Source organism: Jatropha curcas, chromosome 5 (genome assembly GCF_041381405.1).
Source record: "Jatropha curcas cultivar XTBG-Jc1 chromosome 5, XTBG_Jcur_1.0, whole genome shotgun sequence".
Lineage (NCBI taxonomy): Eukaryota > Viridiplantae > Streptophyta > Magnoliopsida > Malpighiales > Euphorbiaceae > Jatropha > Jatropha curcas.
Genome location: NC_143155.1, coordinates 24,710,585 through 24,847,888, shown reverse-complemented (window position 1 = coordinate 24,847,888; position 137,304 = coordinate 24,710,585). Strand labels below are relative to the sequence as shown.

The 137,304-nt window shown below is 33.0% G+C and overlaps 20 protein-coding genes, 2 long non-coding RNA genes and 1 pseudogene across 34 annotated transcripts in view; 11 read left to right on the top strand and 12 right to left on the bottom strand.

The window, feature by feature from the left end:
- The window catches only part of LOC105649902 (protein OSB1, mitochondrial), a 2,797-nt gene extending 1,648 nt beyond the window's left edge, over positions 1-1,149 (top strand). Inside the window, exons 2-5 of one of the 2 annotated variants that reach the window (XM_012236725.4) lie at positions 70-208; positions 295-379; positions 477-583; positions 679-1,149. In XM_012236725.4, the coding sequence (XP_012092115.1) occupies positions 70-208; positions 295-379; positions 477-583; positions 679-870 (523 nt within the window). In that variant the 3' untranslated portion in view covers positions 871-1,149. Of the gene's footprint in view, positions 1-69; positions 209-294; positions 380-473; positions 584-678 lie in introns of both variants that reach the window. The other variant, XM_012236724.4, reaches the window with a different exon arrangement.
- Positions 1,150-2,650: 1,501 nt separating this feature from the next.
- On the bottom strand, positions 2,651-4,147 carry LOC105649901 (auxin-induced protein 22D). The gene is made up of 4 exons (XM_012236723.4): positions 3,809-4,147; positions 3,503-3,705; positions 3,303-3,402; positions 2,651-3,193 (listed from the first exon to the last, which is right to left on the bottom strand). The coding sequence occupies exons 1-4, from the start codon at positions 4,024-4,026 to the stop codon at positions 3,121-3,123; spliced, it is 594 nt and encodes a 197-aa protein (XP_012092113.1). The 5' UTR covers positions 4,027-4,147; the 3' UTR covers positions 2,651-3,120.
- A 16,740-nt stretch (positions 4,148-20,887) lies between these two features.
- LOC105649900 (auxin-induced protein AUX28) lies at positions 20,888-23,161 on the top strand. Its single transcript, XM_012236722.3, has 5 exons — positions 20,888-21,361; positions 21,811-22,061; positions 22,257-22,395; positions 22,535-22,596; positions 22,833-23,161. The coding sequence occupies exons 1-5, from the start codon at positions 21,102-21,104 to the stop codon at positions 22,874-22,876; spliced, it is 756 nt and encodes a 251-aa protein (XP_012092112.1). The 5' UTR covers positions 20,888-21,101; the 3' UTR covers positions 22,877-23,161.
- Positions 23,162-25,030: 1,869 nt separating this feature from the next.
- LOC105649899 (P-loop containing nucleoside triphosphate hydrolases superfamily protein) lies at positions 25,031-30,491 on the bottom strand. Of its 2 annotated transcripts, none has more exons than XM_012236721.4 (12): positions 30,075-30,488; positions 29,674-29,819; positions 29,498-29,541; positions 28,429-28,506; positions 27,080-27,272; positions 26,969-26,999; positions 26,831-26,889; positions 26,597-26,670; positions 26,048-26,134; positions 25,726-25,787; positions 25,598-25,626; positions 25,031-25,474 (listed from the first exon to the last, which is right to left on the bottom strand). In XM_012236721.4, exons 1-12 carry the CDS (start codon positions 30,130-30,132, stop codon positions 25,388-25,390), a joined length of 948 nt encoding a protein of 315 aa, XP_012092111.1. In that variant the 5' UTR covers positions 30,133-30,488; the 3' UTR covers positions 25,031-25,387. The 2 variants fall into 2 exon arrangements, 1 of the variants encoding a protein (XP_012092111.1); XR_002286183.3 differs by having other exon boundaries at positions 25,417-25,474; positions 25,726-25,824; positions 30,075-30,491.
- Positions 30,492-31,073: 582 nt separating this feature from the next.
- On the bottom strand, positions 31,074-35,919 carry FBL17 (RNI-like superfamily protein). Its single transcript, XM_012236720.4, has 11 exons — positions 35,220-35,919; positions 34,658-34,759; positions 33,955-34,099; positions 33,611-33,795; positions 33,292-33,396; positions 33,103-33,200; positions 32,763-32,983; positions 32,617-32,683; positions 32,401-32,486; positions 31,636-31,731; positions 31,074-31,438 (listed from the first exon to the last, which is right to left on the bottom strand). The coding sequence occupies exons 1-11, from the start codon at positions 35,807-35,809 to the stop codon at positions 31,373-31,375; spliced, it is 1,761 nt and encodes a 586-aa protein (XP_012092110.1). The 5' UTR covers positions 35,810-35,919; the 3' UTR covers positions 31,074-31,372.
- Positions 35,920-40,289: 4,370 nt separating this feature from the next.
- LOC105649897 (phospholipase A1-Igamma1, chloroplastic) lies at positions 40,290-43,733 on the top strand. Of its 2 annotated transcripts, none has more exons than XM_037639861.2 (2): positions 40,290-41,780; positions 42,231-42,413. In XM_037639861.2, exons 1-2 carry the CDS (start codon positions 40,525-40,527, stop codon positions 42,280-42,282), a joined length of 1,308 nt encoding a protein of 435 aa, XP_037495789.1. In that variant the 5' UTR covers positions 40,290-40,524; the 3' UTR covers positions 42,283-42,413. The 2 variants fall into 2 exon arrangements, with proteins under 2 accessions (XP_037495789.1, XP_012092108.1); XM_012236718.4 differs by lacking the exon at positions 42,231-42,413 and adding an exon at positions 43,193-43,733 and having other exon boundaries at positions 40,298-41,780.
- A 3,050-nt stretch (positions 43,734-46,783) lies between these two features.
- LOC105649896 (phospholipase A1-Igamma2, chloroplastic) lies at positions 46,784-48,941 on the top strand. Its single transcript, XM_012236717.3, has 2 exons — positions 46,784-48,162; positions 48,576-48,941. The coding sequence occupies exons 1-2, from the start codon at positions 46,871-46,873 to the stop codon at positions 48,820-48,822; spliced, it is 1,539 nt and encodes a 512-aa protein (XP_012092107.1). The 5' UTR covers positions 46,784-46,870; the 3' UTR covers positions 48,823-48,941.
- A 1,199-nt stretch (positions 48,942-50,140) lies between these two features.
- On the bottom strand, positions 50,141-55,311 carry GR (glutathione reductase). 2 transcript variants are annotated; one of them, XM_012236715.3, is made up of 11 exons: positions 54,903-55,311; positions 54,503-54,728; positions 54,125-54,403; positions 53,856-54,032; positions 53,504-53,557; positions 53,259-53,407; positions 51,759-51,822; positions 51,513-51,683; positions 51,284-51,418; positions 50,918-50,996; positions 50,141-50,550 (listed from the first exon to the last, which is right to left on the bottom strand). In XM_012236715.3, exons 1-10 carry the CDS (start codon positions 55,271-55,273, stop codon positions 50,955-50,957), a joined length of 1,668 nt encoding a protein of 555 aa, XP_012092105.1. In that variant the 5' UTR covers positions 55,274-55,311; the 3' UTR covers positions 50,141-50,550; positions 50,918-50,954. The 2 variants fall into 2 exon arrangements, with proteins under 2 accessions (XP_012092105.1, XP_012092106.1); XM_012236716.3 differs by having other exon boundaries at positions 50,141-50,546.
- Positions 55,312-56,126: 815 nt separating this feature from the next.
- Positions 56,127-60,823, bottom strand: LOC105649893 (RNA polymerase Rpb7 N-terminal domain-containing protein). 2 transcript variants are annotated; one of them, XM_037639868.2, is made up of 8 exons: positions 60,433-60,823; positions 58,777-59,014; positions 58,549-58,644; positions 57,867-57,954; positions 57,471-57,555; positions 57,227-57,299; positions 57,062-57,145; positions 56,127-56,389 (listed from the first exon to the last, which is right to left on the bottom strand). In XM_037639868.2, exons 2-8 carry the CDS (start codon positions 58,885-58,887, stop codon positions 56,345-56,347), a joined length of 582 nt encoding a protein of 193 aa, XP_037495796.1. In that variant the 5' UTR covers positions 58,888-59,014; positions 60,433-60,823; the 3' UTR covers positions 56,127-56,344. The 2 variants fall into 2 exon arrangements, with proteins under 2 accessions (XP_037495796.1, XP_037495795.1); XM_037639867.2 differs by having other exon boundaries at positions 60,437-60,823.
- Positions 60,824-62,395: 1,572 nt separating this feature from the next.
- On the bottom strand, positions 62,396-63,096 carry PSBW (photosystem II reaction center W). Its single transcript, XM_012236713.4, has 2 exons — positions 62,897-63,096; positions 62,396-62,821 (listed from the first exon to the last, which is right to left on the bottom strand). The coding sequence occupies exons 1-2, from the start codon at positions 62,991-62,993 to the stop codon at positions 62,523-62,525; spliced, it is 396 nt and encodes a 131-aa protein (XP_012092103.1). The 5' UTR covers positions 62,994-63,096; the 3' UTR covers positions 62,396-62,522.
- Positions 63,097-63,802: 706 nt separating this feature from the next.
- GAUT6 (galacturonosyltransferase 6) lies at positions 63,803-70,239 on the bottom strand. Of its 2 annotated transcripts, none has more exons than XM_012236712.4 (9): positions 69,836-70,239; positions 69,557-69,591; positions 69,220-69,261; positions 68,917-69,091; positions 68,750-68,823; positions 67,369-67,601; positions 66,875-67,232; positions 64,997-65,518; positions 63,803-64,406 (listed from the first exon to the last, which is right to left on the bottom strand). In XM_012236712.4, the coding sequence occupies exons 1-9, from the start codon at positions 69,945-69,947 to the stop codon at positions 64,131-64,133; spliced, it is 1,827 nt and encodes a 608-aa protein (XP_012092102.1). In that variant the 5' UTR covers positions 69,948-70,239; the 3' UTR covers positions 63,803-64,130. The 2 variants fall into 2 exon arrangements, with proteins under 2 accessions (XP_012092102.1, XP_012092101.1); XM_012236711.4 differs by having other exon boundaries at positions 68,750-68,829; positions 69,836-70,238.
- A 5,196-nt stretch (positions 70,240-75,435) lies between these two features.
- On the top strand, positions 75,436-79,854 carry LOC105649890 (magnesium transporter MRS2-I). 5 transcript variants are annotated; one of them, XM_012236708.4, is made up of 11 exons: positions 75,436-75,972; positions 76,068-76,097; positions 76,250-76,403; positions 76,494-76,615; positions 76,934-77,008; positions 77,746-77,970; positions 78,052-78,137; positions 78,282-78,326; positions 78,462-78,491; positions 78,959-79,074; positions 79,220-79,854. In XM_012236708.4, the coding sequence occupies exons 1-10, from the start codon at positions 75,730-75,732 to the stop codon at positions 79,056-79,058; spliced, it is 1,110 nt and encodes a 369-aa protein (XP_012092098.1). In that variant the 5' UTR covers positions 75,436-75,729; the 3' UTR covers positions 79,059-79,074; positions 79,220-79,854. The 5 variants fall into 5 exon arrangements, 4 of the variants coding, with proteins under 4 accessions (XP_012092098.1, XP_012092100.1, XP_012092099.1 ...); XR_001047654.4 differs by having other exon boundaries at positions 75,437-75,972; positions 78,955-79,074; positions 79,220-79,237; XM_012236709.4 differs by having other exon boundaries at positions 75,438-75,972; positions 78,052-78,096.
- A 2,211-nt stretch (positions 79,855-82,065) lies between these two features.
- LOC105649889 (E3 ubiquitin protein ligase DRIP2) lies at positions 82,066-88,295 on the top strand. Its single transcript, XM_012236706.4, has 8 exons — positions 82,066-82,242; positions 82,395-82,638; positions 83,332-83,431; positions 84,973-85,303; positions 85,469-85,914; positions 86,073-86,123; positions 87,572-87,644; positions 87,817-88,295. The coding sequence occupies exons 2-8, from the start codon at positions 82,524-82,526 to the stop codon at positions 87,994-87,996; spliced, it is 1,296 nt and encodes a 431-aa protein (XP_012092096.1). The 5' UTR covers positions 82,066-82,242; positions 82,395-82,523; the 3' UTR covers positions 87,997-88,295.
- A 1,769-nt stretch (positions 88,296-90,064) lies between these two features.
- On the bottom strand, positions 90,065-91,028 carry LOC105649888 (PRA1 family protein F2). Its single transcript, XM_012236705.4, has one exon. The coding sequence runs from the start codon at positions 90,922-90,924 to the stop codon at positions 90,334-90,336; it is 591 nt and encodes a 196-aa protein (XP_012092095.1). The 5' UTR covers positions 90,925-91,028; the 3' UTR covers positions 90,065-90,333.
- A 1,936-nt stretch (positions 91,029-92,964) lies between these two features.
- LOC105649887 (GABA transporter 1) lies at positions 92,965-95,327 on the bottom strand. Its single transcript, XM_012236704.4, has 7 exons — positions 94,914-95,327; positions 94,680-94,802; positions 94,415-94,509; positions 94,121-94,307; positions 93,870-94,000; positions 93,549-93,764; positions 92,965-93,441 (listed from the first exon to the last, which is right to left on the bottom strand). The coding sequence occupies exons 1-7, from the start codon at positions 95,131-95,133 to the stop codon at positions 93,049-93,051; spliced, it is 1,365 nt and encodes a 454-aa protein (XP_012092094.1). The 5' UTR covers positions 95,134-95,327; the 3' UTR covers positions 92,965-93,048.
- A 168-nt stretch (positions 95,328-95,495) lies between these two features.
- LOC105649886 (Signal recognition particle, SRP9/SRP14 subunit) lies at positions 95,496-98,308 on the top strand. Its single transcript, XM_012236703.4, has 4 exons — positions 95,496-95,733; positions 96,053-96,121; positions 97,869-97,962; positions 98,061-98,308. Exons 1-4 carry the CDS (start codon positions 95,662-95,664, stop codon positions 98,135-98,137), a joined length of 312 nt encoding a protein of 103 aa, XP_012092093.1. The 5' UTR covers positions 95,496-95,661; the 3' UTR covers positions 98,138-98,308.
- A 5,438-nt stretch (positions 98,309-103,746) lies between these two features.
- WRKY21 (WRKY DNA-binding protein 21) lies at positions 103,747-106,621 on the top strand. 2 transcript variants are annotated; one of them, XM_012236702.4, is made up of 4 exons: positions 103,747-103,959; positions 104,288-105,132; positions 105,290-105,415; positions 106,134-106,621. In XM_012236702.4, exons 2-4 carry the CDS (start codon positions 104,342-104,344, stop codon positions 106,276-106,278), a joined length of 1,062 nt encoding a protein of 353 aa, XP_012092092.1. In that variant the 5' UTR covers positions 103,747-103,959; positions 104,288-104,341; the 3' UTR covers positions 106,279-106,621. The 2 variants fall into 2 exon arrangements, with proteins under 2 accessions (XP_012092092.1, XP_012092091.1); XM_012236701.4 differs by having other exon boundaries at positions 103,747-105,132.
- A 4,025-nt stretch (positions 106,622-110,646) lies between these two features.
- LOC105649884 (small ribosomal subunit protein uS19x) lies at positions 110,647-113,406 on the bottom strand. Its single transcript, XM_012236700.4, has 4 exons — positions 113,271-113,406; positions 112,969-113,117; positions 112,822-112,879; positions 110,647-111,054 (listed from the first exon to the last, which is right to left on the bottom strand). Exons 1-4 carry the CDS (start codon positions 113,271-113,273, stop codon positions 110,806-110,808), a joined length of 459 nt encoding a protein of 152 aa, XP_012092090.1. The 5' UTR covers positions 113,274-113,406; the 3' UTR covers positions 110,647-110,805.
- Positions 113,407-117,684: 4,278 nt separating this feature from the next.
- On the top strand, positions 117,685-119,054 carry LOC105649883 (winged-helix DNA-binding transcription factor family protein). The gene is made up of 2 exons (XM_012236699.4): positions 117,685-118,004; positions 118,118-119,054. The coding sequence occupies exons 1-2, from the start codon at positions 117,822-117,824 to the stop codon at positions 118,808-118,810; spliced, it is 876 nt and encodes a 291-aa protein (XP_012092089.1). The 5' UTR covers positions 117,685-117,821; the 3' UTR covers positions 118,811-119,054.
- A 4,767-nt stretch (positions 119,055-123,821) lies between these two features.
- Positions 123,822-127,946, bottom strand: LOC105649882 (P-loop containing nucleoside triphosphate hydrolases superfamily protein). Its single transcript, XM_012236698.4, has 9 exons — positions 127,818-127,946; positions 127,523-127,699; positions 127,192-127,415; positions 126,763-126,821; positions 126,333-126,554; positions 126,011-126,137; positions 125,097-125,419; positions 124,835-124,979; positions 123,822-124,324 (listed from the first exon to the last, which is right to left on the bottom strand). Exons 1-9 carry the CDS (start codon positions 127,828-127,830, stop codon positions 124,085-124,087), a joined length of 1,530 nt encoding a protein of 509 aa, XP_012092088.2. The 5' UTR covers positions 127,831-127,946; the 3' UTR covers positions 123,822-124,084.
- LOC105649881 (uncharacterized) lies at positions 124,321-128,242 on the top strand. Of its 2 annotated transcripts, XR_001047653.4 has the most exons (5): positions 124,321-124,599; positions 124,754-125,564; positions 126,341-126,497; positions 126,721-126,834; positions 127,846-128,242. It is a non-coding gene; the product is annotated as an uncharacterized LOC105649881 (long non-coding RNA). The 2 variants fall into 2 exon arrangements; XR_016320886.1 differs by lacking the exons at positions 124,321-124,599; positions 124,754-125,564 and adding an exon at positions 126,025-126,165.
- A 786-nt stretch (positions 128,243-129,028) lies between these two features.
- Positions 129,029-132,412, top strand: LOC110008738 (uncharacterized; annotated as a pseudogene).
- A 926-nt stretch (positions 132,413-133,338) lies between these two features.
- LOC110011083 (uncharacterized) lies at positions 133,339-134,385 on the bottom strand. The gene is made up of 2 exons (XR_002286177.3): positions 134,175-134,385; positions 133,339-134,112 (listed from the first exon to the last, which is right to left on the bottom strand). It is a non-coding gene; the product is annotated as an uncharacterized LOC110011083 (long non-coding RNA).
- Between the last annotated feature and the right edge of the window lie 2,919 nt (positions 134,386-137,304).

Genomic DNA, 137,304 nt, shown 5'->3' with positions numbered 1-137,304 from the left:
TGATAGAATACAATGGTATCACATTGAATCTTTACAAGTATCTGGAAAATGACAATCGATGTTTTATAGGATCAATTTGACATTCTGGGATGAGCTGGCACAAGTTGCTTTTGAGCATGTGGAGAAAGGGCACCAAATCTATGTTTCTGGCCGATTAATTTCAGATGTAGTTGAAAATGATGATGGAAAGCAGCAGACCTACTATAAGGTTCTATTATTCATGATATTACACACATTGATGTTCTTTTATATTAGTTTTCATAAAAGGGTTGCCATTTTCTCAATCTCCTACAGGTAGTGGTCCAGCAACTGAATTTTGTTGAGAGGAGCTCTGTTTCAGCAGCATTATATGATCGTGATTCTAATGGCATGGTAGCTAGTAAGTCATATGTCTATGTATTGAAAATGTGGTCTCAAATTGAACATCATAAAATTGCGATAGGGATCTAATGTTATTTGATATCTAATTTTAGCAGGTAGAAAGCTTGGGAATAATGCTGGAAATAGCACAGGTTCCATAGAAGAACTATGGCAAGCCTTTTTTGCTAATCCTTTGGAGTGGTGGGATAATAGGAAAAACAAGGTGCTCCTCCCTGTTTAAGCTTGATTATTGAACCTGTGCGTTTGCTTCGGCTTAATTATTGGATGCTAATCCATTGTTATTTCTTTGATTTACAGAGAAACCCTAAATATCCTGATTTTAAACATAAAGATACTGGAGAAGCTTTATGGGTTGAAGGCAGGAATAATCCACGCTGGGTCAAGTCCCAGTTGGCCATATTGGATGAAAGAATGGGCTCCCTTCGTGAGCAGGACGGTAGGATGAATCTAAATTCATTTGCTGGTGAGGATTTCATGCCCATGCAGTAGTTCCTGGTGCTGTTTGTCTAATAATGGGGCCAATTGTGCAGTATCTTTGCTAACAATTCACTTTTCTGGAAGGCGTCAAATTGTTTTGTTTGTATACTCTGAAATGTGGTGTCTACACAGTGTGCAAGTTGTAATTTTCTTTGTAGTTTTTGAGCCTTTCCAAATATGATAAAATATCTTTGTCATTCTAAATTCTTGTTTTGGGCTGCATATACCACAGTTCTGTATTGCTGCAAAACTTGCTTATAATGATATAGCATATTATATTGTATTTTAGAATTTGGTCTGGGCTGAATGTTTAGTTGGACCTAATTTTGTGGAGACCAAATGTTATCTCTTATTTGTTATCTGGCTCCATTAGGAGTTAATTGTAAATCAGCTCGCGTAAGAGCCACAATTACAAGTATCATAGAATTTTGACATAAATTTTGGATTCTGAATAATTGATATTAATCGGGTTTGGTTTGGGTTGGCCATGTTTGGGGTTCTTGTCTGATATTAATGAGCTTCTTAGAAACTACCTTTCTTCCATTATCATTCATATTTTATAGCTTACAGTTTTGTTTGTTCTTCAAGCTGTAGTTCTTTCTCAAAGACTAAACACATGCATGTCTTCCAACTGTATTTAACTATAGTAACTTCTATATGGATAAAAGTGTTTGTTCCTCATTGTTCAATAAAAGAAATTTGAAGCCCCAAACCATGTTTTTTTTCAGATATGTCACTTTTTCAAATCAGAAATAAACTGGAAATATTTACAAAGTTTCTTGAAATGCACTTTTCGTGGTTACAATAGTAGGGGGTGCCTTTTATCATTATAGAAATTGCAAAGCTGGCAGCAATTCCACTTTGTCTCCTAACCTAATATTTTTATATGGGAGTGCATTAGAGCAACTTTATTCTCCTGTGTTTTTCGTCTCTATTTGTCATGGATAACTCCTGGACATAAGCATGAAACATGTTTTCTGACCAGCTCATCTAGCTAGATTTTGCTACCCACTCTTCTTTAGCAGAAGCTCCATCTAGCATGTGCCTGCCTTTCTTTCTATTATTAGGTTTATGACTAGAAGTTCCAAATTATTGGACCAATTTTCAATTATAATGCATTAATTTTTGTTGGTTGTGTGGCATGACCTTTAATATATGGTGTCAATTATTGTCAAATTTGACAGGATATAGATATACTAAAACCCTAAAATTGCTTATATATACTATTAAAGGTTATGCATATAATTCATATTATAAATCATTAAATATAATTGAAAATCTAACTGTGTTATCTCTTACAAAAAAAAAAAAAAAAAAAAAAAAAAAAAATTATATACGATCTTCCCTCTCAGATACGAATTGTTGTTCTCTACCTGCAATCTATTGGGAAGAGCCCATTTCTCGTATTTAATGCCCTTTATGTGTACAGTACTCATCTTACTGCTTTGCATCAATTTTGGTTATTTCTGAGGGCAAGATCCCAGCTTTTAAGAGCTTCAAAAGCAACAATATCTCAAAGAAAGCTAATTTATTTACTTGAAAGTTAATTTATTCAGGATTGAGCTAATGAAATTATTACTTATGGTAAGAACAGAACCCACAGATGGAGACTTCTTGTGGTCCTGCAGGCATGGATTTGGTATGAATTATCCTTAATTTACAAGTAGAAATCTAGAATTCAATTCCTTTGAACTATGTAACAGAACAAACTATAGCTTTTCCTTGTTAATTACATCCCTTTTTGGGGATATTGACTTCATTAGAACTATATGTTCAACGATACAAAAGCATGTTCTTGGATAAAATAACTTGTATTTCGATATGTTATTACTTTTGAGTTTTGATAATTGTAATACATACATAGAACATACTTCTCCACAAAAATCGGTATATTGCTTTGTCTTTCTTTATAATCCTAAATTATACGTACGTACATATATCTTGAAGTCTAGAGGGAAAGTAAGGTTTTCTTTCTTTTCTTTTTTTTTGCTTTGTACAGTTGAATCTCCATGATATTTTATATTTTTTTATTATTTTCCCAAGTATATATATGCATACATAAAAATAAGTATTTTAAGGTATGACGCCATGGAAACAAAACCCAAAATCTTAAAAAGATGCGATCAATATCTTTCATCTCCTTTCCTGCAATCCAAGATCGAAACCTAGCTTCTTGGAGAACACAAGCCAGCCATTTTTCTTTAGCTTTACCTTTGGCCAATATTATAATTCTCTTCTCCCTCTCGCCGTCTCTCTCTTTTTTCATAAACAGCTCAATCCTGTAGCTTCTGATCCCCTCATAATTCTCAGCCTCTTGCAAGAGCAAATAAACATTCTGCAAAATAACAACCCAAATCCTTGTAAGTATATGAATATTAACAAATAATAATTATTTAAAAGAAAAAATATTGTTAAGCAAAGGAAAATAGAGAATTAATACTTACTCCCATGGAACATCTCCAACAAGCATCCAATCACCATCTTTGTCTTCATAAGTAGGAGCATAGTTAGATCCATTGTACCCTTCTCTCTCTGAATACTCACCTAAGAAACCATAAACAAAGTTCAATTAATTGACTAATCACCACCCCAAAGAAAAAGATCTAAAAAAGGAAAAAAAAACCCTAGTTAGATATATTCTTACCAATAGTTAGCTTGAACATATTCTCCAATGCCTTGAGGAGTTCTGGGTAGCTTTTGTACATCTTAAGATCAATCTTTCTCAAATAAGGAGCTCCATCCACGCTCACTTTAACATACATGCAACCACCTTCACCTTCATTTCGCTTTGCTTGGAAACAATTTTTCCTATAAGATCTGATTGGTGGCCACCCTACTACTTGTGCTCTGCGATTATAAATTAATCCAAAGTTAATACTTAATAAACATTGATTTAGATGCCGAGAAATTAATATTATCAACCCTAGCTGTTTTCTTTTATTAGACTTACTTGGCTGGAGGTCCACAATCTCTGTCATCACTGCCACTTTCACAATTAGAGACACTAGAACCATTGCTTCTGGTTCTTGATTCTTCTGATATTTCTGGTGAAGCTCTTTTGTTGCTTCTTACGCAGGGAATCGATTGCTTCTTATCAGACTCATCGCTCCCTGGTAACCCTAATCTTAGCTCTGTTGCTTTTAGATGCAGATCTCCTTCATATGCCATTGATGAATAATTATAAATGAACTTAAGGGAAACTTTTGTTTTTGTGACTAGAGAAGATGATTTTTCCGGGGAAGTTTTTGTTTGTTTGGAAAGAAAAACTATAAACTGTGTTGATGAGAGAGTTTGTAATGTATTGTTTTTATAGGGAGTGATTAGTATGGGACAATACGTAGGTGAGTTATTCTCTTCGTGCATGTATGAGAAGTCATAAACCCCCACGTGTTTTCCCCGCTCGCGCTTTCGACACTATACAAGCTGGGTTCTTACAAATGGGGTCCAGAGAGACGCGCGTTGGATTGCGCGTGGGTAGTGAAATCATTTATGTTTGGGATAGCAACAGATCTGGTTGCCTGTCACCGAGGAACACCATAGAGTTTGGTGCTCTATACGAGGGGGACAAAGGAGAGACAAGCACAGCCGATGGTATTGAAGACTGTGGACCAGGGATCAACGTTTTTGATGTGATCTTATTACAAGTGAAATCAAGAGCGTTGGATCACGATGTTGGATGGGGACATCCCATGTGACCCAGGAGATCCCACGTGGATGTCGTTGATTGGAATAGCATGGCCATGTGGGTTTTTAGATCAATGGGTCCCATTTTGAGTTTGATTTGGTTCATGACATGACATGCGAGATGCCATGTGGCATTGTCAACTTTTCCTCTTAAATTATATATATATATATATATATATATATATATATATATATTCCCCCCTTCTGTTTTTGGGTTAAGCTAACTTGACCATGAATCTTGTCACCTAAAGTTTGACCATTAATAAAGCATCAAAAGACTTAAGAGAAGGATACTTTTGGGTCAGTAAGTGTGATTAGCATAGTATAATAATAATAATAATAATAGTATTAATATCATCGTATCATGATCAATTTAGACTAGACAACTAAGATTATGATCATACATATGTTATGTAATGGTTTGATTAACTAAATTGTGAGATGATTTTTACTGACAGAACTGTTGATGTTGGATAATTAATTTTATTATTGGTTTCTAACTATATATTTAATTTCATTGGGCTTTTGTTGATAGCTTCGATTGAATTTACTTTGATTAATTGAAATTATAATTTTATTACTAAAATTTTTGTCAATGACAATTACTTTTCCAATATTTCAACAGCAATATTATAGTTAGTGAAATATTTTATTTATTCACTTTAATTGTATGATTAATCCATGGTCTTACAAAATGAAAATTCATAACAAAAGTGTTTTTTTTTTTTTCTTTGAAGATCTAGTCTGTGATACGATGATGATCCATGTTAAACAAGTTGTACTTCTCAAAAAAAAAAAAAAAAAAACTTATATTATATATATATACAAAAACTCAATTTTCCAATTTCTTTATAGCCAATCTTACATTTAATGCACCGGGTTTAAGACTCCACACAAAATCTTCTATTTGTCAAGTCTTGTGGTGTATAATTGTCACGACCCGAATCCATGGGCCGGACCGGCACTAGGGCCCAGGTAAGCTTAAGGCCCCCGAGGCCCGTAGTAAGCCTGAAACACTAAAAATTTACTATCTCAATATAATTTTTTTAACATTCAGCCCATACTGATTTGGAAAATAAACCGCAAGATTCTATTAAACCTCGGCCCAAATTTAAAACATCTTAAACATTTACAAATTACCCTGCTTACAATACAATATTTATAATATATGCTCACAGAATGATTTCATCTATAATAATATACGACTAAAAATATACAAATCCTATAACTGCGGAGTTCACTAACAAATGAATACAGATAAGTCTTCGGACATTTATCTATTTAATAGATCGATACTAAAATTAGAGAACTCTTTTCTAACAGTGAAAGAGTAGAGTTATAGCTGGGATTTAGAAAGAGCTACTTCCTGAAAGATTTAAACAAAAGAGATGTGAGTTTGTTAAAGAATAATAATTATTGCACAACACACGCATTCACACAAATGTATAAATATATCAATCTAGTCATCCGACTAGTTATATGTTCACACAGCCAGTCACACAATTGGCATATCACCAGCACTCACAATTATTAACATCTTCACATAATCACATCACGTGGAAATTGGTCAGTGGAGTCACCGTAACCCCCGATGAGCCGTCCTCCCACATGGCTCATCCTCTCACGTGTGCACCAGGGAGCCGATCCCCCATACTGGCCGACCGGTCTAATCCTCACTTGACCAGCCCTCTCATTGTTTTTCTATCCTCTCTTTTCTTTTTCATACCAACAGGAAGCAACCCGGTGGTCTCCATCCAATCTAGATCATCAAGCGCTCACAACAGGAGGCCACCCTGCGGGCAGCGATCAAATCTAGACTGTCCGGTGCGCAACGACGAGAAGCCAACCTGTGGTTAACGGTAACGGTAACGGTAGGTGCACACGGGGGCGCCGATCTCCCATTTACCCGGCTAACTGTAATGGATCCATGAAACGGTAACGGTATATATAACGGTAACGGTAATCAGGATCCACATAACGGTAACGGTCTCACAAACCCATGGTGACCCACCTCATCCCAACTCCACACAAACAAAGCATAACATTATCACAACACATCTAATCAAACATTGCAATTCAATGCAGACATATGATCAGTTACATATTGGAATGCAATGCATGATTAGACATTCATACTCAAATGCAAGCAAATAAATAAATAAAATTAACAATAAACGGCAACGATAGAGCAAATAATAATAATAATAATAATAATAATAATAATAATAATAATAATAATAATCAATAATAACAACAATAAATAAGTAATTGTATAATTAAATAAATAATGATGATAATAAAATAATTAGAGCACTTTATTTATTATGAATTAAGTTATAGAATTAATCTAAATAAATTTATTAATTATATTGTTAATTAAAACTAGTCTAAGTTTTATCGAAATTTCGGCAGCACCTCCCCTAAAAATTGGACTATCTACCTGCTCAAATATCACAATATTATATATATTTATCATTCAATGCACACAGCCCATCCGTCAGGCGATCAAACAGTTGAATTTCCCTTCCTCCTTAAACATCAACATTAACACCCCACTATCTCAACCACAGGTTTATAAATATAACGAAATTCAACCTGTTCCAACAATACTCATACAAGATTATTTGTTAAATCATAAGCTAACCAAACTAATAACTTATGATAATTAAATTGTTAAGTTGTTAAAACTCACTTTTAACAATAACTATTTGTAACTACTGTTTATTTAATTTCGATCATCTAATTATCTGACTAATTACTTCCAATTTGTCCTTCACGTTTCGACTTACGACAATTATTCCACAATGACTTATGTCCTAGAAGTTCAACATTAAATATATTAATTAGGTTGAATAGTGATTTTTAAATTATGTACTTAACTTAATATAATCACAATTTCTAACAAATAAATCCTAAGTTCCAATTCTCTTATGAATTTCCCAATTAAATTCACAAGCTTCCAACCTAATATATCAAAGTCCTTCGATTAAATACCTATTCGAAGTTAACTAAAATGTCCCATAAATTTAAATGTTGACATTTATAACACAATTAAATTTAATAATCAATTGATGCTTTATATGCAAAAAAAAAATTTGAGAATTGAGTCTTGGAACGTACCAATTGAGAATCGGGTGACGATTCCATGCTCAACGCGAAGAAAAGAGAATTCTGTCTCCCGGGCCTCGCCAGAGTGTCGCCGGCCGGCCGCCGTGCACGGTGGCCGGAAAAGCTAAACCGCCCAGAAAATTGCAAGGTCACCACCACCTGACTCCAATTTTCGCGAGGAGTCCAAATCTACCATCGGTTTGATGAGGCAGTGGCTCGTTTGGCCGGATCGACCTCCACAGCCACCTTCAAGCCGCCATCCATGGTGGTTCATCAAAACTCAAGCAAAATCACGTACCAATGGAGGGGAATTGTTCACGTGGAGGAGAGGAGTCGATCGAGACCATCTCTAGCACCTGACGTTGACGGAATCAACGGGATTCGCCGAAAAATCGAAGAGTAGCGCTGTCGGAGCAAACGAGCTCGATCCGCGCCGCTGGAGCTCCGTTCGTGCGAGAGGAGGCAGGAAAGATGATCCGCAGTGCCAGGTGAGTCGACCACCACCTCGTTCTCGCTGAACGGTGGCCGGAAACGAGACGGAGAGGAGGGGGAAGATGAGAGGCTGTCGCGCGCGAGAGAGAAGGAGGGAAAAGGAAGGAGAGAAAAGAAAGGAAAAAGAAAAGGAAGGAAGGAAAGTGGGCTGGGCCATTCCGGTTCGATTCGAACCGGTTCGGTCCGATTAGTGATCTGGTCTCATTTGTTCGGTTTTCGAGTTTTTCCTATTATTCGTGTGGTTTTCGATAAATCGATTAAATTTCCAGGTCCGGTTTGATTTATTTTAATTATTTTTATTATGTTTTGCAACCTTTCCTCCACTTACTTAATAATACAAGTATTAATAGTAATGATTTTAAATTTAGAATAATTAATTCATATATATATATATATAATAGATTAATCCTGGTGTTTCACGTTATTCTCGAAAATTTTTAACTGTCCTCAAATCGAAAATTCCCGAATGAACTGTTTTGGGCTTAGGCCCAATTCGAAAATTTGGGCTCGAATTGGGACTATGTTACAATTGCAACCCACGCGGCCAAAATTTGCGATTTTTGATTTAATAAAAATTTAAAAGTTTTGAAAATAAAAATTCAGGGTGTTTCAATCTCCCCCCTTAAGACAATTCGTCCTCGAATTGAAATCTAGTAGGAGAGAGTAAGAATGAACACACAAAGAATTTCAAAGCCATAAGAAATTACTTCCAACACCAAGGGCACATCTCGAGAGTACATAATGTGAACCTAGGAAGGAAAAGGGTCAAGTATTCCAATTGTAATTCTCTCGCCAACCATCATTTTTAGTGTCACCTAGCTAACACTCACAAGAATTTGAGTTTATTACCTAAATCTCCAATCACTATCTTTAGACAGCTACTGAACTCTTTAGAAAATCTTTCTTGAATAAAAATTTGACAATAAAATCAGGTTTAACAGAAAAGTACATATCATATATCATAGATTTTTCTCAAAATTATGTAACTTCATTTGAAAATTTAAATTTTATTAGACATTCTTCTGTGAAGGCCAAACATAATTTACAAAGGCAAACAATTGTAATTATGATTTACTTACAATCATAAGAATTAACTCGTTCAATTCACATGTGTTATTTAATAAAACCCTTAGTAATCAAAACTTTTAAAAACTTGTTGCTTTACTTCAAAACTATAGGCAAAATCATCTGTAATTTCCGCTATCCATTATATCACAGGCCGCTTCGAAATAACTGTTTTTATTTCTCATTTATGCAAATTCGATTGTCTCTATAATATCTTTACTATAGATTAGTTCATCTGTTATACAGCTCCTAAATCACTGCATCCCTTAGCTATCTCAATCCTATAAAAATTTTCACTCCCTCCACTTAACCATCAATTTCTCTTTCCAACGCTTATTCCTTATGTCGCCTTAATATTCATCACGAAAATTTAACTTTCATAATAATATCTCTTAGTAATTCGCACTTCCGTTCTCAACCTAAATCTTATCTGATAACCTTTCATTTTACTAATGTTGCCTAATCACCAATAATTCAACTTAGTATCTATTACCTATCTTAAATATTCACCTTTATCTAATACCTATCAACACAGATCTTTCAATTAAATTCCATTAATTCCCAACTTGATACTACCTTACCATCCAAATATTACATTAAGTTGATCTCAATAACTCTTCATTGTCCAGTTTATATTTATTATTAACCTCTCAGTTCCTGTTCATGGCCTAGATTAGAATTTACAACCCACGGTTCTAACATTTTAATTAGAACCTTAATTAAACAAAAGTTCAATTCTCTACGTGGAATTATTAACTCAAGATTCGCATCTACTTATCACTACCTTACGTCAATTTCACATTCAACTTACCTATTTTATCTATCTTTAGTCAATCAATCTTTCCCTTATTCAAGTCTAGTAAGGTATTTATAAGTTCCTCAAATTTATCTACCACTTACTCCTAATATATATATTACAATTTGTTACCTATTATGTCTTACCCTTAAACTATCCAAGTTCATTTCTATTGTTATCTTCCTCACTTATACATTAAACAATCACATACTCCAAATCTAATTGCCACTTAACTTCTATACCAAAATCGACTACCCAACATTTCCAGCGTTCATGTTCTGAACTTGAATCTAACTGTCTACTTACTTATTATTATCTCCACCAGTCTTATTCTTCTTTTTCCAAACTTCTTTCAAAATTTTACTATCCTAGTAACCATTTCATTTTATGATCTAATCCCATTGGCCCGTAATATAAATAGACAGCTTCCAAAAATAATTTTCTAAATAAATAATCAATTTCAATTTATTTATCATAACACAATTTGAATTCAAAATTAAAATGGGGGTTTAAATTTAAAATTTTAGGTAAATAAAATGAAAACAAAAACAAAAATAAAAAGTTTATATTTTTGAACAAACTCTAAAGAAATTCAGTAGCTGTGTTGAAAACTAGTCACAAATTTCTAATTGCCCCAAAGTTATTATTTCTGTTCATGAATCTACCATACCAATGAAAATCCTATTTATTCTCTACACTATTCTACTCACTGACAGGAATAGAGTTCACATGAAAAATAGTGTACTGGGTGATCAGGCCAATCCACTACCATCAGGTATTACTCTATTCCCTATAGTCTATTGATCTACACAATAGGTGTGGATTTTCCCACCTCATAGGGTCTAGTGCGTCCACCATCCCTAGAGAGGAAAATCACAAGTTTCCTTCCTTATGTTGGTTACGGCCGATCCCAACATAAAGAAATTCCTATATTCCGCAGTTGTGTCCTAGAACCCTAACCTAAGCTCTGATACCAACTTTGTCACGACCCGAATCCATGGGCCGGACCGGCACTAGGGCCCAGGTAAGCTTAAGGCCCCCGAGGCCCGTAGTAAGCCTGAAACACTAAAAATTTACTATCTCAATATAATTTTTTTAACATTCAGCCCATACTGATTGGAAAATAAACCGCAAGATTCTATTAAACCTCGGCCCAAATTTAAAACATCTTAAACATTTACAAATTACCCTGCTTACAATACAATATTTATAATATATGCTCACAGAATGATTTCATCTATAATAATATACGACTAAAAATATACAAATCCTATAACTGCGGAGTTCACTAACAAATGAATACAGATAAGTCTTCGGACATTTATCTATTTAATAGATCGATACTAAAATTAGAGAACTCTTTTCTAACAGTGAAAGAGTAGAGTTATAGCTGGGATTTAGAAAGAGCTACTTCCTGAAAGATTTAAACAAAAGAGATGTGAGTTTGTTAAAGAATAATAATTATTGCACAACACACGCATTCACACAAATGTATAAATATATCAATCTAGTCATCCGACTAGTTATATGTTCACACAGCCAGTCACACAATTGGCATATCACCAGCACTCACAATTATTAACATCTTCACATAATCACATCACGTGGAAATTGGTCAGTGGAGTCACCGTAACCCCCGATGAGCCGTCCTCCCACATGGCTCATCCTCTCACGTGTGCACCAGGGAGCCGATCCCCCATACTGGCCGACCGGTCTAATCCTCACTTGACCAGCCCTCTCATTGTTTTTCTATCCTCTCTTTTCTTTTTCATACCAACAGGAAGCAACCCGGTGGTCTCCATCCAATCTAGATCATCAAGCGCTCACAACAGGAGGCCACCCTGCGGGCAGCGATCAAATCTAGACTGTCCGGTGCGCAACGACGAGAAGCCAACCTGTGGTTAACGGTAACGGTAACGGTAGGTGCACACGGGGGCGCCGATCTCCCATTTACCCGGCTAACTGTAATGGATCCATGAAACGGTAACGGTATATATAACGGTAACGGTAATCAGGATCCACATAACGGTAACGGTCTCACAAACCCATGGTGACCCACCTCATCCCAACTCCACACAAACAAAGCATAACATTATCACAACACATCTAATCAAACATTGCAATTCAATGCAGACATATGATCAGTTACATATTGGAATGCAATGCATGATTAGACATTCATACTCAAATGCAAGCAAATAAATAAATAAAATTAACAATAAACGGCAACGATAGAGCAAATAATAATAATAATAATAATAATAATAATAATAATAATAATAATAATCAATAATAACAACAATAAATAAGTAATTGTATAATTAAATAAATAATGATGATAATAAAATAATTAGAGCACTTTATTTATTATGAATTAAGTTATAGAATTAATCTAAATAAACTTATTAATTATATTGTTAATTAAAACTAGTCTAAGTTTTATCGAAATTTCGGCAGCACCTCCCCTAAAAATTGGACTATCTACCTGCTCAAATATCACAATATTATATATATTTATCATTCAATGCACACAGCCCATCCGTCGGGCGATCAAACAGTTGAATTTCCCTTCCTCCTTAAACATCAACATTAACACCCCACTATCTCAACCACAGGTTTATAAATATAACGAAATTCAACCTGTTCCAACAATACTCATACAAGATTATTTGTTAAATCATAAGCTAACCAAACTAATAACTTATGATAATTAAATTGTTAAGTTGTTAAAACTCACTTTTAACAATAACTATTTGTAACTACTGTTTAATTAATTTCGATCATCTAATTATCTGACTAATTACTTCCAATTTGTCCTTCACGTTTCGACTTACGACAATTATTCCACAATGACTTATGTCCTAGAAGTTCAACATTAAATATATTAATTAGGTTGAATAGTGATTTTTAAATTATGTACTTAACTTAATATAATCACAATTTCTAACAAATAAATCCTAAGTTCCAGTTCTCTTATGAATTTCCCAATTAAATTCACAAGCTTCCAACCTAATATATCAAAGTCCTTCGATTAAATACCTATTCGAAGTTAACTAAAATGTCCCATAAATTTAAATGTTGACATTTATAACACAATTAAATTTAATAATCAATTGATGCTTTATATGCAAAAAAAAAAAATTTGAGAATTGAGTCTTGGAACGTACCAATTGAGAATCGGGTGACGATTCCATGCTCAACGCGAAGAAAAGAGAATTCTGTCTCCCGGGCCTCGCCGGAGTGTCGCCGGCCGGTCACCGGACCGCCGCCGGCCGGCCGCCGTGCACGGTGGCCGGAAAAGCTAAACCGCCCAGAAAATTGCAAGGTCACCACCACCTGACTCCAATTTTCGCGAGGAGTCCAAATCTACCATCGGTTTGATGAGGCAGTGGCTCGTTTGGCCGGATCGACCTCCACAGCCACCTTCAAGCCGCCATCCATGGTGGTTCATCAAAACTCAAGCAAAATCACGTACCAATGGAGGGGAATTGTTCACGTGGAGGAGAGGAGTCGATCGAGACCATCTCTAGCACCTGACGTTGACGGAATCAACGGGATTCGCCGAAAAATCGAAGAGTAGCGCTGTCGGAGCAAACGAGCTCGATCCGCGCCGCTGGAGCTCCGTTCGTGCGAGAGGAGGCAGGAAAGATGATCCGCAGTGCCAGGTGAGTCCACCACCACCTCGTTCTCGCTGAACGGTGGCCGGAAACGAGACGGAGAGGAGGGGGAAGATGAGAGGCTGTCACGCGCGAGAGAGAAGGAGGGAAAAGGAAGGAGAGAAAAGAAAGGAAAAAGAAAAGGAAGGAAGGAAAGTGGGCTGGGCCATTCCGGTTCGATTCGAACCGGTTCGGTCCGATTAGTGATCTGGTCTCATTTGTTCGGTTTTCGAGTTTTTCCTATTATTCGTGTGGTTTTCGATAAATCGATTAAATTTCCAGGTCCGGTTTGATTTATTTTAATTATTTTTATTATGTTTTGCAACCTTTCCTCCACTTACTTAATAATACAAGTATTAATAGTAATGATTTTAAATTTAGAATAATTAATTCATATATATATATATATATATAATAGATTAATCCTGGTGTTTCACGTTATTCTCGAAAATTTTTAACTGTCCTCAAATCGAAAATTCCCGAATGAACTGTTTTGGGCTTAGGCCCAATTCGAAAATTTGGGCTCGAATTGGGACTATGTTACAATTGCAACCCACGCGGCCAAAATTTGCGATTTTTGATTTAATAAAAATTTAAAAGTTTTGAAAATAAAAATTCAGGGTGTTTCAATAATTCATCAAGAAAAAAAAGAAGAAAATTGTGGTGCATGAGTTAGTATTAATGTCTTCTCAAATTTGAAAATTAATAAAATGATGGGTATGTGCAACTAATAAATTGCCTGTGAATGACTATATATGATTGTTACATCTTCATAGTCTCGTCCACAAAATTTTTTGGTGTTGGTGATGATATAAACTCATCAATACCTATTAATTATTGAATATAATAAGTTGATTTGTAAGTATATATTGAGATAGCAAGATCTTGTACTGTTTTGTGGACTACATTTGCAGATCCCATAGAATGTGCCGATTGTGACTCTATTCATTTAGAGACGATTACATAATAACGTTTTTTTTTTATTATTTTTTTTCTCATTTTAGTGACCAAGTTTTAATGGACTTAATTTTACCCATGGTTGCTGAATTTATTACTAATGCATATTAATATATTATAATTATAATTTATAATTTAAAATACAGTTAAGTCCATATTGCATTCAGGTAAATTCTCGCGCTACTCTAAGTTTTAAATTCTTAATCTCACAAGTGAAATTCTGTTCCCTTGTTGATTTAATCGTCAGTTCATATGGTGATATACTTGTTTAAAATATATAATATATTTATATATTTATTTTTTAAATTTACATATGTGTTTCTACACTTGGGTCGAAGATAATATTCAAATAAAATCTTCCTTCTATCGTATCTAAGTTTTGAACGATCTTACTTACTTTGTTGATAAAATTCATATGAATGTAGTCCACCTAACGAGGTTGTATAGTTGTTTGTAAAATTTATTTTGAGCATTTAAATATGTTTTAATGTGTCTCAGTGGATTCAGCGCTAAGGTTAGGAACAATTAGGGAAATTAAACCATGTCTATATAAATAACTACTAATGGGAAAAGGAGGAAGGTGGCTACTGGCCTACACAGCCGCCGGGTATGGTGGTTAGCTGGAAATGAGCGAAAGCCAACTTCATTTGGCGGTGGGGAAATAGTAGCTAGGTTTGAATTCAAAACAAATTAGTCTCTGGAGGTGGGGCTTATGCCTTGCGGAAAACCTCAAATGTCCACATTCCTTATTACACTTACATGCTATGGGCTACATATGACACCAAAAAACCAACTCAGGTATGGCCTGCAAAAATAAAGATAGCAAATGGACAAAATAAAAGTCTTTAATATGATTTGCTGGCATGCTTTATGACAACAAAATTTCACTTTTAATTTGTCTTAATTAAAGGGTCCACGCCCTTTTTTCTTTCTTTTTTTTAAAAAAAAAAAAAAAAATTCCATGGCAATAACACTTCCATGTCCCTTATTAGTTCTTAGACCCTACTCCATTATACTGTGGTATCCTTTCTTGTCTCTAAAATTTTGTTGCCCATTTCTAAATTCTATCTTTCAGGAATAAAAGATTTAACCCAACAAACTAAGGTCGGCCGATAACACCTTTTTTAATGTAAGGTTTAGAATTTTTGCTTGTTGATTCAGTGTTTTGACTAGACTAAAATACTAGTTTTATTATTTATATTTAAAGTTCGAGATAATCGGTTTATAGAACGTTATTTCTTTAACATTTGATTAACATTTGATAAACTTTTTTTTTTTTAATAATAGTGTTTAGAAGGTGAAGAAGTCAATTATAAAATGTTATATTTTGATATTTGATGAAATCATAGTAAAACATTTTTTTTAGGGAGTAAAACAGTTAATTTTACGAACAAGCTATTCATGAATAATTAGATTTGAGTTCTCTAAATTTGAAATTGAAATTGGTACATACTTAATGATTCCAATTTTGATTTCGATTATAGTTTTAAACTTTTTAGTCATTCCCTTTTTAATTTTTTTTTTACCGAAATTGACTGATTAATTAAAACATTTTGCTATTATCAAATAGATAAATTTATAAGAATAGATTTACTTACACTAAGTGTATTATAGGTTCATTCCATAAACTAAACAAATCAAGATTTTTTTTTTTGATTTAAATGAGTATATTTCTAATTATTTATTGGAAAAGAAAAAGATAGAAGAGTAATAATTTAAAAAAAAAAAAAAAAAAACTTTTTGAAGTGATTTAGTGTGTGGATATTGATCTGATATCTGCAAGTCTTGTATCATTATCATACAAAGACATTGTGTTAGAAAATTTGGAAATCGAAAGAGAAGATATACTGTATGCTCCCACACCGGAAAGTAAGTATGCGGCTTTTGCGTGCAATAGTTATAGCCGTGTAAGGGTAAGGCAATCATCAATTTCGTGAAACACACGTCTAATAGGGGTTAAATATTGCTATCGAAATGTGGACCTCAGGCCACACGTGTTCGTACAACTTACATTTTGGACTCAAAAGGCCCAAAACCCAAAATAGCAAAATCGAAGGCCCCACCGATTCTTTTCTCTTGTCTCAGTTCTGTGTTTCAGTTATGTCCGTGCGCCATCCCCTTGTTGCTTAAGCATTTGGTTCCTATCTTTTCACTCGAATTGTCAATTTTCAATTTTTTACGCAGTATACAAAATGATTAATTTACTTTAATTTTGTAAAATTATTTGAAAAAAAAAATATAAGAAACGGTTTCAAAAATTCTAAAAAATGACTTTTAAAGTAAAATAAGAAAAACTTTAAAAATTAACAGTTTTAATAAAACAAATAGTTAATTAATTTTAACTAATTTGAGATTAAAATTTTAATTATTAATTTCTGTATTCTCAATGGCAACTCAAAATAATAATAATAATAATATCAATTAATATGAAGATGGAAGATTGACGGAGAGTTGAAATTTGGTGTTTGATCGGTAGGTTTGAATTTATCAAATCATGTATAGAAATTAGCATGATCTTTGTTTGTTTGTTTGTTTGTTAAAGTAAGTAAAGTATCATTCACAACATGCTTTGAAGCAAATATATATAATACATAGAGAGAGAGAGTGATGTGACGAAGGCATGATTAGAAGCACACGTGAGGCTGAGGTGATTCCAAGCAGCAATAAATAAGTGAAAGAGGCCCAAACCTAACAATGACAAGTTCCGTATAGAGAAGCAAAGAGTTGCCCATTTTGGCTTCATAAAGTGGAACAAGATATCCGGCACAAACCAGGCCCAGATAGAAGTACATGGTTTATCTGGTAAGCTTTTTCACACATTTAATCTTTTATTATTATTATTATTCTGTATTTTTAATCAATCAGCCAGTCACCTTCATGCATAGACAGCCCATTAATCCTCGACAAGAACGACTTGGAATTCTTGGCCACATATTTTTTATGCATTCGTTTACCTTCCCTTTGCCACACGAATGCTTCATTTCTTTTTTCTTTTTTTGATATTTGCTATATATCATTAAATATTCTTCTACGGTATAACAATTATGAAAGAAACATATTATATATATATATATGTATAGGTTATAAGTACAATCTTTAATTATATGTATTATAGTGGTGTGGTTGTTATTTGCTATGCTAAAATAACCTAAATTAATGAGGTAAATTAAAAGGAGGAAATACATGTGTTGGAACTCGAGGAAATACATGTGTTTGAACTCGAAGAAATAATTTAACCATAAATATATAATATAATTTTTGGTATGAACTCATTTAGGTTTTGGAGTAGCATGTGAGTGTGCATGCAGAAAAGGGGTGCGCATCTTTTAAGAACTTATTTAGAGAGAGGTATAAAATATTATTATATTGAAAATATCTTATTTTCTATATAAGAATCTAATTAATTTTCCTACCATTTAATAGGTAATTTCTTTTCCATGCACATAAAAAAATATAAAATTATAATTTAATTTTTGAAATAAAAATCCTAATAAATTAATTTGATTATAATTTAAATACCAATTATTATTTTTTTTTTCCTTTAAGGCCATTTGACCAGAATTTTTTAACATGGTATATAACCACCGCCCCAATGAATATCTGACGAATAATCATTGAATAATTATTGAATTGCAAAAGGGAATATAAATTAAAAAAGCGGGGAAGCAGGTAATTTATATATAAATAATAATTAATGATCACGTATAGAAAAGATGAGTGGAGAAGGTTGCTGAAGACTGTACCTATATTTGATTCTCTGTAGGGGAAACCAACGTCAGGATTTTACACAAATAATCTTAGTACATACCAACAAGCAGTAGATCTTTATCGGACAACATTTCGAACTCAGTTTTTTAAGGATCTAATTTAATTCCCCAGTTTACTTTGGAGTATTATTATTAATTGTAAATGTCCAATATTTCAAATATGTTATTTTTTATTAAATGGTTTTAATTATCCGACGAGATTAATGTAATAGGTAAGAATACAGAATTCTTATTTTTTAGCTAAAAACATAATTAGAGAACGTATGTGTTCTTAAAATTATTCTTCAATTAATGAAAAAAAACTGTAATTTATTCTCATTTATAAAAAGGATGACCAGACTAAATACACTTAATATAATTGAGTTAAAATCTTAAAATTGGTTAATGATGAATAAAATAATGTAGTGAAATAATTAATTAATTAAAAAAATAAATATATATATATATATATGTTAAAAAAAAGAGAGAGAGAGTGGTAAGTGGGATGCCCTGCAGCGGCGCACATGGGATAGGGTTTGACGCTTGGGCGACACAGCCCCATAAGCCAACAAGTTCACATGCCCTCTCTTCTAATGAATCTACTCACATGCTTTCTTTACCCCCATTAGGTCCCACTCTTCTCAACTAACCATTTATAGAAAGACTTTTCCTCTCTCTCCTTTTTTTTTTTTTAATAAATTTATTTTAAATTTCAGTTTATTTTCTCTGGCTTAAGATGGTTTTTGAGTTACCATCATTTTTAATACCAACTCCTATCATAGATTGCAATATGGAACCCACCATAAATACAGCATGCAATGCTAGCTATTTGCTACTTGGAATTGAAATTTTGTTTTTTTGTTTTTTTTTATAACAATCATCCTGTGTCAATTAATTCGGATTCGCGCTGAGCATGTCTAGAAAGAAGGGAAAAGTGCTCCTCCCGGATAATTAAATTCAGTGTCAACTAATTGATTTATAACAATTAGGATCTGTTGCATTTTTATATCAAATAATTAACGATTAGGGTATGTTGAATAAAATTAATTATTTGGTAGTTGTTATCTATTTTAGTTAGCTGTTTGAATAACATTTAATAAAACTTATAAGGGTTAACTTTTTATAAAATGCTACCTTAATCTTTAAAAGCTAATTCAAACGTCATGTTATCGAACACTGTAAAAATTAGTGAAAGATATTTCAAAAGCTAATGTGAACACAACCTTAATATACATGATTCTTGAATCCATAATTAAGAACTAAACTCTTGAGCAATGTCCTCTTAATACATACAAATTTTAATGAAAGATGAAGTTCTTGCATATACAATGTGTATTGGTATTAGTTTGTTGGCCACTAGAGTTTGCTGGTAATGCACATATTGCAATTGCAGATAATGAACATGGGATGCATGTGTGCATGCAAAATTTAGACAAACATTACACCACAAACCATTTCTGTGTATACCTAAAAACAATACAGTTGACAAGTGGGTTTTGTCAAATTGTCAATATAATTGTTTCACATATATATAACATCTTTCTCCTTTTGTGCCTAAAATTTCCTTTTTGCTCACCACTTTAAACCACCTTCCCTTCTTGTTTTTCCAAGCACTTAATTAACTTTCCTGTGTTATAATCATCTATATGCTTTGAATTTTGTTAATATATATGTTAGAAAATGTAGATGGGATGTGTTGGAATTGGTCATAGCTTTGTGCACCACAGAACAGGAATTGAATATCTCAAAGGAATTTATTGATAAGAGGTATATTTTCCAATAAATTTGCATATTAATTTTGATAACTACATTCATCTTAGGAATGTTTCCTAATTGATGTCCCAGTCAGGGACCATAACACTAATTAAGCAATAACTCAAAATGGAAAATCTATGATCTTATTACCTGACACTGTGACTATTATTATATTTTGCAAAATTTATATGAATATTATTACTATAATGGAATTATACTTAATTAAGTTCAATTACTACTATCTCAATTAACATATTGGAATTTTTTTTTTACTTTACCTAATTATTTCTTTTTACTTAATATTTTATATATATTATAATAAGACTCTAAGATAGTTTACCTGAAATGGTTTTTTTTTTAAATTATAATAAGGAATAAGATTAACGGAAGTAGACTCGACTCCTAAGTAAATTTTACTTGTAGAATTCGAGTTTAAATAGTTACTGTTAAAAGAGTTTTACTTTTGTTTAAAAAGTGACAATAGGTTTATAAAAAAAAACGATGATATGCTTTAAAATTTATATAATTCCCAAATTATAAAAGAGCAAAAGAATATTAATAATGTAGGGCCAGGGCAAGCCCTGAGTGAAAATGGCAATTGCAGCCAACATTACTCAGCAAGCCACAAACAATCATGGGAACCTTAACATCACCATGTCGTCACCTACACTAGCAAAGTTTTAAAAATCCAGCTCAGACAAAAATCCACGCGTCCAACTCCAATTAATCAAAAATCAATAAATAGGAAAATTTTCCAATAATCATTATATTAATACCCTGCAACTCCCAACATCACAAAACTCTTCCTTCCTTGTTTCTGTATATTATTTTTGTTATTGTTACCATTTCTCACAAAACATTACATAATTACAGAGAAATTCTGTAACCATCCATAGCCCAAATAAGGTTTAGAGAGAATATATTGAGAGAGGTGTTTAGCTGTTTTTTTCTTTGAGCGGGAAAGAGGCTGTGAACTGAGAATCAATGGAAGTAGAGAAGGCAAACATGGGATTTGAGGAGCCTGAGCTGAGGCTAGGGTTAGGGTTACCGGGAAATAATAGTGGAGGTGGTGGAAATGAAGGAGAAATGACAATAAGGAAGAGAGGATTCTCTCAGACTGTTGATTTGGAGCTTAATATTTCTTCCAAGGAAGAATCTGCAGCGTTTGATCCAAATCAGAAAACTAAGAATTTGCCGAGGGAGAAGAATCTTCTCGCCGCTGATCCAGCAAAGCCACCAGCTAAGTAAGTTGCTCTTATATATATACATATATTCTTTTTCATGTAATAATCAATTTAGTTATTATTAATCTTCAATTTGTTTTCATTTCCTTCTTTGTTTTTTTGTGGCACATATGATTAGGTCAGGTACGATCATATTCTGTGAGAGAGAGAGCAGTTTCTAATTTATTTCTATGGAGATTAGATAACCGTCATTTATGTTTGATGATATAAGCTTTACACAAGAACAGAACCTAATTAGATTTACTGTAAGTGAAAAAGAAAATTACATGTAACCATTCAAGTCTATGTATCTAGAATCCTAATATATATAAACTGAGTTTGTTGGCGTGTTTGGTTTCCAAGAAAAATGAAAAGAAAAAAAAAGAAAGTAAAAGATGGCAGTGAAAGGTAATCAAGAAAATTAAGAATAATAATAATAATAATTTGATATGTGTATATATTAAATATAGGGCACAAGTGGTGGGATGGCCTCCGGTGAGATCATACAGAAAGAATATGTTAGCAGTGCCAAAAAGCAGCAATATTAAGAATAACAGTAGCGAGGAGAGCAGTGAAAATAACTCAAAGCTGAGCAATAGCAATGGAAGCTTTGTGAAGGTGAGCATGGATGGAGCTCCTTATCTTCGTAAAGTTGACTTAAACATGTACAATGGTTATTACCAACTTTCTCATGCCCTAGCTCAGATGTTCAGTACCATAGGTATATTTATTTCATTTTCATCTTTTTTGTTTTTGTATTTTCTTTATTTCCCATTAAAACTTACATGCTTTTAAACTATGAGATTAATCTTATTTTGGTTTCGTAATTAACTATTTCCTAAATGTTCAATCTACCATTTTAGAAAAATTATTTGCTGAACTCAAACATACTTTTATATATTTCTAATATTTGAAGGAAATTGTGGATCCCAAGGAATGAAAGATTTCTTTCTGAATGAAAGCAAACTCATAGACCTTCTGAATGGTACTGACTATGTCCCAACTTATGAAGATAAAGATGGTGACTGGATGCTTGTTGGTGATGTTCCATGGGAGTATGTTTCGTCTTCTTTATTTTCTTTTATTTTTTTGAGAATTATAACCACAATAATTCACTAATTGGCATTTATTAGTTTCATTTATTTTTACTAATTTAACTCTAATTTGAAATTAATTTGCTTTTGTTTCACCTAGAATGTTTGTCGAATCATGCAAACGACTACGTCTAATGAAAGGAACTGAGGCAACTGGAATTGGTTAGTATTATATTTCTATATATATAATTGAAATTAATCGCCACTACTAAAAAATACCTAAAAATTAATGAACTCTAGAAATTAATGAGAAAAAGAAAAGTACATATATAAGCTAGAGAACTAATTAACCTTTTTAATAGTCATCAACTAACTAATTAATTACCGTTTCTAATTTAATTAAGGTATTGACTTTTATTATCTATTCTGATTTTTTTTTTTTTTCCAATTCCTTTTAGCACCAAGAGCCATGGAGAAACGCAAGAACACAGCTAAAGTATAGCCAGCAACTATAAGCTGCTCCTTCGATCAAGCATAAAGCAGGAAGCAAAAAAAATATAAACATTTTTTTTTTAAAAAGCATGCAGATGGATTGAGCAGGATGTTAGGTTTGTTTTCTGTATTATTATATTATTAATATGTATGGGTTTGTTTATATATTTGAGAGACATATGCATTATTTGAGTTTTGATTGTTGTGGACAAGAACTCTCTTTAAGTTCTAAGACTTGGTTACATATGTCCGGCTTGTTTAATTACTGTCATAATTAATATGGTTTGCCTATTAATTATATATTAATTAATGATTGTAATAATATATATATATATATATATATGTTGTTTTATTGCTATGTACATATACAATTTCTCATGGGGTAGAGGGAAATGTCCCATGACCTTGTTGGAGGAGGGAACAATATCATGTGCATGTTAATGGAGCATTTATACATGCCCATTTCTATAGGTTTCTTCATCTATTCTATTCTTTAAGCTTTACAAAGAGATTATTATTTTCATGCTAATTAAATCAATTAAATATTTATTTGATAATTAAAAAATATAAAATTATTATTCTAAAAATTATATTAATTATATATCAAATTAATTAATACACTGTGTATAAAAATCAAAATCCTAAAAATTATTGGTGTTATTATAAAAAAAATGTACAATAAATTTATAAATTTAAGTGTGTAATAGTATAAGGTTCAAAATGACATAGAATTAAAAATTAAAAATTTATCATTCAGCAAAAAAAATGCATGAAGTCTCAATAATATTTTCATATTGTATGTTCACACGAAGAAAATGAAGAAAAAAGTAACGAATCATTTTAAGTGGAAGGGGAGAGTGTCACATGAATATTTATAATTTTTTTTAATATGAAAAAAATAGATTTGAATTTAAAAATATATTATTTGGTCATATATGCACTTTAGGCGAGGTTTATTTCATTAATGATTTTGAGAGGTTTGGCCTGTGATTATGGCCTTTATATGTTTTATTTCATTATAATGATTAGAATTTTGTGGCGGTGAATTATATTAAATTTGTAATAATTCTCTGTTTTACGAACAATCGATGGGCCTGGACCAGTTTCACATCTTGGATCTGACAAAAATTAATGAATTCCGTGCTTTTCCATTTAGGGCAAGTGCTAGTATTTTCAGGAGAGAATTACTATTTCTTTTTTATAATTTAATGAAATTTATGAATTAAGGTTTTCTTTTAAAAATTATATTAAAGTGATAAAATATCAATTTAACCCTTAACAAAACTTTAATTTTGTTTCTTCTTTTGCATATACCACTGAGTTAAACTTTGAACAATTTTTTATCTTAAACATTGCGAATTCTAACTGACAAAGAGAAACTAATTAAAAATAATAACATATTTATATGTTTAGATTAAATTGTGAGATAATAAAATCTGATTTTTTTTTTCGACAGTAAAATTGAAAAAACAAGTTTTCTTTCTTAATTTTTTTTAGTTGATTAATTAAAAAATCAATAAAATCTTTTTCTCCTAATTTTGTAAGGCAACGATTAAATAATGAAAAAGCGATACAGTTACCATATGAGAATGAAGGAAAAAAAAAAAAAAAAAAAGAAGAAAAAAAAAAGTACATTAATTATGTGAGTTGAAGCTTTCACAGAGCACTCAGAGTTTGTAAATGAGCGTCACGTTTTTGTCTCTCACACCAACGACACCCAATAAACAACTCTCAGGCTTCTGCATTTTATTCAATAGTCAGCAACTTTGCTGTCATCTTTTGTCTTCTTGAAGGACATAAATTAACTTTAGGCCCATTTTACCAACATTTTTTTTACAGTTTTATAGTAAAAATAAATAGAAAATTTTAATTTTAAGGTAAGAAGGGAAATTAGACATTATAATATGTATTTTTTGAAAATCAAATCAATATATTCTGACTATTTTCTTAATTATTATTATAAAAGGATTAAATATTGTTATTAAAGTCGAAGAATGTATTAGTGTTTATATAAAAATACAATCTTTATTATTTTTGTAATGCCGTTCGATAGAATAGCATCTCACCCTTGGCATAATGTCATTCTCTGTCCAAAAAACGTTATATATATATAATAATAATAATAATAATAATAATAATAATATATAAAAACAAGAAATAAGGGTTTACACAATCCAATTAGATTCTCTTTTATTCATTAAAGATCAAATAGGTTTAACAATATTATTGTGAATTACAAAATAAACGCACCTCTCATGGAATTGATAAGAACTTATGGCTGAAGAATACTCAAATATGAGATACTCCATTCTCAATACCCTTATATTAAGAATTAGGGTTCATCTAATTCTCTTCTATGATGAGAAATTTGTCTGTCAATCGATTACGGAACTAAAACATCACTTCACCTTTAGTTTATTTAGAGAGAATGAGAGAAAGGGCTGTTCTATTTGATGCAAAAGAAACAAGTTCAACTGACCTCATTCTCATTTCTCCACTGCAATAGTTGGTGGAATGATCTTTAGAAATCAATAGATCTGATTACAATGTCGGCATTTTTCTTTGACTTCATTATAAGCTCAGCATTGGGCCTGTCATTATAATTTATCTGCAGGAACATGGATTTAGTGTTACATGAACTAAACTTTGAAAGAAACTTTTAGCAATTATAATGTTGAATGAATCATTATAAAAGACTAGTTTAAGGCTCATATCCGAAGTAAAGGTTTACCCGCCATTTAGCAACATCAGTAGGCTTTCCTGCCATAGAAATAAAATTAGAGTTAAAATCCAAAGACATCTCTTTTATTTCACTTGTGAGGGGAAGCAATTGGTTAAAACTGCAGAAAAGGCCAATACCAGTTGAAATGTGTCTCCTTAAAACCCGTTCCATTGACTTATCAATGTCAATATCAATAAACCTTCAAGGAAAAGGCAACATGAACGATTAAACTTTTACTGCAGAAAAGGATAATAACATAGAACCAGTTAAACTCCATATTGAACTTCTTAATTCTAGACTTTGTAGCAAGGTTAATTTCATGGGATGATAATAACATATAAGGAAACCCTCAAATGCATAAAGAATAGGCTTCAAACTAATAAAGTCCAGCATTATATTTCTGGTCATTACCACAAGTAAAACACTCAAAACTCAAAAGTACAAAAACACAATCCATACCATTTCTCATCAAACATAGACAATATATCCTTCCAAACCCCTTCTTCCAACAATAGATAATTTCCTTCAACTATGACCACTTTATGCCTGCAAGAGCAAGAAAATAAGATTTTTTATGACACATGGTAGCCTACACTTTCATTTTTATCGTTCTAGATTTTTATTGTTATAATTACATTTCTATTAAGAAAGAGATTTCACCAACATTGCAACATGCTATGTTTCAAGAGTGTTCATTTCGCATATATCAGTTTAATTGTATGATTAACATCTATTTCAATCACAAAATTAAGCTCATGTGGTAAGATCATTCCTTTTAACCCTTTCAGCTCATTGGTTTTTCCCATCTATTTCAGGCATTTTAGTTATTGCTTTTTCAATTTTAAGAAGTTTCCTTATTGGGATAGCATATGTGCTTTTGATACCAGTGTAGAGCCAATGAGATCCGCTTATTATCTAATATCAACCATCAGAAGTCAAGGACAATAAAATCATCTACAATTCAGCATCCATTGACAGGATCTACATGAAAGAACTCTAATTACTTACTGAAGGCTCACAAAGATATCATCTTCAACAGGATCTCCAACACCATGATCAAATGATGGAGCATAAACCGAACCCTGAAATTTTGGTGGTGAATTAGTAATGAAAACTGGTAATAATGCACTTGAAATGGACTAACATAAAAGAAATGTTGCTATCAGTACACAGTATCCTTCACTAACCATTTCAAGACAAGAAAGATAAACTTGCAAGCACACAGAAATAGTAGCCACTCACCTCATTCCTCAATTTCATTAGGCACTCAAGTAGTAGAGTTGGAGCAAATGTCCAAGGAGCTGAATCACCAATACAAATAACAGCAGTTAAGTAGCAATAATATCTTTAAAACACAAACAGTTAATGGTAGGAGCCCACCTCCCCTTCTTGCATGGGCTTCCTCTGGATTCTGAAAGACAAGAACATAAATTAGCACTGAGAAAAAAGGTCCAATAACTAGAGTGGAGAAAAACATGGATCAAACTTAACCTCCATTGCATCAAGCTGTGAACGATATAGGTGGAACCCATCCATAGGAAGAACTGTAGCAACATCAGGAGGCTTGACTTGAGAATCTAATGAGGAAGATTTTTGGGGCCATAACTTATTTACACGTCGCACTACTTCGGAAGCTAAAGTGCTCTTTCCAGCACCAGGAGGACCAGCCAAGCCTACAATATGCCTGTATGTATTTATAGAAAACATGATTCGAAACAAACATTCTCTCTATTAGGAATGAAAAAACAGGTTCTCCGATTCCCATCCCCACTCCATCAGGAAACTAGGAGCATGGGGGAAGAGGGAGGCAGATATACATATACGTATTTTTTTTATTTTCATAATTTTATAATTTATCCAAAAATTATATATTGGTGTATCACCAATCCAGGGTTATGCATATATATTAAATGTCGGAACACTAAAACTTATTTAAAAAGATTGAATCATATTTAGCAATAAATGGCATACCTCCAATTATATACAAATAATTAGATAATTATACAAAGAAGAATTAGAATTTACAAAATACATTTTTAAAATCAGGATAAAATCAATAGAGGTCGGCCTAAACCCGACCACATCCTATTGCCTTTGGCAGGACAAGGATTCTCCACCGTGTTTAGAACAAAGCAAATAAAACCTGATAATTTATGGTGAAATGGGCATCTCTAGTTCTTTACTCAAATAACAACCAACCATATTTACAAAGGTAAGATGCTAAATATTCTTAGATGTTCTCATCCCTTGTTGATAGGGTTCAAAGATGAAAGTTCACACATTCACACTCATATTGGATATAAAGAAGTTTGACGTACCAAACTAACAAGTCTAGATTGTTGTTAAGAAATATAATAACATGTCTAATCATGGTTGAGACATAATAAAACATTATTTAGGTAGATCTTTGTACCCTATAATACATGGTTTTACACATTCTTTAAAGCTGAGATTTCAATTATCTGGTCCTTCATATATTCCCCACCACCCCCCACCTCTCAAAGTCACACAGCTACCCACAAAAATCCTCCTTAATAGAATCCCTGTATTTTGTTCCAATTATAACTATTTCTAATAAAAATTCACATAGCAAATGCTCAAGATATCTACGGTTTTATTTTCAAAACCAGTATGTGCGTGTCTGTGTTTGCACATACATGGAAGGAGATGCATCAAGTGACAGGAGGCTTCATAAGAAACACATATGTGGTACAGATCTTATGGAAAGCTGAATTTGTTCATAAATACAGAAAACCCCATCTGACAGACAGACATCATTTACCAAGCCGCAAAAGCTGTCAAGTGCACATTACTTTTATGTTCAAAGGTCTAGAGCTTACTTCAGATTAGGATTTGATGCTGCTGCTCCAGTCGGAAGTAGACGTTCTGCCAAAGAATCATATATCTCATCCATAGAACTGCAAGATAACAGAAGCAATGGTAATTAGTAACAAAGCAAACAGAGATTACCAAAAAATAAAGCAAACAGATATTTCATCATACATAACTGGTTAAATTTTTCACTGACGATCGCTCAACCGTTAATAATACCATAATGTTATTAAATTTCAATTTGTCACATAAAAATAATTAAACTTAATAGTATTTAACAACAAAGGCTTCGTCAGCATTTCTATCTAAGTTATACATGGCACTTCTTGTCTTGTTGAAACTAGACAGGCGCTTTTTTCATGCACAATCCCTTGCTGCAACAGCAGAATTGTGAAAAATAAAAAATAGGAAATCAATCACATGAACATGTTAACTCCGGTAGTTCATCCTCTTCTCTAGTAGTACATGCCCTTGCATGCCAACAAAATTTACTACTTTGTCATACTATAAAAATGCAGAACAACAAGATTCTGTTCAATGCACCAAACCATCTTTCTTTCAACAATAAATATCTCCAGGAAATATAAAGATTAATCCAAATAGGAGTCTGTGACACTCAATATATTGACACTGGTTACTGGAAAGCCATTTCAATGATCCATAAAACGGGCCTAACAATGTATTAACAGATAAACATTTAATTAATTTCATAAGTGTCCTTTAATTAATAGTCATAAGCTGATTTCAAGTTGGCGATCGATCAAAGGTACTTTTGTACTTTGGCTTGCATAGAGATGTCTAATGTCTTAAGCACACAACAAATATGGGCAGAAACACAGTGTCTTAATTCTCTTTTAAGTTTTATCTTTTTGTTTTTTCTCATTTTCATTGAACATTACATTGAGATTTTAGATGAATGCATTGATCAAATGCAGCTAGTAACTTGCATAAAAACAATCTCGAGAAAAATGCAAATCAAGGACATAGAGAACAAGTTTGAAAAAATGCGAAAATCAGGTCGTGGATTCGAATTTGAGCAAAGAAATATGTGTGCAATCTGACCACTATTGAACATACCTGGCCTCTATAGTGGGAATTTTTCCCTTGAGACTGCATAAAACCTGACACCATAATTATCAAACTACAAACTGACATCAAGAACAAAAGTTTTTAACTTTTTCACCCAAAGCTATTTCTTTTTCAAATAAAAGGGTGTAAAATGCGAAATTGCAAACAATAATAAAAATAATAACCTTTGTAGAGTTTGTAGAGTTTTCATTGCGAAGTAGATGACCAGCTTGTCTCAATAAAGTCTGAGAAATTCTTTTGTTCAATGAAATGGATACTAAACGTGGATTCCCTAAAGGAAGTCCTTTAGCAGCTTTATGCAACAGCGACTCTGTTAAACAGTAACATTTTTTAAACTCCATAAACAATCGCAAAACAAAGCAACGCAAAAACAGTCATAAAATTACCAGAAGAAAACTAAAACAAAATAATTGAGAAGAGTTAGCTATTGAAGAAAAATATTATTATATATAATAAACAATAATCGAGTTCAAAATACAATTTTAATATTGTGAAGAACTGTGAAACTGATCGCAAAGCGACAACAGGTGATCGCAATTCACAATAGCCATAGACACAGACAGACCTGTTGAAGGAGAAGACAGATAGACTCTTGAGGTCGTCGGGAGCGAAGAGACCTCCATTTTCGAATCTCAGGAAGCAAACACGAAGACACCGAGAGCGAGATAGAAGATCAAACAAACAAACCAGAAGCACGTTGCAGAGGGAGAAAGCCAGTAATGAGTTTCGGAGCAGAAATCTACAGCTTCTTGAGCCACAGCGTTTTCCTGCCCCGTTGAAGACACGTGTTCTTGAGCGGTAAACAGACATACGTGTCAATCATCCACTGGGTTAGGATTATCATCCACTGGGTTAGGATTATGAGATGTTTAGAATATCTTGATCTTTCGCATTTTGAGTGTGATTAGACAATCTAATACAGATTTTGTGAGTATTACATCTATCCACAACCTTGCCCAAAGCAAAGCATTCTCAAATTTGATCCGTATTTTTTAAAGGATAAAATCGTTTTTATTTCTTCCTTGTATTATGATTTTTCTGAATAATAAATTTTTTTTCGAAAAGTAAAAAACAATAAAATATATTAAACAATATTAAATTAACCAATTATTCATATCCACGTTCTTTTAAAAAAAAAAAAAACAGACTTAGCTTAAATGATGGATATCTTACAAAGCCACAATTCTTAAGTTGGAGCCCGAGCATACCATGAAGCGCATGAGTCGATGATAAAAAGTCTCCAACATAAATTAATCCTAAATCAAAAACTAAAATTCAAAATTAATGTAAAATGTAAAAATTAATAACCTAATTGGTCCCTTGAAAACAGTTGATGGAATAGAAGATTAATGTTAAATTCAACCGAGATCCTGAGGATCACATTAAATTTCTCGTTAATCTTGTGCTCAAAATCCAAGGAATAATGGTTATGAAGAGAATTTTAACGGAGAAAAAGGGAACAGCATTACAGCAGCACATCTCGATCTCTTACATACTACCATTTGTGCCTTAAGAATCAATATATTATCAATCCACAAATGATGTCCAATTTGAAGCCTCTGGATTAGAAAAAAACTGGTGCATAATTGCAAACAGCTAGAGCAAACTACACTGAACATAATCTTATTTGTTTAATGAATAGCTGTAAGAACTCCAAAAACATTCCTAGGTTCTCACAGTAATGTTTTTCTCTTGAATTGAACAATGTTGTGTTAGGATTGAAAAGACAATGGTACAGGCAGCTTACTCAATCTGCCATTTTGCACATTTATAAATCATGTGGATTCACAGGGATATTGGTGACAAGCACAAGTTGCATGCACCAACGAGCACAGTAAGAATGTTTGAGCAATAGATACATTCTCAGTCTACAAGAACATTGCAAGTATGTGCGCCAACCCTCCTCCGCTTCTTATCATCATCATGTGGCTGTAAGATAGGAAGAAGAAAAACTAATGTGAGTATAACCAAGCATAACCTTTCCATATTTTAGTTCATGTCAACTCTTTTTAACGAAATAGATAGAAGAACCAATGCATTGAGGGTACTGCTCTTAAATGGTTACATTATATAATTATATTCATAGCTACCACTAATATGATGGTGTGACAGAGAGATCAGTATACCTGTTGACTGAGGAAATTAGGAACACGAACCCTCTTTGAGCCATCAGCTAAACGTTTACTTGGGCAATGGTTTTCCATAACGCCAAAATTATCGACCTAAAAACAAGTCCAACAATCTGAATGAGTGAGAAGTGGAACCTTGCTGCTTGCAGACTCCATTTAAGTCGCAAAAGTACAATGACATTGTATAATTTTATAACAGATTAAACTTCAGATGAATGCCACTAGAAAATAGTTGCCTCCCATAATCCTACTTAATGCGATTTTCTTCTATGCTATGAAAATAATAAAGAGGCTTATAGATCCATTTTTCAGCGAGTGTTTTCATATTATATTATGGAATAAAAATAACTTCAGGTGCTGAAGTGACGAACGGTTCTTATTTGAGTAGAACTAGTCCATAGATTTAAGATGTAATATGCCAAGTGATAGGTGATTGAAGAAATGCAGTGCAGACCTAAATCCCAATCTACTCCCACTAAAGCAGCCCTACAAAGAGAAACCTCTAGGCAACAATTTGAAACATCACAAACTTCAGCTTTTGCTTAATAAAATAAATTATACAATTCAATGTGAACTAAAATCAACCCATTCAGAAGTAACTTGTCGATTTCAAAAAGGTTTTATTCCAAGGTTTACTTTTACCAACATGAACAACCTGTATACATCAATTCTTCAGAGGCTAAGATAAACGCCAATGCACAAGTAGCTGTTGCGCCATGAATCAAACAATAAAATTTAAACTCCAAATAACAAACTATTCACCTGGCTTTGAATGGCTCCGATCAACAACTTTTGACACCCTGATGCATGCACACTTTCCAAATTGGGGCACTGAAGGAGCAATCTCTCTGAGATTATAAACATCACAACCAATTAGCTCTTCATTGGGCTAATCAAGATGAAAAAGAAAGCAGAAAGCAAAATCTAGAGTAGCACTAGAACTGATTATCACATTGAAATAAGCATAAAGCAATTCACCTGGATGCAAGTTTGTACATGAGTTCAGATTCAGATCATTGAGTTCTGGACAATTTAGGTATATGGCCTGCATTTTGAAATCCAAAAATTAAGAACAAGAAGCAATAAAAATCAATGCTACAATTTTCAGATGACAGATGTCTCACATCTAAGCCAGAACATCCCCACAAGCTCAGTTTCCTCAATCGACCATGTTTTATAATGAGTTTTTGGTATATAAGATGTAATTTGTTCTGAAATGTTGTCTGCACCTCGCCTTCTCCACTCACACCCGATGTTGGACATGGAGAACTTGGGTCACATATGGTCATTCCGCAGTCCATGAGTTCAAGAAGAGGCAATTGAGCGGCGGCAAATTGAATTCCACCTAGGGCGCAAACAACCGAGCAGAGCAATCAACAGAGAATCATTTATAGTAAACACCAAAGTATGTAACAGATATAATTGCAACTCAGCAAATATGTACAGCTTGGATATGCAGCATACTTGAAGTTATATTTGGACAAAGGGCAAGGAGGAGTCTTGATAGCGTTCCAGGGAACACATTGCAGATCATGCCAATACCACCATCGCTGATGCTAGACCTGAAACCAAGTTGCAACTTCAGAAATGCTATCATGAAAACTAATCATGAAGTGATCATCAAACGTTAGCAGACTTCAGCACAAGACATACCCACTTAGATCAAGCAACTCTAATTTTGAATAACTTGAAGCAATGGCAGCAACTGATGCATCAGTAATGTCAGTTCCAAGAACAAGAGAAAGCATTCGCAGCCCCCTAAAAACATTGAGCAAGAAAACAATCATCAGCTCCCACACACACCCAATTCAACAAAGCAAATTCATGGATATTTCCATAAGCTGAACATATAATAGAAAATGAAATAGAAGACTGCTAAAAGCACTTCAAATTTTCAGCAAACATGCATCATATGGTGTTCACACATCATAAATAAGAATACTGAGCCTGATAACAAAATTTGACAACCAACCTTAAGTTAGCAGCTGTAAGAGCAAGCACCACAGCATGAGAAAGCCGAACAGATGCGATATGCATATTTTGTAACCTCGAGCAGCTCCTTCCCAAAGCATCAACCATGGCAACAAGGTCAGTGCTATCGTTTTCTTGGTGGGAAAAATCAAGAGAAACCTCTTTCAAATTGGGACAGTTAAAGACCTAGAAAAAGGGACAACAGATAAGCAAAAAGGAATTTACTTAGATGACGGAATACTTTTCTGAATGCCATCTTGTGTCCAAATAATAGAGCTTCAAATCTTGAGAATGCAGCAAGTAATCAGCTAAAGAACTTAATGGATAAGCCAACTCAAAAATTACCGTCTTAGATAAGGAATATAGATCTGAAAGCCAAAGCGTAGACAGACTCGATGAACAGAGGACAAAACCTCCTAGATTAGAACATCCTTCCATCTTAAGACTTGTAAGGCAACGTTTATCAGCAACAAAACGACCTAGTTCATCACTGCATTTGGAATATTAACCAATAGCCTGAGTATACCATCGGCAGAATAGAAACACAACCAAAATATTGAATTGACTCGATCCTGAACAGTGCTAGGAACACGCAGCATCACATAGAAGATTTACGACATAAATTGAGGAATTAAACTCCCTAATAGAAATAACAAAATAAAACTTTCTATCAACCTAAGATTTTGAATTCTTGAAACAAACAAATTCTACAGCCAACAGGATAAGGTAATTATCAGCCACGGCAATGAAGATAAATTAAAGAAATGCACCGAAGTGACACAGCATACATAATATTGGACCCGCCATCCCATCCTAAACAAAAATGCGAGTTCCATAACACTGATGTCATCAATCATCATTCGATTGTTCGTTTGACATCATTGTCACTGACGTTATTCTCAACAGTTCTGAAATTAGCATTGCAGAGCATTTTCCACCGGTGGGTTGGGTACAGAAACTAGATAGAACATACTAGGTAGGCAACTAAATAGAGATAAGGAAAAAAAACTAAGATCAGCAGATCGGGAAAATAGGATGAAATTTATACCCAGAAATTCGATTGACGGCAGAATCAGATGTAGAAATCTCCATGCACTCCAGGTTGGGGCAAGAGAAGGCGATGCAAGCCAACATTGTAGCATCCACATCACTGCAACAGCAGAGCAACACTAAACCAATCAAAAATCAACTCTTACCGGGTCAACTCAAGTCAAACGCAGAAGACTAAAGTGCAAGCACGCCTCAAAGCAAGGTAGTTCTCGAAATATCTATTCCATGTTTTAAAAATGCACCTTCGGTCCTATTAAATCTATTGATAAAGAAAAAAAAAATGTTAATCGAGCAGTGTGTAATCGTGTCCTGTATTGATAGTTATAGATCAAACAGTACCACGACGTGCCTGCATTGATAATTTATTATTCTCTTAGCGTTTCTAATCATAGATGAAGCCGCAATTTCTATCATTTTCTTTATATCTAGTCCAGATCAAGTTCCTTTTGCCATTCGATCGTTATAATGTCAATGTCCATGATACCAAATTGATCCACTCTGTAAAACCCTAGATCTGATAATATAGAATCAAAGACAGTCCCACTGAAAGTAGCTCAAACCTTTCCATCTTAAGACTCAGCCTAACAAGTCCAGGACACTTCTGCAACACAGATCCAACGAACCCAAGCTGAGCTCTGGGCGGAACTCTCAGCCTGAGCTCCTCGGCCGCCCTCCACAACCGCCTGGCCGTGTCTCTCCACCCCTTGCAAACTCTTGCCGCCGCCAACAGTCCTGGAGGAGGAAGTCTCCTTAGAACTTCCCACATACAGCTCGCTGGCAACTTCCCTGAACCAGAACAAAACAGATCGGGCTCTGAGTAGTCCATTTCAGGCTCTGGAGAGTCACATCTGATATCAATATCATCAAACGATAGCGCTCTGCGAAGGTGTGAGTACTGCTGACGGGACGGAAAAAAAGAACGGGACGTAGAGGTAGAGACAGTGGCGGAGGAGTCGGCGGACGTCGGAGTAGTCGATGCGGCGGGAGGAAGGTGGCAGGAGTGGCCTTTCTTAGGGAGACCACAGCGGCCACAGTTATAGTTACCACGCTGTTTTTTGACACGCTTGTTGAAATCTAAGGCGGAGGAGAAGGAGGCGGTGGATCCACCGGGTGTGGCGGGGGAGATGTGAGGCTGGTTGGGGTGATACATGGTGAGGTGAAGGATAGGCAGCGGAGGGAGGATTGTAGGGTTAGGAGCGGAGAAATAAAAGGCAATGCCGTGATAGAGAGTGAGGGTTGGTCAAGAAGGCGCGGGAGATTTGTGTGGATTTCGCGCCTTGTTTTTAAAGTAAAAAAAAAAAAAAAAAAAAAAAAGAATATATGCGGGAGCGTTTAGCGACTTAACGTTGCTTGTGTATAATGACGGTATTAGCCCTCATTGGCGGGTTAAGAACGTGGTATTGGTTGCCAGTCATAGAAGGTTTTCTCTGATATTTAATTTTTGTTTTTTGATTTGACAGTAACTGTGGGTGTGCAGTTTGGTTTTTATTTATTTATTTATTTTACTTTTTGCTTTTTAATGTTTAAGAAATGTTAATAAAATACCATAAATTGCAAAAGTTAAAAAATAAGATGCCAAAAATTGCATTATTGCTGGATTATACCTTCTCACAAGTTACTTCCTTCCTATGGTACAGTACATTGATAAACAGAACTCTGACAATGTTCACTGTGTTTGGATTAGAGAGCTGACCTTTCATAAACCAATCTAACCAAACTGGACTCTTGATGTAATTTGGTTAAATTGATTAATCCAATTAGTTAAATTTGATTTAGTTTTTAATACATATAGTTCTATTTTATTTTTCATAAAAAAAAATTAAAAATTATTTTGAGTTCAGATCGATTTTTATGAAATATAAAATATATAGCTAGAAATTTGTGAAATTAATTGAATTAATTACGTTTAATTCATTTTTTGTACATTATTTAATTTTTATATACAAATTTCAATTTATTTACTTCGAATTAAACCAACCAAATTTGATACATACTAAAAAGAAAGAAAATAAAATGAGGAAGAAAAAAATAAAAAATGAAGATTCTAACAAGAGGAGTTATTTTCCTTTTTTTGTGTTTGGATATAAGAAAAAAAAAATAAAATCCATTTAATGATTTTAGTGAATTACTTCTAAAAATTTAAGTGGATCATTACCTAAAATACATATAAATAAACAATATTTTAAATATGTAAATTCATTTAAAAGGTATTTGATTTCACTTATAAGTTAAAAAACAACTTAAGAACATGAATATATTTACATAAAATATTATTCCAAATACAAAAATTTGAATGCAAAAAGATGGTCTAATACCATCGGTTCGGGTCTTAAAATGATTTCCTGGCCCTGGGCCTAGACTATGGACCAAAGGCTAAAAGCTTAAACACTTTACGTTCCCTGTACAAATATACTGCAATTCTTATTTTTTTTTTTTCTTAAGGAATTTAAAACCATACAATTTTTTATACTTTGATCATTTAAATTTACGTATAAAATAATTGTTTTTCAGTATATTTTTCTTTTTCTGGCTTGTTTTCTTTGGGTCTTAGCATTGTCTTGGCTACCCAAAATAAATAAATAAAAAAAAAAAGAGAGAGAGAGAGAGAGAGATCAATTTCTATTATGATTCAATTTTCAAAATATATCTAAGATATCTTCATGTTTGATCTACAAGAATTTCCGGTTCTATAGCTTCTTCATATTCGCCTAATCTATTTATAATTGTTGATTAGAACTCGTGTTAATTAAAGTTATTAAACTATTTTCATTACACCCTGTCCACGTGATTGCTAAGCATTTGTTTATTTATCATACATGTGAGAAAGATATAAAAAGGCCAAAATAAATATTTAGATTAAGATTACTTTAATCTTAATTACATTATATAAAATATTATGATAGGGCATTCCAAGGCCAAGCCATGCCAACTACATGTTTAGGACTTGTCGCTTATTATTAGGATCACAGTCTATTAATTGGGGCTTTTGTACAAATAAAAGCAAAATATCCCATACCAAAACTCTCGAAATCTTTTACTATCAACTAAGTAAATCACTTAAAAATATATATATATTCTTTTATTGTTATTCCTAAAATATATTTAACATAATAATTTTAGAAGGTTAAAAAGTAAAGAGTTTTATGGGCTATTTAAGTTTATGAAATTCATTTATAAATTTCACATTTTTGGTAGAATTTTTTATTTAATTATATTGAAATTGAATTCGTAGAATTTGATTCTTTATTTATTTTCATATTAAATACAAAAATTTAAATTTCAAGATAAATTTTGTGAAATTCATCTATTTCAAATAAGGGGTAAATGTTTAATTTTTTAAAATTAAATCAATTAAATATTTATTAAGTAAATGAAAAATGTAAAAATTATTGTTAAAAAAATTACAATAACAATTAATTTTCAAAAAAAAAATTATAATAACAATTGAGCAATACATCAAATCAGTATTTTATGTATAATAATAAAAAAAATAAAAAAATTATTGTTATTAGTATGTAAATGTATATAATATTATTAAAACTTATAAATTTAAAAACATAATGGCTGCATATTAAATTTAAAGTGTCATTAAAAAAAACATCTTGAATTTGTGCATGTTGCCTTTATTGAATATATTTAAATTTAGTGCCATCACCGCGTATCCTTCACTCCACAACTAGAAACGATAGCAATCCAAAATTTGTTGGGTAAGTAGCAAACAAGCTGAAATTTCTCAGTTGCTTCGTAAATCGCGAGTATTCAATTTTGCGCGTTACTATTTCGGTGTCTGAGTAGTCTAGGGAAGTCTACTCTTCCAAAAGTCCATAAAATATTTGTACATAATTTACATTTTTTTTCCTTATATAAAGATGGCTAGAGAAATAGTAATTCCACGGTAAAATGCAATGACTGTATTAATTTGTCATGTTATCTAAACATATTTAAATTTTTATTATTAATATTATTATTTTTTATAATTTGAGAATAATTTACTTATTGAGAAGTTGATTTATATACTAAATACATTTAAATTATATTTTCTAAAAATTAATTTACTTCAAAGTGTATATATTTCAAAAAAATACACCATTTAATATTAAATGAGCCCTGAATTAATAATTTAGTATCATAAACATGTGACTCTATGACCTAAGCTACAAAAATACAACCACCTCTTTATGACTTAAACTATAAAAATACATTTATCTTTGTGACTTATTACATTATCGCTTTAAATATAGCTTCGTCCTCAGGCACCATAACTCAGTAACTTATATATATTATCACCCTAATTGCAAAATTAATTAAAATTTTACAATATAATAATATTAAAGTGGATCCCCTAACCAGCTAACCCAAGCCCCCAAAATTATCAAAACTCCACATATCAATTAAACCTAACATCTAAAAAATAAAAAACCTAATTTCAAATTTCTCGTTCCCTTCTTCATCATTGCTCCTTCCTCTACATTTCTAATCCTTAACATATTCCGTCTCAGTTTTGAAGGATTGTTCGCAGAGCTACCTTAGAGAACACAGCAGTCCTCAATTCTGCCGGAATAGAGTTTCACCCAAATATTAAAAAAAGAAAAGAAAAGAAAAAAACATCAAAAGTCTAAAAAGAGCAAGTATACATGTATAGAAGAATTACAATTGAAAGCAGAAGCACAAGAATCGGCAATGCGATATCCAACGAAAACAGAAGCAGGAGTAGCAAATAGAGGAATGAGAGTAGAATTAGCAGTGGTAAAGGAAGCAAGGGCAGTAGCATTGCCAGTGGCAATAGTCAACCAATCAACAACAAGCTTAGATAGAGAAGGGACCTGAACATTCAAGACCTTAGCACCAATAAGAAAGGCAAGAGCTGTCAAAACTTTAAGCGAAACTCCAAATTATTTTCATCCATAAATAACTGGCAAGTATACGAAGAATTTTCACGTCAGCAACTTATTTCTCTTTTGATTTAGCAGAAGCAATAGATGGTTTAGCTCCATTGTCCTTATTAGGATTGACAGCAGAGTTTGAGAATAACACGCACCCATTTAACATTGCACTCCATTAAAATATGGTTATAAATTGGTCGAGGTCTTTTGTTTTCAAAAAAAAAAAAAAAAAAAAAAAAAAGGAAACAGTATAAGAGCTATGCAATCGTGTTTAACAAACCGGTTGCCTGGAAGCAGCGGCGAAAAATGGAGAATCGGAGAGGAAGGAGTTGCTATTGAGATATTCAATGGAACTAGAACCAGAAAGTCTTCGATTCAGCGATGAAGAAGGGAATGTGAAATTAGAAATTAGGGTTTTTTTTAGATGTTAGGAATTGACACGGTGAGTTTTGATGATTTTGGAGGGATCGAGTTAAATTAAACTAAGCTAGTTAGGTGCAATCTAGTATTATTTAATATTATTATATTGTAAAACCACTGTTGATGTTGATTTTGTAATTATAGTAATATGTATTTAAATTACTAAGTCAAGCTGTTTGAAGAATAAAGTTCGATTTAGAGCGTGAATGTAATAAAGTCGTAAAGGTAAAATTGTTTTTGTAAATTATGACGTCACTCTATTTCTTTGGATTTTTGCAAAATTATAATAACCACGAATAAATGCAATCACCAACTTCTACAGGTGACAGCTAATATAAATCAGCTTCAAATCATTAGATATTTAATTACAGGAAAAATAAAATAAGCAGGGGAAAGTTGAAAGTCCCTTCACAACCAACTCCATGACTAATGAGCAATCCGGCCTCATGAATCGCATGCATTATAAAAATTAAAAAGGAAAAAACAATCACTACACGTGTATAAATTTCGTCTTCTTTATTCAAATTGGTCGCATTTGAACTGCTTCATCAAACTTTCATCAATGGCGATTTCTCCATCAAACACTCTTCTTCCTTGCAAAAATCATAACATTTTCCGATCCGAAAATCGTTTCTCTTCATCAGTAAATCGCTCGAAGTCTGTAAAATTCGCCACCAGAACGCCTAAAGTCTTATCCAAAACAAGCGAGACTTCGTCACTGTCGTCGATTATTACAGAGCTCGAGAAAGAAACTAATAAAACCCAACAAGCAGAACCAGAGAGAAAACTAGCCGATATTTGGAGAGAAATTCACGGCCAAGATGATTGGGTCGGCTTGCTCGATCCAATAGACCCTATTTTACGAACAGAGCTAATCAGATATGGCGAGATTGCTCAAGCTTGCTACGACGCTTTCGATTATGATCCGTATTCAAAGTACTGTGGAAGTTGCCGATTCATGCGCCGTAGGTTTTTCGACTCGCTAGGAATGGGCCACCATGGCTATGAAGTCAGTAGATATCTCTACGCCACCACTAATATCGATCTCCCTAATTTTTTCAAGGAATCGCGTTGGCCGAAAGTGTGGAGCAGAAAAGCTAATTGGATTGGATATGTCGCCGTATCCAACGACGAAACAACAAAGCGTTTAGGCCGCCGTGATATCGTTATTGCTTGGAGAGGTACTGTTACGCGGCTGGAGTGGATTGCAGACCTAATGGACTTTCTAAAACCTATTAATGGAAACAAAATCCCTTGCCCCGATCCCGCCGTAAAGGTTGAATCCGGGTTTCTAGATCTCTACACCGATAAAGACGAGAATTGCCGGTTTTGTAAATTCTCAGCTAGAGAACAGGTATTGACGGAAGTTAAACGGTTAACGGAAATGCATAGCAACGAAGAAGTGAGCATCACCATTACTGGTCACAGTCTAGGTAGTGCCTTGGCAATACTAAGTGCATATGATTTAGTTGAAACGGGGCTCCATGTGATGCAAGATTGTCGGGCCCTGCCCGTTTGCGTGTTCTCATTTTCGGGTCCTCGAGTGGGGAATGCGAGATTTAAGGAGCGGATAGAGTCACTGGGTGTGAAAGTGTTGAGAGTAGTGAATGTGCATGACGTAGTGCCGAAAGCGCCAGGGTTTTTTTTCAATGAGCAAGTGCCGCCGATGTTAATGAAGCTAGCCGGAGGATTGCCGTGGTGTTACTCGCATGTAGGAGTGGAGCTGGCTTTGGATCACACCCACTCTCCCTTCTTGAAAGAAACAAGTGACCCGGTTTGTGCCCATAACTTGGAGGCTCACTTGCATTTGCTTGATGGGTAAGCTCATTTTTCCCTCTATTTTTAGTCTTAATTTTAGATTAGGATAGTAGGTAACGAAGCAAGCATATCACCAATATAAAATTTTAAAGCTTAACTTTGTTTATTTGATAAACTATTAATTTAATGAAAAAAAAAAAAAGTTTAACTTTTAGCCCTTGTGCAGTTTCAAGATTAAACCATTTGAAAAGTCTAGAAATGAGTTATCATATGACTTCAGCCTCACTATCACTTTTAAATTTTAATTAATAGTTAGATAAATCATATGAATTGAAGACTTGAAGATACAACTACATTATTATAGAGCAAGCGTATATCATGTCATGAAAATGAAATGGTACAATAATGAATTGGGCCCATTCCCTTCTAATACATAGAAAGCATGGCATTATTTTATTTTGTATTAAAAGCATGATTTGTCCTTTTTTTTTTTTTTTTTTTTTTTGAAAGAGAAAAGCATGATTTGTCCTTGAAGACTAATATAAAGCAACTGTTGTGGTGAGATATGTTCCCTAGGCCTATGTGGTCCGTGTATCTATTGCGTACTTGCTTGTGATGAAGTCAAGTGTTGTCATGAAATGGTAGGAGTTCAGTTTTTTTTTATTATTATTATTCAAATAGATTTTAATTATACTCCTTCGCCTCCTCCCAAAATACAAAAGAATTAAAAAAATATATAATTCGCTTAATTTATCAGAATAAAAAGTAAATTGATTAAATTATTATGTATCTCAAAGTAAATAGTTATTTATAAAATATTTATTATATCTAATATAAATAATGATAATATTGAAAAAACATAATTTATAAAATATTTAAAACGACTTATATTTTGAGATAAAGAGAACGATATTTTAAAAACATTATATTATCATATTAGATGTCTATTTAAAAATAATTCAGTTGAATAAGAGTATAGAAATTAACCGATAGTTGATTTGAATGAAAATGACTCAGGCTTTTAAAATAAGAGTTATATGGTGCATATAACATTGGAGTTAACTATTTAAAAAAAAAAAAAATAGATTTAACCCATGAGCTAAGGACATCTATGGTATAAAAAAAAGTTGAGAAATTCATTTATAAATAAATATTTCACATTTAGGGAAAAAAAAAAGACTAATATTTTACAATAATTCAATACAAATATTGTGCATGTGAAATGAGGTTAAAGTTGAAAAGGACAAAAAAAAGGATCTTTACGTCTAGATCAAAAGTCTTCCATTTTGACCAGGAATAATGAATCAATAATCGGTCTAGGCATGATATCTAGACCCATAACCGATAGTCCATATCTCCAAATTATTAAAAAATGTATATATATCTCGAAATTAACTATGAGTTTTAGCAAACGTGTAATTAATTTATAAAATAAAAGAATTTTTTTTTTCTTAATTGAATGGTATATGCAGATATCATGGAAAAGGCCGTAGATTTGTACTGGCAGGTGGAAGGGACCCAGCACTGGTGAACAAGGCTTCTGACTTCTTGAAAGATCATTACTTGGTTCCACCCTTCTGGAGACAAGACGAGAATAAGGGCATGGTGAGAAATAATGATGGCCGTTGGATCCAACCTGAACGTCCCAGACTTGATGATCATCCTCCTGATATTCATCATCATCTCAAGAAATTAGGCCTCGCTAATTCTGACCACTAACAAAATATTAATATTTCCTTCTCCTTCACTCCAGGCAATGGCCTGCATTTCATGAAAATTATGGACTTGGGTATTGGAGCAGAGTAGTAATCCAAATGTATCCGGGTGTAAAATAGTCTCTCTGCCCTCCCATATTGTGCACCGAACAATAATTGATTATGATAGAAGTTCTAGGTTTGTCTAAGATGATCATAAGAGTTATGTTAGCTGTAAAAACCACTAGTGCAAAATTGTCACTACATAGGATCAATTACTAGGGACCTTAGTTGCAATTGAAAAAGTAAATTTTATTTATTTACTGTGGTGCATAAAAACTAATAACATACAATATTATAATTTTTGACAATATCCAAAATAGGAAAAAAAAAAAATCATTCAGGTTTAAATACGTGATTTCATGCATTATGATGTAAACACTTAATCACTTACTACCAAATAATATTAAAAACCATAAAAAATAATTCCTAATATTTAAAATTTTCCCACGCTCTCCATGTTTAATTTTTATGTACATAATTTTCCTTCCATGTTTTTAATTTTTAAAATTTTATATGAGGTGGTCCTGAGTGGTATATGTACAAACAACTTGTATTTATCTTATTGGCACATAAATGTGCATCGGCCAGCTCATTTATTCGTTATGTTTCAATCACCATTATAATTTTGTGTTAATAATCTTTTATGATTAAATACCAAATATATATGCATAAAATGATAGAAGACTAGTTATTTAATTGGTCAACACTAACATTTCAGTTATTGATTCAAACTTCACTGAATGGATTGATACACCTAAAATCGATTTATTTCATTGTAAATTTGTATTAATATTAATTAGGAACACATTTGGTTTATTAGAATAAATTCCTAAAAGCTTGGAGAGCTTTCTCTCTTTTTTTTGCATCCAAGGGCTTAATCAATGCTAAGAATAAAAAGAAAAGAAAAGGCAGATGAGATAATTAGTAATTTCAAGTTAAGACTTTGGATAAACAATGCGATGATTAGGCACTTGACTTGTGATGCTGAGAACAAAAGCTCAATTCTTTAACTCCTCCTTTCCCCATTCACTATTTTCTTTCAAACTTATTTATATTTTTTTTAATGAAAATTTCCACACCCTTTTTTTTAATACGAGATTATTCTCATTTCATGATTCTTAATTACCCCATCAATAAGTGGTTGCTTTATAAATCGAGCAATTCCTTACTTTTTAAATATCGTTTATTGAATTCAAATGTAAATTATAAATGAGTATGTAAATTACAAATGAGTATTTCTAATAAGATTTTAATGGAATGACTTATCTTTTTTTTATCAACTATATATATATATATAAAATAAGAATTTTTTTTAAATGATTAGCAATTTGTTATGTACTAATCAGAAGGAGAATAGTCTAAAATATATTTAATTATTTTAATATTTGATAAAAAGTGACTATTATATTTTTGAATAAGTGGAGGGATTTAAACCCATAAAACAACTAGCTCCCATGCTGACAAATAGCACCGGCCAAGTCAGCTGCTAACAACTCCCGAATCTGCACAGGGGGAGACTGAATGATCTGCAGACCACGTGGCCCCCTAATCGCTCCTTTACCCAGAAGATCTACAACGGAGTTAGCCTCACGAAAAACATGAATGATGTAAAGGCTTTTGTTTGTGGTCTGCGATGGGTCTAGCCCCGTGAGCCTCACCACGCACCTCCCAAGGCTGAGCCAAAGGGAGTACTTCCCCATTTTGATCGCGCAGTATATAAGTTATTGAAATCTTAAAACTTTTATATTTTCTTTTCCTAGTATGTAATAGTTAATCCGACTTACATACTCTTTCTCACAGATCCTTAATTACCTTTTTTTTTTTTTTTTTCATGTTTTAAATATGAAATTTCTCAATAAAAATTTTATTAAAGCTGACTTATATCCTCTTCCATTCGTTTCCACATTTGGGTGAGGTATCTGTTCATTCTTATCTTAATTGAGTATTCAACACTAAAATGTGATATTTTTCCCCAAATTCCAAATAAGAATTGTCTTCTTCTTACAATTATCATATGCATTTTACATGTGCCACACGGAAAGGGAGAATTGAACAGTTGAACACTGCATTATGGTCCCAAAATTCAAAAGGAAAACTTTCTCCCACTCCCACGTCAATACATCAATTTCACACACGCACATATATATATATATATATATATAAAATATACTCTGTCCATTAAATAAGATAATAGTGTGATTTAATTATAGTATAAAAATGAAAGAAAGTCTTTTCAGTCTTTTCAATAAAGTTAAAGGACAATATTTTAAGAATAACAATTATTGAAGGCACATTTATACCCTTGGGTTTGTCTCCTGTAGGCTGTATGGAAACGAATGGTGTTACTTTGGGATCAATTCTAAATACTGAGATGGTTCGTAACATACTATAATTATTGCAATCAGAGCTTCATATTATTCCAATTTATTAAATTGGCTTAAGCAACTATTATGGATTCACATGTACATAATTTCAGATACTGCAGTGCAGATCAAATAAATCCTGCATAATATAAATTATTTAAATAAAATACATCTATTTTAATAAAATAATAACAAATTTATTTATAGTTATATAACAAGAGAAAAATTTATTTATAAAGAAAATATTTGATTTTATTAAATAAATTAATTACACAATAACTTTCTTTTGTTGAGTGTTGGAAAATGAGATTCAAATATGGATCTATTACCATGTCATATATGCATTTATTATTACGTTATGCCTTGATATGTTGTACATCAATTAAACTTCTGTTGGATTATACTAAAAAAAATAAAAAATGTTGTTGGAGTTAGTAACTTGCCTTTCATTTTATTTTATTTTTTGTAAATTAACAATTTTTTTCCAAAAAAAGCTCTTTTTTAGTAAAATAATTTATGTCGAATATTTTTCGAAATTTTTTGATATTGGTCTTTAAAGAAATCAATTAATGAAAAATATTTTTTTAAATATGGGAGATTAAAACTAAATCCATTTTAAGGAAAATGATTTTTATTGGCTTCATATCAAGAGTTTCATATATTTAAGATACGTAATTCAATGAAAAAATATAAGATAAATAGGAGTATTATGGAAAATTCACTTGAAAAAAAAAAAAAACAAAGAAAAAAGAGAGTCTTAATGAATAAATTTTTTTAAAAAAATAATACTATGCAAAACAATAGGCAAGTTCCTTACATAATAGATAGCCCGACTTTGTAACAAGTTGCGACAAATTAAATAATAGTACGGTAAATGCATGAACCACGCGCACATGACTTTTCACATGCATTAATCTCCTCTATAAATATGATATGACACGACCACCAAACCCATCCCCTGACACTGAAAAATCAACCTTCCTTCTAATCTTCTCCTCTGTCTTGTCCATATCTCTACATATCCTCAACAATGGCCATTAACGTTTCTCTCTCCACCAGTGCTCTTCTTCCTTTCAAGCCTGACATTGTTAACTCTCCATCTCAAAAATGCTTCTCTCTGCAATTTCCACGTCAAACCTACTCTAAATCTTCTCACAAAACGCCCTCCTCACTCAAAGTTTCCTCCAAATCAACGGACTCACTATCTTCCACTATAACGAAACTCGAAGAAGGAAAATCACCAGTGCCAAATAATAGCGAAAACCAGTATCCAAAAATCACAATACGAAACATCGCTGATAAATGGCAAGAAATCCATGGCAAAAACAACTGGTCTGGTTTGCTGGATCCAATGGATCCAATTTTACGATCAGAACTTATCCGTTACGGCGAAATGACGCAAGCTACCTATGATGGTTTCTTTTTCGATCAGTATTCTCAATACTGTGGAACTTGCAGGTACATGCATCTTGAATTTTTCCAAAAACTAGGGTTAGATCATCTTGGATATTACGTGTCCCGATACCTTTTCGCTACTTCTACACTGAAATTCCCGAAATTCTTTAGAAAATCGGTTTTCCCAACCAAATGGAGCAGCAACGCCAATTGGATCGGGTACGTGGCCGTCTCTAACGACGAAACCACAGCTCGTTTAGGCCGCCGTGACATTGTTATTTGTTGGAGAGGAACAGTAACAGGTTTAGAATGGCTCGAAGATTTAATGAGCTTTCAAAAACCAATTTCTGATTATAAAATCCAAAGTCCGGAACCGAATGTGAAAGCCGAATCCGGTTTCTTGGACCTCTACACCGATAAAGACCCGAGCTGCCGATACTGTAAGTTTTCGGCTAGGGAACAAATACTAGCGGAAATAAAAAAATTAACAGAAAAATACCCTGGCGAAGAATTAAGCATAACTATAACTGGTCACAGTCTAGGCGGTGCTTTGGCGGTGTTGAGTGCATTTGATATAGCCGAGACGGCATTGCAAAAGATGGAAGACAGCAAACGAGTGAAGGTGTGTGCTTTTACGTTTGCGGGTCCTCGGGTGGGGAACGTGAGATTTCGGGAGAGGATGGAGAAATTGGGAGTGAAAGTGTTGAGAGTGTTTAATGTGCACGATGTAGTTCCAAAGTCGCCGGGGCTTTTGTTGAATGAAAAACTGCCGGATGCGGCGTTGAAAGTGGTGGAGGGGTTGCCGTGGTGTTATACACACGTTGGGGTGGAGTTGGCTTTGGATCATACGAATTCACCATATTTAAAGGAACATGCTAGTCTGCCTAATGCTCATAATTTGGAGGCCCAGTTGCACTTGCTCGATGGGTAATCTGTTCTCCCTTTTTTTTTTTTTTGTTATCCACTTCTTGGTTAATCAATTTTTAATTTTTTTTTAAAATTCGATTCGAATAATTTATTTCATCAAAGCGGATTCAACTTTATAAGATAATATTTTTAAATTTTCATTTTTACAGTGAGGAACTGATTATTTTAATTAAAAATACAGCAAATAATAATTAACATCAAATCTCAGGAATTAAAATAATATTATACTTAATCACTTATTATTTTTATTTTTAAGAATATCTTTCGATTACATAAATTTTGTTAAATTCTATAGATTTCGCATCTTATCTATCCGTACCACTACAAAATTCACAGTCCCACCATCATGGATTATTAATTTATAGGTTGACTTAAAGTTTAAAAATTAATTTGTTGAAATGGGATAAATGCAGGTATCATGGAAAAGGGACAAAATTTGAATTGGCAATAGAAAGGGACATAGCACTGGTGAACAAGTCATCGGACTTTTTGAAAGATGAACTGTTGGTTCCACCGTCATGGAAGCAAGATGAGAACAAGGGTATGGTGTTTCAGAATGGGCGTTGGGTTGAACCTGAGCGCCCTAAACCTGATGATCACTCTTCTGACGTTCATCACCATCTTCAAAAAGTAGGCCTGCTTCTTAATTCTTCCGAGTAAACCCTATTTTTTGAGTTACTGGTTTTTCAAGATGATACATGTCAGAAGTTAAGAATTATAGTATAGAAAGAAATTGTAACGGCCATAAATATTAATAAGATACCAATTTGCTTCGTGTTTTTGCTCTCTATACTTTTTTTTAACAGAAAATTATATTTTAATAAACATTTATTTCTCTGACTCTAATGATAAAATAAAATATTATTTGCTGATTAAAAAATAATATTTTTTTAAAAATTTATTTTTTGTTTATATATAAAAAAAGTGATATTCAAATAAAATTTTTATAGATAATTTTTTTTAATAAATTAAATGTAATAACAAAGAAATAATAATATCGTAGATATTTATATAAGGTTTGTGCATGTTGAATGGAAAAAACAAAAATAATGGAAGTTGATCACTTGATGATTACGTATGCATGAGGAATGTGTTTTGGTAGGCATTTCTGCAAAAAAAATCTAATCTACCCATAAGAAAAATAGTTGTCTTGAAAACGATGCTTTCGAAATCAGAAACCACAAAAGAGAAATCGCAATCAAACCACAGCCAATTGTTGTCCGTGGCATTTGTATGGATATGTTTTTATTATTGATTTTCACATTTTTGTTTTGTTTTTACTGGAGAGTGAAACTACATTTTTCCTATCTCTTGTCTTTACACTGATAAGCATAAATATTTTATATTTTTTTAAGTTGTTATGATTAATTTCTATTTTTTTTAACAATTTTATGTTATAATGAAATTAAAAATTAGATTTTTTTTCTCTCTTACTAATTAATTTATTCAAAATTACGTTTTCCGCGGGTTATTATATAATTATTACAATTTCTTGAGCTACATGATATATATATATATCACTTTCTTTCTCTAAAGATAGTTTCTGCTCCTATGCATTACGTTATATTATATCTTTTTTTAAAAATTCACTCGTGACACGTCAATTGCCAAAAGTACTTACCAAGAAGAGTATATATCCCACTTGGTTATTTAAATTAATAATAATTTATTACGCAGTAAACCAAGTTATTATGTAATATGATCTCGTATTTTCAAAAACAAAAAAAAGGATGATCCCATTACTCAATGTTAATTTAATAGTTACATTCCAAAATTCCAAGGACAGGCTCTTTTTTTTTTTTCAAAAAAAAAAAAAAAAAAAGAGGTACTTTTCCAATTATAAAAAAAATATACTTTTGTATTAAATTAGAAAAATACAAGCCGAAGTGCAAAGAACTGATGCAAGCCCAAAGTTGAATTAACCGAATAAACCAAATTATATTATTCTCCAAGCACTAGCAGTCCATTCTCAGAAAAATAAAAGGAAAAATGAAAATATTAATAAATAAAAAAGCAGGCGAGAAATAGTAAAAAGTATTGACAGGAAGTGAAAATTATACATCTATAAGCATAACAGATGAACTGTCTTGTGATGTGGTATGCAAAACTGAAAGAAAGAAAATGAGCTCCAAAAAATATTTTGGAACTGGATTCGAGTCTCAGATCACAGTTCATGCTGATTCTCGTCCAGAAGCCGAAACCTATTAGCCAATTCCAGCAATATGATACACATTCCTTCCAAAAGTAACATTAACTTTTCCTCTTGTTACTCCAAAATCCCAACAGGACAACTTCGCCATCAATGCATCCTCATCAGCCATCGATCACAAATCACTATTGACTTCAGATTCGACACAGATATTTCACCAGCAATTTCTCAGTCTCTACCTGAGCAGTTGTGAGAATTAGCAACACAAAGAATATCTACTAATTAGAGTGGAAGTCATATAAAGTGTAACGGCATTTGAGTATATATCCTACTGGTTAATTCTGTTCTAAAAATTTCTTCCCCCCTCCACCTATAAAGCAGTCCTCCATCAGTCTGTTAAAAGTGGCAGCATCTTAAAATAAGTAGTTTTTGTCGACTAAAATTCTTGAGAAAATAACTGAATGCAGCAGATCATGGTTGCCTAGTGATGTCTATTTGCATTGCCAAATGAGCACTTCTTCTATTGTCTTCAGGAATAAATGAAAAAACAAAAAAAGAATCTAGAAACCATAATTTTGAACGCAAGTCATAGGAAACTGTTCACACCATAAAGGAGTTGCTCTATGGTACAGCATGACTTGCACTAAACCCCTGCAGCAGCTTTAACCTCCTGACCTGCCATTCCCTGGAACAAATAGAATAAAAGAACAAAGAATGATAGCATGAGGAGATTTTGAATCATAGAATCAGAATTCGAAAGCATGGGCCATAATCAAAACCTTACAATAAATCAAAGCATGAATTTAAGATCTACAATACGTGATGCTAAAGCAATTGACAATTTAACACCATTTTAAGCTAGAAAAATTGCATGCAGACAAGTACAGATGATAGAAATCTCTGATGAAGTCAAACTAACAACCACAGACAAGCACAATACTAACATAAAACCCTTGTGAATTTTTGACAAACCTCAGAAGGAGGACCTCGATGCCGTCGTGTAGGATTCCTCATTGTGACAAACTCCTCAGCAGCTGTTGGGTGAACACCTACGGTAGCATCAAAGTCTGCTTTAGTCAAGCCAGCTTTGACAGCAACAGCAAATCCCTGCAGATTCGAACATTATAAAACCATATCAATTCAGAATCAGAATTTATAAAATATATAACTGGAAACAACAACTGGAGCGCAACGCACAGACCTGCACAATTTCTGCTGCATCTTCTCCACACATGTGCAACCCCAGAACTTTGTCTGTCTTTGCACAGACTATTAATTTCATGAAAACCCGATCTGGAAGCCCTGAGAGAGTGGCTTTCAAAGGCCTAAAGTTTGCTGTGTAGATATCAACATCACCATATGCTTTAATAGCCTGCAATAATCCTGATTAAGTTGAAGCACAAGAAGCCAATCTCAGCTGCATGCAACCAAAAAAAAAACATATCACCTGTTCTTCAGTAATACCAACTTGTCCAATTGGTGGCTGGGAAAACACAGCAGATGGAATTGCTCTATTCAAAAGAAAAGAGAGGAAGAAAAAGTCAAATAGCCATTATTATCTCCATAAGTCTTTATTATTCGGGATATTATTAAACCTGCAAAACTTTAGCAAAACAGACACTTGAATCCTTGCTGCTTCAAAAGAGAAGAGTGGCAGGGAGAAGGAAGACAACAAAGTACTTCTAGATGACAGTAAGGCATATTAGACAACGGCAACTTTCCACTTAAGTGATGGAATCAGAGTTAAGCGAGGAAAGATAGCAGATCATAACACTGGAAGACGCAAAACAAAAGGTTTGGAGGCAAAGATATATTGTAGATGGTTCAGCTCAAATTTTGCATATGTTTTACAGAACATTTGTGTCATTTCGTTTAAATTTTACACATCCATCAAAAGATTTCTCAACAAAGGAATACAAGGCATATTTTTAAAAAAGATGGGACTTTAGTTACTAAATCCCAAGGGATTTGTAGTAAATAAAACTAATTATTTTATCTTAAACCCTGCAAAAAATTTCAGTCAGAAAGGGAAAAAAAAATCTGAACAAAATTTCCAAATTATTAGTACTAAAGGTCTCAACATTTGATCATAAACAACTTAGTGCATCAGTTTTAATGTTGGTAGGCACTAAGCTGTCTGACATCTTTCAGTAATCTATTAACTACTGAAGAAAACTTTCATGCTGTAACTAACAAGGTACAATGTCCACATATAAATTTCACAAGGAAAAGAAAATAATCCTTGTGTTGACAATTGGAGGTTGAATCATCAGTCCATCCAAAAGGTTACTTCAAATACTTGCAACTGTGTGCATACAAAGGGAAGACGTCACAACTCTGTCAAGTTCTCAATAATAAATTATATAAGACTCTCTCTCTCTTGAAATATATCAAGAAGAGGAAAAGAAAAAGGAGAGAAAAATAAATATTTTATTTCAGCTGTCATTCATTTTGTTTTCTGGACTTTAAACTAGATATCTCAGGGTCAATCAGGGGGCAACAATCACAATAATCACTTCAAGCTTCTGTCTCTTAAAAAATGTCGTTAAGAAAAAAGATAGAAATATATCTCCAAAGACAGTTTTCATTTGTTTTCTTCCATTACATTAGATATTTAAGGATATCAGAAAGCGAAATTGTCATGCAAATCTTTTACATAAATTATGCAGTTTTATCAGTTGTCTCTTCCAGAATAAGTAGAAAAATTAACAATGACAATACACTTAATAAAAGACAAATCCATATAGTGTCCGAATCTCCATGCCCCCTACCAATTGGGAGATAGCAATATCCTAAAGTTTAGGAGTGATTTATATGTGAAACTGCAAGCATTTTTTTCTGCCTTACTGAGTCATGTTGCTTTGTGGTAGAAAACTCAGTACGAGAACTTCTCAAATTGGATCATATTGAGCGTTAACAACTGTTTTGTCACAAATTCAATGAGTACCTATAATTTGGTTTTGTTGGCTCATTCAGAAACAGAGTTTTTGCCAATGCTCCTCCTTCCATCAAAGCAACTGGAGTCAAATTCACTCTATCTGTAACATCTCCAACTGCCCAAATGGAAGGAACTGATGTGCATGAGTATTCATCAACCTGGGCAATGAATAAACTATTTAAGAAATGCAATTAGAGAAGCGGGAAAAGAAAATGGAAATCAAGCAAAAGGAAACCCAAAATCACGGATACTACCTCTATTGCTCCATTCTTGGTCATTTTTACCCCCACTTTCTCCAATCCCAAGTTCTGCAACGCAAAATCAGCTCAGTCATTCCATTCAAGAAAAAAGTAAGGAGGACTTCGTAGTTTCATATTTGCCAAGTCAAACTGGCATGGATTTACACCAAAAAGTAAGAAACATGATGCAAAACAAGTAAATAATGGTCCTGGCTTCATTTTCTTCAATTTTCATTATGGAAGGGCACAATTGAAGAAACAACCAATTCCTCCAGTGTACCATCTTTAATTGATATCCCAAGAAATCCAAGTCTGACCAAAGGAAAATCAGCAAACAAAAAGAAATAAAAAAAAAAAAAAATTAAACCTTTGTATTAGGCCTGCGTCCTGTTGCAAACATGATATGTGAGAAACCCTCAACTGTTCCTTTGTTGGTCTTCAGTGACAGGGAACCATCTGCTGATTTAATAATAGCCTGAGGTGACTCCTCCACATGGAACTCAATTCCTCTTAGAGTCATTTCTTGTGCAACAAAATCTCTGACCTACAGGTATATAGACACATTTAAAATTAATTGCAAGGAAAATCTGACAACATATATCAACTAAATTATTGTAATAATTCACATTTCATCACCTCTTCATCAAATCCCCTTAATACTTTTTTCTGCCGTATAAATACATGGACGTCACTTTTCAAACCATTGAATATACCAGCGAACTCCAAGGCAATGTAACCTCCACCAACTATTGCAATTTTCTCAGGCTTTGAGGGCAAATCAAGTGCAGCATCCGAATCAATCACATATTCACTTCCAGGAATTTCAGGAATGAAGGGGCGACCTCCAACTGAAATTACTATGTGTCGTGCTGAGTAGAGTTTTCCATCAACATCAACTGTGTGTGGGTCTACAATCTGCACATATTCAATCAGCATAAATGATAGAAGTACAAAAGCACATTCCAAAATTTTATATTTATTTGTACATAATACAGACTTGATGAATCATCTCACCTTTCCACGGCCCTCAATTAATGTGACACCAGCATTGTTTAGCATATTCTTGTAGATACCAGTAAGGCGCTGCAACTCGGCATTTTTATTAGCCATTAAAGTGCTCCAATCATGCTTTGGTTCAGTCTCATGCTTCCATCCAAAGCCACCGCTCTCATCCAAATCATGAGAATATTTTGAAGCGTAAACGAGCAGTTTCTTTGGTACGCAACCACGAAGGACACACCTGCATCAGGAACTGATGAATATGTACAAGCTCGTACTAAAATGGAAAATGGTAAAGACTAATTTAAGGTTTGAAGAAAGTTAATGTACCAAAAACACTTCCAATTGAATAAAACGAAAGTATTAGCAAGCAAGAAGAAATTCATGGCAATTTAGGTTTTTCTTATTTACTTACGTGCCGCCGAAACCTCCTGTGGTATCAGAGGATATGGTGGAGAACGGAAGTTCACAGATAGCAACAGAAGCACCGAAACTAGCGGCGAAGCGAGAGACACGGACGCCTCCGCTGCCGGCGCCAATGGTGAAGAGGTCAAAATCGTAGTGGCGAGCAGGTTCGGCGCCATTATCGGAGTCTGCTCGAACGGTGAAATGACGTCGATTGGGAAGGGAGTGATGAAGATTGAGGGGACGAGGAGGGAACGAGGTTAGGGTTTTGGGAAGAGAGAGAAAGGAGGAAGAGAAAGGGATTGCGAGGGGGAGCTTCTTGCAGAGAGATTGGAGAGTCGGAGAGGTGATCTTTGGTGTAGTAAAAGAAGCAGCTGCCATTTTTGGGCGGGGAGACCATGCGTGGTTGTGGTGGAAGGGAATAATAAATATAGTTTGTCTTGGAAGAGGAGAAGGTTTCTGGACCGTTCATGAGGTGGGCCACCATTGATCATTCACCGTCCAGATTTGACCAAATCATATTTGGTAAGAAGATAAAAAACCATTGCATGCCTGTAAGGTGGGCTTGCACTTAACAATTTGCATACATACGCTTCAGTCGACTCTATTTATACAATTTTACCATCAAAAGTTTTTATTTCGTAGCAGTTAAACAATGTTGGAGAAATTTAAAAAAAAACGTCAAAAGCCAACTTGAAATTTTATTCTATTATTTATTGATTTATCGCTTCATTGTCTAATCATCAATTCTTATTTCTATAATTCAGATATAAACGGTCAAAATTTTACAAGACATGAAATCAAAGCACGAAGCTTTAGAACATAGACTGTCACGTTAATAGTACATTTATTTTTACAAAATAATTTATAGAAAAATAATTTTTAAATTTTTTTTATGACTTATTATAATATTAAAAATTAGATAAAAATATTAAAATTTTTATCTCATAGGACTACAAAAAATATTAATAATAATAAAAATTTTATAATTTAAAAATTTTATTATTCAACATGAGAAGAATGAAAAAAATATAAATAATGAAACAGTTACCGATAGTCTATTGTGACGGGCAATGGTGGGCGGTGGTAAATAATAACTCGTGATAGTGACCACGATGATTATTAAATTAAAAAATATATAAATTTATAATATTTGAAAAATATTTTAATCTTTCGAAAACGGAAAGTTATTTTCCTAAAAAAATAACTTAATTTTCTTTTAATCAGAAAAATATTTTCCATTAACTTAATTTCCTTAAAAAATAACTTAATTTTCTGATCGTTATTTTACAGAAATAAACGGACCCTAAGTATTTAATCGAGCACAAAGGCAAAATAAAAATGGGAATCTCAAAGTGTACAATGAAAAAAATATCTGGTGATATAGTAATTGAATCAAAAGCTCCATCCACCGAACATGTCAAGTTTACAATTCCCAAAACTTTTCCGGCATCACCACCATGAAACAGGGCCTAAACCATCATCATCAATAGCTCCCTGCAAAACAAATAATCAACTCATTAAAGCCCTCGAAAAGTATTTTTCCTAGATAGTGAAGAAACCAAAGAGAAAATATTATTAACTGGGAGGTAATAAAATTTGAAGTCAGCTAGACTCTACAACACAAATCAAAGAGTTTATGCAGAGCTCCACCTAATACTAACCTTTAGGAAAGGGTAGGTTTTCATTTTAATCACCGCAACATGCTATTTAATTTGTTGCGAGTAAATTAATCTCTGGAATGAGTATTGCGTAAAATATATTTAGCTATCTACAAACTCATGCATCTTAAAATTAATCAGTAAATGCTTTATTTTGTTGTTGTGAACAGGTGAATTGCCAACTACAAATATCTGCACTTTTGGTAAATCTTGCAAATACTAGTACTAAATTGTTGTCATCGCATTTACAATACTAAGAGTTGAACTCCTGAATTTTCCCAATATAAATTAAAGCAATAAATAAGTAGACTTCCTCTTGATGGCAAAATAATAATGGTATACCCCCCGCCCCAAAACCTAAAGGTATGTTTTCGTATTTGTTGTTAGGTGTCAGCTCCATGCTAACATGAATCTTTTACTGGGACTGAAAATTGAGAAATAAAGGGAAAAGGTAATATTGTCAAAGAAAATAACAAGTCATATGATCAAGCCAGAATGATGAACTCACTGTAATCATCATAGGGGCAAATGGTTTTTCTTGTTGCTCAAGAGGAACTGGAGGATACTTTACGCTGTCAACTTTAAACTTAATCTAGCATTTCAAAACTGAAGTGAGAATACAGTTGAAAGGTCTAAGCTTGAGCATAAGTATACATAAAAATGACAGATAAACCTCGTCTATGCCATCAATACTGAACACAGCATCTTCATTTCCTGGATAGTCCCATATCCATGTAACCTCATCCCTGCAATTTTTATGCCAATCTTTAAATAGAAAAGCACACACATAGAGATACTTGATTACTTAAGTAAATTAACAACGGTAATGCAGTAGGAATAGTGAAGGATGCAGAGGTATGTAGGCCATTTTATTGGTTGATCACATATAGGAGACTGAACCAAGCAGATGTCCTCACCTCTTCTCTGAATTAGGCACAAAATGACATGGCTTTGGCAAACGATGGGCTGGTATGTGAATATCATCAAAAAATCCAAGCGACACTGTAATTATAGTCCCAATATCAGCATGCATGAACAATGTATTGTAGCTGGATGCAATTACACAAAACAGAATTCAAAGAATGCAAGATATTGGCTTAACTAGTATAATGGTTGCTAAGCCTATTTTTCCCTTTGGAGAAAAGGGAGCACCCTAATCCCTCTAGTACTCAATTAGTCACAAACCAAATGCCAACCCATCATAATCAGACAAACCTAAATCGCCTTTACTATTTAAGTATGCTGCAATGATGAGGCCACATTAAAAGATAATAATAATAGTTGTACATCAGAAAATAGACAGAAATACATACAGCGCAATCCATCTTCCTTAGACTCTTTAAGTTTCGCAACAATTGTTTCTCCCACAAATGGACGAAACACAACCATTCTAAATTTCACCTGCCAGAATAACAAAACAACATAATAAGCACTGTGAATCACTCAGGCATTACGTTTTTAAATAAATCGATCCAAGTGCCATATATAGCAATAAAAAAGAAAACACAATAGCACAAAAATAAACAATGCACCAAAGAAAACAGATATATGATAAAATTCAAGAGCCTACAACCCCTGAATTAAACCGCAAAAGAAAATGAGCAAGCTTGCTAAAGAAATTTTAAAAGGAAAAGTTTAAAGCTTGGATTTAGCACCGATGTAATTCATTACTCAAAAGTATTTCAGAATGTGTCATAATCCCTTCAGACAATATGAGAAATTTTAAGCAGTAACCTGATAGAGATTCTAAGATTCACCGTCAACAACTTCTAAACCAATATCCATTATTTACACTTGTAACCCCCAATCCCCACTATCTGTATAAGAGAAATCAATATTGTATAGAAGTGATCCATAGTCTTACAAGACACACTTAACCTCAAACAAAGAAAACAAATTCAAAGTAAAGTTGGAAATTAATTCATCATAGTCTTCAAAAAATACAAGAACAGAAAGCTATTGTTTATATATATATATATATATATAGTTGATTACCGTATATGTTGATGCACCATCTCCTGGGAAGATAAAGCCACCTTCAATGTTTCTGAGGTCATATATCGAAATGCATAGTCCCAAGTTAGAAATAACCTTCATTACAAACACAACTTCCATTGTCTTAGACAACATCAAGCACAATAGTACCAATTTCTCAAACTAATCACAAGCAAGTAATCACTAAACATAAAATAAAATTAAAAAGAAAAGGCAAATATTGCATACCTTGTCTAAAAATATATTCTCAAGCTCCTTCTTAATAGCATCATCGAGAGGAAGGCTAAGGAGATAAGGAGGCAAACGCAATGTGTGCTCTACTAGACTAAGGTAAAACATTATTAATTATCAGTAATTATAAAAAATATAAATTATTGCTCGCCGCCAATTGTCCAGTTGTCTTTGTCGTGGCGTCTTTCAGGCGACGTTATTATCAAAAGCGCCTAATCCCCTGTGCAATCCTAGCCTGTATAAATAAATTTAAGAAATTGAAAATGTTGAACCTTCGCTGGTTAAAATGAGAAAGATGAGTTAACACTGAAGAGCGGAGATTGAAGACACGTAGTTGTTATATATAGTGGGCCAAAATAATGAAGTGTGGTGCCGTATACGTTTAATTGGGCCTCCTGTACCGTATACAGTTAAATGGGCCTCCTCTACTACGTACTAACTACTAACTAGTACTATAATTCGATATTCATGTATATCTATAATTCTATATCCAAATATAAATATAAAATATATAGCAAAACAACAAAAGTAAGGCAAAATTTTTATTTTTAATTCTATAAATTTTATGATGATTGACACTTTGTACTCCTATTTCTAATGTTTATTTACAAAAAATATTTATGGATTTTATTATTTATAAGCATGTCTTATTACGATTTTTTTGAGTATATCTAAGTTATAATTTTAAAATAGTTTTGACATGATGTATACTAATTGCTCTAAGGTGTGCTCAAAAAATAAGATTACTTTATAAATATAATTATTTAATTTTATGTTAAATGAACAAGAAAAGAAAATGTCAGAATTCATCTTTTTAAAATGACTAGTCTTTTACTATGTACTCATTTTTGTATCTATATAATATTAAATCATAAGTTTTGTTTAGATTAAAATAAATACTAAATGGTTAATTTACTTTATGTAAAAACAAAATTGTCAAATCCCAAGTAAATTCTTTGAAACTCATACTAAATCAACTACTCTTTGCATGATTAAGAAGTTTTCATAATTCCTATTGACTTATCATAAGCTTACTGCCATTTCAAAATAAACATAAACCTTCATCAAGCCTTACAACAGCATAACAATCCCTTCAATAACTGTTAAGGTGCAGGTTTAGAATTCTAAATATTTTTAAATCTAAGAAATTACTATCAATATAAGATAATACATAGTAAGAATGAAGACGAATGAGTGAATTTCAATTACTTCTCTCCCAATCACAATCACTTTTTGGCCATTTGAAGAGAGAATCAAATTTCTATATTAAATTCATAGTCTAGATGTTATATATCCATTATTCATCAAGAAATAGACATACTACATCCTTTGCCATCTCATTATAGATATTTGTACAATACCATTCTCTTCATATTATAATGTAACTCGTACAAATAGCCAGGTTAGTTGCTGCCCTATCGAGAAGTCTTTGATTTCCTTACTAAAATTTGCAATAACTAGATAAACCCTTTATTCCTTATATGTAATCAGTTCATGTTTTCAATTAGAGGATAATATCAAAGTTTCCCATGATAATGCGCATAATCAGTACTTTTAAAAATCTAACCTCTTCACAAAAACATAATACAGGCTTAAATCCTTCAATTTAGTCGAAATAATTCATAAAACACGAAGAATGGAGCAGGAAATTACTTACTCAGCTGGAAAATGTCGGAAACTTGAAGGTGAGAGCAGATAACGCGACTGTACAGATCGCGAGCCACGATCGCAGCTCCGCCAGCTTGCTGCGTCAGCCGGAACAAAAAAAGAGGGAGCGAAAAGGGAGACCCAAGCTTCGTCGTCGAGAGAGAGAGGCAGGATTCGTCGGAAAATCGAGGAGCAGGAGGCTCGACGCGACTTTCCGATCGAAGGATGTCGCGGCTATCCTGCGCCTTCTGCGTACGCTAAAAACGAAAGAAAGGAGAGAAGGGAGGCCGGAATCCGCTGCGACTAGGAGGCGAAGGCAAGGCGTGGCACTGGTCTCCGGTGATCGAAAAACGCGAGGAGGAGAGGGCGAGGGTGAGGTCGACGCTGGAGAAGAAGGACGAAGAAGAAGAAGAAGAGAAATTTTGGGTTTATAGACTATTCCGGTTCGATTCGAATGGGTTTGGTTCAATTCAATGATTCGGCTCGATTTACTTGGTTTTCTAATCCGATTTAATTTATTTTGATTCTTTTAGTTAGGTTCCAAAACATTTCCTCAATTTACTAAATAATAATAATAATAATAATAATAATAATAATAATAATAATAGATTTTTAGAATAATTAATTTATATAGTAATCACACACGTATACATATACATGTTTAATAATTTAATAATTAGTGCTCCATATTTACTCTTAAAAATTTCTTAAGGCTCTCCACTTGACAAATATTTAATAATATGTTTTGGGCTTGAGTCCAAATCTGTAAACTTAGGCTTGAATTAGAATTAAATAGTATTTACGGTCCAGACAGTCGAAAATTCAGATTTTTGATTTAATAATAATTCAAAAGTTTCGAAAAATAAAAATTAAGGGTGTTTCATCTAATTAATTAACTAATAAAAAAAAGATTACATAAAAAAACATTATATCCTCTTCAAATAAACTTTCGATATTCTCTACAACTATATATATAAAAAAAAAAGAATATACTTTTTCTTTTTCATCTCTCTACTAAATAAAATATTATGAAAATTTTATTTAAAATTTTATTTTTTAAAAAAATATATATCCAATTAAATTATACAAACATAAAGAAACAAATATAGTTTTTTTCTCTTTTTAATCTCTCTTAGCCTCATATATATTTATTAAAAAAGATAATTAAAAATTTGAAATTCTAAAACATAATATGATAATTAATAAAAAAAGATAACATAATATATATATCTAAAACTTTTTTTTTTCTTTTTCAAGGAAAAAAAAATAGAAAGATTATATAAATCCCACAACTTAGCACATGCACATCTTCATATATGGCTTACTGGCTCTGGCTCGTTTAATACCCGCATAACAACCCAAATTAAGCAGACCATTGAGCAAGAGAATGGGCCGAGAAAAGTTAACATTAAGCTCACTCAATACCATGCACTGTGTCTTCGCGGTATAATATAAAATCATTGCTGTTTAGAAGTCGACTGATGTTATTTAATTAATTTCTTCCACTTACTACAGCCATTTTCAGCCAGCTAAGCTGCTTAAATTAATTAATATAATTTATCTATTTAAATTTACTTTTGAGTTTGATTTTGTTTCAAATACATATTTTAAATATAAAATCTTAATTAAAAGTTTAAAAGACTTAATTATCTATTAAGAATAATTTTTGAAATAAAATTTAATTGGTTATCACTAATATTATTTTAAATTTTAGTAAGGTGACTGTATATTTTAAGTCTAGGTACGTATCTCGTACAAAATGAGGAGAAATAATTCCTTTGCTTTTAGGTATGCATACACGAGTAGAATCTTACTGATAAAAGAAATAAGAAATTACTGTTGATTTATTAATTAATTGATACAAGCTCTTATTTCTCTAAACTGGTCACATTAAATGTAACAAAATATTTGCAGATTGATTTGATCCTGAAAAACATTGCACATGAAAATATAATTTAGATACAAAAGATTTAAAAAAGAAACCCAAATTCTACATACTTTTTTTTACATTCCTTTTAAAACGAGATGCTGATAAACACCAAAAAACAAAAAAGAAAAAAAGAAAGATTTTAAGGATTTAAATGTAAGGCTACGCCTTAAAGAGACAATCCTGATTCTTCATCCTCATCCAGGCTGGAAGTATAAACAAAGTATAAAGCCCAAATAAGACCAAACACGCCGAAAAGGATCCAACCAAGAAGGTTGTTGCTCAAACCAAATGGAAGTCCTGTTCCTTCAGTGCTAAGTCTCTCATCCACCAAAGCCAGAGCTGGGCTCGACGTTGTTACGGCACATGCAGCTGCAACTAGCGATGCGCTCATACCTTTGTTACACCCACGTGGCTTTTCCTCCATTGAAAACCTCACTTTTCCTTTCATTGCCATAGCTGGCAAGCCTGGAAACCAAATCTTAAAATTAAATTAAAAAATAAATTAAAATCAAGGTAAAAATCAGAAGAGGTGAACCTTACCAAGAACAGGAGAGGATGAAACCACTGGTAATCTCTTGTGAGCAAGAGTTGTACCGGTGATTGATGACGTTGGGGCGCTAGCAGAGATGGAGGCCATTTTTCTTCTATTTGGAAGAAAATGGATTTTGAGAGAGAGAGATTCCAAACTGACCAACAGAGCAGAGAGGAGAGAATTTACAAGTTAAATAGTCTCAGCACAGAATATGTCCAACACACCGCATAAATGGATAGGCAGTCACAGCCACTCCGCTCACCTCGTTTGATATCCAATATCTACGCGTCTCCAACCAAGTCGCTCCACGTGTCACATCATCCATTTGGAAGGGTGAAAAATAGGAGGAAAATGTATTTTGTTTATAAATTATACTAAGACTAGACACACAATAAACTTTATCTTTCTAGATAAATTGTTTGGGAAGCGAAATGAAATTTTTTTAAATTTTGAAGGTACAGAATATTATTTTTTTATATTTTTAAAGATAAAAAATATAGATTGTTTTATAAGGATTTAAAAAAATATATATTTTTGAGAGCGCGGTGCCTATAACGCTCCACCCCTCCACCTAATCCCTGTATCCAAAGCAAATTAACACTGGCATTGTCCCACCCAAAAATACAAAAACTCTGGCACTGAACTGGTGCCAAACCTCATCATTAGGCGCTAACACACTCATTTAGCTGGTAAGTAAATTTTTTATTTTACCACTCGTGGTTCATTCCTAATTTTTAATTGAGAAAAATGAAAACCAATGGGGGAAGTAAACTGAAGCTATACAAGACCTGAGATTCCTATCCTTTTCTTCTTTTTTTTTTTTTTTTAAAAAAAAAAGAAAGATACTAAACCTTAACGGGAAACATGGAACATATATACAGGCTTGGGGGAAAAAAAAGAGAAAAAACATGAAATGCGGCAAAAAATATATATATATACTACTCATTAATCTTGTTTCCAAATGTATGCGTTTGAATCTAAACCAAATACCTGAATTGAGTTATGTACACACTAACTACCAGAATATGAATATGCCCCCTGCCCTGAGACCCTTATTTGAGTTCAGTTGTCCGTATAACTTCACTCAGCATCAGCTACTACAAGATTACAGCCGGTTTAGGAGTAAAAAAAATGGAAATGTACAAGAGAAATTGCTAAAAGAATCAAGCAAATGCATAGGCTTCCTCGAATTAGAAGCAACCAATAATATGACATCGTGCAGGGATGATACTCTGATTTGAATTACTCATGGACATTGCACTGCTGTAAGTATGGATGATCATAGTTGACATATTGGCTCCAGTAACGCTTGTAAATCCCAATACCAATATCCAACCATGGTTTCCTGACTCCATCGTAGTGCAACACCGCTGCTTGATCAATGTCATCTAGTCCAATGCCTGACTCATAACCTAGTCCTAGTCTATGCCATCTCCGGTCTAAAGCAACTGTCTGATTATAGAAGGTTGCCCAACCCAGTGGTAAGCTCCCAGCCTTCCACAATGGCCTCTTCTTACCCTGCAACCAATGATAAAGCAAACAACAATTAGCATATATACTATAATCTGCATCACCAATCCATGTAGGCATTTAATTTACTAAACCAGCTTCTCAAATCTGCTATGCAACAATGCATTTAAGTAGAGAAACAGAATAGATATTGATTTGTCCAGCTAAAACCCAAAAGGGAAAACCTCCATGAGTTTAACTACACATGATGTCATCAAACATGAAATATGGCAGCACACCGAGTTGTAATAACAGTACCCACTCAAATAGCAAGAATTAAAAAGGAGATATTAACATTTTGATCAAGATTGTTGTGGTATCAACATAATTCACCTCCCTCACCAAAAAGTCACCACAACCCCACTTCAGGGAAAGGAGAAAAGGGGGTCCACAACTACAATTCAATATAAAACCATATTACATATTTGAAGTTAACACATCTATGCTTGTAATTTGTAAATGTTCTATTAATAATATCATCACTAATTTAACCAATTCATATCCTCTAAAAAATAACTTATTTTATTGCAGTTTAATCAATTCATCACCAATATCAGCACACAAGCAAAAGCAAATGCAGGAAAAAGAAATTTCCTTACCGCTTGCAAGTATTTATGGTAGAGGGCAGTTAAATTTTGCCGTCTCCACTCTTTCAGATCAAACAAATTCATTCCAAATGCCCAGGTGCATGCCTTGGCATCAAACCTTTTTGTCACAAATGGATCTGAGAAATTGAAAAACATCTCCATCTGGCGAAATGAAGCATCCTCTTCCTGACAAGTTTCTACTGCTCCATTTACTTTGCCTTTCATATCCAGACTCCCAAGTCCTGTTAGATCTCTTTGAACCACCACATCATGGTCAAGAAACACAATCTTATTCAACAAAGGGAAGATATCTGGTAGATAGAAACGAAGGTGGTTCAGTGCAGATGAATATCTTGGATCATAAGTGTTCTTCTGCTTTATTGTTGAATTATACTTGGTTGACAACCATCCTAAATTATCCATGCTCTGGATATGAATTGTAGCTTTGCTGGGAGGGTTCAATAAGAACCACATGGAGATTGCTGGGAGGTTGAGAGAATCAGTCACTATATGCAAAACAATCTTCTTTGCATCCTGTCAGTAGTTAAGCAATAATAACCATAAGCATCATTACACGTCATTAAAGTCATGATGTAACAGTGAATTTGAAAGCTTTTTGCACCAGTTTGGGGCGAGCGTGCAAAAAAACAGCACCTACGCATATGGAAAGCAAACTAGGTCTAAAGCCCAAGTTCATGAATCACTATAAAAGGCCAAGAATAAGACCCGCATAAATTTGTAAGCCTAAGCTCATTATTAATAAATATAAATTTCCCTATTGAAATATCTGATAAACTATCTAAGTGATAAGAAAAGGATAAAAAAATGTTCACTAATATCTTATGTCTGACACCACATGACTAGAAATGGAAAATGGTAAAATATTTGACTAACTTGACTTAATGTCCCCAGTAGAATGGGTCTAAGATATGTATAGTGCACTTAGCTATTAAGAATTGGACACAAAAACAATATGGAACCCACTCAGGTATTTCAGGGGGTTAACCTTGTCTAGGGTTGTATCAAGTTAGAACAGTGAGGCTTGATTGGGGCAGAATGTGTGTCAACTTGGATTAAATTTCAGTCACAAAGATCCTCACATAACAAGAAACTGCCATGTTTAACTGTGTTGTATAATATGTATAGACAGTATTATGATCAACAGGGTACACATGCATCAAATGCATATCTTTAAATTCAGGGAGGGGAGAGGAATTCACTCTAAACAGCAGATTGGCATAAACAAGTGTCAAAATCACCAGGTGTGCGTGTGCGTGCGTGCGCATGCCCAATAGCAGAACCAAGAATTTAATTGAAGCGGGTGAAAATTCATCCCATCAATGTCATCATAAGCTATGCATATTAGAGAAAGTATTCAAATAAGAAAGCTCAAAATCTAACTACGAAAACAAAAATAAGAAACATTATTTTCGAGATAATTAATTTAAACGTATAGATTAAATTCATAAAAGATAAATGAGTAATCTGAAAAAATTGCATACCAAAATAGTTCTTGGAGTTGGGGATACAAAATATAAAAACCTTGAAGGTCTAAAAGTAAAATGTATGAAAACTAAAAGTATAGAATAAACCAAATTCATGGAATTAATAGGGTTGACAAAAAAAATTTTGGGGTCAAATACCAAAAAAGAAAAGGAGAAACTAAGAATAGAGAAAAAAGGAAGAAGAAGAACTCATGGAATTTGGGGAGCCAAAAATAAAAGAATTATGAGGGTTTCGAAGAGAAGGAAGAGGAAAAAGAGAGGATTGGGAGGATATGCGCGCCCCCCCCCCCCCCAAAAAAAAAAAAAAAAAAAGAATTCCCCTAGGTCTGTCATTGTACGCGTTTGTCGGGGTTCAAAGGAGAAACAAAATGCTAATGCTGTTTACCTTGGCTGAGGAGATCGTGGAATTCACAACAACCGCACAAGCCAGAATATTGTCAGAAAAAACAACATAATGATGGAAATCTGGATCATGAACTCTTTTTTGGTTAGGAAACAGCCTCTCCCTTGGTGATAGGGCAAAGTATTGAGATGTCAACCGCATAGAGAGGCAGTGAAAGCTTTTTGGTGTAGTCCTTGCAGCAAGATTAATCAGAAATGTGGTTTGGTTCTTCTGTGCTCGAACTTGTTCTTCAGCATTATAAGTCATGGCACGAAGTTTTGTGGCCATAGAGGAGCAATGTGGATAAACTCGACTGGCTTTGGACAAGGAAGCCTCCATGGCTTTCATTTTCTGCGGTGCACTGGAAGTACAATGATTTTCAGTTTTAAACCAGTTTGGCTCATCATCCTTAATCAGAGGATGGTATTGTCTCTCATTATGATATAAAAGCAATTGACTTAATAGCCAGAGGACAAAAAAAAAACTGGTCAAGTTACCTCTTCGGTAAATCTTTGTCCCTTGTGGCTTCACCCATAGCTCGTTCTAGTTCTTTAATACGTAATCTCAGCTCTTTTGCTAAGTGAGAATTACTACCAGGCGGTGCAAAACTCAAGTATGCTTTGGCTCTAATCAGCTGATCTTTCATCTCCTTTACCTTCTCATCCGTTGCCTTTTGCCTCGAAGCCCTTGCTTTAAGATCAAGAGGGACTGTTTGATTGGATCTTCGTATCTGCAGAAGATAAAGCAAATAATACGTAGACAGCAGAAGTACAACAAATCTTATCATTCAAATATAGATGAGAACAACAACAGATGCTTGTATAAACCCAAAACATATACAAAAAAGTAAAAAATAAATAATTCTTCTTAAAGAGAACACCATCTATACTATTTATACATAATAGAATTGATCAAATTAGGATATGAATCACACTCCTAACTTTTGATTCAACCTTTTCTCCACATATATATATATATATATATATATATATATCTGTATGCAGTAATTCCACCTAACTAAAGCTCAATGATCAATCCACAACATTTCATACACCATTAAAAACCAACTGAAATTCCACAGAACCTAGAATTAGTAGTTCAGTGAGCATATAGAAACCAAAGCAAATTCAAATGATTTTTTCTCCATATGTTCAACAACAAAGCAGATGGCAATGGGGCTTGGATAATCAACAAATGCACTACATTTGAAATTCAGTTTGGCCTAATGCAAATTGTTTGGTAGCATCAGGCAGATAAAAAAATTATTGTTTTGCAATCTATTCTGCTTCATGCCTTATTATTGATCACGTCGTAAGCCAACAACTCTTGAGCCTAATGTCGTGAAGGTCCGTAGTCCTCCGACAAATATATGGAATTTGATATTTACTTCAAGTTCTCAGATTAGTGAATCTAGCTTTTCATAATTACCTATTGATGCTGTATACAACTATATATTCATCTTCATACTTGTTTATCTACCAAATTATCACCGTCTACATCCAACATCCCCCTTTGATCATGTCCTATCAGCTAAAATTTGCCGTCTTAAATGCTCAAGCATCAACCTGAACTTCTAACAAGACAAACGTAATAACAATAAGTTCCATCACATGTTAACATATGTAGTGATAGACAAAGCAGAAAAACTATTTTGCTCGTAGGATAAAACAGCTTTGCGAGCATTACCACACATAAATTTACATCAGCTCAGTGCATGTCTAGGCTATAGTATTTGATTGTATTTTTAGCAATTTCATAATGACCTTATGAAAACTATACATGCATGCATATACTGATTCAATTTACTGAGGGATTCAAAAAATTCAACAACATAAGCAATCTCCTTTAAGATGATTACAAAATATAATGTGTACGTACCTCTTTATCTGACTTTGATGGTATTGTTTCCTTTTGAATATGATTTCTTTCCTCTATTCTTTCATGTCTGCTTCCTAAAACTTAAATGGTTACAGATTAAAGACAGGTTTACATTCAACAAAAGTAAGAAAGAGTTAAACATGAAAGAAAATACTTCAAATGATTACTTTGCAAGGGACTGGTTAAGTGTCCAGCATTTTCAGATTGCATTGATTCATGACTTGTGTCCCCAGTATTTTCAGAACGTTTAGAATCATCAGTGGAACTATTAGTAACTACAGAACCTAACTCATTCTGTTCGTAAACAAGTAGTTTTGGCTCTCTCAAGTCTTCACCTGCTTCCTAAATTATAAATCAACAATAAAGTTGACATGGATAAATAGATAAACAATATTGAAGAGTAAGCAAAGCAATAAAAAGTAAACACTGAGTGAGAAATGGGAAGATAGAGAGAACGTAAAGCTACCTACCTGCTCAATTGCGTGAAGTATTCCAGCATCCCTCTTAGGTTTCTGCACCCAACAAATAAGATCAATACAAAATCCTCATTATCACCATACATATCCGAATATCAATAGTAGAAAAATGAAAGGGGAACATATATTGGATTTGACAATCTAGAATTACTAATACTTCAATCTTAAAGCCCAAATTCTCAAGTCAATAGAGATTATTCTAGTAATTTTTCTCAGTTAAAATCATTTTATGCTTAGAAAGGAATAAGAACAAAAATCCGAGTCTCTCAAAATTGTTCTTAGCAACCAATATGGAGGATATCTGAATTTTAAGTGAAAAGAAAGCCCTTACAAAAGCTGATAAATCTTCTAAGAACTCTTTCCGCCCTGCAAATTCACATAAAATCAATTGCCATGCCCATTAGTAACCAACCACCAACGTAACAGCAATAATAAAATGATCTTATCTAGAGAGTATGATAAATATTTGATTATCAACTTCAATTTAATATAGTTTGCATCTTCATTGGTCCTGTTAAATTTCCCCTATCCAATCACCAAACCTAGTGCTAGGAAAGTTCCATTTCGAGTATACATTTACAGGAACAAATGCAAAGGAATAGAAATTTACCGATGAGAGTGAAGTTTTTGAGCCTAGTGGAGACGAATAGGAGAGGAGCGAGGACAGTAAAACAAAGCAAAGAGAGGATCAGAATCCTCTGCCATTGATGAATTTTCTTCATCAAAATCAAGCCTGTAATTATGAATCTCAAAAACTAAATCCTTAATTGAATGGCTCTGTTCCTCGATCAATCGTTTTCCAAAAAGCACATTTCACGGATTCAAATCAGCGACATTCGATACTTCAGTAGCAAGAAACAGAAACTAGGGTTTCAGGTCTTCCTTTTAGAGTGTGCTTTGCGATTTTAGAGAGAGAAGAATGGTAGGGGTTAGAGAGCTTTTTCCATGCTCGGTTCTGTGCGGGAAGAGAGAGAGGATTTCCTTTTATATTTTTCAGTTTTTTTATTTAATTCTTTGGTCAATTTACAGAATGGACTTACGTACTTTGGGTGTGCTTTGAGATTTGAGACGCGACAACGACGATGGGTCATGGGTGAAACAGACGGTGGTGGGGCAAGCATGATGCACAATGAGGACGAGCATCACTGGTCGTTGATATCAATACGCCAGCCTTTTGCTAGCCCAGATTTATTGGCCCCACGTTCTCATTTTAACGCGTGGTACCGGGTAAATTTTTTGGTCATTTCTTTTTTTTATTTTTAAGAAAATTTTTTGGTCATTTCTCAATTATAGATAAGCTGAATATTTATTTATTTATATTCATTAGAATGTTTAAAGAGTCCGTCGCTGAATTTATAAAAACTATTGTGTCTAAAAAATTTGATAGCTCGCTCTCCTTCCATAAATGAGATAAAAAAATTAGAAACTATACATAATTGGCAAATTAGATATTTATTTTAATAAATATAATAATTATTTTCCAGCCGTATTTGTGCTTTGTTGGAAGAAATTTTAAAATTTTAATATAATTAATTATTTAATCTAGATCATGCTAGTATGGAATGAATTATCTTCGCTCAATAAATATATATATTCTAAGACTTAGACTTGATTAATGTAAAAATGAGAAACTTCATATTCAAATTCTGTTAATCCCAAAATTTTCACCAATTTTATAATTAAAAAACCATGTAAATAATTTTTAAAATATAAATTTATATCAAATATATTACTTATTATCTTAGCCGATAAAATTTATTTACAATTTAGTAAATGAAAATGAAATAATTTGAATTTTTAAAAATAAAGCTAAACTTGCCTTTTGAATTTTGGCATAATATATAATTTGTCCAGATTTTATCTTTTTGTGCTATTTATCCCTTGAATTTGTAGTATAATGTGTCAAATTTTAGTCCCAAAATATAAATTATTTGATATAAATCAAATATAATTAAAAGGTAATTAAATATTTGATCTAAAATATAATTAAAATAATCAAACAATAATATAATAAATATTTTTCTAACAAAATATTTCAATATAATCAAATCTTTTCCGATTATATAATTTTATAAATCAAATATTTATTAAATTATTTTTAGATAAAATACAGTAAATTTTGTAATTATTATATTTCTAACAATTTTATTTTATAAGTTTAAAATTTTTAAGTAATTTTTATTAGTTAAAATTATAAAAAAGAGTTTTTAAAAAAAAAACTGGATATTTTGTTTTTTTGGTGTAAGTTTAAGAAGCAAATAGTATAAAAAAATTAATTTTTAGATAAATTGTATAATATGTCTAAATTCAGAAGACATATTAAGTCTTATTTTAAATTTTTAAAATTTTTATATTTGAAGACAACTTTATAAAAGATATAAACATTTGATTAATCTTTATATTTTTTTATTAATTCCATTGAAAGAGTATTATTATAATATGATAAAATGCTTATTAACAGTAATTACATTTAATTTTGTCAACTTTATATGGACTTAAAAAAAGTAGTGCTTACTGCTTTCTAAGCCATTGAAACAATGAAAAATGGAAACTCTAATAATTGTTGGGTTGCTATCAAGAGTTAAAAGAAAATGCAGAGATGACGTGTCACATGGTACGGGCACTTACTCTTTCTTGTTTTTTCAGTGACTTTTTTTTTTAATTTTAAATTTAAGGGAAATAGTAATATTTAAACTGAGTTAGAGTACGTGCATTGCTTTTAGTGACAGTCGCAATGATTTTACATTTTGCTATCTGTAAAATTGGAGTGTGACACCTCCCATAAAATGATGGCCATATGTCATTGTCCACCTATTGATCTTATCAAAGTACAGTTCATTAATTTATGTGGAAAAGAAATTATCACTTCTATTTGGAGTTTGGTGATCCAAAGGCAACCTAACTTCGAAATTGGAAGTTTGTGTATGAAAATTGGGAAGATGCTAAATTCTTTAACTCAAACAACTCAAATCAAAACAAATCCGGTGATTGTCTTCCAGGAAAAAAAAAAATATATATATATATATAGATGGGTTGCTTTTATATTTTGCTATCACATTTAAATACATAAAATATTATTGAATAATATGAACAAAAAAATCAAATCTTATTTTTATTAACCTGAATCCGGGAAAGGGTCCGTGGACAGCACTGTGGATGGAGTACCAGTAACTTAACTCGAATGAAGGAATAGAAAAATTTGCATAGGTAAGAAGCCCATAAAAAAGCAAAAAGGAACATAACTTCCGATACGATGAACGAAATAAAACCATATCGAGATCCATTTAAATAGGAAATTCTATCGGTCAATAAAAGCTTATTAGAGTAAATATTGATTTTATTAAATAAACACGTGGTACAAAATAAGTTGTTCTAAAAATTTACTAAATCGTGAAAATGATAAATTAAAATCTACATTTACAATGGGAGTGAAAATATTTGTGCAAGCATGCAGAGAAGGGGAATTTGAAGAGTGTACTTCTGAAATGAAACGGTCAGCTCATATATTTGTTTTGTCGCGTTCATGGAAGTACATGCGAATAATTAGCATTAATTACATTATGGCCTATTAGCTGTTCTGTTATTTTGGGATTTTCCTTGCACAAGTTACTGTTTTTCAGCCAGTGAAAATGTAAAGAAAGTTACTACTTAGCGTCAAATTAAGTGGCAATTATTTCATTTTATTTTCAGAAAATAAAAATAAAAATAAAAATATTTTTATATATTCTCTATATAAAAATATATAAATATAGAAACATGTTAATCCATATTTCATATCTCTATATATATTCTCCTTTTTAATAAAATTTGAAGTTCAATTTTTCCTAAAAAAGTTATAGAAATGGCAAAATAAAATAAATAAATAAAAAAGTCGATAATCACGTTCACGGATGGAGAAGGAGTGCTTAAGCCTTGTTGGTTTGAGGTCCACCGAACTTTTTAGATCGAAATGAATTGGATCGACTTTTCACAGGATGGGCCTCCCATTTCCCCATTGATCTTATGCTCTCTCTCTCTCTCTCTCTCTCTCTCGTCAAAGAGAGCATCTCAAATGTAAGCAACGATTGGTGATGTATGACACATTTTTTATCACAACTATTGTCGATTTTGAACCGTAGTTATCCCGGTCTATTCGACCAGGTTTAATACTTTCAGTAAATATTTTCGTCATTTATAAATATTAAATACTCATTTACGGATTGTGGTCCAATTATCAATATAAACTGGACATTTAAAAAAAGATTCGACTGTTTTTTTATTTAACTGTGACTAAATAATAGGGGCTCAAATACTGATAGTTAAATTTTCAAGCTCTTATTTGACCAGAACCAGGATAATATTAACCCAACAATCCCACGCATATCATGTATGTTTAGTTTGAATCCATTTTGCTCTTATTCTTGAAAACATTTTCGGACTGTCGAGCCCATACCAACTCCTGTCATATGCATTTAAATTTACATTTTTTTTTTAATAAATAATTATATTTAAATTTTCACTAATCTTGATATTTACAAGATTTCACATGCCATTTACGACTGATAGAACTTTAAATTAACATTTTTTTTTTCAATTTTGAATTGTATATAAAAATAGTTGTAGTGATCTTATAAATAAAATATTAATATACTTTTACTGATTGAAAGAGTCAATGGACTAACCAAAAAGTAAATAACATCGACGTATTAAAATTGAAGATGTACTTTGCTTACTCACCAGACATTACTCTATGATTGCGATAAAATGGCGCTGAGAGGCTGAGACACGGTGGAGGAAGATGCGGTTACAATCATGCATGGCACAATCACATAAATGCGAAACCGGAATACAAACTTCAACCACGCGCTTAAAGAGCGTGCCAATTGCTAATTACCATTTGCTGCGTCATGAACATATTACGTTCTCGACAAAACTTTACCATTTCCGACAAACACATTATTGATAAAGCTAATTTTAATTTTATAACGAAAAAACCATAATAAACAAGCAAGCTTCCTTTTTTTTTTTTTTTTTGGTTTTCAAAATAAGCAAGCTTTCTTAATTAAGATAGACCCTTTTGTTAAACCTTGCAATACTAATATACGTAACAAAATAAGTACTCTTAATTAAGATAAACCCTTTTGCTAGATGTTTATAAATTATACCAACACTTATAACAAAAACAAGTGATTTTTTAATTTATACTATATTTTTTTCCAATAGAATTAAGAGATGAAATTTCTTTTCAAACCGTAGGCTGCAATTATTTTTAATTCTTTGAATAAATGTGTTTTCATAAATTAAATTTATACTTTCACCCTTATGGTAATTGAATATATATTTTTATCCTTATGAAAATTGAGGCAATTTATCATCCAACCAACACATTATTGGTTGTTTTATACTTTTTAATACATCTAATAAATACGTATTTCAATTTGTTTTTCTATAATTATTAATACATTTACATTTTTGAGTCAATGTATATTTTTAGTTCATACACTATAATGATTTCTTTTATTCAATAAAAATATATTTATTTAAATTTTACATTTTAGTGATAAGATGCTTAGTTCTAGTTGGATTGAATTTTTTGCAACTTTAGTATAAAATTAATTTGGTTCATTTTTGGATATACAATTTGCTTTTAATTTCATATAAAAAATTTAAAATTTTCAAGTTTTAAGTCGGTTTTGATAAGGTCTATAAGATAAATTCAAAATCATATATAGCTAAAAATGGATCAAATTAATAAATTTCATTCAATTTTTGTATATTATTTGGTTCAATATACTCTCATTTTAAAATTTTGATTCTATTCAATTGAATCAAACCAATAAAATGAGCTACCAAGCTATATTATAGCTTTTTTTCCCACAACAAATAACGATATTATATAATTAAGAATACTTTTTAAGTCGATAAAAAATAAAAATAACATTAATAATTTATTATTATGATAATCAAAGGAACTAAAAAAATTTAATATTTTTATAAGATAAAAAATTTAGCGGTGAAAATTCAAGCTCGTATATTTAAAGGCAGTAAAATTTTTTTTAAAGATTTTGTTTTGAATAGTGAAAACTTATATCAATGAGATAGTTAAGGAAACTAATTATATTACTAAGGACTAACGCAAAGCTAAGGTTTAGAGTCATCACGCGCCAGTATATGCAAGTAAAACTAACATAAAATTATCTGTTCGAAACATTTTTCCCCTCCAATTTGAACTTACTCGGCAACTCTCCCCTACCGCTCACTACAAGCCATGCACTGATTCTGTCTTTCTCTGGCCTCTTTTCAGAGGTTTCTTCACACACAAACACACACACTCTCTCTCTCTTATCAACCTTTACATCGCTCCTTTTGGTCTCTCCCTCCAATCTCCGGCTTACCAAATTCTCATTTTCAGGTGAATCCGTCAATTCGCTTGGATCATTAGCTTGTTAATTAGCCGCCTCCGGTAGCAAAGAGGATATACGCAAGCTACACTTGTTTGGTGTATGAGAAATTGGATTCCTGGAAATGGGTAGAGGTGTGATTTTGGCTCCAGTAGAGACACAAGCGTCTTTGAAGAAGAAGACTGCGGTTTCTACGAGCTGGATTTTGCTGGACCAAAGTGGCCAGGGTGCCATCATTGATGTGGACAAGTACGCTATTATGCGTAGAGTCCAGATTCACGCCAGAGATCTTCGAATTCTGGATCCTCTTTTATCTTATCCTTCTACGATTTTAGGCAGAGAAAGAGTTATTGTTCTCAACTTGGAGGTCTGAATTTTTAAGTTTAACATTTTTTTTCTTTTATCGGTTCAGTATTTTTGTTGCTAATTTGGTGTGCATTGGACTTTTGCTTGGGGTTTCAGCATATAAAAGCCATAATCACAGCAGAGGAGGTAATCAGTTTTCTAATTCTTTTAGTTGTTGGACTAGCAATTCTTCACTTTTAATTATATGTTTAATTGGAAGAAATCGCATAAATAAGGATATTTCATCACAGTTTTAGATGATCGTAGTGTGCTTTATTTTGCTTTATGTTGTGGGACAGGTATTGCTAAGAGACCCACTGGACGATAATGTAATTCCTATCGTTGAGGAACTTCAAAGACGATTGCCCCTTTTAGATATCACAAGTCAAATTCAAGGAGAAGAAGAAGAGCACCAGGGGGTGGGAAAAGATGTTGACACAGGAGAAGAAAATGGTATGGTCACAGTACATTAATTAATTTCTTATTTTCTGATTTTATATTGCGTTGTAGTTATTAATATTTGGGTTGTGAACTGCAATGTAGAATTTCCATTTGAATTTCGAGCATTAGAAGTTGCACTGGAAGCCATTTGTAGTTTTCTAGATGCACGTACTCGAGAACTTGAGACCGAAGCTTATCCTGCTTTAGATGAGCTGACCTCAAAGGTAAAGACTGGACTAATGATCTTTATATTGAATTTTTGGCTTGAATCATTATGTTGCCTTCAATTCCTTCAGTACCAAGATTATAACAATTTTATCACGTCAACTTTAGTTCTTACTCAAGTGTAATAGCTTGGCTGCATTTGTTGTGTTTATTCAAGTTTTTATTATGAAATGTAAAGTGTAATTTACATAAAGTCTTTTGCAGTCTAGGCAAAAATGATATAGGCATTGAATTTATCTCAAGACATGTCCTACCATTTACCAAATCAAAGGACTTTGCTCAAATGCCTCTGTCAAATTGCAATTATGTTTGTGCAGATTAGTAGTCGGAATCTGGACCGGGTGCGTAAACTGAAGAGTTCCATGACAAGGTTGACAAATCGGGTTCAAAAGGTAACTTAATATTCATAACTTATGTACAAGAATATTGAATAAGGTTGAGTGCTCCAATTCTCAAAACAAGAAAAGTAAAGCAAAAGCCAATCCTTTCATATGAAAAATGAATAATTTTTTTATCGACTGAGATCTTGGACATATCTTTTTCCTATAATTATCGAAATTGCAAAATTTTTTAGTGAGCATATATAATTTTAGTTGACCAAGTTCTTTTCTTTTTACTACAAGTCATCTGATAGTTAATCTAGTCAGCCATGTGGCCAATCAAATAATAGAGTTTCTTTGCCGCCACTGGTGAGAATTTTCTTTTTCTCAACACTCCTCACACGTTAACAGAAAAAAAAGAAATACAGACCCCTTTGGGAGAAGGGGGAAGCTACTTGGAGTAAGGTGACAGTGAGAAAGACGTACACACACGCACAGATGCTAGTACACAGAGGGAGAACAAAAGTAACAAATTGTTACTTGTTCCTTGCACCACACCCGCAGTAGAATTGAAAATTACATGAACTAAACTATAAAACACAGGTTTAAAGTTTATAATTTTCATCCATATGGGTAGTCAATAGTCATATTGACTCAAGTTTCTGAATTTTCTCAATCTAGATTTAGGTACTGAATTTTGGAGCACATGTTATCAATTACTTACAAGTTAAAGCTTGCAATACATTATAAAATTATCAATTTCTATCCACATATTTAAACTCACTCTAATGAAGCATTCTGGTTTCCAGATAAGGGATGAACTTGAGCAGCTTCTAGATGATGATGATGACATGGCTGACCTGTACTTATCAAGAAAGTTAGTTGGCTCAGCTTCACCTGTCAGTGGCTCTAGTGTTCCCAATTGGTTTCTTAGCTCTCCTACCATAGGTTCAAAGATATCTAGAACAAGTAGGGCCAGTGCAATAACAATTCCAGGGGAAAATGATGTGGAGGACCTTGAAATGTTGCTTGAGGTCGTAAATGTTACCAATAGTGCTATATTGCTATGTCTAATCATACAAAAAGTCTGAGGCAAATACCAATTTTCTTTGCAGGCTTACTTCATGCAGATTGATGGCACACTGAACAAATTGACAACGGTAGGCTACTGCAGTTCTTTTGGCAGAATATTTCTATTCTTGTAAGGTCGTCTATTTCATATATAATAATTTAGAATCTATTCGGATGGGATTATGCATAGGTGGATTCTGGGAAAAAACATTCACATTATTGCTGATATAACGTGTTGCTATTCTGATGCATGCATTAATCTTTTTGTCTCCAGCTGCGTGAATATATTGATGACACAGAGGACTACATCAATATCCAGGTAAATGGGCAATTTTGAGAGTTTGGGCATTTTTCCTGTGCTTCTGTCAATTCAATTTGATTGGCATGTTAGATTGTCAAAATCCTCCGAAGGCATTTCAACACCCTAAAAACTTTTAGTGTTTGTCTGTTACAGCTTGATAATCATCGGAATCAACTCATTCAGGTGTGAACTTTGGTTCTAATCTATAATCTGTTTACCTTAGTTGATTTGTTCCAAGTATATTGTTGATTTGCTCATTCTTTTTACCTCTTTAAATTTCAAATGCTTGAATGGGTTTACATTATAATTTTTCAGTTATAGAAAATTAAATATGAATGAGAATTTACTTTCTTTATGGATATTTGAAATTGTAATTTCAAATACACTCTGCTAAGGATCTTGAAGGGTTCTTGCCCACTCTCCTCTTAAATTTTATAGCTTCATTTATACAGTTTGAACTAAAAATTCAAATTCAAAATTTCTATTTAAACAAAATATTAGAATATTCATATATCATATCATTATATATTGTTCATTCCTTTCCTTGTTTAGATTGGTAGACTTTCATTTACTTAGCTGTTTGAGCTAAATTTCTTAAAATTAATTTATCTGCAGAACATTTATTTGTTTATTTAATTCATGGCAGCTAGAGCTCTTCCTATGTTCAGGGACTGTATGTTTGTCCATATATTCCTTGGTGGCAGCAATTTTTGGCATGAATTTCCAATACACATGGAGAGAGGGTCATAGCCACATGTTTAAATGGGTACGTATGTATGGTAATCGCCTTCAAAAGAAAAAGGACATCTTAAGGAACTTTTTCTCCTCATGATTCTACATTAAACTTAATTACTAACTTGGACGAGTTTATTTTTCTCATACATTCACTTTTTCTTTGCCTTCAAATTTAGGTGGTCATAGTCACAAGTATAATTTGTGCAACTCTTTTCGCATTGATAATTTCATATGCTCGGCAGAAAGGTCTTGTTGGCTCTTGAATCCATAAATTTATATAAAATCAGTCAGAAGGACAAACCTTGAAATATTACTCCAGGTTGTTAATTTACATTGTAGTGGCTTTAGGGTTGCATTCAACTACCTGATCATCAAATCAATTCAGGTAACAAAACCAAATAAGTAGAATGCTGTATGTATATCATTTTGATGTAGAAAATTTTAGATTTTTTTTTTTTTTATTGGGTTGGGGGTTCATTCTGTAAATAGCCATGAATTGGGCTAGAAATTGCCATCCAGCCATTAGTAACTTCTGTATAGCAGTGGGTTAAAGATTCAAAGCAAGGTGGTTGATTTTGAAGCTTTAGGGTTTTAAGGTTTTAGGTGTAACTAAAATATGGGACCAAGAGATATTATTGTCTTGTATGATATTGATAAGGCAGGTAAGATTGAATTTATAACAAGTAATTGGAGCCTACTAGTGGGGCCAATTCGATGGAAGGACAGGCATATGTAGGCTGCCCTGCCCCGTCAAGCACTCTTGAAATGAAAAGAGAGCACGCGGCTGTTGATTGCTTTAGCATCTGATTAACTGGTTTATCTAAAACATGAGCATTTTTTTCAACAATTTGGATGATGTAACGTGATGCTTGCATTGGCTTTTATAGATTAAAATATCATTTTATATAAAGTTTTTTTTTGTAATATTTAACTCTTAGAGTTTGATTAAAAAAGCTAATATTTATAAAAACAGCTAAATATAGCTAACGGGCCTAAGGTGAAGCTTTTAACAGCTAAATCCTGAATGAATTCATGCAGTGATATTAGCGGGAACAAATCCAGGGATTACCCATGTGAAACATGAAATCAGCAGAAATTATTATTTGTTTTTAGAAATTGTCCTACCTGAAGCTATTCCGTCTGCAAGTTAATCATACTGCATTATTATACACTCAATGATCCATGTGAAACATGAGATCAGCAGAGACGCTTCTTCTAACAGAATTTGGTCCTTCTACTGTAGTTCTTTCTGATCCAGAACAGAAGGAAAAGAAAAAAGAAGCATAATCTAATTAATTTGCCCAACAACTAATCTTAGCTAGCAGTACATAATTGATGGCACACAGTATACCTTAATTACTAACCTCAGTTTTAAATATTTACTACTGATATGATACGTCCCGAGACTCCTTCAACCATAGTGGTCAATATTACTAATCTACCCCCCTTATTCATAAATTGGAAGATTTTTTTAAAGAAAAAAAAAAAGAAGTAATAATTTGTACATTTTTAATCTGAATAAATAAATAAAATTTGTAGGATCTGGGATGAAGCCACGTAATGAGTAGCGTGTTATGAGACTCTCATAGGAGTGGGGGTCCACAGTCTTGTTTGAGATTGAGGACTTCAGAATTTTTTTAAAGGAAATATTAAGAATTTATTTAAGATGCTTCCTAAGCTAAGCTGATATAATTTAAAATTTTTGAAAGAGCCGAGTTGTCACTTCTGTGTTCTTTTTTTAATCCTTTTTTGACTTTCGTTAGTCCTAATATTTATGCTGCTGCCCTGTTTTCCAATTTTCACATTATTATTGCTTTGCTGTGTGAATGGAATAACATTTCTTCCCTACTAATTTAATTTTCCATCTCTTCTTATTTTTTTCCTGATTGACAGAAAAAAAATTTTTTTTTTTTCTTTTTCTTTTTGTTAAGTAGCTTTTGCTCAACTGCCTGTCGTGCACATTAAGTTTACAAACAACAACATCCTACCGAAGTTAAAGCATAGCCTTTTTCTTTTCAATGTGATTTCTTCAAATTAAGGACAAAAAATCAAAGTTAAAACATAGTTATCTTGACTTTAAAATAAATAATTTAATTCACTAAAAATATAGAAAATAATTATTTCTCACTATTGTAATATAATTAAGATGCAGTTCACTATTCATATAAATGAACCGGTCTAATTAATTTGAGTAATTAAGACGAAGTTTGGTAAATCAAATGTGATTACTTGCTACTATGTATTATTAATTTAAAATTGGGGGCTTGTTTGGTTGAGATTGTCAAATTTAAAATCATTATCTATTAAATTTTGAAGCACGCTTCTAATTACTTAATCAATTATGGAAAAATCCAAACATCAAATGTTGATTTTCAACTACTCAGCCAAATATCTAGTAAATCATGAAATAAATCAACAGAATTATAAATACAATCAAAATGCATAATTGAAATGCAATTTTATTATTTTATATATATAAATACAAAATAACAATTAAATTTCTAAATACTAACATAAAATTACACTGAATATATATACTATAATATTTCGAACATCTCCTGAGTTCAGATAAAAATGTTGGTTTAGGTTTCCATTTCTGAGCATTTTCTTGAATCTTGAAACTTGAAAGCAGAAATAAGTATGGTCCTTTACTATTTACTATTTAGTTACATAAGGATTGGGACATTATACAAAATTTCGAATAAACCCAGGAGCGTATTGTGTAGTACATGCCACGTTGCACGCCTTGCTAACATGCACCTGTGCACTTTCACATTGTAATACACACCCTCGCAAAACTCGCCGTCGCTCACACGAAACCCATACTCTAGTACTCTAGTGCGCCTATTCATAACCTGCGCACCCACGGCGCACTTTATCATTAACATCCTACTTCCATTAATCTTCTGTTGCACTAGTCTACTTGTCCATACTTGCGTTTTTTGATTTTTCTTACTAAAATTAAAAAAATACAGATTGGATTTAATTAATCCAAAAAATAAAATAAAATAAATAAATAAAGGAACTCTTGGTTCATGCTTTTCTTCGACGACCCCCTCTTTCTGATTCTCTCTCTAGATTTAGATCATACAAAAAGCTCTCTCTTTCCAAATCCATCAAAACCCACGTCGTTTCTCCACAAATCTCCATTACCCAAATCTCACAAGCTCTTCTTTGTAAGCCTACAAAGATCAAAAAGGTCTTTCTGGTTTTCTTCTTCTATTTCTTTTCCTATGTATGATTATACAAATCAAAAAAAAAAAAAAAAAAAAAAACGTCTATGCGGTTTCTGTTGTTACCATTATTGCGTTCTTTCTGCTTCTCGTGATATTATTTCTGGGTCTAATGCAGATAAATACAAAGACATGGACGTGAATCTTGTGCGTTTTTCTTTGTTGACGGTAACATGCAGTTATTGAGTGTGAGATTAATATACGTGGTGAAAAGAAAGGAATTAGAGGGGATTTTTGAGACAAGGAGATGGCGAATCAGGTGGTGAAAGTGAGCAGAGAAACGATTGCAGCATGCATGACATGTCCTCTCTGCAATAAGTTACTAAGAGATGCTACAACCATATCTGAATGTCTCCATACGTGTTAGTTTCTCTATCTATTCATTATCTTTCAAGAAATTTCATTTCTTAATTTCTATATTATATGACTAAATTTTTTTCATGATTTCAATTTCTTTTATATTTTGCATTGTTGATAATCTTTAGGTCGGTTGCTTCCTTGTTTCAGGCGTTAATTTCTTTATCCTGATTTCGTTTTGTTTGTCTTTAGCTTGACGTGGCCGTTTCGTAATTGTATTGTAAGACTTTGGGCATTTAGTACTTTCGCCAGCTGACAAGCGTCTTTGGTTTCTCCTCTTTCTTGAAGACCATAGTAGACAAGCTTTCTTCGTGTTTCATATATAAGCTGAGCCAACATTCTATAGTTCTGCTATAGGAAATTAACAAAGTATAATATTATTAGCTTTATGTTTTTTTTTTTTTTTTTCGAATGTGATATTAACTAGGTGGCTGCTACTTTGTTTAGTTTCAGTTTCGGGTTGCAACTCAATGCTTATTAGCTAGGTACAGTTATGAAAGTCTGAAGTGCATAAAGTTTCAATGATCTTCTCCAATTTTATATTTTGGTTAGATGAAGAGTTCCGTGTACTTTAGTCTTTTAAATTTTTTTTTTTTTTTTTGGATTTTACAAATTAAGTTTGTCTGAAGCTTCTCTTTAATGCAGCTAATAGGAAATGTCTGATTTTCTTGATTTTCTTTTCTTGAAATTTCATTCAGTCTGCAGAAAGTGCATATACAAGAAGATATCAGATGAGGGAATAGATTATTGTCCGATATGCAGTATTGATCTGGGTTGTGTTCCACTGGAAAAATTAAGGTTAGGTTCTTATCCTTACTGCTGACTCTGCTCTTGCCATGTGTAATATGAGTTTGGGGACATGCAGAAGTGATAGCTTTAATCTGATAAGGCATGCCACGTATAAAAATTAATTGCCCGACTTTACCTTTATATTGCTTGCTTAATTAATTAAACATGATTGATTTTTATATATATACTTGGATTGAGGGTAAAATTCCATGTTTCATTTTGGTCTTTCTGTCTTTGATGTTTAAAGCTATAAGAATAATGGAATTTATGTCCAACTTCCATGTCCACCTTATATGTGTATGAAGGTTTCAGTTCAAATAGAAAAGGCATGAAGGTTACTGATGCCTGAAGGTTCCATCACAATAATGATAATTTACGTTAGCAAAATTTGCCAAAAATTTTTAGGGGAATCATATGATTAGAACCTTTACTAATGCAATATGTGAATCGTAACCACAAAAGTTAGCAATAGTTATGAAATAATATACTAGAAAATCAGCTTAATTCCCAATGATCCAGAGTCTGTAACTTTTTTAGTGAGGTTAATGGTTAATCTTGAGCTTTCTGCGGACATCTTCTGTTCAGCTCCTTTTCTCTCTCTCTCTCTCTTCTTCTTCTTCTTCTTCTTCTTCTTCTTTTTTTTTTTTTTTTTTTTTTTTTTTTTTTTTTTTTTCAGCTTGGAGTGGGAGATATGTTTTATTTTAATGAAGTTTCCCACCAACTCTCTTTCCTCCTCTTCCATATGGGGCAATTAGTTACTCCAGGTTTGAGGATTTTGAAAATGATAGTTCTGAGCGAAAAATGGTGATGCAACTGGTGGCATATGGTCATTTGGGTTATTAAGTTTAATGAGATGCAGAAAGATGGGCATTATTTGTGGACAGCTACATCAAGGAAGTGCCATGAGATGATGTGAAGCTGTATAGTAAAATTTTTAGGGTCTTGTTTATGATACTCCACAATTATCTATTTGTTTGTTAGTTTGATGCAATAAACTCTTCAGTGAATAGTTTGCTACGTACTAGCAACAAGTTGCATCTTTGAAGATAAGGAAGGAAAAGTTTGCAATAAGAGGAACATAATCTGGACGGAGCAATATGCATCTAATTGAACTTGAAATGTTTAAGACCTGATGATGAGGAGCTTGATTTTGGGTCGAGGCAAGAAAGAAATTTTTCTAGGAGCACAATCATAATGATCTATTGTAAATTTGAATTAGAAAATTCAGATTCCAGTGCTTGCCTGCATTAATAATGTTATTGTTAATAATGTTATTGTTCAGTAATTTTGAGTATTACGGGGAGTTGCACTTATACATCCTTTTGTATGTGAATTGGGGGAGGAGAGGTCTTGATGTTGACCTGGCTGATATGCTTGTTTGAATGCACTTAAGAATCCAGTGTTTCTCTTTTGATGTTGGAAGGTGTATAATAAGAATGGCCACATTGAGCATGCATGCACGTCCATCATTTATATTATAGGTATGTGCACATTTTGGAACAACATGTGATTGTGAATTGAGGCATTTTATTGATATATAAACATATCAGGCCAGACCACAATTTGCAAGATGTAAGGTCCAAGATTTTCCCTTTCAAAAGAAGAAAGGTAGAGGCACCTGAAATCACACCCTCTGTTACATTGCCTATTAGAAGGAAGGAAAGATCACTTTCGTCATTGGTAGTCAGCACCCCCAAAGTGTCAACGCAAAGTACAACTGGAAGAAGAACGAAGCCTGTTCCAAGAAAGGCTACTGCTTTACGAGGTTCCAGTTTCCCAATTGAGAAACGCATTAAAAAGGAGCAAGATTCTTTGGAAGACCATCTAGAGAACTCAAGTTCTCCTGAAACTGTGAATAAGTTCAATCAGAACACGAGGAAGGTAATAGAAGTCAAAATGTTTTAAATTATCATTATTTGAACCCTTTAGTGCTTGTGAATTTATTCTTAGGGCTTCTGAGTGCCTCCTACTTACTGAATTGAGTGCTAGCTCTGTTCATGCTTCGTATTACTAATATATTTCACACACACATATTTAACTTTGCAGAATTCTTTTTCTGCTGAGGCTGGCCAACCCACTATCAATAATGAAGCAGAGAATGGTGCTGAATCATGGGACGGAAAATCGGATCTCTGGCAACCATTAAATTGTTTGGTTGAAGTTGCAAATAGGACTAAGTCTTTCAAGTCTACTTCACAAGTTTCTGATGCCAAATTAGAATCTACTCATGATCCAGACAATGAACCGCAACTCCGCAAAACCAAATTTAGGGAAAACAAAGACAAATCAAAGGTTGAGGATGAGAAGAATAATAATGATAATAACCCTTCAGGGCCAGCAGGACCCAAAAGGTTGCGTAGGATTCGCAGGAAAAAGGCAGCCAATTTTGAGTATCCAGGAATCTCATCCCAAGCTGTGCTGGATGCTGCCAGTGCAAAGCATGAGGGAAGAGCTGGTCCAGTTTGGTTTTCACTAGTAGCTTCTGATGAACAGTGAGAATCATTTACAACTTCTAAATTAAATAATAATAATAATAATAATAATTTGCTAGGGTATTAGAAATGCGTTTGCTAAAGTTTGCTAAATTAAAATGCGTTTGCTAAAGTTTTCTTTTGGTCATAGTCCTGCTAATATATAACAATTGTCTCAGGGATGGAGATGCACCTTTGCCACAAATTCCTACAAATTACTTGAGAATAAAGTGAGTTCCTTTTGCCTTCACTGCTTGTTACTGTTCTTTGCATTTCCTAGATGAGTTCATTTTTTAAAGTTTTAAGATTGTCATTCAGATTTTTGACTGTAAAGATTGTGCTGAAATTTCAATGTTATCTAGGTTTATTGCTGAGGAAAAGAGGCTGAATAATATGTTCCCATAGAGATCCAATTTCTTAAGTTAGTATCAATGAATTGGAAATATAGTTAGTGTGCTATATTAGTTGATTAGTATGTTCAGGAAAAGAGATATCAGGCCTATGAATTTGCAGTAGGCAAGGAATAAAATAGTGCAACAGTAAGGTAATTGTTTTGTCAGCCACTTATGAGAATGATAGTCGTTGCTTAGGGAATGAGGCAGACTTGTCTAGATCAGAACTAAGTGTGAGGTGAAGTCTTAGATACAAGGGAGATAAATGAGAAAAGGCATTTTGGTATGGTGGATGGTTGTTAACTAAACTTTATTAGGTACGAGCCTTGCCTTTTGTTGATGTATCTGATTACTCTTAAGTCATTCTTTCTCTGTTACCCAACTTCACTTTTCTAGCTGGAGGATTTTTTGGTAGTTCTGGGGTTTGTACGTTACCTATCCAAGTAAGGCTTTGATAAAGCAGGTTATCTTTATCAGTTGAGCATGGATAATTTGATAGCTTGTAAATTACCTATCCATCTGGCTGTATGAATCCATATTACATGCAAAGAGAACATTCAAATGGATAAAACCAAGTAACTGCTTTGAAAAGGCCCGGGTCTGTTGCATTACAGCTGAATCTTTCTCAACCATGCAATTTTTGTACTATTGAGTTAAAAATGGCACAAATAAATTCGTGATTCTATCATCTCTACCTTGTTTTAGCTTCCTTAAATGGGATGTAGACTAGTTAATTGCATATCTTGAAACTATTTAATTGCTGAGGATCTGTAAGCCCAATGACCCTCTCCTTAAAATACAAGAGCCTTGCATTACAGCTGAATCTTTCTCAACCATGCAATTTTTGTACTATTGAGTTAAAAATGGCACAAATAACCTCGTGATTCTATCATCTCTACCTTGTTTTAGCTTCCTTAAATGGGATGTAGACTAGTTAATTGCATATCTTGAAACTATTTAATTGCTGAGGATCTGTAAGCCCAATGACTCTCTCCTTAAAATACAAGAGCCTTCTAAGCTAATTATATGTCAAAGTCGGCCATTTAGATATTTAACATGTTTGCCTTGTAGGACAAGTAATAATTTCTCAAAATTCAGTTTGGAAATTTTGTGCTTCTGGTAATTTGGTTTTGAGTTGTTACCAGTGTTGGTATGTGTTTTCAGTAACGCTTGTGGCTCTTTTGTACATTAATTTGACACGCGAAGACACAATTTCTAGTGAATATCGTGAAAGTATTCAACTCATTTTTGTAGATGTTTCATGTCATTTTTTCATTCTATGGCAGGGATGGAAACCTTCCTGTTTCTTTTATCCAGAAGTACTTGATGAAGAAACTTGACCTTGCTAGTGAAGCTGAGGTGAGAGAACCTTTAATAAAAATCTCTACATATATCATTTTGAGCTCAATTAGGAACCATTGTTTAATTGTTGGACAATCATCGTCTTAATCTTTGTATTATCCCAATAGTACAGTTAAGGAACGTGTGTTTCCAGTCATCACTTGCAAGTTTTATATTGGTTTTCCTCCAGGTCGAGATCAAATGCATGGGGCAACCAGTGGTCCCGACATTATTGTTGTACAATTTAGTTGATCTATGGATACAGACAGCAACAACATCAGAACGAGTATCAGCATCCATCGGTTCCTCAGCGAAGGAGTTCGTGATGGTGCTGGCCTATGCTCGAAAGGTCCCAGAGCCTCCTGAGTAACGATGCTTTTTCCACATTGCTCTGTGAAGGTAACTGGGAATGCATGTTACAAGCATCTGTGATGAGCACATTGCAGACAGTAGCAGTCTGCCACGGGAATTCAGATGGAAGGTGTGACATGCTGTGCTGTGCTTATTGGCAATTGCAATCAGTTTAGAGCTGCAACTGTGCAAGTGCGGAAATGTAGAGATTTATCACATTATTACATAAACGATCTTATAAGAGTAACATTTGAATTGTGCTAACACAGTTCTCTCGGCCGGAATGTTATACACAAGATGTGTTTTTTGTGCTGGAAATTCATTTATAGCATAAATTTGGACAAAATGAAATGATTTATAATTGTAGCATATTAGTAGAGAAATTAATTATTAGGTAGCATGGATTGTGCTTCCTCCTCCTCGCATTAGGATGGGAGCTCACTCGTGAGACCCACATGGCTTCACATTGAGTTCCATGCTAATGTGAGTAGGAGAAAGCATATGCTCCCACCAACTCAATAATTTTGTGATTTGTATGATAATAAACATTGTCCTTCCGAAACCTCAAAAAAAAAAAAAAAAAAAGAAAAAAAAAAAACGGAACTAGATCATATCAAATTTACTTTTATTAAACTTATGAGAGCCTCTTGCCGATAGCATATTCATCATAAAGCTTTTCCCAATAGCGACTCAAACATCAAAAACAAGCAAGAATATAAGCCAGATTACCACTAAAATGAACAAAATTGAGGCCTGATACCATTGATTGAGTACCATAATTCAGAACTTCACAATCGGTAGCAAGCTATCATAATTCAACTTCACATCTTTTTATAAATATTCTCGTTATAAATTTATATTGACATTTCAATATTAAATTCCATCTGTAACCTCATCGGTCTGAATGATAAAACTGCAAACAACCCGTAAAATCCTAAACAGTAGCCAATCGAAGATTTGCAGAAAAATTTCAAACAGAAAAAAGAGAAGATGCACAAGAAATACACAGCATTTACCACAAAAAAAAAAAAAAAAAAAAAAAAAAAAAAAAAAAAAAGAAAAAGAAAATAAGCATAACGAGCAAACAGAAATTACAGTAATGGTATTTTTCATGATCACATATGACCATCAGCAGCAGCAAAACTTGGTGAGGTCTTATGCAACGCCAACAGGAAAACTTTAACCAATCTAGAACTAGAAAAATCCCCTTATCCAGACACAAACCAGGAATCAAAAACTACTCCAGTAAACCTAATGTGAAAAGGAGGCCTATATAGAAGACCAGTTTGCTAAGGTCTCTCTACAAAAAGGCAAAGCTCTGTCCCTTGCATAGCCAGGCAAAGCAATAATGCTCCTCTTCTACTTTTTTCCTATACCAGTTTCTCTCACTTTAAAGACTTCTTTTCTCACATGGGCAAAAGCATTACACCAACCATTCAACCTCAACACTCTCATTGCAGATTTTTTAGGGGCGGTACAATGTAACACATTGGAGAAGAAGAGTCATGCTTCATACACCTGTTAGCATACGTGCAAGGGACCACTGTGAAGTCTGATAATTATAGAAGACCAGAAAAAGTAGGAAAAAGAAAGGGAATAAATTACGAAGAGACCATTATCCAACTCTGCTCTTAAATAGAACTGTCAACCAAAAAAAAAAAAAAATACAAAGGGTTTACCTTGAATTACAAGCTCAAGGATCTTTACCCTGTTATTACAGCCTGATATTTGTAAATTGTGAATTTGTGATAACAACTACATAACTCCATTTGTTCAGTTCTAATGTAATATAATCAAAGTGTACTTTTACTCTAATGTTTACCATAAAAATGCAATCGACTGTATTACATTCCATTAAGGTTACCAAACAAAGGTTAAAAATATGGTACCTATAAATTTTGGAAGAACAGCACTAACTTTTATTTAGGTAAACTATACTGCAAAGATAGAAAATTAACAAGTTGGGCCAACCAGATGAAAAGCCGTAGCTCAAAATCTTAACATAGAATAAACAAAAACTGATAAACACGTAAAGGAGAATTGAAGAAACTAACACTTGAATTTTAAATTCAAACAAATCATTCATCTGCAACATAAATATTACTACTTTTCATTAATAACATGCAAAACCTTATCCAGTAACTGGCTATAAATGAACCCAAATTCCTAAAAAACCTATGGAACGAATAGACATAGAAAATTTTTACAAACCTATATACTAGAGAAAAATAAAAACAATAAGACTAACAAAAAGGGATATTAATTCAAGATTAATCATCTAAGCAAATAAAATCGGTGCTCCTTTCCACCATTAAACTCGAAAAGAACAAATCCAATTCAATTCAAAGCTAAAACATTAAACTCGAGTGTACCCAGTTCTCCTAGGACTCCCCACAAAAGATGATAATCCTCCATCTCCCATATCTTGCTCGTCCAAGTACAGATCCTCAGTTCCCCTAATTGCAGCGTGTAGAACCACAATTGCAAGCCCAACTAAGATCGAAATCAACACATTCAACCACACGTGCGTAAAAGCCAAAGCCACAATAGTAATTACTGCAAGAACGCCCAGCACCACGCGATCATCAATCGTGCGATGGAAGATAACAATCGGCTGGTCGCGAAAGAAGTAGAGGAAAAACCAGGCGACAAATACAATTAAGAAAACAATCATTGATAATGGATGCCATAGAAGGCTGATAAAGAGAATGAAGAGAATAATCATCGTGTAATTCACCCGAAAGTAGAAAAGGTTTCGCTTTGTGCGTGCAGTGGCTTCGCCGAAGGAGTAAGGGCGCGTGAAAGAAGAGAATTCGATTAGCTCGCGCCATGGGCGGCGCGTGGCGAAGGAAGTGGTAGCGGTAGTGACAGTAGCGCGTGAGTTAAAGGTTGTGGGGATTGTGGATGAAGATGGAGAACCGAAGGGAGAGCGAGAAGGCGCAGACATTAGACAGAGGAAATTAAAGCTCAGAGCTTGTAGTTGTTTTGTGAAGAGAGAACAGAGTCTCTTTTCCCGTGTTTTCTAATTTTGAATGCTTTGCTTTTGTTTTCGTATTTGGATATTTATTTGTTTGGGGCAGAAGTACTATAGGGAGTATGAAATATTTTAATAATTACTTTTATTTTTTTATGAAATTGAAGTTATCATTTTAAAAATTTAATTTCAAGAGGATATATTTTTATTAATAAGTAATAACAATTTTTAGACAATTCTCTCAATTCTTTTTCTTTAGACAATTCTGAATTTGGTTTGATTTCTTTTTCTTTAGACAATTCTAATTGTTTTGAATTGTAAAAGTATTTAAGATTCTAGGATTGATATTAAAGTAAAGTGGATTAGCAGATAGGTAAATATAGATGCTCACGTTTTAGCTAGAGCATTCATTCGCTATGCTCCTTTTCAAATTTGAAATAACCTCCCTTATTATTTTGGTAATGCTAATTGAGTTAATGATATTATTTTTTCTCTTTAAAAAAAAAAAGTAATAACAGTTTTTTAATACGGGTGGAATAGTTCAAATATCATTTAAGTATCAGCTAAAAAAAAATATCATTTAAGTATGAATAGTTATCGGGATATAGAAAAAAAAAATCTAAAATCAATAGTTGTTTGACATTTTTGAATGTTAATTAATAGTTTAGCTAGATAATTATGAAATGGTATTAAAGCATACTGCGAAATGATTAATAAGTGGTATTATGTTATTTTATAATTGTAGAGCAATTTCCCATTCCACAAGTTACGTGACTTATTGAATAATAACAAGGGTTTTGAAATTGCCGGTCTTAATTTAAAAAAAAATAAAATTGAAATTGAACTGCTCGTGGATGATTATTTGATTTGGTTCCTATTTCTAAACAATTTAAAAAAAAAAAAACTTTATTAAAATGTTGGTTTTGTGTAGTGTTTGATATTTTGCTATTTTTATAATATTATTTTAGAGAAAAAATTGAAATTGATGGTAGAGATTGATTGGGTTTATGGAATAAACAAACGAGACTGAGCGGAGTAAACCATTTTTGGAGTGGATTGTGAAAAAAATGAAAGATTTTGAAAGTATATAGTTGAAATTGAAAGAACTGAGTAAATTTTGTTGTAAATTGCGAAAATAAAGGAATATTTTGAAGTTATTTATAGTTAAAATATAAATTTTTGATTGCAAAAATACCCCTCAACTCAACTAGACCGGCTTTCTTTCCACCGTCCAGTGATTTCAGCATATCGTGGCTACCTTCCACAGATAAATCTCGTTTCTTTCCTAAATCCTTTTTTTTATTATTTTTTATTTTTATTTATTGTTATAAATTGTAAAAGTACCTTTTTATTTTATTTAAAAATAAAAAAAACTAAACCTTAAATATTATATAATTTTATATATTAGAAAAATATTGAGAGAGGCAACAGTCATTTGACAGTTGGTCAATCACTTTTTGTGTTCGGTGCAGCATAAATGGGTTGTTAGTTACTCCTACCGTTAAAAACCTATATATTTTTTTTCCAGTTCCAAACTGATGATTCCAATTTAAAAAAAAAAAAATTGAAATTGAACTGTAAACACACTTTTCGAACTGAGAATCATTGATCATGAATTGATTTTTATTTTAAGGAGTTCTAATTTGCCTGTAAATTTATTATTTTTTAATCAAAAAATATCTTATTTCTAAAATGCATACAATATTGTTACGAGATAAATAAATAAGCTGATAAGATGGTTAGAAGTGTAGAAATCCTCAGTAAAAATAAAATTCTATCTTTATTAATTTTCTATGGGAAACTGTAAATTGGATTGCAAGAATAAATTAAAATAGATTTAAGAATATATTAGGGAATATATAAATGAATAAAAAAGAAGCTTTAAACCTGATTTGTAAGAACTCGGTCTCAATTCAAAATACATTACTTGTTCTTTTGCTTTTTCAATTAGTTTGTGTACAAGTGAGCTCATATACTGAGTGTAGGTAAGTCTTCTCGTGGATAAACAGCACATGGTAAGTTTTGAGACTCTATTACAACAATTAATTTAGTACAAAAATGAAAATATAGAAATTTGATCACAACAATATGGATTTCTTACATGTCATGAAAAAACTTATATGTCCTGATATCTTCAACAATAAACCTAACAGCACCAATGCAACCCAAAAATGCCACAATTGAGAACCAGGTAGCTATTGCAAAATTAACAAGTTGCATTAAAGCACGGAATTTAGTCTTTTGGGGCATTTTTCCAGATTTCAGATGTGCTATTGCAGGGAAGACAAAATCCAGAGGAGTGAATCCTATGGCACCACATATTGACACAAAATCACCAAAAAAAGGCATTGCTGCAGCAATGAGAGTGATGAGAAAAATGTAAATGGAGGTAAAAACTAGACGAATTAGACGGTATTTGAAGGGGATGCAATTAGAATTTCTCCATAGCTTCTTTTCCTCGAAATAGGCATATGTTGGCCTGCAATATATCTAAATGAACACATTGAGTTTATTAGAATGTCTATGCAACAGGAAATTATCGCCTCTAAACTTTTCTGCTTCCTGATAGCATTTCATAACAAATTTACAAAGGTTACCTGATAGCATCCTGATATTTGAATAACAGCAAAGAGATTTGCCATAACGATTGTCCATTCTGGGATGGTGAGAGACGCCACAATATAAGGCTGGACTTCTGATCCAAATGCCCAATATCCAGAGAATGCTAGTTGCCAGTAAGTCAAGATAATAATTCCATATGCCGCTGATACACCTTTATACATGTTCTTTTTTGCAGGCTTTCTCAACGTATGCTGGTAAGAAAATCATCAGAAAATGATAGTAAAAATTTATAAGTTCCAAAAAGAATTGATATGTAGCAAATGAGGAATTAAGAAAAATATAACAATGTAAAGTACTTGTATTTCTGGAAGCATTGCATCACCGAATGAAAAGGCAATTGCCCCCAAAGCATTGAAAGCTTTAAATGTTTTGAGAGAGGAGCTTCCTTGCAAACTGTAATTTACGGAATTTCTATTGATCTTTCTACCTATAAAGACACGAAAAGCATGAAAATATGGCCAGATGCCCAGATGCATTATGAGTTTGAGCAAGGCAAATTGAATTGCAAAGAATAAACAAGCAAATATGAAATACTTTCAAGAGATACCATTGTATAATGTCACCCCAATCGTAGTTCCAGCAAAGCCAATTGTGCTGAAAGTGCATAAGGCATTGACCCATCTCAACGAGTGGATATCAGGAAGCTGAGAAAGGAAAAGTTCAAAAGCTCCAAAGAAAATAATAAAATGCTGCAAGGTTAGTCCACCATCTTCGTGATAGTACTTGTAAACTGCCTACAGAAAGATGGAAAATGTGAAAGGGTTATAAAAGAAAAGAAAGAAAAAATTGTGCAAAACAACTGTTTCTGTAACTGAACTGTAATGTGGTTATCTCAACCGACCTTAAGACTGCTCCCAGCAGCAATTTGAATGGCAATGTTATTGCCCAAAGAAGCCACCTGCTGAAAAAATGCAATGGACCAATAACCCCAGAATCCTTCAATAATCAAAAATAAAAAAAGTCAAGAGAATAAAATCAAACATCCCATTTTCATTTTGCAAATTAAATTCATGTATCTTTACTAAATCAAGCAAATTACTAAAAAAAAACACTTCATTTGCCCAATTCTGAAGAAAGCAAATAATTTACAATAAATAAATTCTAACCAAAGATGCTCTTTGCAAGATGCCTGTAAGTAATCTGCTTCTTTCCATTCCATCTCCACAAAGACGCAATCAATAAACTCGAATACCATGTGGCCAATGTTGCACCCACTAAACTACTAACACCTGAGTTCCAAACAAGCATCAACAAAATTGGTAAAGGAGCATATAAATTTAATTTCATATAAATTTTCAAACCAAAAACCAAACAAATTTTCATTTAAAAGAGTTATTTACCGAGAGGCCAACCGAGAGAAGCAAGAGCAAAAGGTAAAGGAGCATAAGCAGCAGGTGTAGCGATGGTTGTTGCAACGTGAAAAGCTGCGTGCTTCCATGTTCCTTTGCCTTCATGTACTTCTACTGCTGAATCTGCTGTTGTTATTACTGTTGCTTGGTCTTTTTCATCGTCCCGAAATTCCTGCCTCTTATCTTTCTCTGCCTCTTTTGTGCTAATCATTGTTGTCAGATTCTTCGTCTTCTCCAGCTCTTCCGGTGCTGTGCTGCTTTCAGTAGTGGTACCAGAAAGGAGTGCTTTTGATGATAAAATTGGTTGATTTCTCTAACTTTCTTGAGCAAGAAGGATCAACAGTTTGACTTTTGACGCTTGTTTGACCGAAATGGCGAAATCATTCAGTTTCATTGAAAATCTTGTACACAAATGTCAAACGATGCGTTTTACTTGCTGCTGAACAGCACCGTTTTAACAAACGGTCAAAGTGTTTGTTTTGTTTGTTTCACTTGCAGATACTGCGTCGTTTTGGGAAATAGGTCCCACTGTCCATGCTTACGACGAATTTCCATTGGCAAGCAGAAAACTCACCATTCTTATTGTTTTTCTCTCTTGCTTCCGTTACGGAGCACGACGGCCGTAGAAGGCTAAAACCTTACGTGTTTGCAGTGTAGAGTGAATCGACGGTCCATCAGATTCCTGAAATTCCCAATTATACTCTTATCTGTTTCGATCTATCTTTTATTTGTTACTAAAATGGTTTACATAACTTCGTGGGACGAGTTCGTTGAGCGATCGGTGCAGTTGTTCCGTGCGGACCCTGATTCTGTATGTTTCTTTCTACTTTCTTCCTAAATTTTACTTAGCTACTGTTTGGCTTTCTTGAAAATTAAGGGAAACTAAGTGAACTGTATTGAAGTTTTTGTTGTGTGATTCCGAAATATTGAAAACGTATCCTAGCACGATGGAGTCTGACGCTTTGGCTTATATAGGTTCCAGTCAATGTGAACCCTAAGATCTGATTATTTTTATTTTTAGTTTCTTTTTCTGTTTCGTTTTATCTTTTTTGTTGCTAATTCTATTAGTGTTTTTTTTTTTTTTTGGTATTTGCTGTATTTTATATTGTGGTATCAAATCGGGAGATTAGACACGGTATGTCATGAAGTATCGACACTGTGATGGAAAATTGGTACTCAAGGTCACTGATAACAAAGAGGTATGCTTTTAGGTATGCGCACCTTTCTGTTTGAATAAATGTGTTGTTTAAACTATGCTTGGATTATAAATTTAGCTAATTAACTTTGAATAATTAATGGCCGACTGATGACTTCTGCGGATTCGAGGATTAGTTTTAGCAATGTTCAGATGAAATGTTTTCTGGGATTTCAAATTGTTTGAAAATTGTATAAATTCACATATCATGGTGCAATATTAAGATGCCTGGCTGGCCAAATTGCAAAAGCCCCCCCCCCCCCAACAACCATTTTTTTGACTTGACTAAATTTCATCAAATATTGAGGTCCTTGTTTGTATTTGTAGAAATGCTCAATTTCCATAACAATAATATGCATATACCACAAGTTTATTGTACCACTGCTTTTTTAGGGAGGAAAGAAGACATTCTAGGCGGGAAATTCAGTACATTTGACTCTATAAAAACTTTCTGCAAATGAGGTTCTTATTAACAAACTCAGGGAGCATTTGTAAGGGAGAAACCTAATTCTTTAGATACATGTAGAAGTAGAATACATTTGCATGGATGAGGGCTGAATCTTCTTTTTGGCAGTGTTTTAGAGATTAGTGAGAGGAATTTTCATGACTGAACATTCTTATGTTCCTCCATCACTAAATTGGATTGCTAGTTATTGGCTTGTTGCTACCTTGATTTGCAATCCGTGTAATAGGTCGTTTGGTTTCTAAGTTTCCTTTTGGATCAGTAGATTTATTTTTCCTTAGAAGTTATCTACACAGTCTTGAGATTGTTAAGTTTCATGGATGCTTTACTGGTTTTGTGGATCACTATAACTGTCTGGCGCTGACTGTGACAGATTCTCTTTATTAGTCTAACCATAAAGAATAGCATTGTGCAAATCTAAAATTGAGAAATTTGGGGATGTTTGATGAAAATTGATATTAGATACGGAAACTTACCCCTCTCTATTGGATATCTGTATTGTCCAATTCCTATTGGGTGCATGGGGGTGGGGGTTGGTTTATCATGAACCTACTCCATATTCTTTATTACAGTGATCATGATGATTTTGGATATCTGTGGACTTGTGGTGGCAGTGTTGGTGGTGGCAAATAGTGATAACTGTTGCTGTAATGGTGTTGATAGTGATTGGGATGATAAAGTAATGGTAGTTTACATAAGAGTTGTGGTATGATTGCTGGTGATGGTCTTGATTCCTGATGAAATTGGCGGTGATAGTGATAAACTGACATGTAAGAGGAATTTTGATCAGATTTTAAGTTCTGTATCATGGATTTTGTTTGTGATACGCATTCCTGTGAGGAAGTCCAACAGATAAATCATTTCTGAAAAAAGCATGCTGTAGATATAGTGGTTAGTTAATCACAAACTACGAGATTTAATTTCAGTGCAATGATGTTGCTGAAGGGCAAACTTCTCTTCCATTGACAACATTGTTTGTTTCCCAGTACGTGCATTGTGCTTCCCTGTTATACCTTGCAAGGAGGAGAGGGCCATGGGGATGAAGGGAGAGAAGCAGAATAATGCCCCTTGTATGCGTGCATTTATTTACTAGTTTGGTACTCTTGAAATCCTTGGATTCTCTTACATGTGGTTACTAGTTTGGCCCTCTCTAAGGTTAGGGAAACAAAAAGATCATGTATCGCTTTTGGAGTTCAATTTCCATAGCATGCCTAGCACCTGAGTTTCTTTATTCTCTTCAGTCTGTGTCTTTACTCATGTGCTATGGATTTTTTTTGGTTTTTCTCAGTGTCTCAAGTTCAAGACAGACCAGGCACAGGATGCTAGGAAGATGGAGAAGCTAAATAACATTTTCTTCACTCTGATGTCTCGGGGCCCAGATGGTACGGTCAAATTTTAAAAGGATTGCTATTTGTATTTAATATAGTTGAAATGAAGCTTTGCTGGGGATGTTTAAAGAAATTATTTTCTCATGATGCAGCTGATATTTCAGAAGTTACAGGAAAAGAACAGACAGAATCGCAGCCAGGGAAGAAAGGAAGGGGAAGGAAACAATAACTTTGTTGGCGGCTAACCCAAGTGGATTTTGGACTTCTGTGTTGCATGACTCGTGGATGAATTAAATGAATTTTTTGAATCATATTAAGATTCCATGAGATGGATTAACATATAAATGCCATTTTTTAGGGATTCCTTTAACAAAATGATGGGATTTCCCCCTTCTTTTTCCGTTACCTTGCCATGATTTTATCTAACATTACCTCTTCTTTTTTGGTTCATCATGGTGCATTATCTTTTCTTTTACTGTTCATCATTAGCGTGATTGCAGTGTGATTCAAGTTAGGCGTAAGGTGAGCATTTGGTTCTTTTGCTTCAAATCAAGCCGAACCAATGCAAACCGATTAGAGTGAAATTTTTAAAGATGAAAACTGAACCAAACATGTACAGAAAGAAACTGAACCAGCTCAATTTGGTCTGTCAGTTTGGTTTTAACTATTTTTGAACAGGTTTGGATTTATTTTCCTGCTCAACGAAAATAGAACCGAACTGAAATAAATTAATAGTTTGGTTTTAACTATTTTTGAACAGGTTTGGATTTATAATTAATAGTTTGGTTTTAACTATTTTGGAACAGGTTTGGATTTATTTTCCTGCTCGACGGAAACAGAGCCGAACTGAAATAAATTAATATTGGTTTTCCTATGAAAACGGAAACTGAACTGAGCCTAACGGAGCCGGCTTGGTTTTGTTGGTTATTTTGGTTTAACTGAAATATGCTCAGCCGAATTCAAGGAGTAAGCTTCCTATACGCTAACCTTAGGTGTTGGGTATGATCAAATATAATCAATGTCCAACTGTCCAAGGACCGATTGTGCAAATAATCTGTTATTCTACAGAAGCAATGGCGTTGCAAATTAGAAGCTCAAGCATTTACAGGATGTGAGACATTAGATCTAAGTCGATCTACTAAGCAATTATTTTTTTTATCCTAAAATATAAGTCGTTTAAGATTTTTTAGGAGGATAAAAAAAATAATTAATTCTCATAAATTGTAACAAATTTCAAACCATCATTTATTAGTTCTTAAAATATTCAAAAAGACTTATATTTTGAGATAAAATATTCGCCAAAAAAAAAATTTATATTTTAGAACAGAGGGAGTATTTGATTAGTTTAACGGTGATAGAACTCGATTCACCATAGGAGCAACCTTCTTAGTGCATGAATGATCTGGATAACATGGACATGTATACCTTTGAAGAGCTGCAACTCTTCTTTATATGATAATGCTCACTGTCTAGTCTAGAGGTTAGGACTCCAAAACATGAACCCTTATTATTCATCAATCATCCAAATTACTGATTAAAAACATGGACACCAAAAAACTTGGTGATTAAAAAGTAAAAACAACAAAGAATCAAAGGATTGAATTTCCAAATAAATTGGGCAAAAATGTAAAGAACAACATTCCTTGGGTTGGGGCTGCAATAATTGCCGTACATTATTCCTCCTCTTCAGATCCCAATGCAGCTCTTTACTGCTTTTATTTTGCTTTAGGCTTTAGCCCACTATAAAGATAATAAAGTGTGTAAACCATGTGAACATGACATGAAATTCTACCTCTTTACTGAGAAAATGAAATTAAAAGCTCTTTGGAAGATATTCTTCATTTTAAATGGACAGATCACAGTCACAGATCCACACACAAAAGCTTTGGCCTTTACTTGGTATAAAACCACGACAAACTGAACTGTTTCTGTTACTAACAGAGTATATATATGCATTTTGTTCAAAAAGTAGGATCATAAAATGACATCAATGATCATTCAAAGCAATTATCAAACACTACCCATCTCCTATTTTACCATTTATAATGAGACTAGCTATAGCTTAGTTGTTTCTGTTTTTTCTTTGATGCGGAATGGTTCAAAAGACAGAAACAAAAAGAGCCTCTTGGGATTCCGACAACCATAATGTAAATATAGCAAAAAAGAAAAGAAAAAAATAATAATAGTAAAAAAGATAAAAATAGTGAATAATGAGTGTATTTCATGTCATCCCTCAATTTCCCTTTTCAAATTAAAAAAAAAAAAAAAAAAAAAGATTTATGACTATGACTTATTGCTTGGTTAGAACAAGCACCACATTGAAGAGAAAGAAGAACATGTTTGATGCTAACCTATCTAGTAAGTACTAAAGCATTAGGAGAGAGTTGAAAAAAATATCAAATACTGCATTAAGAGGCTCCAAGAAAGGCAAAAATCATTCTAAAGGTCTATAATAACTTACGTGCAAGCCATGTAATAAAAGTTTTTTTTTTTTTTTTTTTCTTTTAGTACAAGCTGCTTTGCTTTTTGGCATAAAGTTTATGCCTTTCACTTCTTATGTCCAAAATTTTTACATGGGTTCCTATTTTTCTAATGCTGGAAAGTGAAAAATTAAATTAAATTAAATTAAAATTTTAAGATCCTAAATGAATAATTCTGCTTTTGTAAATAATGATAATACTTTTGCCACTTTCATTGCGCATTATGATTATATGCTTTGATTCTTTCTCCATCTTTCGTTCTTTTTTTCATTTTTTCTTTTTTTTTTTTTCCTTTATGTAAATGTTAATGCCATAATGAAACCGATGTAGTATGAATCTGGGACACCTTGGCTTTCAGTGTGTCGTATACTTGAAGACTCAAAATTAATTTTCTACGTAGTTCGTAGAAAAAGAAGATTCGTGGAGAAATTTCCTATATATTCATATAATTGCCTTGAATTATATAATATATAAACGAATAGAAAACAATTAGAAGTAAAATACAATTTTTTTTTTTAATTTTAAGATAATTGTTGCCAATATTTATAGAAGAAAATAATAATAAACATGAAAGAAAATTTGAGGTATGGAGTTTGGAAGTGTCCAAAACTCCATAAGGGGAATAAAAAATGAAAAGTTGTTTAGAAGATTCCAAGGAGGCGTGTAATAATTTAATTGATTTGAGTTGCATGCAGTCATTTTTGGACATGTAATTTTGTTTGCACGTTCTGGAAGAAAACCAGTTAGCTTCTCTGTCACAAGTTAAAAACGTTTCAATAAATATTCAATTCATCAATTTTGAAAATTTTATACCCTAATTCCGATAGAAAAGGATTATATACATTGACCTTTCTTACGTTACTTGTCTTCTCCCTGGGTCCTACTCCTACCTAGCTTTTACAGTACGTATGTGATGCCCATGGCTTCCGCAATTATGGACTTCTAACCTGGATGGATCATCATGAGACCGGTTTTCTAATACTCATACCCGATAAGTATTGGACCGGTTTTATTTTTAAAATAAAATAAAACTTAATGCTAATAATAAATTAAATAATTGTTGGGAAGAAGGAATTTTAAAATAATATATAAAATTAACATTAATTCATTAATGTAATTGTGAAACAAGAAGTCAACCACGCATTGACAATTATGACATTTTTTGAATTTAAAAATTTGCAAGTGGAACTTAGAATTTGGACTTGCAAGAATAATTCATTGTTTGAGGGTTAATCATGCATATATGTGTCTATCATATAATAAATTATTATTATTATTAATAAGCCATTTAATTGTTTTCCTTTTTTGAAAAAAAAATTAAGAAGGAAAAGAAGTTTAATTAAGACACAATAATTGTAATTAGTGATAGCGTGCGCGAGTGAATTATCCATTGAGGGCAGTCCCATTATTGCAATTAATTAGGACATTAATTCTGTCCAAAAGCAAAACCATCTTCATTAATTACCCTCACTCACTTTCATCTTTCCTGTCCCTCATCATTCCAATTTTCATTTTCCAAAAATAACCTTCAGGTGAAAACTTTTTAGGAAAATGATTCGACAGTATGAAACTTTCTTAAATAGTATCTGCAAGTTAAAATGCGAATCATATGATATTAGAACTCAAATCTTTATAAGAAGTCTTGTAATTTAATTTAATTTAAACTACAATTTCAGTCAATAAAATAAAAAAAAGTTGTTCATTAAATTATTTATTTAGCAAAAATAAATATTTTATTTATATATTTTGGCCATTAGCATAATAAAATGTATGATTTATATCTGTGATATGAAAGGGACCGACTTAAGAAGAAGAAGAATTTAGTTAGGTTAGCCGCAGTGTAGTTGCAGGTTTAAATAACTAATTATTCCTTAATCTACAAAACATTAATTAGAAGTGGCATTACTGCGCTACAGTTACTCCAACAACTCACATATAATACAGAAAAACAAAGGTTTAAGTCAACGGTGGTGGGGCCTCAAGGAGGGGGTCCCACGCCATGTCAGACAGCGACCCTCCAATCCGTGTTCCCCCGGCGCAGGATAGCAGGTCGCAGAGTTTCGCTTTCGCAGTCAAAAGGGTAAGCCTACCCCTTTTGTGTGTGGTAGTTGGGCGGTACGTGTCAGAATATGAGGAACGAGGAGAACACGTGGCGGAATCGGAGTGGGTGAAAGAAATACAATAAGTACGAGTGATATTCACAACGGCTAGTTTGAGAATGGACCCCACAGGAGTGTAGTGTGGGCGGACATTTTGATAAGGCTGCAATCGCAAAGAGAAATGGTTGAATTGAAAAGCTGAAGTAAAAACAAGCAATTCGCTGTTGTTTGGTTTAAACAAAGTCACACGCAAGGAAGGAAAGGAACGGAAGTCTTTTGCTTTTCTTTTCATTTGATATTATTTGTTGTTTTTCGGTTTGTTTTTATTTTGTTAGTCTTTGCTATTTCCACTCAATTTTCTACTTTCTTAACAACCAAGGACATTGACTTTTTTTTCTTTTTTTTTTTTTTTATTTCATTCATAATTATGTAATTTTGCAAAACTTTAGGTTATCTCCTAAATATATTTTTAGCTATAATTTTTCATATATACATTATATTTTAATACTTAAGAATAGTGTTTAATTTGCTCGCTGGATTTATTCCAAATACGTAATTTATCTAAAATTAAAATTTTAAAGTAATTTTAATAGAACTTTTCAATTAAAAGATTAATTTAGTTAATTTTTAATGGATCAACTTGACTGAAAGACAGATAATACATCCCTGTTATCTATTTTTACTGGGTGATCTAGTCAATGCAGTTGTCCGATTAAAAAAGGAAGACAGTTAATATTTTAATTGAAAATCTTATTACAAGTTGATTTAAAATTTTAATTTTGAATAATTATGCATCATAATTAAATCCATGGAACAATTTGAACTGTACTTCTAATAATTTGTACATATGATTCCTAAGTGTAAATAAATTAAAAGTGATCTAAATCTAAATAAAGAAACTAAAATCTTGTATAATGTCTTTTTTTTGTAGAAAACAAGGTTGGTAAGTTCAAATGTCTTTACAGTTTCAACTTTCACCTAAAAAAAAGTTACTACTAATTACAATGGGATCTTAAAAACTAAGCTTATCTGGGAGTAGTAATACAACTGAAGATGAAATGGTAGAAATCCTAATTTATATATATAAATTAAAAAAAAAAAAAAAAGCTGAATAAAAAGCAGCTGAATTGGGAAGAAGAAAAAAGAAAAAGAGAATAACCAAGGTCTTTGAGTGGGACCCACACTCAAATCTGTGACAGAGACGGCAGTTTCATTTTTTCAGCTCTTCCTGTGCCACTTCCTCTTTATTAATGAATCAAATGCCTCTCCCCCTCTCTCTCTCTGGAAAAAAATTAATACTATTATAATAATAAGATTAAATTAAAAGAAGGGAGCTTTGTTTTTTTGTGGGTTGTGTGTGAATTCTAAAGCCAAGGGCCAAAGCCAAACCAAAGTCTCCTCTTTCACACCTTTCAATCTCCAAACCATGGAGGAAGAATCTAGGGCTTCATATTTCAACCAGGTCAATCGAGGTCTGTTCCTTTGGTGTCTCTCTTACTACAATTTTGATCATTTTTTTATCATGGTATAGCTTATATTTTTTTGGTTATTATCTGAGTTTCTCCTTTTCTATTCAATTTTATATTTTTGGTTTAAAATTTTCATCTTTACAAAAATTCAGCCTTTGGAAAGATGAATTTCTTGGAATTCTGATGAAATGAAAACAATTTTATGGTGTTTCTTTTATTTACCCAAGAATGACCATATGGGCTTTGTATTTTTTTCTTGAAGATCTATTACCAAGCTAGGTTTTTGAGATTTTTGGAGTTTTTATGGTCTGTTTTTGTTTGGGTACTTCAGCTTTTTGGCCCTTTTGGCTGATTTAAAGACTTTTGGGAGTCTGGGATTATTATTATGGAGGAGGTTGAAGAAGCTAACAGGGCTGCTGTGGAGAGCTGCCACAGAGTTCTGAGTTTCTTGTCTCAAACTCAAGATCAGGTCCAGTATAGGAATTTAATGTTGGAAACCGGGGAGGCTGTGTTTAGGTTCAAGAGAGTTATTTCTCTTCTAAATTCTGGTTTAGGTCATGCAAGAGTTAGGAAACTCAAGAAATTACCAACCCCTTTATCCCAAAACATCCTTCTAGATAATCCACACCATAGAACAGATCATTCGTCCAAGAATTTTCAGCTTCTCCAATCTGGTAATGACTTTGATAACCACCCAATTCAAGAATTGGGTTCTTCAAGTGCTAAAAGTTCCCTTTGTTTGGGGGGGCCATCTTTGGAGTTGAGTTCAAGTGGGAAAAGACCCTCGCACCTTGCCCAGCAAACACCTGCGGCACATTATCACTTCCTTCAGCAACATCATCATCTGCAGCTCCAACAGCAGCAGCAGCAGCAGCAGCAGCAGCAAATGAAACAACAAGCTGAAATGATATTTAGGAGAAGCAGTAGTGGGATGAACTTGAACTTTGATAACAACACTAGCTGTACACCTACAATGTCATCAACTAGATCTTTCATATCTTCTTTGAGCATAGATGGTAGTGTGGCTAATATGGAAGGAAGTGCTTTCCATTTGATTGGGGCGCCTCGGTCCTCAGATCAGAGTTCACAGCAACACAAGAGAAAGTGTTCCGGAAGGGGAGAAGATGGGAGTGTGAAATGTGGAAACAGTGGTAGATGCCATTGCTCAAAGAAAAGGTTAGATTCCCCCCCCCCCCCCCCCTTACTTTCATTGTGTTTATTTAATTATGGTGCAGTTACTTTTAAAATTAGCGATTATGCATCTTTCCTTTTATGAAGATGTTGATTTCTTTTTAGAACACTTTTTAGCTGACCTCTTGTGTTTTATTGGCAGGAAACATAGAGTAAAGAGGTCAATCAAGGTACCTGCTATCAGCAACAAGCTTGCTGATATCCCTCCTGATGATTACTCATGGAGGAAGTATGGGCAGAAGCCAATCAAGGGTTCTCCTCATCCTCGGTATGTCCAATTTTTGCACTTGGAACTTATGGTTGGACTGCAAGCATTTTGTTTACTTTTTCTCTTTAAATTGACATATGCATCTTCTGATTAGTTGAATTATTCGCAGACTTGCTTGTATTTGTTGTACTGTTTGATATACATGTAGGATCTAGATTAGAATAGTCCCCATGGTACCATATTAATTGTTGATCCGCGGCCAACCGGCCTGCCTGCCTTTTTCTTTGTGACTGTGCTCCTTTCCAGCAAGTACTGAAGTAGCTGAATGAGGAAAATTTAATGTCATTAACCTATTAGTTTGAGAACCACCAATATTTTGGGATTACAAATAAAAACAACTATGTCATGAGTTGTTCTACTTTTCGTTTTGAAAATTCTAGTTAAGACCTTCCAGTTATGGGGTATGATGTGAACTGGCTTTCATTGGGACGAAACTAACTAAAGGCTCTGTTTTTGCTGATTTCATAGCCTTTTTGTATTAATGCTGGTGAGTGAATGGGCAGCAATTGGGAGTCAAGTGGATCTTAGTTAGTTATTTTCACTCATATATATATATATATATATATATATATATATATATATTGAGCTCACCAATAACCTTGAATTTAGCTTTTGCTCTATTCTTACATTCGATCTGTATTTTAAGAATTGCATGTGCTTCAATGCTAAATTTTGAGGAACTTATGTTGATTAAGATTGTCCTTTTGAACGTGTGCAGGGGATATTACAAATGTAGTAGCATGAGAGGTTGTCCTGCAAGGAAGCATGTGGAGAGATGCGTGGAAGAGCCATCCATGCTTATCATAACTTATGAAGGTGAACACAACCATCCGAGGATACCTTCACAATCTGCGAATACATAATCCCCGTGTTCTTCTCAAGCCGCTTACTGTTCCATTAATCGAAACATAATTGCGAATGGATTTTGTACATATTTTGCATCCTTCAAGTCTAGGATATATTTGGGGGCTTTTTTTTTTTTTTTTTCTAAGTTTTCCTTTTTTGACTCTTGGAATTGGCTTACCAAAGCCTTCTTAGCAATTAGGCCGGCGAGCTTGAAGTGAAGCACCGATCAAAGAAAAATGTAGAATTGGGGCTTTAAATTGTAAGAACTTTTTCATCTTCCATGGCAGCCAATGCTTGAAACAGTTCCAGAAATTTTCTTCCCAAGTTAGTAATATCCAAATTGTGGTGATTTTCTTTTAATTGACTATATGTTTATGATAGATATTCATCGGATTATAAAGATTAGTGTTTAGTTGGAGGTGTTGAGTCTGAAGCGGCGTATAAGCTCTTCTCATGAACGTTCTATCTTGAGAGACATGATATGCTTGTCAAAATTAATTTATTCATGTTAAAGTAATCAAATTTCATCGGTGGAGTACGTGAGATCTATTTATTATTTTAACTAAACCCACTAATGGAAGTCAAAGCCATGAACTGATACTATAATAGTTTTATTTAAAAAATATTGAATCGCTTCAATTTGACAAAAAAAAAAAAAAAATATCTTCTGTCCTATTATAGATATATATATATAGAGTTTGAATTTTCAAAAAAAAAAAAAAAATATATATATATATATATATATAGAGAGAGAGAGAGAGAGGGGTTCATTTTCCTTTTTTGTTTGTGTCAAAATATAGTTTTAGTTTTCTTTTTTAAAAAAAAAATATTTATTGTTTAATTTCTTAATATATCACCATTTAATGTATATCTGTATTTATATAGATATATCATTTAATATTAGTAAAGATATTTAGGAGAAGCCTAAACAAATAACATAATTTAATTATATTAACTAGTTTTCCTTAATGCATGTGAAAGTCAAATTACATCTATATATGTATGGGATGGAGGAAGTAAGAGTGATTGACTATGCTACTCTTTAATTATAGTCTTTGAACAAAAATAAAGTTTAGTATAGATATACGGACTAAATGAAAAAGTATTTTGATTTATAAATACATCATCTAAATGAAGCAAAATAATTCAAATTTAACAGAATTCAAAGTAATATTTTCTCCATTTCAAACTTGTTCAGCAAATGGAATTTTTTTAAGGAGGCCAAATAAAAAATTTTATGAAGGAAAATTTTAAAAAAAATTTAGGCTTCGCAAACAGTCACATCCATCTCCCAGTGTCATAATTCTTTGATCTTAATTATTAATGGTTCAGCTCAATAAATAATTAATTTAGATTTAACATTCAGAACTCAGTCTAAACAAATGACTTCTTACCTAATATTAATAAAACAATAATACGTAATAAATCACAAAGAAGGTGGGTTTGGCAGAATGAGATGCATGAAAACTAGGTTGTAGTAATACTTGAGTGTCTCTTAATACAAAATAATAACAGACTAATGATTGGATTAAGGAGGTGAGTTTAGAATAATATGAGTTCAATTTTTTTGACAATAATGTGAAAGTAACACTTTGACTGTATTAAAAAGAAAGAAAGAAAGTTGTTAGTTGCAATGTCTCTTGCACAATACATTAGATATAGAAAACTAGAAATGAGTGTAACTCAATCTAATTCCCATTTGTGTAAACTTTAGTTGTGAAATCAATTTCTTTGACAAGTTTTTTTCTATAGAAAGTCCAAATTTAGCTATCAAAGAACTCTAATAAATTGACATTTTATAAAATTTTTGAAACCAAATCTCTCTTTAACAAAAACATGTAGCTATCCAATGTGGTTTAAAAGATTGAAAGTCTTCAAGAATTTGACTTGGGTTGCTTGTAATTCTGGGAATCAGAATCCAAGATAGTTGAATAGCTTTAATAGCTTAAGCATCTATTCTTCCAAAATATCTTTGCAAACCCTAAAAAAATGTCTAGCAGCAATGCATGTGACCTAGAAAGGGGACCAATATGGGCTATCATGCTTTGATCTATGGATGTATGATTGGATCTCCCTTGGCATTTATATTGTCTTGGGCTAAAATTCCAAATCTTGAAAATTATCAAAGCAAAGACATTCTCTATGCCCTAATTTGGTATGCATGCAGTCATAAGAACCCATCAAGAAAAGGTCCCATTTATATGAGCATCCAACTCTTTCTTCAAACATTTTTAGGAGTTTAAACTGTGTAGCCATTTAATGCAGGAAGGAAAAAGAATTGGGCTGGTCAAGATTTCCATGATTGAGTTGTGATGTAGTGGGACAGCTATAGCGTCAGCTTCAGAACCTTCACTTGCTTCTTCTTTGTATTTTTTTTACCAAAATGACAAATTAGTCAGTCAATTACAGTCATGCTAGTTATGATGATAATAACCCAAGTTGAATGAGGTTAAGACTCTTCTTTTCAAATAGTGTATTATGGTGGTGGTTGTTGTTTGTGTAGCATAACTTTTGAAGCTTGGATCAAAAGTAATTTGGACCATGAACACTCACAATTCTTTTTTTTTTTTTTTTTTTTCATCAGATGGTATGTAGAATATTATACAATTTACACTATTCGTAACGGTTAGAATAATATCAAAGCCAATTACGAGCAGCAACAATATCATAAGCCCGTTAAGGGTAATGCTTTTTGGGTAGTATAGTATTACACATTAATATTTTTATATATCATATTAATTTTTTTTAATTTCGTTAACACCAAATCAATTTGAAATTTATAAATTAGAAAAAAAATATTTTTTTAGTCTAATGTTGACAAACAATATGAAAAGTAAATATAATTTTCAATTAAACAAATCTACATAAGTGGGAGACTGGTACCTTAATTAAATAACAATGGAAGGGATTAAATTATAGCTTAAAATTAATTTTCCCATCTAATTATTTATATTTTTATTTAACAAGTGGGCTTTCTTAATCGTTTTAGAGTATGGAAATTCTTTCCCTGACATAAACTGCATTTTCAATTTTGTATGAATTTGCTTCTGCTGTACTTATTTAGTTTTGACTGTTGACCATATCTTTTCTTTTTTTGTTTTTATTTTGATATATGCAAAGAAGCGATGTTAAACCTTTTTCTGTTCTTTTATTTGAATTTTATGATTTTTAATATAGACCATAGAAATATCTAATAAACAAAGTTATTTCCGTTGTGTAATTCATTCATAATATTTGTTTGACCACTTAAAAATAAAAAAGATATAAACAATAAATCAATAGGTGAGTCAAGCTGAGAGCATTGGGTTTTCTAATAAATAAATAAAAAAGCTCATTTTCACTAATATATTTATTTTTTCTTTTTATAAAGAGAGGAAAAAAAATAAAAAAACAAATTAGCCTTTATTTGCAAAACTATCATCAAACTGGTGAAAATCCTACAAAACATCAAGCCTATTAGAGTGTGCAATGGTCAATTCTGTGACGGTAGCGGTGGATTCAGATTGATTTTGATACCAAGTTATTAAAGTACCGTTATCCTATTCCAAAAAGAGGCGTAGTGTGTACGCTTATAAGCTCAGGTACACATTCATATCCGGGATTTGTAACATAAGGAATGGTCCCAGTCCTCAGTAGATAATTTTAAAATCCCATCTTTTGTCTGAACTTTGCTGCAACTCTAAAGAACAAAAGAAAACTCTGCAAAGCAAAAGCTACTTGATTTCAACTGGTCAACATGCAGCAATGGCAAAAGACAAATTCATCCCACAAACAGATAATTTCACCAACACCTTGTAGGCATAAATATCTTGCCTCTAACAACATTGCAGTTTTTACTGTTTTTCAATTCAGCAAAAAACCTATTTAGAGATTAAGAATCTGAAAAAAAAAAATTAGGGGTGCCGGTGACTGCTCAGGCAAACAAACTCGTCGACCCATATTATGCAAGTGTTACTGACCAAAAACCAAAAAAAAAAAAAAAAAAAAAAAAACCCACAGCATTAAACAATGAGTTGGTCAAAGAAATAGCTTTAGCTATCCACTTTCAGCAGGAGGGGACAGAAAATTTTCTATTTCAAAGCGAAAAAATTCTTGTCCGTCGAAAAATTTTATTTTATACTGTGCTGAGTTAAGCTAAATTTTATTTAACTCGATTTCAACTCATTTAAGATATGCTCAAGTTGATTCAACTCTGCCAAAAATAGTCGAACTTGGGTTCAACTATTTTGAATTGTAAACTTTATTCACATTCCTCGACTTTAAAAAAATTTCAAGAAATGTGTATCATCCACGCAGTTTGAACACATTAAATTCAATAAAATTACAAATACCTTTTCATGGACAAGGCGAGTTGAGCATTTCTTTCCTCAAGGTATGAGTGGCAGTTTTTAGTTCATTAAATAAAGATTCAAATAAAACTAATTAATTTTCAAATTCAACATGAGGTAAAACTGTTAAGAGATGAAAAGCAGTTAACAGAAAGGTCATTTAACGACAAACATAAGAAAGCACTTCCCATTGAAGTTAAGACATCTGCAAAATCTTCATTTGAGAGGGATAAACCTGGATGAGTGAGTAGCACCAATACCAGGTCTTCCATGCTTAACAGGCTTGTAGGAGATTGAGAACTCGGCTAAATAATGCCCTATCATTTCAGGCTTGATTTCAACTTGATTAAAGGTCTTGCCATTGTAAACTCCAATTATGCTACCAATCATCTCAGGTACTATAATCATGTTGCGCAGGTGAGTCCTAACAGGCTCAGGTTTCTCACCAGCTGGGGCCTCCCTTTTCTGCAACAAATTTTAAGGGCTTTTTAGTGTGTTTAGAACATCTACCAGAAACAAAGCAAATATTAAGGTCGGATATCCACTGATAAAAATATTTAAAAATATAACATCACACATGGACTGCCAAAAATATACAAGATTTTTAAGAATTGCATTTTGCCCCAATTAAGACTTCGCGGTCATTTGGTTGCCAGAATTTCACAGGATCATGAAAAATAACTTTCAAATGTTCAGTTGGTATAAAAATTCTACTTTCCAAGGAAAATCAAAATGTGGACCCTATAATTACTTTTCCATATACATGGGAAACTATTTTCCCTCTCAAAGTGTAGGAAAGTTAAATTCTTGTAGATAATAAGATATTTAAAAAACATAATTATATTAATATCTTTACTTGAGAAAATACTTAGGCAAATTTAAACCTTTTACATATTATCATTCACGATACTCAAAACTATATAATTCTTTGCAAGAAAAAAAACCCTAACTATAGTATCAAGTATATCTGTTGATTACTTCAATGAGAGTTTCAACTATAATTATATTAACTAATTTCTGAATAATATTTATATTTTAAATATAAATTGGTTGTTACAAAAATTTTATTTCATTAATCCTTACGTATAATAAATAAAAGATATTATAAATTAAGTAAAAGGTATTATTTTTCATTGGTCCTTTGTAAATTAATTAAATAAAGATAATTAAATTAGGAGTAATAAAGTAGTCTACTATTTTATTTTAACTTTTTCATAATTAATCAAACACAATTATCTTAATTTTCTTAGAAAGTTATTGTTATCACCCAAAAAAATATAATTCAGCATTCCTATATATATTTACCTGGAAAACTACTATTCTATGAAAGTATTTTCCATAGAAATGTTGAATTATGGTAACAAAATTGCTCCTTCAAGTACAATTCACCACCATAATAGTGAGTTCCTATAACACCTCTTAAAGCATAACAAAGATCCTCTGTCAACTTGATGTTATAAGAACATCACAGGCTTTCACTACTCAAATAGGCGTTATGATAATATAACAAATCTTATAAAAACAAACTTCTCCATCACACAACACATACAAAAACCAATTTCCAGTTCAACAACTAAATCTTAGTCCCAAACTAATCACAAACCAATTTCCAATACAGGAAAAATAAAATGCTCATGGCCACTTCTGCCAATAATATAGACAAATAATTCTGGCATTTCCACAAAAAATCCAAAAGGCAAAAATTAAAGAAGATAATACTTCTGATCTTTTTGCACTTTTTGGTTGAAACAGTTGCATATTCATCAAAACAAACATAATTGTAGCTCAGTGTTGCAAGAAAAAGCACTTTTATTGCATATCTACATTGAAGCACTCTGCCACAGTTTTGAACCTTAACCCATCTAACCCTTGTAGTTTACTACATTGCATTTACCATTTTCCCGTAATCTTCCACCAAGTTATAAGCATTAACTTCAATTCATGCAGTACTTACACAATCAGTGGAAGGTCAACTCAATAGCTCATTTAATTCCTAATAAAATTGCAATTAAACAAAAGAACAGACTTCCTCGCAATGCGTAACAGAGAAATTTTCATCTCATACAATGTAATCAGTAACAACCATTAAAATTCTAATCTCATCAATCACAAGCCGTCAACATATGAATAAAAATTCAGAAATCAGCAAGGCATATCTCAACATAAGTTTTATAACAAAATCAAGTCAAGCCAAACAAGCATTATGCATGATATTGGTGCAGGAAATCATACCGCCTTGCGAAGCTTCTTAATAAGTGCCATTGGCTTCCTCTTCAAACCTCGCTGAAACCTGAAATGAAATGAATTTAATATAAATATATTTAATACATGAGATAGCAAATAAAAAAACAGAGACGCGATTGATTACAACAAGATCACCTTCTGCGAGCGCGAGCAGGAAAGAGCTTGACGAGATCATCAGTAGTCATGTCCAATAGAGCATCCAAATCAACTCCTCTAAAACTGAACTTCTTAAACGTCCTCTTCTTTGGCTGGCCTGCAGCAGCGACTTCGGTCTCAACATCCGCCTGATTATCAAACAAAGCAACAAGAATTCCCAATATCAAATATAAAAGTGGTTTTGGGAAAATGATGAAGAAGGAAAGAAAATTTTTAATAATTTCTTTTGATTTTGAAACTCAATCGGAAAATTTTGAATGGCAGAGGCTTTGAATCCTTACCATGTTTAGAGATGGAGAAACAACACCCGCCAAACGGTAGTTGTGTGTTCTGCAATGGCTAGGGTTTTGGAGACGGTAATAGTATATTTATAAGATACCCGATTAGTTCGTGGATTGCGGGTTTTTATTATTCGGGTCTACCCGATTGATTGAACCCGCTCGCTCCGCTAATCGACTCTTTTTTATGTAATAAAAAATATTTCATGTTGGATAATTAATGAGATTGATTTAAAAAGAGAATAGTAATTTTTGTTGCATTATCATATATACAAAAATAGATGTGTGTGAGCAATTTTATTAAGTATTTACAATGTCATCAAATTGATAACTTCATTTAATTTAGAAATAAAATTCAATTGATATTGCATGAAAATGAATATTAAGATAATTGTATATTTTGAATGCAATGATATACTATAGAGTTTTAAAATAAACATGGGCCGAACGAAGTTTTAAATAATAAGACATGCAATCCATCCAGTCAGCCTAATGAACTTGCGAGGCCCCAGGCCCATATTAAAGTAATTAATACATGTAATTACTAATAACTCGTTTCATAGAAAATTAATACAATAGAATCAACAAATTTCAATCACAAGATTCAATATAACCATATTTTGAAATAAACAGAAGGAAATAGTGCTGACAATACTTCCGTAAAACTGATTGAATCAAATAAAACTGTGTAGTTTTTATGAAGCTTTAAAATTAATAAAATCAATTGAATTGACCAAATTAATTTGATTTTCATTTCAAAAATCTCGATTTGTTTAATATGTTTTAAATTGATTTAATTTCAACTAAGCAGATGAATTTTTTACCCTAGGAGAGAGAAAATATTTATATAGTTATGTAAGAACTCACACGTATATAGCTTTTCAAGTCTAATCCTCGATCATTATCTCCATCTGACCAACGAATTATTATATGGTGAAATCATGATACCATGTAGGATGTTTATATGGAATTACAAACCAATATCAGCTATATAAATACAGAATCTGTTTTAAAAAATATTACCAAATATATATATATAAATAAAATTTTTTAAATTCAAAAAAAGTAATTCCAAGAGAGAAAAACAAATTGCCAAAATTATGGAATTGACATACACATTTGATTCATATTTTACATTTTACACTGAGTTATGATTGTTATCCAACCATAATAAATGAGAATATGATATTTCATATTTCATACATATTTAACCTAAGAACGCTTAAGAATAACAACAAGAAGTCAGGTGTAGGTTATACACCCTTATCCGCAACTCATAAATTTACTCTATCTTTACCCCAAAACCAATATGATAAACAAATCTTGCCTACACGAATTGAAAATTTTTTGGTTCGGATTCAATTCATATAATGACCAATTGAGTTGTTTCTTTTCAAGCTAATCAAATTGAATCATATCAAGTTTATAAAAATTTGAATTGAACCAGTTCTATTCAATTTATTTTTTTGATTATTATTACACAAATCCTATTTCCAACTACAACAACTAGTTTTACTAATTTCATTTGCAGCTTTCCTAGATGGAATATTTGGTAACTAAACTTCAACATTCTTATTAAAATTCATAATTTAATAAATTTTTTCAGAAAAATAATTCTAAGAATGTTGAATCATTATATTTGGATTACAATAAAAATTTTGCATAAAAGATAACTGTATGTAGTTAATTATTATGGATAAGCACAAAAAATACATATAGAATAATATAGACTACATTAACACTCACCAAAATGCATTTTTTAAAATAGCTAATTAACGTCGAAATATAAATATCATCTATCTAATAAATCTGATTGACAAATGAAAAAAAAAAAAAGTCTTCGAAAATAAAATAATAGTTTTAACTATTGGAAATAATAGTATATAAAATATAACATTTAATTAAATATTTTATAATTAAGAGTATTAATGATATTTCAATTTTTGCTATATCTATTTCTTATTGAAATTTAATTCTATATTCATGATATATGAAATTAGTTTCTCAAGTATATGGAATTGAAAAAAATAGACTCTTGTGAATAGGGAGGATGTTATCTTATAGAGAAGGTGGACAATAGCCAAAAAATTTTCTTTAACAATGTTGAGTTTTGACTAATGAGAGATTTTAACCAACATTCAAACATCTTGGTCCCCTTTTCCTTTGTACGATATTTATTTAAAGTTTATTTCGCAAAATTAAATGTTTTAATAGTTATTAGCTGTTTTAACATCGTTTAATGCTGAGCTATTGGAGTTGTTTGAGTAGCTTTTTATAAAACCCTAAAAGATAAATATTATATAAGTTAACTTTTTATAAAGTTAGTTCAAATATTATGTTACTGAACATATAGAAAATAACATTTAAAACGCTAAAAACTACTTAAAAAATTGTTAGAAAACAACATTTAAAACACTAGAAATTACTTAAAAAGTTATTGTCGTACACAACTTTAATTAAATTTTATATTATTTTGCGCTGTCTCCTTTTAGATATTAGTTTCATTACTGCTTGAGAACATAAACTCATTACAAAATAAACCGCACACAAAAAGAATTGATCCTAATCCTAAAGACTTGCAACTTGCAAGGCAAACTTAGTAACAACATAATTGCAAACATAATTTTTTTTATATAAGGGAATGAAACTTATAAGGAAAGGAAGGTTAACCTAGTTTCACCTTAGACTCTAACCATTTTTGGTCTTTAGATGAAGACCAATTTAGTAACTTGTTAAATTTGCTAAATTTATCATCATAATTTTTTTTTAATTTTAAAGCTATATTAAAAAAAAAGATGTACCAATATTTTTAACCCGATTAGTTTGATCGTTAGATAAAAATTTTGTTTAATTTGGCAAATACAAATTATTTGATCTAGTTACAAGCCAATCGTTTAAAAACCAATTAAAATTTTTTTCCATTGAACTTGTAATGTAATTTCAACATTTACATCGAATATTTACTATTTATTTTACATGTTTGTGATTGTAATATGTGGTATTGATGTTTCTTTATGATGTATTGTTAACTTAAAAAAAAGATGTATATGCATATCTATCATTTTTCAACCCATATCTATACTTCTTTTGGCCTCCATCTTACATATACATAATAAAGGAGATTATTGAAAATGGCGGGAAATATGCAATAAGTTTAGAATGGATAAACATATAAATCCACTCATAAACTTTGTTACTTTAATCTCGTGACACTCTCAATTTTGAGAGAGATTTATTGTATTTTTAATGCTAAAAATTTTGATAACATCATATATCTTTCCACACTAATAATACGGTGTTTAAGGTTTTTGACTTTTATATACAAAATATTGATTATATGTGTAATTAATACAAGTTTTGAAATAATAAGGTACATATTTTCAATCATCTCATGGTGTTTAATTGATCTAATGTTACAAATTGAAGTATTTCATAAAATAATTTTATAAGTTAAAATGTTTAATATATGTAATTTTACAAATTGAAGTACATGATGTGTTAAAGTAAACTTGAGGGAATGCCACAACGTCGAAGTAACAAAATTCAAGAAGTAAATTTATATATCATACGGTTTAAGAATGCATAACATTTAAGCATAAAATTTTGCACATGGAGAGAGCAATCTAGAAGGTTATATTACATACTATCATAGGTTTTCATATAATAGTAACTGTTAGAATCTCTAACTGTATTGTGCAATATATAAACATTAGATAATTTATGTTTTTCTTAAATGTTTATTCACATTTCTACATATCAATAGCTAGAACTATATATTAGAAAAAAAAAAAAGCTCATTGTAATTTTTTATAAGTGTACATATTATACATAACTAAGTAGCATCATTATCATTACATATGTGTTCAACTTTCATGATATTCAAATCAATAGTTCACTAATTAAAATTCATTGCATTTTAATTATCCTTGGATCAATAGGTTCCTTTATTAGGCTACTATCTTATAAGGTCAAGAAATAATAGAAATGTATCAAGAAATGCTTCTAAAATCTCTCAAAACCACAATAACATCAAAGCAAACCCTAATTTTGACCATTGTGGCTTCAAACCTCAATTTCTCCCAAATTACAAAGCTCCACAACATGTGCCAATACTCATTAGAAAGCTCACATAATAATCTACAAAATGCAAGAAATCTAACTAAAATCCATTTAGTGTAGCTCAAGATATACTCAAATGAATTGAGCTTAAAAGCACACCTATGCTAACAATTTCATCCATGCCTCCCAATCCACAATCCAACCCAAATCCTTCTGTCAAGCATTCTTAACCGTAGATACGGCTAACATCTAACGGCTATTATTCAAACTTCAAGGAGTCCTTCAAGTCCGAACCAATCAGAGTTCAGCTTTTGGATACTCTCTCATGCTCACTTGACTATTTAAATCCATCCCTTTTCGTCATCTTCTCACATAATCGATATTACTAGGACACAATTCGTCTTAGATCCAATTCTATCCTATTTCCTCTGAATTGTCTGCCCTGGTATTGAACCCTAACCCCAAAATCCGAATTCCCAATCCTCTGTTTCTCAAATGGCCAGTGAAGATCCAACTGTAGACGTCGAGGCCAATCCTGAACCGGCCATTACTGAACCAACCGAAGAAGCTCCGGCGACCAAGACTGGTAAGACCAAGAAGACAAAGGAATCCAAAGCAAAAAAACCCGCTGCTCCTAAGAAATCCCGAGCCCGTAGTACCCATCCTCCATATGAAGAGGTGGGTTTTATGTTATATATCATTTTCAGATTTGAATTCAGTATTTTTGTGTCCAATGTTAAGATTTTTTTGTTTGTAGATCTGATTTCGTTTCTGTTTTTGTGGTTTCATAGATGATCAAGGATGCTATTGTGACTTTGAAGGAGAAGACTGGTTCTAGTCAGTATGCAATTACTAAGTTCATTGAAGAGAAGCATAAGCAGCTGCCGCCAAATTTCAAGAAATTGCTTCTATTTCACTTGAAGAAGCTTGTAGCTGCCGGCAAGATTGTGAAGGTGAAAGGATCTTTCAAGCTTCCTCCAGTGAAATCATCGGCACCTAAGCCAGCTGCTCCACCTCCGTCAAAATCTAAGAAGAAACCTGCTGCCAAAGCATCCACCAAAACCAAGGCCAAGGCCAAGCCTAAGGCTGCGGCAGCTAAACCAAAGGAAGCCAAGTCAACTAAGGCAGCTGCCAGTGCTCCTGCGAAGAAGAAGGCAGCTGCAGCTGTTGCTGCTACTAAGACTAAGGCAAAGCCTAAGGCAGCTGCTAAACCTAAAGCTGCTGCTAAGCCAAAAGCTGCGCCTGCTAAGTCTAAGCCTGCTGCAAAACCTAAGGCAACTCCGACTAGACCTAAGCCTAAAGAGCGACCTGCCAAGGCATCCAGGACTTCGACTAGGACAACTCCGGGAAAGAAAGTGGCGGCAGCTCCCAAAGCGGCGCCGAAAAAGGCTCCTGCTGCAAAGAAGGTCCCGGCTAAAAGTGCGAAGCCGAAGAGCGTGAAGTCACCGGCGAAGAAGGCCACAACTAGAAGAGGAAGGAAGTGATCGCGATAGAGGCATAGGAGAATGTGTTCGTAGGGGTAATTTTGTAAATTAGGTGGCTTTGGGATGTATTTGGGTCCATGTATCATGTAAGCCCATAGCTTAAAGAAAAACAGAAAAAAAGACATCGGATCTTAATTTTTTAATTTCTTTAGTTTTTTTTTTTTTTTACCTTGTTTAGGATTTAAAACAGCATCAGATGTAAGCATCAGTTGGATGAATTTAAGAGAGTAATTTTCCTTGCAAACACCTCTCCCTCCATTGAAGAGATAAAAAAACGCATCCCTCCATTAAAGTGTTTCTTTAGCTTTTTCTAGTCAACATGGTTCAAAAGCAACTGACGTTACACACCGGCAGTTTTAGCAGTTATGTATATTATTATCATAAATATGCTTAAATATCGCATGGGTCGAAATGGCGAATTTCCCTAAGTTTGCGGTTTCGTCTTCTCGCACATGACCGCTGGAATGTCGCCGCAGAATTAGGTTTGTTAATTGAAGTAAGGTCATGTCTGGTCTGGTGGGTGCATGCTTGAAGATTGGCAGAGTAGAAGTGGGTAGGGCTATTATTTCACCGAACTAGTGCTGGAAGTCGGCTCTTTCACGCCATTGTTGCGTAATTGAAGTTTGACGGGAGCTCAGGTTTGATTCCTTTTTTTATTCACTCAAATTTCATATAGAGGTGGTTGCAATTATTTCCCGTATAACCTAGCAGATGCAATATAACTTTAAACATAGGTACACGCTGATCTCGTTCTTTTAACTTTACATTGCGATAGTCTCAAATGTATAATTTTTGCTCAGTGCTTGTATTGGTTAAAATCAACAATCGTTGAGTATGAATCAATTTATGTTGAGTTGTTCTTGGATTAGATATGACATTGTCTGCTTTGGAACCTTGCTTGGATTAATTTCCAGGAAAGTTTGTTAACTCTTATTTTGAACATGCTTATTTTACTCTTACCTATGTTTTTCATAAAATGAAGTTTACTACAATTTGCACCTTTGGAACTGGATAATTATTCATGTGGAAGGTCCCGTGAGGAGAATAAGGATGGAATTTGCCGCTTTGGAACAGTTAGGAGAATAAGGATGCAATTTGTTGCGTTGGAACAATCGATAGAGATACCATAGTTGACGATTCTGGTGCTAGGCAGAGCTTGAATGGTCAAAGAGGGTTCTGTTAATGGAACTCAGGGTTAAAACATTGTGAGGTCTTGTTATTGCTTCAAGCAGTACGCTGAAATGTAGTTGGACTAAAGCATTTATTTTTGCTTTTGCATTTTGGGATATTGGAAACACTAGCATGTTTAATTGAGTCTCTACCAGTTTGTGATGTCTTTGCTCCATGATTTCATTAGGATATCACAATTAACTTTTGGGGTTTGACAATAATAATTTTGCTTGTAACTGATGGTAGCAAGATTCCCAGTAATTCTACCATACTAACCTTCATATTGCTCTGAATAATGAGCATTAGTATTTTCCTAATTTTAATGGCAGTAACATCCGGAGTTTGAGTTGCAAATAACATATCTCGTATAATGTGATCATCTCAGGCAGTTAATCAGATGCTTGGATATACTTTTTTTTTTTTTTTTTAAATAAAACTTTTTCATTAAAGCTTTAATTTTAATTAATTAGTTTTTATGAGCTGCACTCTCTTATGCAGCAGTTTGCATTACCCTAATGTATCTTTGTCTAACATGTCTTGAACAAACATGGTTACTTGAGTATGACCTCTTAAATGTACTGAAAAATAATGGATATTCTATGTAACTAGATCAGACATTGTTCAGGAATATTTGTGGGAAGATTTTGGTTCTTGAAACGTTCTATAAACGTTTATAAAGCATTGAAGTTTTAACCACATGTGAAGTGTGTTCTCTTACTCCAGCACTTGACTTACTCTAATTACCTTTGTCGGACACCTAGAATGGACGTGATTGTTTGGGTATGATCTCCGAAATATTAGGATAAGTATGAAAAACTGAATGTCCTTCATTGGATGTAGCAGGCGTCCAAGACCGGTGCCTTTAAGCAAACATAGAACACAATTCTTTTACTTTTAAAGCTTGAGAATTTCTGGTGTATACTGATGACAATTTTCTGCTCTTCTTAGATAGACGTGGTATCACTTATGTTTATTTTTAGTCATTTCTTCCCTGTAAGGGTTGGGAGTAACGGTCTAGATACCATACTATACCAAACACACCAAATAGGTTTTGTGGCTTCATTTATTTGGAAACTGTCACTTGATTTAATTGTTTTTAATATAAGTATAAGAACAATCAATTAATGGCATAAGAGACGGTAGTTTTTTTAATATACAATCTTTGATCATTATATTGATATCTTTGGTAACCCGTTGGACAACTGCATTGCTACCGTTTCTTCATCATGATAATTAACATTTTGCATTTTGTCTGGCACATTGTCGGACAATTAACTATAAACTCTTTCCATAGAGGGATTAGCAGACCACATTAATGATGCCGCTTTTTCCGTTACGGACACTGTTGGATATCTTTGGTAACCCGTTGAACAACTGCATTGCTACCGTTTCTTCATCATGATAATTAACATTTTGCATTTTGTCTGGCACATTGTCGGACAATTAACTATAAACTCCTTCCATAAAGGGAATAGCAGACTGCATTAATGATGCTGCTTTTTCCGTACGGACACTGTTGGATATCTTTGGTAACCTGTTGAACAACTGCATTGCTACCGTTTCTTCATCATGATAATTAACATTTTGCATTTTGTCTGGTACATTGTCGGACACTTAACTATAAACTCCTTCCATAAAGGGAATAACAGACTGCATTAACGATGCCGCTTTTTCCATTATGGACACTGTTGGATGGTCAGCAGATTCTTAAATTTGAATGCTCATTTAATGATGCATTATTAAACTGTGATTTATATTTCCTGTCTTATAAATTCAAATCAATGTGATTAGATATCCTTAATGATTTGTCTTGGGTAGATTTGCTCTTCTTATTCTTTCTTTTTTTTTTTTTAATATTTTTATATTTTTACATTTTACTATTTATTTTCTGTGCATATTATTTAAGAAGGCAGATAAATGTTGCACTTTACTCAGTATTGTCTATTCTGAGCGTGGAAACATGTAAAAGTGGAACCCAAGAAAACATGAATGGAAGTGTTGATTACAGACCTAATAGTTAGTCATTGCTTTGAAAAATAAGAAACCCCAAGATCTAGCTAAGAGATCAAATAAGATTCTTTAGCAGACTCCTATTTGCAGAAGCACTTAGGATCTGATCTAATGCAACTAGAAGCAGGAATTTCCTTAGGATCTTAGAGATTTGGAGTGCCAATCTATGTGCATATTTCTGTATGAGCTTGTCATCATAATTAAATATTTACATACATTTTAACAGTCCACGGTTAAGCATTTCTTCTTAGTAACGGGTGCGCACCTATTCTATACTTGTTATTTTCTTTTTTCATGTTCAAGGGGCAGTTACCAACAAAAGTTTTTTCTGTCTTATTTATATTTAGGGACTTGCTTAATGTGATGCATTTCTTCCATGTCATGCCATAATAAACAGAGATAAATTAAGCAAACAACATAAGTAGAATCATGCATGAGTTCCATCAGGAGCTGACATAGATTATACATCCATATGCATATTAGTTCAATTATCATGGCCTGCTGTCCTGTTTGCAGCAAGAGGAGATGAAACTTATAGTGAGGTGCCCTCAATGATGAGTTGTATCTCGTGTCAACTGGAATGTTGGAAGTATATATTCTTTGAGGAGAATTTATCAAACTTTTGTGCACCTCTCTTTATGTGCTACCTAGAATATCATGTAAGTTTCAGTTTCAGTAATCAGGGCAATCTTATGGGATTGTTTTTCTTGGAACTTAATAGGCCTGTGCTTTGAAACTCATGCGTAACAATATTCGTTTTCGTCCCCCCTCCCATGCTACAAAATATTCTTCCATTTTCTTCCTATTTATGGTAGAATAATTTTCTTTACTTTGTTTGGCTTACTAGAAGATCTCTGAGCCATCCACATAATGATTTTTTTATGTCCCTACCATCACACAGGAGGTGGCAATTAAGGACAGATTTACATTTAGCTTTCTTTCATTTTGTTTGTAGGGAATTGATGGTCACACTGATTCCATAGAACTATAGAAGCTTAATTTAGCGGAGTAATGATTCAAAACTGTTGTGTGATCATGGAATTCTCAAACTAATCATGCTCAAGGTAAAAGTTTTTGAGAGAAGATGGGCAGACCACTTGCAAAGAAAAAGAGTTTAGAAGTATAACTGATGATACAGGTGAAACGGTAGGGGCAAGAGGAAGAGAAAATGGTAGCGGCTAGAGAATCTGAGGTAAGAATGTTTGCCTGGAGCTGTTATTGGTCTGGCTTAACATGATAAAATGTATCACCTCTAAACCAGTTATAAAACAAATACCTAAATGCTTGTACTTATAGTTCTCTAAAAATTCTTGGATGCTTCTTAGTTTTGCAATTGCTTCATGTTTATTATGCTGTTTCTTTCTTCTGTTCCCTTGATTTCAGTAACTATAACTCAATGTAGTGGGCCTCTATTCAAGATAAGTATTTATGTTGAGTTGTTGAACAATTATGAGTCTGTAATTGTCGAAAATGACTGCAAAACATAGAATCAATCACATGAAGGGAAATACTTGCATGTGAACATTCTTATTGTGTTGCTCATGTTTAGTTGATGAATGTCAAACACAACACTCTTTTTTGTTTTAATGGTTATTGCTAATGTGGTTGGATCCTCTTTGAGTGTCATAAAATTCAGGTTCCCTTTTAAGTTTTACATTGAGGGTCAGCTCAATTAGGCATCTAGGACTGCTTCCCATCTTATCGACTAAAGTTTGGATGTTGGGACTTGACCACAAGGAAGGTGTTTTTCTTCTTTGAATTCACTGGTTCTAATAAAGGGGTAAATTTTTGGTCCTGTGAGTGAAAGTTATTCTGTGAAACCACACCAGAATTTCAATATTGAAGATCTCTAAAGTGATTGTGTGAGATAGCCTCGGTTGAGTTTTTGCATTTCAATAAATTTGCTAGTAAATATAATTCTAGGTGGAATTAGGGATGAATATTACATATATAAGACCAATCATATTCAGTACAAACCCTGTTGTGATATTCCTTTTGTCAGATGTGGTAAAAAATCAGATGCCTGCTTCTGCCTTGATCGTTTGTTTTATGAATCTTGGAAAGCTTAGAACTTAAGTTGTCCTGAAAATTCGTTTATAACTTTGATCGTTCAACTTTTTGGATGCAATACTTCAACTCCTTCTGAATATTTATCCTTGATGGTGACAAAACTATGTCTTTCCAAATCGAACCAGCTGCCTTAGCTGGGTTAGGGGACTTGTAAAGCTCATATATTGAATCTGCTTCCTCGTTCAATCTGCTCACCCATTTCAGACAGTCTATTTCATCAGGATCAACCAGCAGAGTCTTGTCTCGTTCTTTCCATCCTATCAACTTCAGTCATTAATTATGTTAGTCTTTTGATGATATACTCTGTGAAAAAGCATTTTGGTAACAACAGCTATGGATATTTCTTCTACTGACTTTTTCTAGCTTATTACTCATGTATATCTAGGACTAAATGTGGGTGAACTAGGGCTTATATTTAGAGAGAGTCATGATCAAGACAGCTTTGAGCTGCAAGATTGCCTTCATCCAATTGTTATCTTTGTTCTAATTCGGGTTATAAACCTGTGAGCTTCCAGGCTTTGAACCTTAATGAATTGAAGGTAAGCAGATTTTTACATCCAAATGCAACTTATCTGAGCTCAAGTCAGATGCACCCTACCTTAACTTAGCTTCACTTAAATAAGCTTGTGCAATTTAAGTGTGATAATCGTTTGAATCTTCAGTTACATGTGTAACATTCTTTATTTTATGCAGCTGCTGATAACACGAGTTATGGTATTAAAGAAGCAAGAGAAACATAATGAAGGGGGAGAGGGATAGTTTGTGATCGTGTACCTTTGGTGGGCCATCCAAAGCATTGGTGCCATATAGCCTGGCATTGTCAACCAATTGGCAGTATGTTAGAAATGCATTTGCAAATCTCTTGTGGGATTTCAGTTGTGACCTAACCCTTACTGCTCTTCTGCACATTATAGCTCTCCTGTATGCATCCACAACAGACCGTTGTTTGAATCAGCATCTTAGAAAGAAACTCTAGTTCTTCCTCTTTATTTATGTAGCTAAAATAAAAACATAGAATAAAACCATAGGCAGTTACCTTATGCCTCTGACTACAGCTAAATAAGCATCACAAACAACACCAACCAGCTCTATCCTATATGGTTTTCTCCTTTTGCTGCCAGCTTGCAGTGGTTCTTCTTCATCCATTTGCTCCCAGTAGTTCTCAGTTACAGTTCCATCACTGCCTACCTTGTAACCAGCTCCCATGCGATAACGTCGGCGGTGGACATTTCTGGCCATTGTTATTGTCTGCACAACAAATGGTACCCAGGAGAGTGTGCCATCCATGATGACATCCCGCCCTTCATTCAGTGCTGTCACCAGGAGAGAAGATGCAGCGTCCGTGGAAGATTGGTGTACCTATTTGAGAAAATAGAAAAAGAAAAATTTATACTACCAGGGAAGAGCATCTAGACCAGTGTCAGATCATTGATGCATATAGTACTTTCTTATCGGATGTGGAATTGAGTGATGCCAACAGCTTGTGCTTCTTTCCCAAGATAAGGTAAAACAACAGAGGCAATTTAAGAAATTGCTTTTGGAGTTTATTGACTGTCAAATACAAAATGATTTTTAAGAACTCTCCTGAAGACTATGTTGGCAGCGGCTAGTTAGAAAGATTTAAGACTTAAAAATGCTTTTGCTGCTACTTGAGACTCCTAGCAAAAGACCATAGCAACAATAAGGAACAAAAAACAAAAAAAAAAATATAATAAAATATTAAAGTTCACTGCTGTGACCACATTAGCCGCAGCTGTTGCCGTGCTGTATGTTGGTATGTGTCCTTATTTGAAATTTTCTGGCGAAATCTCTTCCTCAGACTATCAATACTGAGGGGAAGGTGATCTTTAAATTAGCTTTCTATATCAGTCAGTTATGTAATTTTAAATATTCTTCCCAAGATTTTATATTGTGATGGGGGTGTTTAGGGAAAGGGATGTATTATCTAACCAATTCAGCTGTTTGGATCATGTCAACATGTCCTCTGGAGCTAAGGGCTCTGTATATGACATCTGATTCTTTGAAGGCATCTGCCTCAATAATCACTGCATTTGCTGCTGCTCCTGCCCAGAATGTTCTGCTCATGATTCATTAAGACAATAAATGTTAGTGCAGCGTAGCTTGTTTTATTAAAATCCACATTATTCTAATTATTTATCTTTTACGGAGCTACTTTTCATAATATTAAAAAATTGTTAATTGCATGCAATTTAATTGTAATGTGATATTGAATATGATATGCAGAATTATTTAACTACAGAAGTGCTCTTACTCTTTCAGAATCTCCTTAAGAACAGTGCTCTTCCCAGCACCCATCCCACCACCCATGAAGAGGAGGACTGGACTTCTATCAGAGTGTGCCACTGGAGCCATAACCTCTGTACATTGTGAGTCATCAAGTGATGCTAGTCCCATTGCTTTCATTTCCTCCACCAAGGTATTGAACACCCTAGCTACCTTGAGATTTTTTGTCACTCTCTCGAATCGCTGTTCCCTAGACCCCCAAAAGAAAAAAAGAAAAAAGAAAAAAGAAAGGGAAGCACGCAATTTATTTTTTCTTCTGCAGATTTTGGTTTTTCTTGTTGGTTATTAATGATCTTGAGTTCTTTCAATTTAATCTATTTTGATGATAATATCATTTGATTCTCTTATTGATCCAGGTTGATAGCATTTATTCCGACAATAACACGACTATTACGCACCTTGTTGCTGCCATCACAATGTTTTTGAACTTCTTTTTGGGTTCATCAGCACTCAACACCTGAAATTATATGGTAAGCAAGCTGCAAAAACTCAATACAGGAATGCAAAATAGCTAAATAACTATTTATTTATGCAAATAACATTAAAATTCTTATTCATTCATAAAAATAACAAATAGAAAGACGAGAAAGGGAATTTTGTTATCTGAGATTTGATCCTAATGCCATGCTTTTAATTTAATTAATCCTGAATATACATAAAACGATTTGACATTATCTCTGTTAAATATCCTACATTAGTATAATAAACAAACTATCCTAAAAGTATCAAAATGAAAAGGATCAAAATGAAATAAAATCAACGGTTGTTGATGAATTAAGAGAAAACATATCACATGATCACCATCCACTTATAATTAATTATATGACCTGATGCATGATGAGATCAGCATGGCTCCAATGGAATGCAAAATAGCTAAGAATGCATCTCTCGAACTCCTCAAGAAGTTTTACAAAAAGCGAATCAGCTTCAACTTCATCTGCAAAATATGCATAAACATCTTCTTCAAACCCTTCGCTCTTTTGAATATATTCTGCAGCTAACTTACAGAGCTGTGGACATTCTCTCCTATCTGCAAATCCCATTTGTCTAGCTGCACACACCATCCATCCATCATTATATGAAACTAACACACAATTGATTAATAATGGTAAAAAAGATGTTTCAAAATGGATCATATATAAAAATAAATGTATTTACCTACATAATGGGAGAACCTTTCAAGCTTCTCTGCTCTGCCAGCTCCCTTGGGTTTTAAACGAGGAATTATCTTCCGATCTCTTACCAGCTTGAGACGAAAATGCACTGCTGCTGCTATTATGAACCCAATGGAAGAGGCTACAATGATCTGATCGAATGTTGGTTTGTTGTTATAATCTGAATAGACAAAATTAATTATTATTATTATTATTATTATTATTAATTTAAAATGAGATGAATGCAGAAAAATGAATCAAAAACTAAAAAAAAAGAGGGAAAAAGAAATACTGATAACCTCTGATCTGCATTTCTGAGATTTGCAGGATTAAGGATTTTCTGTTTGGTTTGTTGTTGCTGTGAAGAAAGGAAACAAAAATGCCATTTGCATTTCGTTCCTTGTCGCATGGTATCCCTTATATTTGCTTGGAGACATCCATAAAACTGGCAGGAAGCTCCATGCATTTCTCAATATAACCAAATCAAATGGTGACACTTGTTTTCTCTTTTTTCTTTTCCTTTTTTTTTTTTTTTTTAAGTAGACATGACTACTGTTTGGAAACAACAATGTATACATACCCCATGATTTAACCCTCAAATTTTGACAAGAAAACCTTGTTGCTCCCTAACTTAAAAATCAATCTTGTAATACTCCAAATTTCACTTTTGTAATAATCTTGTATCTTGACCCAAAAATAATTTTTAGATTTTTTAGCTTTTGTATATGTGATTATAGTATGACTTTTTGATCGATAATTTTACAATTTTCAACTATTTAATTATTATTTAATTGATATAATTTTATAAGTTAAAGTGTGCAATGAATCAATTTAAAATATACGTGTAATGTGTGCAATTTCATTAGTTGAAGAGTTTAATAAATTAAAATAAAAATTGAGTGTTCTATAATTTTTTTTTTTTCATGAAAGTATAGGGGTGTGGATAGAAGTAAATATATGTATAAGCATAAATGCAATTTATGTATTGGACATATATTTATAAGCTTAATTTTTATAAGTAAGCATACAACTCCAAAACTCGACTTTGACATCATCATGCAGAGTATAAATGTTTTATTTTGTATTTAGAGATATCATTCAATTATTTTGTATGGCCATGTAGATATACTTTGCTGTTAGTACATGTTGGGCTTGGGTACAAATTCCTCGTCCGGGGACATGATTTCATTTTTGATATTGTTGTTTCTGAACTTAGTTAATCCATTTGATTTATCTTAAAAAAAATGTAATCCTTTGTTGTTATTTTTATTTATTCCAAATCCAACTATATTAAAAGTTTACTTTCAATTTCAAGGATTTTAGTATACACGATGTCTTCATCAGCGACGTCGTTTTCTTGACTCATTTCCGGCCTGGAAAACCTCGAGTACACTGCTCCAGTCATTTCCTTCTTCCATGGCCTAGTCGACAAAATCATATTTTGTGCATCTTCACTTCCTTTCCCTCCACAGTCTTACTAACAAAAATTGAGATAGAGGCGACGTCTTGAAATCTTGCTTTAGCACCATTTTCGGGCTGCAAAAGAACCCAGTTTTTGCAGATTGAAGTAAAGGAAACGCCTTTATCTCAGCTTCAAACGGTCTCCAGAACCCCGCGATCGTCTCTACGTCCTATCGCTCGTGCATCATCGCTTTCTTCAAGTATTGCTTCAAATGGAAAGCTTTCTTCCTTGTTCACTGATAGACAAACACTCACCACTCGAAATCCCAGAAACTCAAACGAAGTCACCCGCAATTTAAAAACTATCCAAAAAAGCTCAATCCTCAATCCTGAAAATAAAAACCCACTTGAGAAATTCCTGTACATAAATTGTAAATCAGGTAATATCACCCTTCAAGAAGCAATTCACTTCTTTGATGAAATGATTCAGATGCAACCCACCCCTGCCAATTCATCATTCAATCTTTTGCTGGGTGCTCTTGCTAAAAATAAGCATTATCCTACTGTTATTTCTGTTTGCAAAAGAATGGATTCAATAGGGTTGTTGACAGGTTTCATTGAATTGAATATTTTGCTTAATTCGTATTGTAATGTGAGGAGGGTCTGTGATGGTCTTGTGGTCTTAGGGGTGATAATGAGAAGAGGTTATAGGCCAGATACTGTGACTTTCACTTCTTTGATAAGGGGGTTGTGTATGGAGGATAAGATTAGTGAGGCAGTGAGACTTTTCAAGGATATGAGCGCATTTGGCTGTCAGCCTAATGCGCACACTTGCGGCACTTTGATCAATGGGTTGTGTCGAACTGGGAATACAGGGGTCGCTCTGAAATTGCTTGAAAAAATGGTTGATGGGCATGGTGAATTTGGCATGAATCGTGAGCCTAATAAAATTTATTATTCCTGTATTATACTTCGTCTTTATAAGGGTGGTTTGGTAGAAAAGGCGAAAGAGCTTTTTGTACAAATGAAGGACTTAGGGATTTTTCCAAATGTGATTGTGTATAGCTCGCTGATACAAGGTCTATGTTCTGTGGGTGAGTGGGAAGATGTTAAATGACTATTTATCGAGATGGGAGATCGTGATGTGCAACCTAATGTAGTTACGTTAAGCGTGCTGATTAATGCACTTTGTCGAGAAGGAAAGATAAAAGAGGCAAATGGATTGTTCGAACTGATGGTTCAGAGTGGTGTAGAAACTGATATCTATACTTGTAGTGTATTGACCAATGGTTATTGCAAGAATTGGAAGGTACACGAAGCTATGAGATTTTACCGGGATATGATGGCCAAAGGGATTCAACCAAACGTCATTATACACAACATCTTGTTGAACGGTCTTTTCAGATCAGTAAAGTTGAGAACGCGCGAAATCTATTTCGGGAGATGCAGCTTCATGACAACCATGAGATATCACCAGATTCAACTACTTAAAATACTTACCTTCATGGATTTGTGTCGAACGGAAAATATAAGTGCTGCTCTTAAGTTGCTTGGGGAAATGGTTAATGGTAATGGTGAATCTGGCATGATTTGTAAGCCAGATAGAATTTCTTATGCTGGTATTATTGATGGTCTTTGTAAGGATGGTTTGATAGAAAAGGCAAAGGAGCTTTTTAAGCAAATGAAGGATATGGGAATTTTTCCGGATGTGGTTGTGTATACCTCGCTGTTACAAGGTGTATGTTCTCATGGTGAGTGGGAAGACGCTCATTTGTCGAGATGGTGGATCGGGGTGTGCAATATAATGACATTACATTTAATGTGCTGATTAGTGCACTTTGTCGAGAGGGAAAGATAAAGCAGGCCAATGAATTGTTGGAACTGATGGTACAAAGCGGTGTAGAACCTAATGCCTATACTTACAGCCACTTGATCGAGTTATATTGTTTGGCTGGTATGATTGAAAAGGCTACAGAACTTTTTTTTTCTATGGCAACTTGGGGGATTCAACATAGTGTTGTAAGCTATAATGTATTGATCAATGGTTATTTGAAGAATTTGAAGGTACACGAAGCTATGAGATTTTACCGGAATATGATGGCCGAAGGGATTCAACCAAATGTCATTACATATATCACCTTGTTGAATGGTCTTTTCCAGGCAGATAATGTTGGGGATGCACGGAAGCTTTTTCAGGAGATGCAAGTTTGTGACAATCGTGAGATCTCACCAAATTCAGTTACGTATACAATTTACCTTGACAGGCTCTGTAATGATTGTCTCAGAGGCGATGGATGTGTTTCATAGTCTGGAGAACAGCAAGTTCGAATTAAGTGTTGAAATCATTACCTGCCTCATTGATGGCTTGTGTAAAACAGGGAAGCTTGACATTGCGTGGTACCTTTTCTATAATAGATTGTCTTCTGATGGTCTGAAGCCAACTGTAGTGACATATAATGTCATGATCCATGGACTTTGTAAAGAAGGGAAACTGGATAAGGCAAAGGATCTATTTTTGGAAATGGAGAAAGGCTGCGTCCCAGATGTGGTGATATTTAATACTTTATTGCATGCTTCATGTCAAAATAATGAGACCACAAACGTGATTGATTTTCTTCATAAAATGGCGGCCAGAAATTTGCTGCCGGATGCAGGCACATTCTCAATAGTAATATACTGGCTCTCCAAGGATGATAATTACAACAAATATTTTAAATTGTTTCCACAATTTCCTGTTCAAAAGGCAACTTAAAGCTGATATTTTGATGTTGTTATTAACTTTGTTATTGCTGCTTGTGAATCTATATTGCAAGAGATTAATGTTAATGTTCGTTTTTACTTTGTTAAACGCCCTGCGAATGAGGTAGTTCATCAATTAGCTAGAGCAACCCATTCTTTGACAGGCGTGGGTGAATGGTTAAACCATCCCTCTGAATTTGTTTGCAGTCATTGTTAATGGAATACCAGTAATTTCCTTTTACCTTCAAAAAAAAAAAAAAAAAGAAAAGCAGATATGTTAAATGGTAGTGAGGAGATTATTATTATTAACTAGAGTCTAACTAACTGCTTCTTTCTTAAGCACCATTGGAGCCAAGTCAAAAATGTAATGGCAACCCATTTCAGGTGACTCTATAGCACTAATCTTCACCTAATCTAATTCGCATTATCGATTAGTCTAACATTATTTATTTATTAATTTAAAAATCAAACTTTAATTATCAAGAAAATAGAGATAAATTAGTTGACTTGGCAATGGATTCAACAAACTCTTGAATTTAGCTTGTTTTGTAAATGGTGAGAGGCTTGGCTAAAAGAAGACCTCTTGATATAAATCTAAGAAACTTCGAACAGGAAATAGATCACAAAAGCATTCTCTTATTGGTAGCCCCATTCCTACAAAATAAGCAACTAATTTCATTGATGCATGGATAAGTTAATAATTAATAATTATCAGACCTCATAAGGTTTGGCAATATATATTTTTTTTAATTTTTTTATTATCCTTTTTCTACTCCTTTGATCTATTCAGTTTTTCATTTCACAAATAAGTCCTGTCAAATCCCAAAAAAAAAAAAAAAAAAATTTGCTTCTAAAATTTCAATCATAGTTTCCCACTAGAGTCACAATAGCATATCACATTTGAAAACTATAACTTCACTTGTCGCGGATAGATCTATAAAAGGGGTACGCTTCTCCCGAGGGATCAAAGGGATTCATTAGAACTCTAAACCTCTGATTAAAAGAGAAGAGTTACCATTTTAACTCATCTTTTGGAGTTCTCTTATCGATTTTATGACTACTACTGTTCTTCAATTATTAATTTTTTTTAATAATTAGGTTTCTATTGAATGTAAGAAGAGAGACTTCAGTACTTTATATTTGGCAGCCACGTATAAAGAGCTTAGCCATAGTGTGTTCATATGCAAATGACAGTCTTATCTATAGGTATTTAGTTAAGTAGTAAAATACGTTTGAATTTAAAGATCTTTATAAGATTAATGTTCTATTCTTAGAAAAAATATATATAAAAAAAGCGACACAACCACAAATTTCAAAATAAAGTTAGTTTCGTGTCCAAAGATATGGAGATACTTTGTTAGAAAATCCAGAACAATCCCGTGATGATAAGATTCTATCCACCAGAAAATTTCACATGTAAAATCTGATCTTACATATGATAGTTTTTTGGTTTATATATTATTCATTTGATAATTGACCTAAAACAGTTTATCTGAGCCACAAATATTCAATTGCTACAGCTTACGTATAGTTTTTGTAGAGGACAAGAAATTAATAAGACAAAAAAAAGAAAAAAAAAAAAAAACAGTTAAAAGCTCCCTTTAATTAATTAATAATATTTCCCTAATTATATGCATATATATAATTTTTTGTTAATTATTTTTCTCAAACAAACAGAAATTAACACGTAATATAATTCTAGATTGAAATTTAAAATATAAGTAAATTATTGAAGTCATCTCAACTACTACGAGATTAATTGTAAGTTCAAATCTATAACCAAATCATACATTATATATACGACTCTTAACGCAATCTGATTGCTAGGGCATGGCAAGCGAAAACCAAAAATATATCATTGTCACTACAAGTTTTCAAAAGGATTTTTTTTTTTTTTCTAATAAGCCAAGGAAGCATTATTAGAAGAAAGAGAGTACAATAGAGACATTAAAATTATTAGGTGAAGAGGAAAGCAATAGCTGTGGGTTCATTTTACAGTGAAAGCTCTGATCATGGTGTTGCAGGTGAAGTGGATCGAAATTGAAGATATTCATCTCAACCTTAATTTTTGCTTTCTTATTCTGTTTTAAATGTTAGATTTTCCTTTTTTCTTTAGTAAGAGGTCTATCAATCTACTGAAACTTTCTGCAGCTTTTCTTTGGTTAGCAAGGAAATTTGGAGAGAGAATCTGCTCTTCCCAAAGAGGGTAAAAGAAGGAAAAAAGAAAAAATTATTGAAAGTGCTAATTTTGAATTTGCTGACAGTGTAATTACGTATAGGCAAATGTTCCATGGATAACCTGAGAGATTGGTATCGGCAGGCAACGACACACCGTTCTCTAGAAAATTGTGTGTATATATATATATATTTATCCGGACCTGCTTCCGGGCTCGCGGGCTCGTTCCGGTGACCGAATTCTTGCTCTTTTTGGTCTTTATCAGATATCGATAAACCCTGTCAATATCAAAATTTGATTAAGCTTTCGAAATATAGTAATAGATAAGAAATCAACTAACCTTATGTTTCTTGCAAGCTGTATATTATGGTTTGATGAAGAAGTAATCATGGAAGCTATATATACAGAGATACTGAGAGTTAAAAGATTGATCAAACCTAGTTGGGGGGAATGAAGCCTGGTCCGAAATCATTCATCCAACGGTTGATTAATATTTGATCAGTTTTACATGAATGACATCGAACCAGACAACATTCCCCTCAACTGTTAAATACATCTGAATAGGAGAGAGAAAGAAAGAAAGAAAGACGGAGGAGTTCTTTGATATGGCCATGCATTATATAATATATTTAATTATATTTTCCTTTTTATACGTAAGAATTAGTGAAAAGGATACATAAAATTCTTGTATGAGTCACATGATAAAGGAGTCCACTTTCTACACTAGCCCTAATCTTGGTTTCACACATAGGCTGGGGTTATGTAGAATGAATCTATAACCACATTTGCATGTAAACATCCAGAATATATAATATTATTTTTGAGTTGAACATAGTATAAGTTTTTAACGACTTTAATTTAATTATTATTTCTTTTTTTCCAACATCATGAACGGTCTTAAAATTAGGTTACATGTTCATGATAACAATTATATTGTATTATCTTGATAGTTAGGTATATCCTAATTAAGTCCTGACAGCTGTTTTCTTTTGGACTCCCTAGCAAAAGGGGCTGCTGTCTTATTTCTTTCACTGCTCTGTTTCAAACACGACAAAAACTTGTGTACATTGACATATATATATATATATATATATATATATATACACACACTTCATTGTTTTGTTTGCCATTAATTTATTACTAACCATTTGTTTGGAAACGAGGATTTTTTTGAAGGAAATAAAATATGTGAGGAAGATATCAAGAGAAAAGATTTTCTCTTGTTTCCAAAGGGTAAGAAAATATATAATGAAAAAAAACAAATGTAGTATTTTCCTTCAGCGCCTATAGGATTAGAATCTCTCCAAATATGAGAAAAAGTGATGAATGAATTGAGAAAATTGCATTGTTCAATGTGAAATTCATTTTATTATTTTCCTTTCTCCATTATTTTTTTTCCTCCAACATTTTCTTTCCTCTCCTTTCTATACAAAGTCTAAGAGTCTCGTAAACTGCAGTTTACACTGTATTATTGCTTTATCAGATGATATAAATATCATCTTTGCAGAATATATACCATGCAGGTGCGGATCAACCAAAAATTGATTTTCAAGAATATAAATATTTATTAAACTACTTAGCATAAGAATCTTCCAATTCATAATCCTGTCATATAATGCGATTAAGCAAAATAAACGTTTGATCAATCAAATTATTTGAGGAAAACAAATGAGATTTTTAATTTATCGCTGGAGTTAATAATTGTTGAAATTAGAAAAAAAAAAAAAAAAAAGAAATCTCTACAATTACCAATAACAGAATTCATGTAATTTTTAGCATGATTTATATTTCATAAAATTTATTATTATTATTATTATTATTATTATTATTTATAGATTTCATCATATGATGGGAACAAAAGAGAAACTAAAAGAAGATTTGCAAGTTCCATTTTGAATTCTTCGATAGACTGGTCAAGTTGGCTTTATAAAGTCACAAAAAGCTAAGTGTATGTTTCTACCGACAGCTTTTATTATTATTATTATTTTTTTTTTTTTTTTTTTTTTTTTTTTGCGAAATAAAGTAGTCTATTTAGCATATTACTTTGAAAAATTGAACTTTCAAAGAATAGAAAGCAAGAATATAGATTAAACTTATACTAACTTTAAACGTTGGTCGTTTGATGGCCAGTGGTTATTTTCCACCAAGTCGTTTGATTATCACATGAAAACAACGCTTTCCTCCAAAGCTTCATTGTTCTTTTCATATATATATATAGAGATGGATCAAGATCCAAGAAAGGGAGAAAAGGTCCGTGAAATTAACAATATACGTCAATATATTTAGATATAATAATCATATTCAATCAAGATATAATATATAAATAATCTGAATTCAATAAAAATATTTACTCGAGCTTGATTTGAGCTAAAACAAACCAAATTTAATAAAAAAATTTATTTATTAATTCACAAGATTAATAATTGTAAGATCAGATAATTGAGTCAGAGTTTTTAATATCTTAAAATAAATTAATCTTTCATCCGACTCTTCGGTATAAAGAAATTAAAAATAAATAAATAAAAACGTTTTACAAGACTCATTTTTCAATTAAAGTTGAAAAATTAAGTTCCTGGTCTCATGATATGATGCCAACAGAGAAGAAAAGGCTACTCCTACAGCTTGAAAAGGGAAATTGAGTGTATAATATACCAAAAAGAAGCTCTCAAACACAACAATTATTTTCTAAAATTAAATAACTAGGTTAGGAAATTAATAATGTAATAGATGAGACATATCAAAATACAGACAAATTGACAATTATGAGATCCAGCTAAGGGTACTCTCTATTATTATCACATTCTTATGGACACAAGTAATGGTGGAGCTCCACCATCAATTTCAGTATCGATAATATTTTTTTTTTTCTTGCAAAAATTTAAAAGTTAAAAAAGAAGATATGTTAGCGACACCTTTCTTTCTCTTTCAATACAGCCAAAAGATGATTCTTGGCCCAGAATTCTATATCTTAGGAAGAAAAACTTGCACCAAAATGTAATCTTTAATGGAAAATGTGGAGTTAAAGAAAGCCTTTTGGGCCCCAATTTGATGTAAACTTCCAAATAAAATTGATTTGATGATTTTTTTTTACCTTAGAATTATGATTCATATTATTAATAAAAGAAATGAGCAATACAAGCGGGAACATTTTTCCAAGTTTCAAAACAAGCTTCATTAGGAACAGATTTAGCTAACACATTAGCTATATCATTTGTTTGTCGTCTAATCCAAGCCATCGTGACATTAGGCAGTTGGACTAAAAGTAGTTTGCATTCAGAGATGACAACTCCAAATTCCGACCGGTCGTGGACAGAACTCTTCATAGTATGATAAACTTGCATGCAATCGGTCTCAATTGATTTGATGATTTATAGCATCTAGCTATCAAATTGGAATAATCATTACTTCTATATGTACATGTAGATTTTTATTTCAAATTTTTTTTTAGGTTTTACTATACAAATAGCATA

What these genes read in the sequence shown, in the direction of transcription:
- LOC105649901 (XM_012236723.4), bottom strand. Translation starts at nt 4,026, where the DNA reads ATGGCATATGAAGGAGATCTGCATCTAAAAGCAACAGAGCTAAGATTA. An exon ending in GATTGTGGACCTCCAGCCAA is followed by an intron (nt 3,706 to 3,808) that starts GTAAGTCTAATA and finishes TTATAATCGCAG; the next exon opens with AGCACAAGTAGTAGGGTGGC. An exon ending in GTTGGAGATGTTCCATGGGA is followed by an intron (nt 3,194 to 3,302) that starts GTAAGTATTAAT and finishes GTTATTTTGCAG; the next exon opens with AATGTTTATTTGCTCTTGCA.
- LOC105649900 (XM_012236722.3), top strand. Translation starts at nt 21,102, where the DNA reads ATGGAAGTAGAGAAGGCAAACATGGGATTTGAGGAGCCTGAGCTGAGG. An exon ending in CCAGCAAAGCCACCAGCTAA is followed by an intron (nt 21,362 to 21,810) that starts GTAAGTTGCTCT and finishes TATTAAATATAG; the next exon opens with GGCACAAGTGGTGGGATGGC. An exon ending in GTTGGTGATGTTCCATGGGA is followed by an intron (nt 22,396 to 22,534) that starts GTATGTTTCGTC and finishes TGTTTCACCTAG; the next exon opens with AATGTTTGTCGAATCATGCA.
- LOC105649899 (XM_012236721.4), bottom strand. Translation starts at nt 30,132, where the DNA reads ATGGAGGTCTCTTCGCTCCCGACGACCTCAAGAGTCTATCTGTCTTCT. An exon ending in TAATGAAATTGAGGAATGAG is followed by an intron (nt 26,671 to 26,830) that starts GTGAGTGGCTAC and finishes CCAAAATTTCAG; the next exon opens with GGTTCGGTTTATGCTCCATC. An exon ending in CTGATGTTGCTAAATGGCGG is followed by an intron (nt 25,475 to 25,597) that starts GTAAACCTTTAC and finishes ATGTTCCTGCAG; the next exon opens with ATAAATTATAATGACAGGCC.
- FBL17 (XM_012236720.4), bottom strand. Translation starts at nt 35,809, where the DNA reads ATGTATCACCCCAACCAGCCTCACATCTCCCCCGCCACACCCGGTGGA. An exon ending in CTTACAGCTGCTAACTTAAG is followed by an intron (nt 33,397 to 33,610) that starts GTTGGTTGTCAA and finishes CAATGTTTTTAG; the next exon opens with GGGGCTGCGAATGCTTTCTC. An exon ending in GAGTTGCTTGATCTAAGTGG is followed by an intron (nt 33,201 to 33,291) that starts GTATGTCTTGTG and finishes ACTTGGTTTCAG; the next exon opens with GTCTAGCATCAGCGATGGTG.
- LOC105649897 (XM_012236718.4), top strand. Translation starts at nt 40,525, where the DNA reads ATGGCGATTTCTCCATCAAACACTCTTCTTCCTTGCAAAAATCATAAC. An exon ending in CACTTGCATTTGCTTGATGG is followed by an intron (nt 41,781 to 43,192) that starts GTAAGCTCATTT and finishes TGGTATATGCAG; the next exon opens with ATATCATGGAAAAGGCCGTA.
- LOC105649896 (XM_012236717.3), top strand. Translation starts at nt 46,871, where the DNA reads ATGGCCATTAACGTTTCTCTCTCCACCAGTGCTCTTCTTCCTTTCAAG. An exon ending in CAGTTGCACTTGCTCGATGG is followed by an intron (nt 48,163 to 48,575) that starts GTAATCTGTTCT and finishes GGATAAATGCAG; the next exon opens with GTATCATGGAAAAGGGACAA.
- GR (XM_012236715.3), bottom strand. Translation starts at nt 55,273, where the DNA reads ATGGCAGCTGCTTCTTTTACTACACCAAAGATCACCTCTCCGACTCTC. An exon ending in ACAGGAGGTTTCGGCGGCAC is followed by an intron (nt 54,729 to 54,902) that starts GTAAGTAAATAA and finishes TTCCTGATGCAG; the next exon opens with GTGTGTCCTTCGTGGTTGCG. An exon ending in GACGCAGGCCTAATACAAAG is followed by an intron (nt 53,558 to 53,855) that starts GTTTAATTTTTT and finishes TTTGCGTTGCAG; the next exon opens with AACTTGGGATTGGAGAAAGT.
- LOC105649893 (XM_037639868.2), bottom strand. Translation starts at nt 58,887, where the DNA reads ATGTTTTACCTTAGTCTAGTAGAGCACACATTGCGTTTGCCTCCTTAT. An exon ending in ATGGTGCATCAACATATACG is followed by an intron (nt 57,955 to 58,548) that starts GTAATCAACTAT and finishes TTATTCTGGCAG; the next exon opens with GTGAAATTTAGAATGGTTGT. An exon ending in TTGCCCCTATGATGATTACA is followed by an intron (nt 56,390 to 57,061) that starts GTGAGTTCATCA and finishes TTTGTTTTGCAG; the next exon opens with GGAGCTATTGATGATGATGG.
- PSBW (XM_012236713.4), bottom strand. Translation starts at nt 62,993, where the DNA reads ATGGCCTCCATCTCTGCTAGCGCCCCAACGTCATCAATCACCGGTACA. An exon ending in TTCATCCTCTCCTGTTCTTG is followed by an intron (nt 62,822 to 62,896) that starts GTAAGGTTCACC and finishes TTTGGTTTCCAG; the next exon opens with GCTTGCCAGCTATGGCAATG.
- GAUT6 (XM_012236711.4), bottom strand. Translation starts at nt 69,947, where the DNA reads ATGAAGAAAATTCATCAATGGCAGAGGATTCTGATCCTCTCTTTGCTT. An exon ending in CAAAAACTTCACTCTCATCG is followed by an intron (nt 69,592 to 69,835) that starts GTAAATTTCTAT and finishes GTGAATTTGCAG; the next exon opens with GGCGGAAAGAGTTCTTAGAA. An exon ending in CATCAAAGTCAGATAAAGAG is followed by an intron (nt 67,602 to 68,749) that starts GTACGTACACAT and finishes TATCTTCTGCAG; the next exon opens with ATACGAAGATCCAATCAAAC.
- LOC105649890 (XM_012236707.4), top strand. Translation starts at nt 75,730, where the DNA reads ATGGGTAGAGGTGTGATTTTGGCTCCAGTAGAGACACAAGCGTCTTTG. An exon ending in CCATAATCACAGCAGAGGAG is followed by an intron (nt 76,098 to 76,249) that starts GTAATCAGTTTT and finishes GTTGTGGGACAG; the next exon opens with GTATTGCTAAGAGACCCACT. An exon ending in TGACACAGGAGAAGAAAATG is followed by an intron (nt 76,404 to 76,493) that starts GTATGGTCACAG and finishes ACTGCAATGTAG; the next exon opens with AATTTCCATTTGAATTTCGA.
- LOC105649889 (XM_012236706.4), top strand. Translation starts at nt 82,524, where the DNA reads ATGGCGAATCAGGTGGTGAAAGTGAGCAGAGAAACGATTGCAGCATGC. An exon ending in ACAAATTACTTGAGAATAAA is followed by an intron (nt 86,124 to 87,571) that starts GTGAGTTCCTTT and finishes ATTCTATGGCAG; the next exon opens with GGATGGAAACCTTCCTGTTT. An exon ending in ACCTTGCTAGTGAAGCTGAG is followed by an intron (nt 87,645 to 87,816) that starts GTGAGAGAACCT and finishes GTTTTCCTCCAG; the next exon opens with GTCGAGATCAAATGCATGGG.
- LOC105649888 (XM_012236705.4), bottom strand. Translation starts at nt 90,924, where the DNA reads ATGTCTGCGCCTTCTCGCTCTCCCTTCGGTTCTCCATCTTCATCCACA.
- LOC105649887 (XM_012236704.4), bottom strand. Translation starts at nt 95,133, where the DNA reads ATGATTAGCACAAAAGAGGCAGAGAAAGATAAGAGGCAGGAATTTCGG. An exon ending in TTCTCTCGGTTGGCCTCTCG is followed by an intron (nt 94,803 to 94,913) that starts GTAAATAACTCT and finishes TTTGGAACTCAG; the next exon opens with GTGTTAGTAGTTTAGTGGGT. An exon ending in TCTTGCAAAGAGCATCTTTG is followed by an intron (nt 94,510 to 94,679) that starts GTTAGAATTTAT and finishes TGATTATTGAAG; the next exon opens with GATTCTGGGGTTATTGGTCC.
- LOC105649886 (XM_012236703.4), top strand. Translation starts at nt 95,662, where the DNA reads ATGGTTTACATAACTTCGTGGGACGAGTTCGTTGAGCGATCGGTGCAG. An exon ending in TCCGTGCGGACCCTGATTCT is followed by an intron (nt 95,734 to 96,052) that starts GTATGTTTCTTT and finishes TCGGGAGATTAG; the next exon opens with ACACGGTATGTCATGAAGTA. An exon ending in GATGTCTCGGGGCCCAGATG is followed by an intron (nt 97,963 to 98,060) that starts GTACGGTCAAAT and finishes CTCATGATGCAG; the next exon opens with CTGATATTTCAGAAGTTACA.
- WRKY21 (XM_012236702.4), top strand. Translation starts at nt 104,342, where the DNA reads ATGGAGGAGGTTGAAGAAGCTAACAGGGCTGCTGTGGAGAGCTGCCAC. An exon ending in TGCCATTGCTCAAAGAAAAG is followed by an intron (nt 105,133 to 105,289) that starts GTTAGATTCCCC and finishes TTTTATTGGCAG; the next exon opens with GAAACATAGAGTAAAGAGGT. An exon ending in AAGGGTTCTCCTCATCCTCG is followed by an intron (nt 105,416 to 106,133) that starts GTATGTCCAATT and finishes GAACGTGTGCAG; the next exon opens with GGGATATTACAAATGTAGTA.
- LOC105649884 (XM_012236700.4), bottom strand. An exon ending in CCTGCTCGCGCTCGCAGAAG is followed by an intron (nt 112,880 to 112,968) that starts GTGATCTTGTTG and finishes ATTTCATTTCAG; the next exon opens with GTTTCAGCGAGGTTTGAAGA. An exon ending in TTAAGAAGCTTCGCAAGGCG is followed by an intron (nt 111,055 to 112,821) that starts GTATGATTTCCT and finishes AATTTGTTGCAG; the next exon opens with AAAAGGGAGGCCCCAGCTGG.
- LOC105649883 (XM_012236699.4), top strand. Translation starts at nt 117,822, where the DNA reads ATGGCCAGTGAAGATCCAACTGTAGACGTCGAGGCCAATCCTGAACCG. An exon ending in CCCATCCTCCATATGAAGAG is followed by an intron (nt 118,005 to 118,117) that starts GTGGGTTTTATG and finishes GTGGTTTCATAG; the next exon opens with ATGATCAAGGATGCTATTGT.
- LOC105649882 (XM_012236698.4), bottom strand. An exon ending in TGATCCAAACAGCTGAATTG is followed by an intron (nt 125,420 to 126,010) that starts GTTAGATAATAC and finishes TTTCTCAAATAG; the next exon opens with GTACACCAATCTTCCACGGA. An exon ending in CTTTGGATGGCCCACCAAAG is followed by an intron (nt 124,325 to 124,834) that starts GTACACGATCAC and finishes TAATGACTGAAG; the next exon opens with TTGATAGGATGGAAAGAACG.